Here is a 135,000-nt window from a genome sequence, read left to right as displayed (position 1 = left end):
TTTTAGATTTTTGCCCTGTGAAACTAAGCTTATTCCTTTCAAATCCACAGGGACCACCTCTTTGCATGAGTTTAGGAGATGATAGTGATATATTTACAAACCCTGCCTTTGTCACTTGACTCCATAGTTTGTCCTCATCTGGCCTAATTATTGGTGTTATCAGTTCAAGAACATATTGGAATTTCATGTCATTGTGAAAGGTTGTGAAGAGGCACTGCTTCCCGATATTATGTTGTATTATCCAGATAGAACTATTACAAAGCAATGCCTCTGTACATTCTGTTCATTCTGGCCCAATTAGGTCTATAAATTCTTTTAACCTGTATTTTTGTCACATATATTACATTACAGTAAAATGCTTTTCTTTACATAACACAGGTCAGGAAATTGGGTTCAGTGTGTATCGTCCGTCATGATACAGTGCCTTTTTAGCAGAGAGCGTTATGGTTCTTGCTTAACAGTAGCAGCTTGCCAGTCCTAACTTTCCAATGAACAAGCTTAATCGTGTGAGCCACCACAGTTCCCTAACAACATCTGAAATTCTGGCCAAATAATTGAAGAGGAACCCGTGTTCATAAACATGCCAATGCACACACCTGCCAGATGTAACCCACCTTGAATTAGATATTGGTTGATTAAAGTCTGATTACATCCTAAATTCACAATGGACTGATTTGTACTCCCTTTTTTGGCCAGATGGCAGAGGGAGGGTTATGAATTAAAGGAATTTAAATGATTTAAGAACCCTAAAGGGTCAACAATGCCCAACTACGCCACCCTGGGAATCTCACCCAAGGAATTGATTGAAAATACTGTGCACAAGTTCCCCACTTTGTGGCAAATGGACAATGGAGACAGAGGTACTGGTATAAAAATGAAACACTGTTTATTGCATTTAATGACAAAGGAAATTTAAAATGCATTCACTCATAAAACCACAATCACACAAATGGTCCAGAAAAGACAACACGAGGAGATGCAGCCTGGGCTAAATGACCGGCCGTACAGGCCTTTACTCTACGTACACTGCAAACTTACACCACTCCCAAAAGCCCCAGTGCACAGGGTAAATCACAGCAGTCCGTGAGGAAACACCATCACCACCTAAAGACTTCAGCCCTGCTCTTCAGAAAAGGTCTGCAGCTCCTGTAAAACAGAATAACAGAACGTGCACACACACACACACACACACTCACACTCACACACTCACACACTCACACACTCACACACTCACACACTCACTCGAACACAAACAAAAATGTTTAACAAGGTTTAGGCAGGCAACACAGCTGCCTGCCAAACACACAAAAACAAATTAACAAAATTAAATCAAATTAAAGAATAAAGAACACAAAACCAATTGTCACTGGAACGACAGAGAGAAAACAAATAATCACACCAGTACATTGGCAATGATACAGAGATTAACCAAAAATAACTAATAAATCAATTAAATAAAAACACAACTGGACCATCTAAGTGCAAAATAGCACTCCCACACCATTAGCGGATTCACAACCGCATTAAAATGGCATTCACAAACGTTCAACGAAGAACAAGACAGCGGTGACGTCACTGCATGCCTCTATCACTCTACAACATAGGGAAAACTAATCATGTTAGCCAGTCACCATAAAACATTTATATAATAAAACCCACATGAATTAGACCCACCATATAACAGGCGCAGGGACCCGGGAGTCAGTAGAGGTGAAGATAATACTCCATAGTTGCAATGTGAAGTATAGTTTCAGTTCAATCATTCAGCTGGTGTATGGAATAAAAACACTGTCATAGTTCTGTATCCCTGAATCCCAGTATAACTGTTAGGTTTGAAGTGCTCCGCGGTATTAGGCAGGGATGCCTGATTTCTCCCAAACTGTTTATTCTAGCCACTCAATCACTTATAGTACTCATTAATCATAACCCCGATTTGCATGGGATCTCAATATTTGACAAGGAATTTAAAATTAGTCAATTTGCAGACGACACAGCAATCCTTTTAAAGAATAAATTCATGGTTGATGTTGCCCTAAATTCAGTCTCGATTTTCCCTAAAGCTTCAGGATTTACCCTTAATATTAAAAAATGTGAGCTACTTCCCATTCACTCATCAACGGACTCTATCCTCTCTTCAATTTAGGTTAAAGACGAAGTGAAATATTTAGGAATAGTTTTATCTAAAAATGCTATTAGAAGAGAAGATGTTAACTTTTCTAACCAGTTAATAGATATGAGGAAATCTTTGAGCTATTTCCAAAATAATCTTTCCATGCCACTCCCTGTATGTTTCTACAGTTAATGTTAAGAAAGCTAATTCGATCGTTTTCCAATTTCTGTGGAAAAACAAAACTCATTATATTAAGAAATCACAGCTGGTTAAAGACTATGATATGGGTGGTATTAAAGGACATTCAAGATTAATTGGTTGAAAACATATCGGTGGCTTAGTGGTTAGCACGTTCGCCTCACAGCTCCAGGGTCCGATTCCCTATGGTATTACTTATACTGCTTAGTTCATCTTGCTTCCATATTAGTTAGTAGTATTAAGCTCAGTGTTAATGCAGTACTACCTATTACTTCCTGCATAGTCACTCGTTACCAACAGACCATTATTTAAGTGTTAGCACAAAATTCTCTCTGTTATTCGTGATAACTAACCCGCCATTTCGGCACCAGTGGTTTCTATGAGTGGTTTAGAAGAGGGCAGGACACATGCGCACTTCGTGGAATCGATTAATCTTCCCTCGGATAGTAATGCCTGTGAACGTGATGACGTATTTTTGACAGTTGTTTCGCAGACCGTTTTCGTGTGTAAAAAAGAGGTGTTGTGAAAACAAGCGTTGTGTCTGTAAACTGTCATAGTCGTATATTCTGGAGTTGTATTTGAACAAACACACAAAATCTCGTATCTGTAAACTTTGAATTACGTACGATTATTATTGACAGTGTTTTTATTCCATACCCTCAGTCCATAAACCGGAAGCGAAACGGGATCCCGGGAAGTGACGCTCGTTTAGGTCACACATGCATGTTGTTTATATAGACATAATCCAACCTCCTCTATCAGCACCAACCAATGGATAACCTAATGCCTAATAATAACTTACCGACCTCCACCTGCCACACTTTGATAGTTGCTTAATTACTTGGATGCTTGAGTATTTGATATGTCTCTGTTCAGGTGACCAGGGGAGGCCTGCTCAGCATCAGGAGACCAATGCCCCCCACCCCCCTCAACAGACTTATACCTATACTCAGGCTTGGGGGGACTGACCCATGGAAAAGGAGGAAAAGAAAGAGAAGAAGGGAGAAGGATAGATATGAGGAGTAAGGAGAAAACCAGATAGAACTGCTACAACTGACCAATTGCTGACACTTCTCAAAGAGCTCAAAAAAGGCTGCTGGCTTATTGTGAGATCCCATCTTCCAGACTGTGATGTGTGGCATGAAATTTAACATTTTTTTAATTAAAGTTGTTGAGACATTAAGACTGTTGCTAATTTTATTATGGGCTATTTTGAACTGCTTAACCTACAGTTTTATGGGGAGTTCTATCCCAAAGGACACATTGGACATGGATCCAACCAAATGCACACACACTTACAGCGTTGACAGTTTACCACATTTGCCTTTGGACTGGGAAGGAAACCGAAGTATCCAGAAAAACACTGAAGCACATAGAGAACATGCAACCTTTGGGCACACAAGGCACTGGTGCGAATTCAACCAACAACCATGAAGACTATAGCACCACTCCAACAGCACTCATCTTTGGGTAATAGCAGTCCACCTTACTCAAGCTAAGCACACATAAAAACAGCAGAAGACATTTTTTACATATACTGTAATGTTATGCTCCGTGCTTGAGACTGAGAAAGCAAATGGTTTTCAGGGCTTGTGTGTAATTATTGTACTGATAACATCAAGCAATGAAGTGAAACATGTATATTAAAGCCGTGACTGTAATCTCTTTTGAACTAGAAAAATACTTAAATAGAGCTTTTAAGAAGATTGAGATCCCCCAAACTGTTCTTATGTTTGTAAATTACATCTCTTTTCATTCCGTTGTTAAAAGCAATTTGCTGAAGATTGGTTCTTTACATAGCCATTATGATCACATTTCAGACACACAGTGTTTAGAAGACTAGAGTATTTTATGTACTGTATTTAAAATGTCCAGGTAAAATACCAAATGTATAAAAGGAAACATAGTCTTTGGATATTTACATATTGTTTTTCACCAGCTGCTTTTTAATGTTCCCATGATACCTTGATTTTAGTGTGATATTTTACAGGAAATGCACAACTCCTTTCCCATACCTAGGGAAGCAAGGGTCTGAATGAAAAACAGCTATATTACCAAAAAAAAAAAAAAAAAGACAGCAGAACAGAAATACATGGCTACTTAAATTTTAACATAAAATGATAACTCTCTTAATACTGTTGCTTACTTCATATCCATATTTAGTCTTCTTACTGAAAAACAATAGCCATTCATACAGTATATACTTGGCCTGAACTTCTTATGTAACAGCTTAACGAGCTTCTATAACAGCTTCCATGCATGTGGGAAGACATCGGAGAGTGTATGTGCGAATTTGGGCATTGATAATGGATGATAAGCGCTGACTCACACTAAATTCATTATGTTTAAATACAAGATATGAAGGGGTATAGAGGCATAAAGGTGGTGTGGGCATGAAGGTGTTGAATAAATGAAGAAAATAAGAACATGAAGGAGATGAGGACAAGAAGGTTATGCAGTTTGTAGGAGATTAGAGCATTAAAGTTCTTACTCAGTTGAATCAGTTGAAAGGTAGTGAAGATTATGGGAACATGTTAGAAGCTGATAAGGGGATGAAGTGATGGGGACATGAAGGCAATAGGGGCACAAAGGTCATGAGAACCTGACAGTGATGAGAGAGTTATATTATGAAGGTTGATGGTGACATGAATGAGGTGGGGAAAAAGATGAGTAGATTAAGGTAATATCTCATGAGAACATAAAGTAGGTGAGAAAATGAAGCTGAAGGCACGAGTGCATGATTATTTACACTGGGGATGTTTTCTTGACTTAGTGATGAATTATGCAGCTGCTCAAGTTGATTTTTTGATCATACCTTCCAGATGAGGCAAAATAATTGCAGTTATAATTGTAATCAATTGATATTCACTCTCTGTATTTTAGCAATTCAAATTAGGCTTTTAATTTATTAGCATTTAACATGTGAATATGTTAAACATGCTACACCTGGCTTCATTTGAAATCCACTAACATTTAACTGTAAGCTTGCACAATAAGTATATCTTATTTTGGAATGTCTCTGTTAAAATGGCAGTTCAGTCCTGTTTTATTGAAGGAGAAAATCACAGGAGAGAATCTACAAAGAAATGGCTTAAATAAAAAAAAGAAGGTTTGAAATGGCCTTGTCAAAGCTGGGACTTAAATCCCATTTATAATCAAGAACCGGGAAATTGCCGTCTGCCGAAATTCTCCATCTAATTTGGAGGGTTGGAGGAAATTGGTATTGAGGAATGGAAGAAATTGAAAAATTAATATATGGAAAGCTCATATAGACACATTTGAGACTAACCCACATCAGTAATTGCTGCAAAAAGGCCACTAAAAGGGTAAATACTTAGCAATAAAGTGGCTTTTAGATTAAAAAAAATGAAATAAATAAACTAAAGGCATCGAAATACTTTCATTTTAAAAAGCAGCAGGGATAAACAACTAGTGTGTCAGCACTGTATTTCTTGAGTTGAAGCTTCCTAGACTTTTTCAGCAGCATCTTTATCACTGACTGGTCAATCTATTAATGTCCCTTTAAATTAATTCATAATTTCATTCATTGCTATAAAGCAGTGATTCTTCTGGTGCTTTCTGTGCAAAAAAAACTAATAATATTTTTTAAATTCTATTTAAATTTGTGATACTATTGATGTTGTTAATGATGTTATTAAAGATAATAAATAAAGAGAATTAATTCTGTGTTATACATTTTTTCCAAAAAAAAAAAAAAAAAGCTAGAACACAGACAAAATGCTTAATATTCCTAGAAGCTCAAAACTGTCAGATATTCTCATTTTTATTTTTGTGGGGACATTTGGTTCTCACCTACTGTAGATCTAAACAACCACATGACCCCACATACACATATGCACACAGGCAAATTTACACAGAAAAGAGATGGATCCGATGTGACAACTAAGAATTCCCCTAAGACGGTGTTCTCAAATGGCTGAAGTCGTCCGAATTGTGGCACGTTATTAACAGCATTGACAAATAACAGAAGCAGAGGCAGCACTTTAAACCCAGAGCTGCTATTAAGATACCGGCCACAAACTGAGAATAAACTTTCTACACCAATGCCGCCATACAGAATAAACCACTCGATCCATTTCAAATATAAACATGTCATCTTTAAAAAGTATAGATTGGAGATGCCAGAGATTTCAAATAATTGTTCATACAGTAGAGACATATTGAAAATGTATCTGAAATTAATAAATCTTTAGTGTTGTTATAACTTTCCGTCTTTTTTCCCCTGTGTGACTGATGGCAAACTGCAGACTTCAAAGGGTTTTTCATGGCAAATTCACTATTGTGGACAAATGTGGACAGAACACAGGCCATAAACACGCCATGGCAAAAGAAAAACGAGGAAAGGTATCTAAAAGAATGATCCATTTCACCAGAGACCAAAAAGAACCGACAGGGGACAGCTAACAAAAACAAAATTAGACATTTCCCAGAACTCCAAGCAAGCATTGGCTAAAAGCATGCTTCTGTAATCCAGAATCCTAGTTCCAGCTGCGCTGTTTGATGTCTGATGTCCCCAAAAAAGAAAAGAATCTTTCTTTAGCTTTCACTTCATGATGAACCAGCGTCAGACACAAGCAGATACTGCTCAAATAAAGCTGCAGCGTGAAATATTAAAATGTGTTTACTGCAATCTTTCTGAAGTGCTTTCTGAAGTTCTACTCTAATTTGACTTTTGGCATTGCTTCTGTGAGAAGTGTCGAGTCTCAGAGTCTCACGTTTCACAATGCAATGCAGCAGAGCAAACTACTGGTAAAAATCAGCAGCTCTGAATGTTATCAATATTATGACACAGGTGAAATGATTTTTAAAGCACTAATAAGACTAAAAGGAGCAACATGTTGCTGCATCACTCCTGTTAGATAAAGATGTAGTGAGGGATAAATCCCACTGGCACCACTAACAGCAAGTGGTTCCTTGAGGTTCTATACAGAACTCTGGGGTTCTGTACATCACTAATAGAAAACACCCATCCCACCAAAAAGTTGTAGAATGTCTGGAGAGCGATGAACTTTATATATACATTACAGCACAGTGAGGGAGGGAGGGTTAAGGGCCTTGCTCAGGGGACCAACAATGGCAACTTGGCAGTACTGGAGCAGTACTCATCTTGGCAGTACTCATATCAAGTACTCAAATCAATCAGGGTGGGTACATAACACACACAGAGACTTTAAATTCTTTAAGAGACATTTATTAATGTTTGAAAACCAATACCTATTTCAGTGATACAAAAGTGCTATGAACAACAGTATATTTGGGTTTTTTTTTTGCACAACCTTTATGCCACATAAGAAGCAAAATGGCTCTATACCCACAGAAAAGCCACTAAAACGCTAAAACATGAACGGATTGAACTCTGCTGCTAGGACACAGCAGCTGCAATAGATTCAGCTCAGGCACCAATGCTGTGAAAGATTACCGCTGAAATTGACAGAAGCAGGTAGCTACACCTTGATCAGATTACACTCCGTGTGCTGCTTGTCACCTAAATATGAATTTGACATCAATACGCCTGAGAAAAAAGAAAAAATCACTTCCTGTTTGAACGTTTTATAGTAGCGCACTTGGACACAGTTTTACAGCACTGAATAATTTACGGCATTTAAATAACACACAAACAAGTCTTATGTAGGTTCGGTTCATTAACATAATGTATTAAGACACCAAGTCAGCATCAAAATCTAAAAGAATGCAAATGTTAAAGAATACAATTGAAATGTAAACACTTTCACCAATAGATATTGTTTCCTATAGGACCACAAAGCTACTGTCCAAGTGATTGCATATACTATTGTTCAAAGTGGAGCACATGTGATGTTCTTCACAAAACAACAACAAAGTTTTTTTTAACCCATTGTGGTGGAAATATTGGCTGAAGAGCTTTCTTGCTCTCAGGGCACTGCGATGCCTGTATATTTTGGACTAGTCTAGAATGTAAAGCATAACCACTGTTCAAGAGTACAGTAAAGTAGCAACCAGTGAGAAGACTATTCATGAGCAACTAAAAAATAAATAATGTGCTAAAGTCTAAAGAACAGTCACACTGAGCCTTCATGGCAGCCGGGATTGCCATTGATGAGGCTGAAGCTGGCAACGGTGTGATTCTGCGTGCTTTTGAGTGAGCTCAAGCGTGTGTTGCCACGTGTCGTATTTTTCACGTGCAGTGGCAGAAGAGGGCAGCAGCAGCAGATCTGTTTGTTGAACTGCTTCTGGAAACTCTTGCTCAGCAGGTAGAGAGCGAAGGGGTTGACGCACGAGTTGGTGAAAGCCAGGATGCGGGCAGCCACGCTGGTAACAAAGTGCAAAGTGGACGTGTCCACTTCAGAATAGTGGTAGGAGCGATACAGGTAGATGACGTGACTGGGGAGCCAGCAGATAGCAAAGAGACCCACAAACACCAACACCATCTTAGCCAGACGCTTCCTTGACTCCATCTGAGGAAAATGTAGAACAAGCTTCCTCGGTTAAAAGATATATAGCAGACAAAAGGCTAAATCCCATATCCCGTACTATACAAATTTGATTACAATTATTATAACATCAGCGATTAATGCTCTGGGCTGTCAAATCAAATTTAAGTTGATTTGCCAATTCAATCAATTTAAATGTATTTGTAAAATGTACTTAAAATACACGATTTGCTTATGTGAACAGTCTTGTTAAAATATTTAACAATTACATTTTAAGATATCAATCCATGGTGTCACATTATTGTACACAGAGACAAAATGCCATGAATTGACTTCATTCAAATGTGTACAGTACATCATCTTTGTGTGAAAGAATTGAGTAGCGTTTAATAGCGTCCAAACCGAATAGATATTTTCAATTCAAACTCTGAGCTCACATCTAAGCTGAGATTCAAACCCATGACTTCTGTACTTTGCTACACATTATTTTACCACTGCACTATTCTGCCATACATAGAACACCGTGTGTTAATCGCCTAAACATCTTCCTCATATTTCACACCGTAGCTGGTTTTCATAAATACACACATCATTCACTCTGGCCATTAGAACCATACTGTATTTAAACTAAATTCGATATAAGCAATGAAACCACTTAATATTTTATACAGATCTTTATATAAATCTGACTGAACACATTGTTTTTTCATCATATTAACAAGGTAAAGAAAATCGTTCTTATCCAATTCTCTGTAGTATTTCTTTTCAACACCATTATTAAAAGTTCCCAATTCTGGGCAACAAAAACTCTAAAATTTTATTTGTGAAAGAAATATTGTTTGTTTAAAGGCACTTAAGATATTTCTTTAATTTGTGAAAGAAATATTGTTTGTTTAAGACACTAAAGAAAGTGAAATGAAGAATTTCCAATTATGGATGTGAAAGAAATGTTAAATTTGGGGAAATAAATGGAATTCACCAATAGGCCCCTTTGCACGGATGGTATACAGAAGTGTCCTTGACTGGAGACAGACATTCCTATTATTTTATTATCTTTTATATAGTAATTTATTAGCATTGTACAACACTTCCCAGGTTTGTTTATTTGCACAGACAAAATACCTGCCCCAGTTTTTGACACCATCACTAGACTTTCACCACCATAGCATTAATCTACGGACAAACTATGAACTTTAATGACTACAACGGTCGGCTTTTATCCCTAATAACTAGCATATTGTCCATCTCATAATATTTAATGCCTTTTAACTCCATGGTTAAATGAGTCATTTGACATTTCATGATTTTTTTTTTCCTTTTCCCAAACACACTCATTCTTACCTCATGCATTATTAACCAGGACTGAACCAATTACTGATATCAAGATTGTTTAAATCCATTGTTCACATATACAAATAGTGTTTTCATGCTATTCATCAGAATGTGCTTATACATTCAAAGCGTACACAGTGACTAAAATATTCATACGCGGACAATGCAGAGTGCTTAATTACATAGTTCCATTCATTACAATCATATCAAGATCATGTTAATTAGACTTGTGTCTCTTTTCACAGTTTTTTTTTTAAATCTCCATTTATAAATGATGACATTAATATAATAATGTCTCAGAACATTTCTAATTAGAACTTACATTACACTTGAGTCTTTTTTTTAATCATTACAGATTTATACAAAATGATATGAAATGCTGCAATAAATTGTTAAAACTGTGCTGCGTTTTGCTGTAAATATTCTGCTTAGATCTTGATATATGGTTTCTGATGAACTGCACATCATGAAATTTGCCATCATTCTTTTCAATGGGTTTTGGACACTTATGAAATCAGTGTGTTGGAAATATATAGAGTTGTGCAGGTGTTTAGGGATTTTTTTGGAGATCAAGCAAGAGTTCATGGATTTTTGCAGATCTTGTATTTTAATTTTCAGAATGTATTTTTGTGTAAAAGCAGAGAAAATGATTTACAGTTTGTTCTGTAAATCTAACAATAGCTCTATTAAAAGACAATTCCACCGCATCTCATCTGCGACTACTGAATATAGTTTAACCACAATAAAATAAATAAATAATTAATTTAAAAAAATGATTGACAGGGTGCGGTTTTCTCTAAGGAAAGTTTTCTCTAAGTGTGTGGGAGAATCTTCAAAGACAGGGTACTTTTGCAATCTGAAGGGCAAATAAATAAGAGAGGCTGGTGAAGGATTGACTGCATAGAGCTGCTGTAAAAAGGAACTCTCTGAATTGTAAGTAACTGTAAATTCATTGGTGAGCTTGTGTCATTTTTAATGAGTTAAAAGTTCGAATCGTTCGCAATTTGCTGTGGTAGAAGAGCAAGAAAAAGTTTCTGGACATGAATGAATACAAATCTATTCCAAAAATACATTATGCACTTACTAAAATAACACTTAATAGCAGCATAATGGTGTGGAAATGAAGGTATTGATAATGAAGAGATTTGATGTTTATGTCCTCAAGTATTTCAGATTTCTCAGAAATTGTTTTGTTTAAAGACAGTTTAATCACTAGATGAATTCTCACCTGTCTCCTAATAGGCATCTTCCCCTCGACTGGCAGATTAATTGTGCTCCTTATCAGACTCCTGGCGATGAAGAAGTAGTACACAGAAATGATGAAAAGGGGGATGACGTAGAATATAAGAAAAGAGGCCATGGAGTGGATTTTAGGGTGCAGGTCTCCTGTGTGGGGATACGGGGCACATGTTTGAAAGGTTTCATTGGTCTGCATGATGTGAAAGGTATGCAGGTCAGAGAAAATGGCTTCGGGGATTGCCAGAACCATGGACAAGAGCCAAATAGCAGAAGCTTTCAAACTGATCTTTGCCGTAGCATGAGAGGTTGGGATATCCATGGGTTTCACAATGGCTTTGTATCTGAAAGAGAAGGAGAACTTTACAGACTTGTGTATGTGTAAATGCACTTTTACAAGAATACTAAATAAATAGCGCATATGTTGCATACATTATGACGTCATAATGTATATGACGTGACACACGGCTAAGTATGGTGAGCCATATTCAGAAATTGTTCTCTGCATTTGACCCATCCAAAGTGCACACACACAGCAGTGAACACATACACACACACTGTGAACACACACCCGGAGCAGTGGGCAGCCATTTATGCTGCGGCGCCCGGGGAGCAGTTGCGGGGTTCGGTGCCTTGCTCAAGGGCACCTCAGTCGTGGCCGGCCCGAGACTCGAACCCACAACCTCAGTATTACGAGTCAGACTCTGTAACCATTAGGCCACGACTTGCCCATGACTTGCCCATTATACATGTAATAAATAAAATTCAAATACAAATCAATGGAATTGTGTATGGGTTTAAAAAAGAAGGAATTCCAAGACTGTGAGCAGATACACAATAGTGTGATTCTGGTGGTCTATTATTTCTTAGTACTTGAAATATTACTGCCTGGAATAATGTTTTTTCTCATCTGACATCCCAGCAAAGCAACCTTGTGCTCTTGTTATCAAGAGCGTCTTCTGTGCTTCGAAATCTTTTAATTACACACAGGAAACGGTTCAAAAGAGAAAAGGGTCTGGACGAGGTATAAATGCTTCCTTTGACAGATTCATCAGTGTGTGAAAGCTGTTACCTTTTAGCATAAGATGATTGCTACTTTCACTGCCACAAGGCCGCTACCCTAATGTGGTATTTTACACTTCATTTATTAGACTTTCATGTAGACAAAGACTACAGGTAAGTGCAAGATTTAATCAGCATCGAATCATCAAATTTGTATTTTCTGCAAAGCTGCTCATGATGATTAAACTAATGTACTATACTGAATAATGAATATTTGTCTACGTACACTATTAAAACTCTCATAATAAAAATCTGATAGAAAACATCTCATTGCTTCTGCATTTCCTGAAAACCACCATCAAATCATCCCTCAAGGAAACTTGATAATGAGAGCACTTACAATCAACCATGTAATTTTATAATGAGCAAAAACTGACATCAATGCCATCATGCGGTGAAATTATTACCTAAGCCTTAATATAGTTTTTTTTTTTTTTACAGCAAGAGATCTGTTGCGTGTTGTCTGTTGTGATGTAAAAAATGACAGAAAAATAATTATATAAGAATCACAAGGTATAAAATTTAAGTGAAAACAATCAGAGAGTGAAAACTGCTTACGTACGTGTGCACACCCTTTTATAATTAGGTATGTCATTACATTTAATCATGTCATCTGTCATCAATGAAATGATTATGTTAAACCCCAAACAAACCCCTGTTTCTGTAAGAGTTCCTTTTTGCAACCCTACTTTGCAAAGAGCTGAAAAAGAATGTGTAGTATCTCATTTGATATTAAATCTCATCCGGAGAGCAGCATAAAAGATTTTCCATAACATTAACTGGACCAAGGAAGGGAGTAAAGGTCATCATTATCAAATAGACAAAATGAAGCAGAACAGTGATGTCACCAAGAATAGAAAGTCCTTCAAACATTTATAAAAGGAGAAGATGAAATGTTACCAATGAGGTTGCCAAGAGACCTACAGCAACATTAAAGGTGCTACAGGAATATACTGTATGACAAGTAGTGATTACTCTCTACATGTGACAACATTCCCTCATATTCGACTCATGTCTGAGCGATGGGGTACAGATGGCTAGAGAGAAGCCTGTTCTCACATGTAGGTAAAACAAAATCACACCAAAACATGTGGTAAAATGTATTACGGACTACTGACTACTGACCAATTGCAAAAAAGTATAATAATTTCGTAATTCTAAAATTTATATTAAGAACAGGACACCCATGGTGAAGCACGGTGATGGTCACATTACGCTGCTAGCTGCTTGTCTTCATCCAGAACTGGGGCTTTCTTTTTTTTAATCAAGGCAGAGGGAATCATGAACAGTCAATTTTAGTGCAAAACCTTTGAGAGTCTGCAAGCAAGCTGAAAATGAAAAGGAGTCTCACCCTTCAGCACAACAATGACCCGGAGCACACATCCAAATTAACAATGTAATGACTTAACCCAAAGATCAATGTTTTTGAAAGAGCTAAGCAGTGCTCAGACCAGAATCCATCTGAGAACCTGTGGGGTGAAATGAAACAGGCTGTGCACAGGCGATGCCCTTACAATATAATGAATGTTGAGTGTTTTTGTAAGAAAGAGCTGGAAAATAATGCCAGGTCAAGATGCTGCTGATTCTTAGCCAAAAAAAGGGGAGGCTCTTAAACAAAAAAGTGAGTAAGTGTAATAAAAACAAAAGAAGCTTTGACAAAATATTATTTTAGGGGTGTGCATACTCATGCAACTCAGTTATTTCAGGGTTTTTTTTTTGTGTGTGCTTTTTTTTTTTTTTTTAGAAATAACTATAGTCTGGCTTGAACACTGACTTCTAAAGATATGAAAAAAGAAATGGATAGTTAATTAAAAAAATCAATAATACTTCCAATGAAGTACAATCCAGTTCAAACCAACACAATCAGACAATGCTCTACACTGTAAGCATCTGTATGCACACGGATAAATATTACTTCTAATGCTGGGCAGAAGAAGCCGGGCATGACATTAGGCTTTTATTTCCATCGTGTTGAGACATGGACCACACACATAGTTTGGACAATCTCAGGGGACAATTTTCCAGTGCATAAACAGAGGTGGATATTTGCACACACTACTCACAGAATGGTGCTCTTTAATTAACAAACATTAGACAAGAGGTCATTATTAGTCTGATGTCGACATGTGCAGATTGACAAGCAAGATATAACACCAGGCAAAACAGGGCTCTAGTGAAGATACCAAGCACCAAGATATTTCGACCAAATAAATGGATGTTTCACCAGATAGGTAAAATTTGATTGGAAAATTTGCTTAATGTGCGTAATTTTTAACATAATTGTGCATGTAAATTTAGGGATGTTTTTATGTTTGGAAAAGTAAAATATTGTGCTATAAGACACAGCATTTCTAGATCTGACTGTATTGCATTTTTTAATTTTCTTTCTATTCCTTTTTATGCATTCTGGAATTAGGTGTATTTGTAAAAATGTGAATAAAATAATTTCTATCTTAATTTTGTGATTCAGAAACTAATAATTGTAATAAACAATCTCTTCATATGCTTAATTAAAGATGACATACCTGATAAAGCACGATATGCTTTCTTTGTTTCTTTTTTTTTCTTCTTCACATTTTTTAACTTTTGCTTTTATTTATTTTTATAACTGCTTATAATACACATAATGTTAAAAAAAATTATTAAAACTTTCTAGAAATTTGATTCATAATTAGAACGTGATGCATACATTGATGCATGATCTGGGTCAAATTCATTTTAGTATATCTTAGTAAAAAGATGTCCAGAAATATTACAATGTATGACTTTAGGGTCTTGCTTCCAGAACAATACATAGCTGTATCCCAAATCATGCTATCACTTACCTGTCGGCTGCCAGCGCGGTGAGGGTGAATACTGACACTCCAACTGACGTGAGCTGGATAAACGGGATGAGTTTGCATCCTGTTCTTCCGAAGAGCCATTCATCAGCCAGGTACCGGCTGGCGTCCACGGGCGCGCAAGTAACAAGCAGCAGCACATCTCCGAACGCAAGGCTACACAGGAACAAGTTGGGGACGTTGCGCATGGACTTGACGGCGCAGAATGTGCGAATGAGCGTTACGTTGCCTACAAGACCCACTACGATAATCAGCGCGTACGCGGTTGCGATCGCGACTCCTGCGCCCCACATCGATCCTTCGCGCGCGTCCGGATAGCTCCAGTGCTCCCATGAGTCATTGGAAGCAGACTTTTCCTCAGCGGTAGAGGTAAACATTCCCTCTAAAGACATGGTACACCAAAATAGTCGGTTACTCCTTTAGTAACTATTTAATCCTCTTGGTGATTTTTTTATGTTTTTTTTTTTTGTTTGTTTTGTTTTTTTTTAGTTATTTATCTACTTTACTTTGCGCATTTTACAGTCTCTTCAAGGCACTTTCAAAGTCGCACGATTCCAAAGTCGAAAGCAGAAGACAGAGGAAGAAACCTGACGCTTAATTTCGAGGTTTCTGTTCAGGTGCGTGTCATCCAGAGCGCATACTGTATTAGGGGAGCGCTTGGGTTTGGATATGTAAGGCTTATGTGAGCATGCGCATCATACAGAGCCCCCTACCCCTACTTCTTTTCTGTCATTTACAACTGGAAAGTCATACTGGCGGTGTGGGGGTGTACTTCTGTGGTTTATGTATGTTTCAATATAACATCCACATGAATGCCAGGACCCAAGGTTTGCCCAGGGCATGACACTGCACTCGGCTCAATTCCCTTTTACCCATAGTGCATCCTTGTGCCACCTCTTCCCCAGGTAATCATCAGACCTGGCCAACTACTTGTGTAGGCTTACTGTATGTGCTCACTGTAGGCATATTTGGCCATGGACAGGGGTCTACACAGCCCGATTACACAGCAATGTGTGATGCTCAGAGAACTTTCTATCAAAACCAGCAAACTGTTTCAGCAGTTTGTGCTACAGTAGCTCTTCTGCTTGATTAGATCCAGACTAGCTAGCCTTCATTCTTTACTCACATCAATAAGCCTTGGACACCTATAACCCCGTAACCATTTCACTAGTGTACTGCGTCAACTATCTTTTCAATTCAATTCAAGTTTATTTGTATAGCGCTTTTTACAATAGACATTGTCTCAAAGCAGCTTTAGAGAACATAAACACAGAGCAGAAGGTAAACATAATTAATGATGAAGGAAATAATGAATAATAAAAGAAATAAGAATTAACAGAATAAAAATTCTAGATTATTATTAGATGTATATAGTTCACAGTGTGTATGTATTTATTCCCCTATGAGCAAGTCTGAGATGACTCAGGCAGCAGTGGCAAGGAAAAACTCCCTTAAATTGGTAATGGAAGAAACCTTGAGAGGAACCGGACTCAAGGGGGAACCCATCCTCATATGGGTGACACTGGGGTGTGATTGTAATATACAGTCAGTTAAATGTTGTATTGGTGTAAGGTTCAATGACTTCTGATCTCCTGAGTACCACAGAGTCTAACTGGAGATGTCTCAGGATTCTTAGAGTCGGCCTCGGCTCAGTGGACGTTTAAAGGCTTCGTCCCACAGAGGACGTTGGGAGCTGGTACAGTGTCTGGATGCCTCGGGATGGGTACAAAGAGAGAAGCAGTGGAAAGGGATTAACATATCTGCTGTTCATAAAAATGTGCTGGTCTGATGTACTGGTGCATGATATTATGGGATGTATTATGTGTACGCCTGACTAAAGAGATGAGTTTTTAATCTACATTTAAACTGGGAAAGTGTGTCTGCGCCCTGAACACTATCAGGAAGACTATTCCAAAGTTTGGGAGCTAAATAAGAAAACGCTCTACCACCTTTAGTAGACTTAGATATTCTGGGAACTACCAAAAGCCCTGAGTTTTGTGATCTCAGAGAGCGTGAAGGATTGTAACGTGTTAGAAGACTAGTTAGATACATGGGAGCTAAACCATTAAGAGCCTTGTACGTAAGTAGCAGCAGTTTGTAGTCAATTCTATACTTAACAGGTAGCCAGTGTAGAGATGATAAAATTGGGGTTATATGGTCATACTTTCTTGTCCTAGTGAGAACTCTGGCAGCTGCATTTTGGACTAACTGTAACCTATTTATTAAAGATGCAGGACAACCACCTAGTAATGCATTACAATAGTCCAGTCTAGAGGTCATGAACGCATGAACTAGCTTCTCAGCATCAGATACAGACAGGATGTTTCTCAGCTTGGCAATGTTTCTAAGGTGGAAGAAGGCTGTTTTGGTAGTATGGGCGATATGATTTTTAAAAGACAAGTTACTGTCTAATATAACACCGAGATCTTTCACTGTCGAGCTACTAACAGTACATCCCTCTAAATGGGAGTTAAGTTGTGAGAGTTTATGTGCACTGGTTTTTGGACCTATGAGTAGTATTTCTGTCTTATCGGAGTTTAACAATAGAAAGTTGCAGCTCATCCAGTCTTTTATCTCTCTAAGGCACTGAGTTAATTTGGACACTGTGGCTATTTCATCTGGTTTTGATGAGATATATAACTGTGTGTCATCAGCATAACAATGGAAACTAATCCCATGTCTTCTAATAATGTTCCCTATCTATGTTTGAAATAACAATTAAGGCTTCTTGACTTAACTTGAGTTAACTTTTTGTTAGGTTCTAAACACTGTGTCCCAGGAACAACCTACAGCCGGCTGTTTGGGAGATGCTCGGACCCAGTCATCTACACATCACAATTTGGTTATTATCAAAGTGTCTCATATCCTTACGCTTACCCATTTTCCTTTTTCCAACACATCTACTTTAAGAACTGACTCTTTACTTGCTGCTTAATACAGTATATCCCACCCTTTGACAGTCACCATTGTAACAAGATAATCAATGTTATTCTCTTCACGTGTCCTTGTTGTTGGATCGGTGAATATTTTGCTTACTTTATTGGTATAACTTTACTGTTTTTGGTTGTCTTTCAGGCCTCTTTGAGGTAGTACAGGGCCAGGACAGATCATCCCAGGAACCTGAAGTTTTACATCTTTGGGGAAATGTTAAGTGGTTCATCGTAGGCCAGATTTCCCATTATTTTAACCATTTAAAACGTTAATTCCTGTCATCTGTACAAAGCATTTATTAAGCATTTAGCTAAAATTGCAGTTAGCTATCATGTTTTCCTACAGCTGAAATTAAGAGTATTTCAGTAAGTCCCTGAGTCTGTCATTCCAAAACTTTGGTGCACTTGTCATGATGTTTTCACATTCAGAAAGAAAGAACAGAGGATGTTATGTCTAATGGAGAGTTTGTTGAAATAGAAAAGAAAACCTGTTGAAAGCAGTCTTTATGTAATAGCTGTTGAAATGGTCCATCAGAATCACGAGTCCAGAACTTGAACAGTGCATGAGCCAGGGTAAAACAGTGACACCAATTCGCTCAAATGGAAGCAGTTACTTAAGAGAGCTTAGAATGATGACATAAAGTGACCAAAATGTTGAAAGGTTGTCACTCAAGAGGTTTGTTCATTTGCCAGTTCATACACCTATGACCTAATTTACTTCAATTCACAGCACAAACTTCTGTCATCACAAATTGCAGTTTACTCTAGCATGCAGACACACACACATACACACACACACACACACACACACACACACACACACACACACACACACACACACACACACACACACACACACACACACACGCACACACACACACTTCCATAGCTATAGCAAATAAAAAACACACATTTTTGGAACAGGTCTAAAGCTGCATCCAAATCTACATACACCTACGCTTAAGGCGTTCAAATGAAATTCTGCACAAGGTGACTATATAAATCCTTGTGTTAAGTCAGGTACGTAGGATATCTACTTTCCTTCCATACAGTCAAAATAATATCTCCAAAACTAATAGATTTCAGCATTTGTTTAATTTTCAGTGGGTCAACCTTGCATTTGGTGATAATGCCTTTTCACACACTTAGGGTAGCTGGCCACAAGTTTCTCACAATACCTGGTGGATTTTTTGCACTGGTATAACTCAGTCATCGTTCTGGCTCCGGTTTCCAGTGAGATTCTGGACATTTACTTAGTTGTCTTTGGTGGTATGCTTTGAATCATTGTCCAAGTTTGAACTTTCTGTGTGATATCTTGTGGCTTTGCTGGAAAAAAAAAAACAAGTACAGAAATGCATCAGTCTCTGTTCCAGTCCCCCACAACATGATGGCTATTGTATGCCAGTCTTTATGTATGGGCTTCTTTCTTACACAACAGCCTTTCAGTCAGTAGTGATGTAGGTCTCTCCTAATGATGCACGTACATACTTTGGTTCTTTTGTACTTTGCCATAAAGGTTTTGAGGTCTATTTTAAATGCATTTCACATGGTATTAAAGGCAAAAAGCTCCTTTTTCTTAAGGAATCTCTTTTTCATAGCTAGATGTGTTTGATTAAATCGCAATTATGACAATAGAACAATTTTTACATCTATTTCTGGAATCTTCCTGGGTGTTTGGAGGTTGTATGTAAATCAATTAACCCACTGAAATTCTGATATAGTGAAATAAAGCTAAACTAAATCTGTCACTAAAACATCGCCTCTGACGTGAATAAATCAGACGTCCTAAATGACATTGTACATTACATTAAGTAGATTGTATTCACAGGATAACATGTTGAGAGTGAGTGTTTGTGCAGTCTGCCTCTGTGGAGCAGGACAGTGTGGACAACAAGCATGAAATTCCCTGATGAGCAGTGTCTAGAATATCTTTAGCTGAGACCCAGAGTCTCTCCTCAGAGCCATGTCCTTCCTAGCATAAGATTTTGTTCAGTATGGCAAGTTTGGTCACAAGTTCTCACAAATTTTTATCAAGGTCTATCATTTTTTTACATAAAAAAACTGCACTTTTACCAAGGTGATGTAGCCTTTTTAATCTGCACTGTTGATACTTGGACCAGCTGATGAGTAAATAAGTAAGAACACATTGTCCAGCTTTATTTTCAATGTTCAATTTATGTTCACCTTTTTTGACAATGCTTTAAAATACTTTATGTAACTGTGCAGGGACTAACAATAACGAACGGGTAGTTCTTCACTTCAACACGTATATTATTTTACAATTTTAGTACACAGAAATTGTTTGCTCATTTTAAACAAAGAACATTGTCACAAGATGGAAGCCAAAATGTAGGTAGGTACAAAAAAAACAAACAACCCTAGAAAAATTAGTATGTTAACATTTCCCATCAGCTCCAGCAAGTCACATGACTGTGTAACATGTCACTAATCACACCCCAGGTCATGATCTTGCTATATCCTTGCACAACGATCTGATCTCCCCTTCAGCCACAGCTCGCAACCTTGGGGTAACCATGGACAATCAACTGTCCTTTTCCTCTCATGTTGCTAATGTGACTCGCTCATGTCGGTTTCTTCTCTACAACATTAGAAGGATTCGGCCATTTTTGTCCACACAGACTGCTCAGGTACTTGTTCAGTCTCTTGTCATTTCTAGACTGGATTACTGCAATGCACTGCTGGCAGGTCTACCTATGAACGCAATCCGTCCTCTGCAAATGATCCAAAATGCAGCTGCCCGGCTTGTTTTCAACCTGCCAAAGTTCTCGCATACCACCCCGCTGCTGCGATCCCTCCACTGGCTTCCGGTAGCTGCACGCATCCGATTCAAAACACTGATGCAGGCCTACAAAGCCAAAAATGGACCAGCTCCCTCTTACCTCAAAGCCCTCATCATTCCTCGCACTGCACCCCACAACCTCCGATCTACCAGCACTGCTCGACTGGTTCCACCATCTCTCAGGGTAAGAGGCAAGTATACTACAAGACTCTTCTCTGTACTGGCACCAAGGTGGTGGAATGAACTTCCCTAGAGGTCCGGACAGCTGAGTCACTGGCTATTTTCAAGTGGCGGTTGAAGACCTACTTATTCAGGAAACACTTCAACTAGCACTTCTTTCCTTATCTTTTGCATTTAATCTTTTGCCAAATGCTTTAAATGTAAATGTCACTAATCACACTTTTTTTTGTGTTACTCCTTTTTGTGTTGCTCATGCATGGGCCTTCAGGTAATGTTTAATCCTGGTTAACATTTTTTCAGCCTACAGGAATATAACAATTCAGAATAGAAAGTACAAAACATAAAATTGTCATTTATATTTGTGCCTGGGGGGCACAGTGGCTTAGTGGTTAGCATGTTTGCAGGGTTGGGGGTTTGATTCCTGTCTCCGCCTTGTGTGTGTGGAATTTGCATGTTCTCCCCGTGCCTCGGGGGTTTCCTCCGGGTACTCTGGTTTCCTCCCCGGTCCAAAGACATGCATGGTAGGTTGATTGGCATCTCTGGAAAATTGTCTGTAGTGTGTGAGTGAATGAGAATGTGTGTGTGTGCCCTGCGATGGGTTGGCACTCCATCCAGGGTGTATCCTGCCTTGATGCCCAATGACGCCTGAGATAGGCACAGGCTCCCCTTGACCCGAGGTAGTTCGGATAAGCGGTAGAAAATGAATGAATGAATGAATGAATGAATGAATGAATGAATGAATGAATGAATATTTGTGCCTAATGAACAAGCCAGAGACAAGTGGAAAATCTCTCAAAGGCAATATGAGGAAGAAACCTTGAGAGGACCAGACTCAAAAGGAAAAACACATCCTCATCTGGGTGACCTTGAATCTGTGTAAAACCTCATTCTCAATGGCGATACATAAGCAACATAGTGCACTCGGTATCCACTAGGTACAGTACACACTGTATAGCAGTAGGGGTTAATGTATGTATTAATATATACATTTTATAATCAAATATAAAATACTATCTGATACGGTCTTGAAATAAATATTACAGTGTTTATTTTGATCAGACGCATTTATTGATAAAGTCTATTTTTTCCTAATGAAACCCTTTGCCTATATATTGTAAAAACTAGGGCATTATAATGTGGGGCATTAAAACATATTCTATTTTGTGAGAGGTAGAGGAAGTAAAGAGAAAGCTTTTAAAATAAAAAACAAACAAACAAACAAAAAAAACATATTGGAGTACCATTGGAGTTTGTGTGGCAACTGGTGATAGCAACTGGGATAAAACATTACTGTAGGTATGTAAAGAGAAATAAATACAAAAAAAAAAAAAAATTAATCAAAATTGGATTTTATTTAAGAAAGCAGTATTTTGTTTTGAAACATGCATGTTTTAATATTATACAAGTGAAAGGTGCTAATGTTAACGTTTGTTTAGTTTGATCAGTAGTTTTGCTAACTAGTTTTTCTAACTAGTAAACTAGTAACTGGTTTAAAGTATTTAACTAGTATTTTATAAAAAATAAGAAAAGTGTTAATAAAGAGCTCTTCATTCATTACTTTTCAGTTCCTATATAGTTATTGTAGCTCCTTCTCAATTCCCCAATTTCATGAGCACAAGGTATCCTGTGAACTGGCCATTTATAAATATGTGGTGTTACAGTTATCTGTAGGAGTTGTTATACAGTATAGAAAATCACAATACCACAACCAGCCATCAAAATGTGTGTCCTAGCAGCTAATCATAACCTTAAACATACTGTATGCAGTCCTTATAACACAATTTGTCAGCAGTCATATAAATATTTTGGATGTGCTTCATGGAAGAATAAATGAATAAATAAATGAAAATAATAATAATTTATGTAAGAGTTATGCAATAAAAAGGGACTGAAACAAAGTGGTGAAATCCTGAGCACTGTGATTTGCTTGCAAAAGAACAGCCTGGAGACTGTAATAATGTCCCAGAGCATGAATAGCTTCCACATGCTGTGAACTGTCAAATAAAAGTGGTGTGCTATCTCCAAAGGCAAGCTAATCTAGCATGATGGATTGAAAGTAGAGAGAGATGAATAAGGATAGGCAGATAGTGATCTATCTAGACTAATTATTTGTTCCTGAACCCCTGTGGCATGCCTGTAATTCACGCATGTCACCAGGTTCCTCTTTCAGGCTCTTTCATCATGCTGCCCAATTAAATCACACTTCCAATTGAATAACAAGCAAACGTAAGGATACTACATAGACACAAATCTGCTCATATAATTCTTTTTCTGTACGTATCAAGAAAGTGTGGGTTTTAATTAGGCCAATATATCCTGCAGCTTCTTGATTGGATGAGTAAAAAGCAGCTGGGTTTTGTGCCAATCACATTTGTTACCACACTGTGCAAGGTCACTGTTTTCACACCGGTAGCTGCCAGCAGCACAGCAATTGTCAGAGACTGAGATGTTGAGATGTCATTGTAAAGTGTTTATGCACATGCAAAAGTTTTTTTTACATGTATTAATTAGCAATTATTCATTCATTCTTTACTGAATATGTAGCCTGCATCAGACAGTTTGTATGTGTCTGAGATTCTTAAAGTGTGATAGCACATTAATTCACAATTCTGTTAAAAAACTCCACCGATTAAAAAAGGTGTGTAAACAGGAGTGTAAACAGAACATACATGGATATGAGTAAATATAATATGCATCATTTTATTCCATAAACTTTTTTAGTTTGAATTTTATAGGTTAAACTTAATAGCGTGATATTTTTCTTAGATTACTCAGTAATGGATAACCAGCAGCAGGAGAGAGCAGATCCCTTGCATTGTCTAAACCAATTACATTTCCAATTAGATGTAATGCAGCCCATTACATGTTTTGTGGGAGGTAAGTTTCAGGTTTTCCATTAATCACTTTCTGGAGAATGAAGAACAGAAAGCCTTAGATACTAGAGGTATTACTGGAACTGAGATGTTGAATCACTGTTATTTTTAACTAGTTCAATATTACTACACCATTTAGCCATATTTACATGTGACATTTGGCACAATTTTACTACCAAAATTACCTTAATCCCTCATATTCTATGTGGGAAAGTGTATTTTTATCCCCACTAGAAGATGACTTAATGGAATGGGTTGGATGGAGAAATACTATTCCGCATATACTTTCCTAGTCGTTTTTCAGGTTTTTCAATCCCTGTAGTCCAGGATGTGATGATTGGCCTTGGAGGTAATACCATACCAGCAAGCGTATGAAAGTGTCCATGACACCCTGTGGATTGTATGAACTCTTATATGAGTTCATATGATACTCTTGTATGAGTCTTTGGGCATTCATAGACTATACCTATGTATCTATTAAAATATTTAAATGTCATGTCAGGGATGTCAGAAAAGTGTTACAGAGACTGTGGCAGTACAAGGATAAAACTGAAAGCAAACAAATGTGAGATATTGGCAACAGAAATCCATTTGGAAGAGTTGTATCCACCAAAGAAAGCAAAATGGACCATTGAAACACTGCTGGTGATGACACCATGTGATGGGGTTGTTAAGATACTATCAGCAGTACATGATTGCATTGCACTTTGCCCCCTTTATGACGTGACTAATGGACCTGTCATGGCAACAGAGGAGACGAATACACAAAAACAAAAAAATTGAGGAAGCCTTGGTGCCATACTTTGTCTGAAAGAGAAAAAGAAAGTGGAAAGCTCTGTGTTATTGCATAAAGGTCAGGTCATTGACAGCATTGTTAAGAAACTGTCACATCCACCGATGCAAACTGTAATTTCTTGCTCATGAATTGGCATTAAAAGGTTCAGTCACTACCTTTACTATGCTCCTTTTTTTCACTGTCTACAGTGATTATAATTTTCTTCTCCTTCTACTGTACACTTGGCTTTTCCCGGTACAGTTTGCCACAGCAAATCATCTGTTATCACCTAACTCTATCCTCTACTAATTACCTTAATGTCCTCTTTCAACACATCCATACTGTATATCTCCTCTTTTGCCTTCTTCTTGACCACTTACCTTGCAGCTCCATCTCCAACATCCTTCTACCAATATAACCATCTCCCTTCTCTGTACATGTCCAAACCACCTGAGCTGAACCTCCTTCTGATGTGCTTGTTCCTAATTCTGTCCTTTCTCACATCCTCATCTCTGCTACCTCCATCTTTGCCTCATGTCTTTTCCTCACTGCTACAGTCTCTAACCCATACAGCATAGCTGCTTAAACTACTTTTACACCTTTACATTGATTCCTGCTGACACTTTTTTATCACACAACACTCCTGACACTTTTCTCCACCCACTCCATTCCCCCTGTACTCTCCTCTCCACCTCTTCTCCACACTCTCCTTCACACTGGACGGTTGGCCCCAAATAGTTAAACTCCTTCTCCTTCTTGAGCTTAGCCCCCAGTAGCCTCACTGTTCCATTACCCTTTCTCTTTTTCAAACACATGTACTGTATTCTGTCTTACTACCGCTAACTTTCATTCTTCTTCTATCCAGAGCAGACCTCCACCTTTGTTTTCACCTGCTTCCTACTCTCACTACAGATCACAATGTCATCCATAAACATCATTGTCCAGGAAGATTCCTGTCTGACTTCATCTCTCAATCTGTCCATTACCATAGCAAACAAGAAGGGACTCAAAGCCGATCCTTTATGTATCACCTCCACATTGAAATCATCTGTCTGACCTACAGCACATCTCACTGATTCACTGTAGAGGTGTAGAGTATTGTAGTATGAGTAGTGTTTGTTGATTATTTCACTCGCTTTGCACAGGCACAACCAACTGCATCAAAGTCAGGCCAGATAAAATATTCAATGATTAGACATGTTTGGAACTCTTTTTACAACTGAACAGATTTTGCAGTGTGGCTGGTTCATGAACCACCCCTTACAACCAACTAGAACATTTTGCAAGAACTGCAAGAATTCTCTGTAGTTGATTAGAACTGTAGATGTACGGAAGTAATAAGCTTTTCCCGTTTTGTCACTCACCAAGATTACCTGCCAACATGTTGTTCATCCTTCTGGCTGATGCAGATGGAGGAAGTCATATCTATGTGCAACACTGAAGTCAAGGAATGAAAGAAGCATATGCGATCTATTATGTTGGCAGAGTACAGAACACAGTTTTCAGTTCTGGTGACTGCAAGTTAGTCCAAACCATCAAAGGGATGATCTGGAAAATTTAGTAATGACAGGGATAACACCATTTATACTGTAGAGATAACACCATTTATACTGCAGATACATTCCTACCTATGACCTGACACCTAAACATGGGAAAGGGTGATTGAGACTCATGTACTAAAACCTCCCACTACCTAGCGCTGCTGAAATGAGATTCAGAAGGAGAAAAACACCCTTAGTTTGTAAGGAATGCAAAAAAAACAACTCAGTGAGGACCCGAGAGGAATATTGATTGATTCTGAGAATGCACTTGAAACCCAACTGGTAGAGGAAACACTACATCTCTCAGAAAGATCACGGAAATGGTCTGTAATGCTTACAGGTAGTGGGATATGGCTCTTGAACAAAACATCTAACTTTTGAAGTGTGTTGATGGGAGGTATGTTGAGCTGGGTTTTTTTTTGTTTGTTTTTGTGGTCTGCTCTAAAGTACCTGAACACTTCAGTATGGGTGGACATGGGGAGCTATAAGACATGTACTCGATCTGTTTGAGCCATTGTTAACTGATAACTGAAATGTTATTGCTGAGGAGATAATGTCAAGTCTGTAATTGGGAATCTGATATAGACTAGAGTATTTGTGTATATCTAATATTTATTTATAATATTATAATATTTATTTTGGAGCACATTTCACAAGCTGGTTGTACTGGGCTCACTGTAGTACAATCTATCCAGTTTGCTGTGTATGTTTCAGGTGGCATGATATTTAAATTCAATTTATTTCTATTGTGATTTTAACAATTTAAAGAAGTTTGGAAACAGAAGAGAGATAAAATAAATAAGGATATAATATATAATAATAAAAAATAAGGATTAAAAATAAATAAGTGAATATACAATTCACCGAACCCCTCATCCCCCCACAAAACTGCTCCCCGGGTGCCGCAGCATAAATGGCTGCCCACTGCTCCGGATGTGTGTTCACTGCTGTGTGTGTCCACTTTGGATGGGTGAAATGCAGAGAACGAATTCTGAGTATCGGTCCCCATACTTAGCTGTATGTCACGTCACGTCATGTAAAATTATTTAAAAAAATATTAACTTCAAATTTAAACTATTATATATCTATCCCTATCCCTAATGAGCAAGCCGACAGTGACGGCAACAAGGAAAAACTCCCTGAGATGATATGAGGAAGAAACCTTGAGAGGAACCAGGCTCATAATGGAACCCATCCTCATTTCTATGACACTCTACAGTCAATAATGCAAATGTAATTAATGTCCTTGCTACAACAGTTTATAATTGTGCAACCAAGACCTCCTAAGAAACTAATGGGTCATCATAATCTCTGAGTTCAGCACAGACTTGATTGCTGATAAAGACCAGACCATACAGCTGACTGACCCAACATTGTTTCAAAGAAGGCATGACAGTCTCCATGACAGGGTGGCTACATCCACAACAATCCCATGAGACACTGGCTGACCATGTAGATCAATCCCTGGCAGGGTGACCGCCAGGCAACAAGACTCCAACTAGGAGTAGAACATCAGGGTTGACGAAGTAGCTTCATAAAATGAGACGATCAGGCTAGGAACTCGGAATACAGGGAGCTCGGGAGTGGCATATATAGCTCGACAGAGAGAGAGAAAAATTGTTAGGTATGATTGTAATCAGGTTATGGACAATGTAAATTATGTGCAAAATGCAAGACTAGCTATGACAGCATAACTAAAAAGCTAGAGCCAAAATGTGTGATAGACATGAAGGCTTCCTGGGATGTAAAGTGTCCCACCACTCCACAGTCTGGGTGGTAAGCTGACAGCATCCAGACATCCCAGTTCACAAAACACTTTATGCCCATGAACCCTCCAGATTTACTCCTTTACATAAGAAAAACTATTCATAAATAGCTAGACTAAAAACATGTGTTTTTAGCCTGAGTCCCAAACACTAATTGGAAATCTTTTCCATGACTGTAGGGCTCTGTGAGAAAAAGCTCTGACCCCTGCTGTAGCCTTTTGTACTTGAGGTACTACCAAATAGCCTGCACCTTTTGATCGAAGTAGGCATGAAGGGTCATAAAAAAATAAAAGATCTCTCAGGTACTGTGGTGCGAGACCATTAACTGCTTTATAGGTTATTAATAGTATTTTATAATCAATGCAGAACTTGGCTGAGAGCCAATGCAGTGAGGATAAGATAGCGGTGATACATTTATGTTCATATCTTCTGGTTCTAGTTAGGATTCTAGCTGCTGCATTCTGGACTTGTTTATGCTCCTACTGAAACATCCAGTCAGTAAAGCATTACAATAATCCAACCAAGAGGTAACAAATGCATGAACTAGTGTTTTTACATCAGGTAATGTAAAAGTTTTTTACCTTAGCAATATTTATAAGATGAAAGAAGGCTACCCTTGTGATATTATTTATGTGAGCTTCAAATGAGAGACCGGTATCAATAATCACACCGAGGTCTTTTACTGCTGCATATGATGTAATAGGATGACCATCCAGAGTAGCTCTGTAATCAGAAAGCTTACTTCTGCCTGCCTGTGTATCTAGTGAAAGCACTTCTGTCTTGTCAAAGTTAAGCAGGAGGAAGATCGTAAGCATCCACTGTCTAATGTCCTTCACACAATCTTAAATCTTATTAAGCTGGTGACTCATATCTGACTTAGCTGAAACATATAGCTGCGTGTCATCAGCATAACAGTGGAAGCCAATACTAAGTTTACGGATTATTGCACCAAGGTCTAGCATATACAGTATAGGGAGAAAAGCAATGAGTAAAAAACAGAACATTACCTTAGTTTGTTTAGAGTGGTCACCATTTAGATCTACGAAATCAATGTGTCAAATTAGACCCGATCCAGGAGAGGCTGTCCTTTAACACCAACAACATGTTCTAGCCTATCAAGTAGAATAGCATGGTCAATAGTATCAAAAGCTGCACTAAGATCGAGTAATACTAGTAAGGAGACACAACCCTGATCAGAGGCCAGTAACAGGTCTTTTAAAACTTTAACCAGTGCTGTCTCTGTGCTCTGTACAATGGGGCCTAAATCCTGACTGATACATTTCATGAATATTATTCCTATGTAGGTACTGTATGAGCATAACTGCTGAGCTACAACCTTTTCTAGGATCTTGGAGATAAAGGGGAGGTTTGATATTGACCTATAGCTGCACAGCTGGCTGGGGTCGAGGTCAGATTTTATAATCAAATATTTGATAACAGCTAGCTTAAAATATTTCAGCACAATATGTCATTTGCCAGTTTATGCTCATCTTGTATTATTTGCTTTGTCAATTATAATACAGGTTACTTTGTGTATAAAGAGAACCCTGTTCTATGCAAGTCGACATGACACCCGAACATGTGTTACTCTGTCTATTCTTTAAATATCCATCTTACCCTTTCTCAGGGAGACATTAAATATTATAACCAATGTATTTACTGTTCAAAAGCATTTATTCATTCATTCAATTTCTACCGCTTATCCAGACTACCTTGGCTCATGGGGACCCAGTGCCTATCTCAGGCGTCATCGGGCATCAAGGCAGAATACACCCTGGTCGGAGTGCCAACCCATTGCAGGGCACACACGCTCTCATTCACTCACACACTCACACACTACGGGCAATTTTCCAATTTTTCAACCTACCATGCATGTCTTTGGACCAGGGGAGGAAACCGGAGTACCCGGAGGAAACCCCCGAGGCACGGGGAGAACATGCAAACTCCACACACAAGGCGGAGACGGGAATCGAACCCCCAACCCTGGAGGAATACTAACTTATTTTAATGTCATCAGTGAACATGTAAACCATGTTCCATGTTTAACATGTAAAAATACATGAAAGAATAAATAAAACTTATAGAAAGAAATTTCACTGAAGCATTATTTGAAATATTAATAATCAAAAGGAATGTACTGAGAGAAAATGGCAGAACTATTGGAACCTTTCAGTAAAATTGCCAAAATGCCTTTGTATATTCTTTGAATAAACATTGCACACAATTAATTTTCCACAACTGTAAGGGCTTCTCTCTGATAGAATGTTTTTTTCCATAATGACTCCTTTTCAAATTTGTTTTTTCATTCAAAGGCTCATGGCAAAAATATACCGCTAAAGAATAATTAGTAGTCATTCTGGAGGTGACTGTAGCAATATGGGTTATTATTATTGCCATTAGTGAAGACATACCGCCAGGCTATAGAATTTGTCCTGTGGTTCATGCAGAGCTGTGTGGAAGCAAAAGATTGTGATGTTAATCTTTTTCCACAATTGTGTCATTAAAATATATTAAAAGCACAGGAAGAAGTAAGGGTTATTATACTGTAAGAGAAAAAAATCATTAACATTGGACAAATAAATATGCTTAATTTTATCCATGAGTGCATTTTCTATTTGATCCTGCGTTATGTCCTTATTTAGAGAAGTATGATTTCTCTTCAGTCTGAATGCTTTATTGGTTTATGGAAATGTCATACAAGTTTCAGCAATTATTGGCCTGCAGAAAGATTAGAATTAAAATTCAGTGAGGATAAAAGTCAGACAAGCTATCTAGCAAAATTTCTTGCCTTCAGTGTCAAAGGTGAGCAAAGACATTTTTTAATAATGAACTAGATGTATGGAAGCATGAAATTGTACATCTGCATTTGTCACTTGTAAGAGATTCTTGCAAAGCTCATATCTGTTCTGGGTTTAATTATTTAGGAATTTGAGAAAAAAGGACATCTTGTATCAAAGGGCAGACCTACAGCAGACTATCATGACCTTTCTTGGTAATATATGTGCCTGTGGGACCTTTTCATATCAGTAACTAAGCTTAAGCATCACACCACTGAAGTAAAATGAACACTTAAGAATAGCATTCATCCTAATTTTTCCCCACATCTAATATCGCTGGTTTGGTGACATGTAGAATTCTAATCTTTTCTGTTTTATCTTTTTTTGTAGATATGCAGATCAATGCCCTTGATATTTTGACACCATGCTGTGCTAAAAAATATTGTCAAGAGCTGAGATAACACTTACATTAATCACTTTTCCGAAGGCATATGAAAATAATGTTGATGGAGACAAATTGGCTTCAAATTAAGTGCCAATTATACTTCCATCAGAAAGGTCACTGGAGATTACATTTAGTCTTGTGTTGAATGACTCGAAATATTAAATGGCTTAGAGTAATTCACACAAGACACTCACATGCTTCCTGTACTCAATTCATCATTCTCTCTCTCTCTCTCTCTCTCTCTCTCTCTCTCTCTCTCTCTCTCTCTCTCTCTCTCTCTCTCCTCTCTAACTCACTCTTTCTAATTCACTCACTCACTCACTCACTCACTCACTCACTCACTCACTCACTCACTCACTCACTCACTCACTCACTCACTCACTCACTCACTCATTCAATCACTCACTCACTCACTCACTGTACCCTGTATATCCACAATGTTTTTCCATTAGTTGCATTCCCTTTCATTTATAACATGGCATTAGTTTCATCAGACCATAAAATCAGAATTTTCATGGCCTGGGATTCCTTTAGTTCCCTTTTGGCAAACAAGAATTTGTGTGTCTTTTTCTCTGGCTTCTATTTCACTATACTTCATGATCAGTGAAGTGCTTCTTTACTGCAGGTTCTTCCATCTTTGGACTCGGCACAACTCAGAATGACCTGTGCATTTCTATTGACTTCTCTAAATATATTCATTAAGCCTTTTTACTCAGCTCAGCTGCTCTCCAGCTTTAACATTGCTCCATTGCTCCATTTCTTCATAACATTTAGAACATTTTAACCTAAGAGTCATCTACCCCTTTGCAATCTTTCTTGTGCTTGTTCCAGGAAAATGACCTTAAATTTCAGTTCTTAAATGAGTGCAAGCTGTGAATGGTAGCATTGTAGCTGACAAGTACAGTAGGCTTCAGCAGATCCCTCAGGAGTGCTGTAGCACTGCTCCCTGACACACACCCCAGCACAAATTTACTCCCGTGCAGGCATCCTGTGGGTCCTAAATGTAGCTCGGAGCAGAGGAAACGCACACTGATCAGCCCTAACTGTGTTTCATTTGTTTTAATCTCATCAAACAAACCAGATTACAGCCAAACTGCATTACATGTTTCTCTGCTAATAAACTGTTTAGACCGAGTGGTTGGAAATTCTTGCAGCGGTTTAGATGGGCACTCTTCAACAGTCTTATGTCAGTTCCAGTCAGACTAGCCAAGATTAATCATCAAACTTTACAATGAATTAAAATATGTCAAAAAATGTTTCAATTTTCAGTGGGTTCCTTATGTTGTTACTGTATATGTCTTTCTTTGCAGTGAAAAATCTGTCAATTTATTGTCTCTGTTAACTGCTTTGTGGCAGTGTCCATTTGAATTACATTTTTAATGTGTGGAGCCCTGCATTAATTATTCATAAAATGTTGTCTGGTTTTCATCCAAGCCATAATAACAGACAAATGCTTTCTAGTCTAAACTATAACACAGGATACTTTTATTACACATATGACAGCTTATGTTTACAAAAACCTCCCAAAAACCACCTGTGTTTCAATTAATTGAAATTCAAGAAACGCTTTACTATAGCACATATTCTGAAGCTCCCAGTTCCCTGTTCATTGTTGAGGTCTCCAGCTGTGGAGGGGCAATATTGCACAATGCCATGGAACCCATAACAAACTGTACCCCTTCAGAAAACTTACCCCAGCTGAAGCAAAGCTATGATTTAGGTAACAAGGAACTACTGTTGACTAAAGTCACCCTGGAAGAGTGAAGGCACTGGCTCGAGGGAGCATCATGCCAATTCCAGATTGTCACAGAACATAAACCTGTAGTACAAGGGGTAAAAAAACTTTTGTACAGACCATAATCTTATCAGATTATCAGATCTTTTGTACAGACCATAATCATTGTACAGAACACAATGTGATCATGGTGGCTCACATTCGTCTACAACATCAAAGGCCATGCTGCACCATGCCAAGTGTGCTAATCATGAATGCCCCACCAGAACCAGCCAAACTCCTAGAGCTCCTGCCCACAGCACAGGGCTCATGGTCTCACCTGTCCATAGATTTGATCATGATCTGCACAACCACCAGGGTTACACTACCATTCTGGTTTTGTGGACTGTTTTTTAAAATCCTGCAGATTTGTCCCTCTTAAATGTCTTCCTACCGCCATGGAAACAGCCAAGACGCTATTCCACAAAGTATTCAGGGTGTATGATCTCCCCAAAGATATTGTCTCAGACAAACAGACTTAGTTTACATTTTGGGTATGGAGGGCTTTCTGCTGGCATCTCAACATCTATACAAGTCTCACATCTGATTACCACTCTCAGTCCAACGGTTTAACTCAGATGTCCCTGTGGTGAACAAATGGATTCAACAAACTAGGAGTATGAGAGAATGCCTATGTCCGTCTTCAGCAGGTGGTTCGATGTCAGTACTTACAAACAGATTGACTACCTTATCACTCCTGGTTCATTGTTTCACTTCTTGTTTACATGGACATTTAAGCCCGGCTAACACTACATGCTTGTCGATCCACTTCTACACCAAGTCTTTGTTTCTCATTGTCAGAATTTGCTTTGTGTATTGGTTTGTTTCTGTTTTTCAGTTTTGCTGTTTGAATTCTGTTTTGGATTTTGTTTTTTGTTTTTTTGCATTGCTGATGTATTTACCGGTTTTGCTCTGTCTGGTTACTCACCCTGTCTTTGCCTTCTGACTTTGGATTTTTTCTCTGTGTTTGTTAATAAACTCTGTGTATGGATTGTTTGCTTTTCACCTCCGTGGCTTCCTTACCCTCTGGTGTAACAAAGATGAAGATGAGATTTCCTTTAAAGTGTGGTTCCTCTCAAAGTTTCTTAGAGATATCGTCTTAGGGAGTTTTTCCTTTTTTTCATTAGGGATAACATAAATTTAAATTTTAAGCATTTTTATGCAGATTTTTTTTAGATTCCTGTAAAGCTACCTTGCAAAAATTTCCATTGTTAAACATGCCATACAAATAAAATTGAACTGAATTGAGTTGTATTAGGACAACTAGTGAAAACAATATACTGTATGTACAATTGACAGTTAGCACTTTGATGAGATTTTAAAGCAACATAAGACAAGTAACAGTGTTTTAAAAAAGCAAAACTGGGTTTGTCCAAATGTTTTGGTCAGAAAAACTGAAAATCATTTAATGTTTCATGGTGGATAGATCTCAAAAGTAGGCTGTGTGAAGCCTGGACAATAGAGGAACATCACCACAAGAGCAATGTGATTGTACATCAGTGATGACTGACAGACATAGATGCCACAAAAATGAAACCAGAAATCAATAAACACCTCCCAAAGTCATGGCAGCTATTTCAGGATCTGTAACACCAAACCCAGACAGCTGAGCAATGAAAAAAAAAATCGTTTGTATTTATTATCTGGACAGGTTGACTTTAATTACACTGAACGCTTCCGGTTGATAAATATAACAGAGTATCTTATACAGTGCAACTGTATTGAATTCATTATTATTCGTTTGATTATTACATGGCTGTATAACAGGCAGTATACGTGGCAGGACCTGTTGTGCGCTCACACTTCCCTGCTGCTTACCCTATTCTCCAACATAATAAACCTAATGACTAATACTGTTCTAAAGCTATAAGTGACTATTTTACCTTCTATTGTTCCCTTTTTCCTTTATTCCACTTCAAATCCTATTTAATTGACTACTGCATATTTAATTAGTGAGAGATGGTTATGTCATGTAAAATCAAAGATTTTAATTCTTTTTAGTTTCAATAAAAAGGAAATAAAGGGAAAGTGAATGAGAATCAGAGGGACGTCACGTTTACTAGCTTGAAGGCTAAGACTAAGATGCTGCAGAGTTAATTACTGGAAAAAATGGGGGAAACAGCAGGAGACTGAAGCTAGCTGAAAGAAAGTCTCTATTACAGTAACTCATGGTTGCTGAAATAATTGTGTTATTCTTAAATTTCTGCACTCATTTTCAATTAAATATTTTTAGACTTTCATCGAAGAATTTCATCATATTTCTTGGATAATAATACAGCACTATTATATCAGAGTAAATTGTACTGTATGTCAATTGTTTTAAAAATTAAAAGGTACATTAGTCAAGATTAGTTCTTATAGTACGGTATATAGTATAGTATAGTATAGTATAGTATAGTATAGTATAGTATAGTATAGTATAGTATAGTATAATATAGTATAGTACATACATTTAGAGAGACAGGTTGTTTATGAAGGGTATTGTCTTCCTTCATCATTTTCAAATAAAATATAAAAGTTACCCAATGTTCTGCATTGGAGAGATAACATTATCTCACAAGTAGACTGATTCCAAGCTGGATAAAGACACTTGCCAATTGTATGCTTTGATCTTTATATTACAGTGATGTGTTAGTAAGGGGTACGAGAGGTTCCTTTTTATTTCAGTAGTGGATCACAGAAATTTGACCAGCATTCACATTATCAAGAGAAAAAAATCTATAATATATCTTCCTCTGTTGGTCTGACTGGATTGTTTGACAGACCGTGTGGCAGAAGCTGGCAGGATCTGTACAACTCCAATTCTGCCTGCATCTTAACAATAGATGGTTGCTGAAAAGACATGAATCCATGAATCGAAATGGCTTTTTGAGAAGGGCAGTGGAGTAAAGGACAGAGTGCAATAATTCTGGCATGTGCATCTGTCTTGTATACAATATACAATAGCAATCTAATAGTCTAATACTATACATATATATATATATATATATATATATATATATATATATATATATATATATATATATATATATATATATATATATATATTTAGATTTACTAATTTAACATTGAAATTCATTTAACATTTAAAATTCATCAAACACAAGCTTGTGATGGACCTGTTTATTCAGTTCAATTCAATTAAATTGTCTCAAAGCAGCTTTACAGAAATGCTGAACATAGAATAAAAAATCTAAAGTTTTAAATTGCACCCTGGACAGAACGATTAAGACTAGAAGCAACTCTTAATGCAAGTATCTTTTATGTGTCCAGAATTTATTTACTTTGCCATATACTACAGCAATGCTCCTGATATGGAATATTTACAGTTAAATAGTAATTGAATAGTGAATCAAATCTATTTCTAAATGTATCTTAATCTAAAATTGTACAGCACACATTTGTTCTAAACGATTTATTATGTTTGAATCAATTTACAGCATAATTATTCTTATAAATTCATCATAAACAAGAAAATTTAATGTGATATTCTTGAATAAATAAAACTATTAGTGATGACAAATTGTTAATAGATAGTCTGAGACTACAGAATACAAACAAAACTTGAATTATAAATAATTAACCCAACACCTAGAGGCCAAAAAAAATCATGCTTAAAAAACAAAGCAAGAGTGACACCTAGTGGATAATAAGTAAAATTACATCTAAAGACGTTGAAGAGGAAGTCATGTAAATATTATACCTAAATATGAGATGTAAGTGATAAACTCACACAACAATATAAATCAGTATTTTGATACTCACATCACCTAACTGTATTCATTTACTTCTGGAGCAACAGTACCACAAGTGGTTGAATGCTAAAATGCATGTATTATAGATTAGAGACAAGGCTGATTTTTTTTTTATTTATTTATTTTTTTTTTGTAGCCCAGAGTATAGATTCATATAAAGTAGGTATTGGACAAATAATACAATGAGACAAATGACAGAACTAAATGTATTGTTTTCTTCGTTTTTAGCTAAAGAGCTGTTATTAATGTATTAATGTAATTATTATTATTATTATTAGTAGTAGTAGTAGTAGTAGTGGTAGTAGTAGTAGTAGCAGTAGTAGAATAGAACGGGGCATAGAAGCCTTTATTATCGCCACATATACATTACAGCACAGTGGAATTCTTTTCTTCACATATCCAACTGAGGAGGTTGTGGTCAGAGCGCAGGGGCAGCTATGATACAATGCCCCTGGAGCAGGGAGGGTCAAGGGCCTTCCTCAAGGGCCCAGCAGTGGCTGCTTGGCTGTGCTGGACCTTGAACCCCGATCCTCTGATCAACAACCTTAAGAACCTTAACCAGTTGAGCCACCAAATTTTCCACCGCATATCCCATGAGCCTGGGGTCAAAACGCAGGGTCAGCCATCGTGCGGCACCCCTGGAGCAGGTAAGGTTAAGGGCCTTGCTCAAGGACCCAACTTAGACGTCTCAGCAGCTTGTGGCCTTGAACCCCAACCTTCCGATTAGGAACCCAGTGCCTGGACTGCTGGACCATCATGTAATAGTAGTAGTTCTGTGACGAGATCCGATTCCATCATTCCATTTTATTAAACTTGTTCATCACTCTGGTCCTCATTGTGTTGTCATTTTTAATTTTATTAGTATTTACTCTGTTCAGTGTCTCTGCAACTGTAAACACTTGTACCTTGCATGACATAATCCACTTATGTTACATGTAATATAATGCAAGTAATGCATATAATGCTTTTTAGAAAAAGTAAATAAATAGGTACAGTAAATTTGCTCTGTTATATGATCATAATGCTTTATTTACACTTTTTCCTCATTATATAAAGAGTTGCACCAAACACACAACTGGGTGAAATGCACTGAACTGTAATAAACTGAAAAACACACTCAAACACATTAACATACATCCATGTATCCATGTGTCTTGTACATTCACTTAATTGCTGTTTTGCAAACCACATTTTATACCTCATCCATTTGCTGTGTATATATAAGTGTATAAGATTGCAGGAGCAGTTGTTGACTCTTTTGAGCTACAGTACGTGGGTTTTATAAGATATATTTTCTGTGTAGTTTATCATCTTCTGTCTCAGCTGCCCCAAATCACTAAGACATGACTGGTACTAAATCTATTCCTTGGTGAGTGTGCATGTGCAATGTTGTTTAAGGATATGAAGTTTCAGAAGAATGTGCAGCTGAATCAGTGCTTTACGAGTTAATCGTGCACATGGTTGTCACATGGAGCCGTCTGTGTTTGACATCTCATCTACGTCAAAGAAGTACGAGAGCGCGCCGAGAGCGCGCAGGTTCGTTCATGTAAACTGACTATTGTTTCGCCCCCTGCAGGAAGAAAGCAGAAGTGACCGATGACTGCTGTGAATGCCGACTTTCATGTTGCCAGATAATCTTCCTCTGAACACACACACACACACACACACACACACACACACACACACACACACACACACACACACACACACACACACACACACACACACACACACACACTCCAAATGTAACATTTCTATTGTATTCTCATTAATTACAGTAAATTTATATTAAATGGGGAATGAAATGGGACTCAATCTAATTTGGCAACCATTTATATTCTAATTATAATATAAACACTGAGCCTCTTGTGTGCATTAAGAAAACATAAAGATATAATAATTTAGTCTCTAGGCTTTAGAGGCATAGTCTATTGGTAAAATAAAAACAGAACATGGCAACCCAGACCCCCGTGGGGCTGCGCTGTGTGTGTATGTAAGTGTGTGTGTGGTGTATACATGTGTGAGAGAGGCAGCGCACAGAAGCGGATCAGGATGGCGGAGTGAGGGGTGAGAGAATGAGACTGCCCAGCTCCGTCCTGGTGTCGGTCTCTCTGTTTACGGCCGAAACCACGGCAGCATTGTACCTGAGCACAACGTACCGCTCGGCCGGAGATCAAATCTGGCAAGGCTTCACTCTGCTCTTTATGCTGGTTCCGTGCGTGTTGGTGCAGCTCACCCTTATCTTCATCCACCGAGACCTTAGCAGAGACAGGCCACTCATCCTTCTGCTGCACCTTCTGCAGCTTGGACCTGTTATCAGGTAACTCTTACATCTTACCTTCTTATCATCATGAAAGCTTCCATTAGCACGGCGGTGTATGGTGTGTACCTCCAGGGTGCTCCAGCGTGGAATAAACAGCTGGACAACAAATCAGCAAAACAGTGTTTTGAATCTTGAGTTTCTAACTCAAATCTGTTGATTTAGGAACATGTTTATTCATCAAATTGTAAAGATCTTTGCTGTGTGACATGTGAGCAACGAAAGCTGTAAGAAATTATTTATTGAGATATTAATCTGACTGTCGGCCACATTGCGCATTAAACAGGTTGTAGAGTCATTCATCAAATATTGTTTTATTAAAATAGCATGTAGGTACATTGGAATAATAAGTCAGATTTTGTTTATTTATTTTTTGTTTTTTCTTCATGTGACAGAGCTATGATTAAAGACAGTCAGTGTTCCATGACGCAGTCATAACGCATAATTTAACGCACAAAACGCACAAGGTTTACCTTGCTGCATCTTCAGTGTTCAAATAAGTCCAAGTTCACAAAAGTGGACCTAACTAACCATTTAACTGACAATCGAGGTGTAGATCACTGCAAAGAACAGATTATTCTAAGTTGGGGGGGGGGGGGGGGGTGCTTGAAAGCAGTTCCAGCTGTCTGTCGGCTTCATACAGAGTGTGTATAATTAATACATTGGCATTGCTTTGTGTTCCAGTACAGCTCAACAGCAAGGCCTGTGCTGTCCTAATCAGACAGTGCTGTGTGTTGCTCATCAATAATGAATAGTTTCAATGGCCTTTCACACAATGGCTTCTAGAGTAACTTCAGATATATAAAAATAAACATGTCTATTTTTTTGTACAGTGGTGTGATCAGAATATTACAATCAGCTAAGATGTTTAGATGCTTTGATAAAACAAACATCATCAGGTCTGTACCTTTCATTGGAAGTGCAGCTCTTTTCATTTTAAATGTTATCTAGGAAAATGACCCAGTGGAGCTGGTAAGTGCCCTCCCCCAGGCGGTATTAATCTAGACTCTGTGCTAATGTAGTACTGAATTGATTGTGAATTGCACAATTTAAATGACGTGATGTGACATACAGCTAAGTATGGTGACCCATACTCAGAATTCGTTCTCTGCATTTAACCCATCCAAAGTGCACGCACACACACAGCACTGAACACACACACCGTGAACACACACCCGGAGCAGAATGTGATGTGCTTAAAATAAACAGCATGAGTCTTTATTACAGCGACCGTGCTACAGTATGAAACTGAAGTTTAAGGCAGTGTCAGAGTCAGTGTCAGGGTTTTCTCTTAAACAGGATGTGAGTTTACTGCTTTCTGTTTGGACTTCTGTCCCTCAGGGTTAGCACTATTCTAAGTGAGATAACAGATGTCATGGGTTCTGTAATGGCATCTGGATGCATTTTTCTACCGAATCAAATGGAACAGGCTTCATTTCTTGCACAATGAGAAGGTGTGACTCACTGCAGTAAATCCTGTCTTCTCACATGTCTGTGGTTAATCGATCTGCTAGAAGACTGGACCATGCTTGAATCTTTTCACTCCCACTGATCTAATGTAGTGAAATATATATATATATATACAACAACAAAATTACAAATGCAACACTGTTGTTTTTGTCCCCATTTTTCATGATCTGAACTCAAAGATCTAAGACTTGTTCTATATAAACAAAAGGCCTATTTCTTTCAAATATTGTTCACAAATCTGTCTAAATCTGTGTTAGTGAGCACTTCTCCTTTGCCGAGATAATCCATCCACCTCACCGGTGTGGCATATCAAGATGCAGATTAGACAGCATGATTATTGCACATGTGTGCCTTAGGCTGGCCACAATAAAACGCCAACTCAAAAATGTGCAGTTTTACTGTATCGTGGGGTCCAAAAAGGTTTTTAATTGTGGCTGGTGGAAGTTGGTCCACTTCTGTTCAATGGCTGTGTGAAGTTGCTGTATATTGGAAGGAACTGGAACAAGCTGTCGCACATACAGATCCAGAGCATCCAAAAACATGCTCAATGGGTGACATGTCCAGTGAGTATGCTGGCCATGCAAGTACTGGGATGTTTTCAGCTTCTAGGAATTGTGTACAGATCCTTGGATGTACTGCCAAATTCTCTGAAACGTCTTTGGAGACTTTGGAGCTTATGGTAGAAAACTCCTTTGCTTTATCTAGATTTCTAATTATAAATAATATTTGGAATGTAGTGTACTTCTCTTCATAAATGTCAATCAGAATAAGAACTCTGTCCATTACACACTGTATTTCTTCTTGGAAACATGGATATGCTGATAGTGTATGTGAAGTAACTCTTGCGGTTGCTGATCTATGTTTTTAAACGAACAACATGTTATGATGGTGTGCGATTGTCAGGATCCAGCCCAGACTTTGGCCACGTGCTTTTGTTTATGTTTTGTGTGCACATGTCTTCCCCGCCCCTGTCTCTTCCTCCCCGCCTCTGCACACCTGTTCCTCATGTGTTAATTGTCTTGTTTATTTAACCGTGCCACGTTGCCTATGGCGCCGCGGAATCCTTGTCGTCTTTGTCATGTCGTTTGTCGTCTCTTGTTTTGTCTTGTGTGTCGTGTCTTTGTCTTTGTCGCTGTCTTATGTCTTTTGTTTAATAAACCCTTTTATTTTAAGCTATCCTGCATTTGGGTCTGTTTTTAACCCTGCCGTGCTGACAGTGATGCCATTTGAGGGTGATATACAGTAATGATATACAGTACCTACTGACATAACTTTTTATCTAGTCTTTTGTAAAAGAATGTACTAAAAAAACCTTGAAAAAAACCTGATCTGAATGGTTGAATTTAAATGTAGATTACAGATGGTAATCCCTGCGAACCCTAACCCTCTAACTCTTTTCCAGGTGTTTGGATGCCTTTTGTATCTATGGAAGCTCGGGGAAGGTGGAGGAACCATATGTCACCATTACTAGGAAGAAACAAATGCCTCGATGTGGCCAGGCAGAGGAGGTGGAACATGAAGTCGGGCAGGCAGAGGGCAAGTTGGTGGCTCATCGAGCGGCCTTCGCTCGCACCTCCGTCATTCAGGCTTTCTTGGGCTCCGCCCCTCAGCTCACACTGCAGCTCTACATCTGTGTGCTGCAGAAGGATGTTTCCATTGGGAGAGGTGAGGGAACGGCTACACACAGCCTCACACATGGGAAATTCTGGATCTGAATGTCGCTTATAATCCAGATCACGTTCCTTAGTGTTATTACTATAGAAGTACATTTAACGTCAAGCCCGGCATTCCTATAACTTGTTATGTTCTAGTGTTATTATATGTGTCTTCTTGAACTTGTTTGAATGGATGTGCTGATTTAAGAACAGCTTCCTGTCTATTCAGGTTATCCGGGGCTTACGTGCTGTGTGTGTACAGTTGAACTGATTCAGGAAAGACACACCTTCCTTGCTATTATTTGTGAATACACATCTCAAACTTTAAACAAACCTTACTTTCCTGTCTAATAGACATTGCACACAGTGTACAAGCCAGGAATGAACAGTTAGTGATTAGTTCATGGGATTAAATACAGTAAGACACAGACATAAAGTCAACAGGATGTCTGTTTTGACCTTGAAGTTAAGCATATGGTGTTCACAGTCTATTTGTCTTTAAAAAAAACGTACTGTTTTTGTGATTCAGCTTTAATAAATAAAGACATTATCACCTTACTATTCAAAAAATATATAAATAAAATGTCTTTTTTTCACTGTGAAATTAGATACTTTGATTGCATAAAAAGCTAGAGAAATAAGGTTATTTAAGATTATCTTTTTAGTTATATTATACTTTGCTAGTGTTTGTTTTTTTAATTGTAAGGTTTTACAATAGTTTTAGTGATATGGCCGTAATCAAAGTATTAGAAGTCTACTGTACCTTGAAATATTAATGTTACAATGCCTATACTGATGCCAAAACCCTAAAAAACATTCAACAAAAGAGTTTGATCTCAAAGAGCACAAGTTAACTGCTTCCTTAAGCCTTATCTATAGGATGCACAGTCCATTTCAAAGGATATGAGTATGTAGATAAAGGTCGAAGACACCAGTACTGTTACATTTTATGTATACAGATATAATGTGGTCATGCATCACATTAGGACACTAAAATGCTAAAATAACAGAGCATAACAGGTTGAAACAATCAAATATAATAAACAATAAAATATCATTTTTTTCAAAACTAAAAAGAAAATCAAATGATGCAAATCAAGAATGAAATTAAAAAAAGGAAAAAAGTAAACTACTGTATTGTTTCTGCTTCAGTTGCTGAGTATAAACGCTGTCACACACCTTAGCTTCTTAACGGACCGATGCTCTAATCGTGGCCAAAGAACAAGCCAGATCCAAGACACTATTAATTCCATAGTGCACTAAAAACATTAGCTTGGGAATGAACAGTAACTTGCTGGCAGCAGAAATGGCAGGAGCTTACTATTGTTATTATTTATAACCCATATACTGTAATGTTAGTTTACAATAATAACACTGTACTAGAAAAAAAAACACCAAATTATTTAACAGGGCTACATGTTGTACCAGAATATTTCTTTAAAAAATAAATAAATAAATCATAATAATAATAATAATAATAATAATAATAATAATAATAATAATAATAATAATAATAATAATAATATACAGCTATACTGTGTCAGTTCTACTCTTACTGCCAGAAATACGTTTTAAATTTGATTAAAAATTTGAGTTTAATTTAAATTCCTGTTAGGTCCTGTATATCATAAAGAAAGCTATACTGTGAATGACCTATTTCACATAATAAGCTAGATGATAAATGTTAGCCTATGCTAGTCTAGCATTATCACATTTGCCTAGCTTTAGCATTTTTTTTTTTTTTTTATCAGTTTAAACTAAAATAAGGGAAACCATATTTACAAGAACAATATCGTATGTCTTAATGTAAAATAGCAGTAAAGCTTTATGAACAGTAAGGTCCTTTGTGACAGAATAATCTGTCAGAACTGTCAATTCAAAAATTCTAAATCAGACCCAATGAGAACTAGCTCTCAAAGCTGGGCTTTTGTTTCTCTACTTCGTGAAATGCTATTTTTATATTAACTTGATACCATGTATATTCTGATTGGACAAAACCCTTCAAGAACCATTTGACAGAGAGGAATATTTTCTCATCCTTTACCCTAGACTCATATACATCCTTTAACAGCATGTGGCATATATTTGCTAATGTTAGCACCTCATTATCACTATTCCTGCACAGTTTGCTGTATTTCTGCTGAGCCTTGATTTCCTTGATTTCAACATGCCCTAAAATAGGGAATCTTCTTTGGAAGACCATGGTACAGATGGAGGATCACAGCATGTGGTATATCACTTGGCAAATAACGCAGTAGGTGAGGATTAGTGGAGTGGAGACTAGTTCACTGAAAGAGGCCATATGTTTAAAGGTATTTTTGTGGATTTGGTAGAACAATATAAGGATAAACTGAGGCAAGAGGCAAGAACTGGCTCAAGGACTGAGACTAGATAAGAAACTGGAAAGGAACAAGAGAAGGGTGGCGTAAATCAAATGGAAACCAAAACTCAGCCATTATAAAGTGCCCCTGAAGCAGAGTGTTAAGGGCCTTGCTCAAGGGCCTATCATTAGCAACCTGGCAGTAATGGGGATTGGACCCCTTTCTAATCAATAACCCAGAACCATTTGAGACAATGCTGCCTATATTCAGCTATAGGTTATGTGGCTGACTCGGAAAGTTCCTGGCTTCCAGGATGAAAGGTTGTGACTCTAGTTGTAGGTAATATGATACCCACTGTAGCAGAGTTTTGGCTTTTAGTGAATTTGAGGGTATTCCCAGGATCGCACAATAAAATTATGCTCTAGAATTTGGTTAGTAGCAGAGAATAGTGTTGCTGGGACAGCAGTCACAGGGACACTTGAGGGACTTCAGGAAGAATACAAGATGACTAAGAGAATGGGAAAATAGAAAAAGTCTCATTAGAATATTTTTAACAATCTGTTGTGGACCATTTAGACCACAAATTGAGACATAAAAGCAGTGTCTGTGTTGAGTCCCTATTAAATTAAAGAGTAAGTTTTAGACCTTTTAGAGACTCTAGCTGTGAACTGAGGGAACGATAATGACTGGCCCTGTGAGCTCAGGGACATGTGGAAAAGCAGGCTGAGTACTCCCACAGCTTTAGACATTTGCAGCATTTAGCAGATGCCCTTACCCAGAGCGACTTACATTTTATCTATTTTTTTAATACAACTGAGCAATTGAGGTTCAAGGGCCTTGCTCAGGGGCCCAGCAATGGCAGCTTGGTAGACGTAGGAGTCGAACTCTCAACCTTCTGATTGGTAGCCCAACATCTTAACCACTAGGCCACCACATCCCGGCATCAATACCACATGCCGATAGACCAGGGGTGGCAAACTCGGCTCTTTGCCCAGTTTCAGCTCTTACATCCGTATTGAAGTTTGTATTTGTGTCTTTTTAATGTGCGTGTTCGCTTCGCTTGAGTTCAATACAGTATTTTCGTCAAACACGCATGTGCGTGGGATGAAAATAACCTCAAAGTTTCCCAGTAGTAGCGAGATCATTTGAGTAAACAATTTGTGTCAAGTTCGCTCTCAAAATGGCAGGGGGAAAAAAAAGGTGATGATCACGTGTGCCCATGTGTATGATGTGGCTCTTTGCAGTAACACAGTAAAAAATGTGGCTATTGGTCTCTGACTGGTTGGCCACCCCTGCGATAGACCAATACCATGATACCACCAATGATGGTGGAGTAAGGAGATGGCAATGTAACCATATACACAAAATACAAGAAGCACTGGTAGAGAAATATACAGTAGGAAAGGAATCTCATCCTGACTTTCAGTAAAAGGCCCAAGTTATCAGGAATTAATGGAGCGGAAGAAGACATATATTAAGAAGAAGCTGTAGCAATAGGAGAGTCTTGACATATCGATTACTAGCCCAGACCTATGGGTGGAAAATACCTGAAGCTGCCATTGCATTAATCATCTGAGCATTGCATTGTGTTTACACTTATTCTCGCTGGATTGCATTACAAGAGAGTCACAACCAAGAGGATGCCATTTCAGAGCAGTTATTTAAGGTGTTCCAAACATTGAACTTAAATCTTGGTCTATTTCATGTATCGATTTACAGGACGATCCGGCAGTCATCGACAAATCTATATTTGTAGCCACTTTTCCTGAACTGTCTCTCTCTCTTTTTTTTTTTCGCTTGTTCCACAGCAATTTTCAAATGATTACAGTTTTAAAAATAATGAAAAATCAATCAAAAATGAAGCTCATACATTTGTTATCAGTTTAGAGTTACACTGCATACAGTGGAATGAATATACACTCACCATCCACAATTCTACAATCGTGATCAGCCAATCATGTGACAGCAGTGTAGTACATAAAATCATGCAGATACCGATCAAGAGCGTCAGTTAATGTTGACATCAAGCATAAAAAAAAGAACAATTGTTATCTGTATGTGCATGAATGTTTTGTGTATTTTGCTGTCACACGATTGGTTGGTTGGAAAGCTGCATGAATGTGCAGGTGAACAGGTGTTCCTGATAAAGTGAACAGTGAGTGTGTTTACAGGCAGTAAACAGGCAAACAAATCCATAAACATAATCCAAAAGGCAGAAAACAAGAAACACAGCCGATAAATTAGAAAGCTAAAAAACAACAAACAGTTTAGTAAATAGTCAGAACTAACAATACTGAATGGTAGCATGAACATACTTTATAAAGAAAATGCTCTATGACTCGGAGTATGTCAATATTCGACAAGAGGGCTCCCTCTGGTGGTTGGGGAGAATCTATTCAGAGCGTTAGAAAGCATTAACAAAGAATCATGTGGAAGGATTTTCAGAATAATTTCTTTCTCTTCCAATACCTTTTTGTTCCACTGTCTCTTTCTCTCATTCTCTCTAATGATCATTTCTCTTTTTCTCTTCCTCAGGCACCCTGATGGTCATCTCTCTGCTCTCCATTGTGTACGGTGCACTGCGCTGCAACATCTTAGCCATCAAGATCCGTTACGATGACTATGCGGTGTCAGTGCATCCCATGGCGTATGTGTGCGTGTTGCTGTGGCGCAGCTTTGAGATTGCGACACGCGTTGCTGTGCTTGTGCTTTTTGGCTCCGTGCTGAAGGCCTGGCTGCTGCCTGTAGTCATGCTCAGCTTCTTCGCCTTCTTCCTCCAGCCTTGGGCATCATTCTGGCGCAGCGGCTCACCCTTTCCCGAGAGCATTGAGAAGACACTGACACGCGTGGGTACAGCCACTGCGCTCGCCATGCTCACTTTTCTGTATGCAGGGATCAACGTTTTCTGCTGGTCGGCCGTGCAGCTCAAGCTCGACGACCCTGACCTGATCGACAAAAATTATGGCTGGAGGCGAGCAACTGCCTACTATTCTATACGGTTCATTGAGAACATAGCGCTCACATCACTCTGGTTCTCCAACCGCACTGAATTTTATCGACAAGTAGATGCACCAGTGCTTGAGCTGCTTCTGTTTCTTAGCTATGCCTTTGCTGTCTTCTTCATGCTCCTCTTCTACCAGTGCTGCCACCCCTGCAGGCACCTGTTCTCCTCCAGCCCGGTGCAGGGACTGGGGAAATGCTGTGGCTCACCACGGGTGCCGGCTGTCTCGTGTTCGCAGCCCACATGCATGCACGGAAAAGTGTCATTAGAAAGCCCTGATGAAGCCAAAGACGTGGAACATGAACCAATTTCCAGCACCAATGGAGAGATACACCAGTGTCTGTGCTGAGTCCCTGGTGAAGTAAAGAGCCACAGTACAGATGGAGAAATGGAGTAGGTGGCAAATCACGCGGACGTTCTTAGTGAGCAAACACTTTAGCTGAGAATGAATTATTTTAAGGCTTTAATATACTGTATGAAGCTGAACTTTCCTGAGCTGATTTTTTTTAAGTGCCCTTTATGGACCAGAAGCTTAATGTATGTTCGGTGGATTACGTAAAAAGTCTTCATAAGCCTTCCTTAGCTTTTGTTTTCATTGGATTTTAAGACAAACCAGTGAGCATGATTGTGGCCTGGGTTGTTTAAGCGCTTTTGCTGAATGCATGTGCTATATAACAACATGAGAATGCTGCTTTCGTCATGTAAGCTGCAGTCTGCTTGTCTTTCATTTTCTCTCTAATTTCTATAATGATGTACATGTCTACTGTTTCTTGGAAAAATTATTTTTTTTTTTACATTTATAAATTCTGTAAATATAGAAACACTTATTACGAGAGTTTCCGTATCAATGACACGAAAGCAGCAACGGTTACATTTTATTTTTTTCTTTCATTATCAACCGACTCACAAATGAGAGCATATACAATCTAAACAGTTAATGGTCTCCTGATCAGCAGCTTAGACCATTTATCCTTCACTTCACCACGTCTGCATTATTAATGCATCATCTCATTGCCACAAGTCCACAGTACATCTTTGCATCACCTCCAGTGTTTGAACTGCATTACATTAAAATGATTTGCTTTTGGATGTCCAACATGATTCCAGGTCAAATCAGGATCAGACCTTGGTGCGATGCATCTCACAAAACTTCAGAATTGCTTTTATTTAACTGCATAATTAATATAATCCTATAATTACAAACATTTTTCATTTAAGTTTAGTATAAGCAGTAAAACTTAATTAAGACATAAAATATTTTTGTCAGCTGTATGTAATATATTTTTCGATTTCTTGGATTCTGACATTCCTGTTGAACATGTAAATGCTTACAGCAACATAAGCTCCAATCATATCAGAAAATCACCAGAATTGGTGTCTTCGATTGTTGTATTCTCCCTTGTGTTGTGTTTTATTTAAAGCTACTTATTCCATGCTGATGTTGATGGATCAAGAGCAGCGTCCTTTTACCAGCATTCACCTCGAACAATGTTTTATACACTGATTCATAAGGATGTTAAATGACATGCTATGTTTAAATAATGTAGGTTATAATTAAGGTTAGTGTAAGATTTTTTTTAGGATTTTTTAAGCCCTGCTTGTTGTATTAAGAATGATTTGCTCTGTAATTTAAATATTGAATTTTTCACACTTATATTTTGCACTTATATTGATTCACGCACTGCTTTCTCAATGAAACGAGACCACGTTTTGCACACTATACATTTATATCAGAGGGAGAGAGAAGGCTTTGACGATAGTATTGAAGTCTTCGGCGCCCTCTGGTGTTTGGGTAACTGAAAATAATCTTGTAGGTTGTCTTCTTAATGTTTTCTTAATAGGTGACCTACGAATGTCTGCTTGTTACAGCTTTCTTCTGTATGTGGAGTCGGAGAAAATAAAAAAAAAACGAAAGATGATAGAACTTTGTGTCTTTGTCTCCATAGTAACAAAAAGTGTAGGTGTCTCTCCTCTCTGTAAGATGTCTGTACTTTTTTTTGTAACACACACACACATTTTACATTGAGGAACTGCGCTTCATCTGTTCTGGTGGGCTGATACTGTCAAGCTGAATCAACTTCCTCTATGACTCCCTGCCTCCCTGCTTAAATACCAAACACTTCTCACTTATGTACTGTACCTCACTCTGTCTCTTTACCACGTAACACACACACACACACACATATATATACACCCTCGTTTATTCTTTCAGCATGGGCAACTTTGCAGCAAATGAAGGACTTTCCGTTGTTGTTATAGTAAGTCTTTTGTTTCTAAATAAGGCTATAAGGTTGTTTATACAGTTCAGTATTTATACATTAGATATTAGACTTTGCAATGTTCATGTTTAAAGTATTTCATTTCTGTTTAATCGATCACTCGGACCGTGTTGTAACTTGTTTTTTCCTCTTCAGCTGGTATGGCTTGGAATCAACGCTTACCTATTTGTCCAGTTCTACCGGGCATTTCTGATCGAACGTTTCTTCTACAGCAGGGTCATCCTTGGGGTGAGGCTAAGGATTCTGTGCTTTAAACATGAACAATACAGTCTTAACTCACAAAAAGCATGTTAACTGACAGTATCCTGTATGATGAGTGCATAACATTATTATTATTATTACTATTATTATTATTATTATTATTATTATTATTACAACACAAATATTCATGATAGTACTTGTACACTTGTAAACAGTACTTTTTATGTAGATTGGACATTTTTTATATAATCAAAGATAAATAGTTTGTTACCCTTAAGCCTATTATTATAGTGTGTCAATGTGATTAATGTGTCAATCAAATCCTTACTTCAAATAAGAAGCAAGCTTCTTTTTAGCCAAGGAGAGAACCACTGGGTTTCTTATTTGGCTTTCAGATTGTTGGACCTGGCAACCCTGCTGATATACTGTAGATAGACACAAATCACTAACAGAGCATTGGCGAGCCGCTATTACACTTTTAAAGCCTCATAGAATTATATTACAGCCATCAGTTGTAGAGCTACGAGTGGCTCAGAATCAACACCAACAAGCAAAGGTTCAAATCTTGTCGTTTTAATTCCACCGGTCTTCAGGAAATGCTGATTTGCCAGAGACTGTAATACTGATTTGCCAGACACTGTAATACTGTGGTTTTTTTTATTTCACAATGTTAAACTATAATCTTAGATCATTTCTGCTTTCTTTTTTACTTTCACTTGAACACAGAACAGGCAGCCAAGCAGGTGTTAGAGTCTGTTACTGAAATTATATTTCCAACACATTGTATTCATTCTCATTTCCCGTTTGCGTCTCTCTAGCACGCTCTGCCCTGGGCGAGAGCCCCAGCTGCGTGTCTGAACTTTAACTGCATGTTGATCCTCCTGCCTGTCTGTCGCAACCTTCTGTCCTTCCTCCGAGGCTCCATACAGGTTAGCAAAGCCTCAGGACTGAAACGAATTTTAAAGTGCAAATGCTTAAAAACAAAAACCAAGGAAAGGAGTGTGTGTGTGTGTGTAACACTGTGTGTTTGGATGTTTGGGTAGTGTTGTAGCCGTACAGCTGCCCGTCAGCTTGACAGAAACATCACTTTCCACAAGTTGGTAGCCTACATGATTGCCTTCCACACAGGTATCATTTGAATATCTTATATTCTTATATAACATCAGAGGCAAAAAAAAAAATGTTTATTATCGTTTCTCTTGTGTTTCTATCAGCGGTGCACACCATCGCTCATCTGTTTAATTTTGAGCGCTTCGAGTCTGCACAGCGGGAAGACAACAACAGGTCACTGCCCCACGTTCTGTCTCTGATTGGAAACAAGGACAATGAGTCTTACCTCAACCCCATCCGGTCCAGTGAGACTGTGAGTATAACATCATAATATGTGTACTGTATATACTGTGTTCCGTCCCTTGTGTCACATGTAGATAGACCAGAAAGATGAACCAAAACTACAGTATTCTTTTCTTCACAGATCCAAAATGACATTTACAGCATTTAGCAGACATCCTTACCCAGAGCGACTTACATTTTTATCTCATTTTTTACAACTGAGAAATTGAGGGTAAAGGGCCTTGCTCAGGGGCCCAGCAGTGGGAATTGAACTCATAACCTTCTGATTGGTAGTCCAGCACTTTAACCACTAGGCTACCACATGAGGAGGTTGGGATCAGAGCACAGGAGCAGGGAGGGTTAATAATCTTGCTCAATTGCCCAACAGTGGCAGCTTGTCAGTGGTGGTTCTTGAACTTTGACCTTATGTTCAACAACCAAGAGCCTTAACCTTCTTGAGTCACCAGTGTTCAGCCGATGAGATTAGACAAATTAGATTTTTTTTTATTGAAGTTGTTTATTAAATTAAAATATGAACTATTTGTTTTTAAAACAAGTTACAGAAACACTACATTGTTTATTGGACCCTATTTAAATGTCTTAAAATATCATGACATTATGATTGTTTGGAAATCAGCATTGTTTAGATGACTGTGACGGTTCAGAAATCCTTCACTTGGTCACATAGTGGGTGAAATTCCCTCTTTAAGGTCTGAGAAACTTCCGTTTTACACACACACACACACACACACACACACACACACACACACACACACACACACACACACACACACACACACACACACACACACACGATCAAGTCATGCTTGTTTACACTGTGGCCATATTTTAAAGAATATCTCTTCAAAATGGTGAATCATATCTCATCAAAAAAAAAAAAAAACTTATTTTGTCCTTATGTTGGCTAAAAAATAATAAAATATCTTATAGATATCTTAATAAAATGTCTGTTTCTCAGTCTGTTCAGGAACATGTAATTGTATTGAAGATATTAAGAAAGGAAGGATTTATTTATTTATTTATTAAACTAAAGCATCCTTTAATATTCTATGATTATTAAAGTGATAGAAAGTCATAAATATTTCAGACTGCACCTTTAATTACTACCTTGCACTATCTCTGCAATGCAGATGTTTGTCCTACAGAATTTTTGCTCAACTAAAAGATTGATCATGCATTGATCTTGTTTATTTTGTCTTCTATTGTGTGCTTTGCCGAGTCACAGAGCCAGACCATTACCATGTTCACCACGATCGCAGGACTAACAGGCGTCGTGATCACCCTCTCCCTCATCCTCATCATTACCTCCTCCATGGAGGTCATTCGCAGGTCCTATTTTGAGGTGTTCTGGTTCACCCATCACCTCTTTATCATCTTTTTCATTGGACTTGTGCTCCATGGGGTCGGGTAAGTGCAAGCAGGAATAGACTGATGCTGTTTTTACCATTTGAAGCATTTCTTTATTCAGCACTGGATTTCAGACGATCGATTTTTTTCTATTTTTGAACGATGTGCATCTTCAAGGCCAATGGAAGAAAGCTAATGCATTTCATTCTAGCCAGATAAAATACTATGTAGAGAAGAAAACGATCACTAAAACGGTCCAAACAAGACACGGATCACTGTTACCTGAGGTTAAAGTAGAAAAGTGCACATAAGTACAGCAAAAGAAAGTTACTATCTTGTTACACAACTGGCTAATTTCACTGTCAATTCAATCACAACTGTCAATTCCACTAACTGACTAGCTTTCAAAATTTGAAATTTGAAGATAAATAAATGGCAAAAAAGTTTCAAAAACAAACAAAAACATTTTAAAACCATTAGACATTCACAGCAGAGTTTGCTTTCTCTTATTAGTTAAATACAGTACATTGGACTTTCTTGTCAAACTCTTCCCTCACACTAAAACTTTAGGCATGTATCAAGAAACAAAATTGAACATTTACATTTATTTATGCGGACTCTTAAACATCTTCTTGTAAATATTAAATACAGACATTCAAAAATATAAATGAATGAAAATATAGATTTTTGAAAGGTTTTAAATTTAATATTAATGATTATACCGATTTTTTATTGCAGAAGGAACAGATGAATTTCTGTAAAAATGTCAAAACAATACATATTTGCCTCATATAATATTGTATAGTTGTATATATTTTATTATTTCTAGCTGTTACACTACACACACACACACACACACACACACACACACACACACACACACACACACACATTAGTGTTGGCTTAGTTTAAAATGTGACATTTTGGACTGAACAGAACGTTTAAACCCGTTAAGCGTACTTGCATTTCTCACTCTCGTCGCTGTACTTTTTATTCTCTTTTTTATTCAGTTAATAATGTTTGTTAATAATACAAATAATTGAATAAAAAGCATAGAGGTTAACGTGCTTAAATCTGTAGGTTTTGATGGATTTGTAAAGTGTTGGCTAATAGCTGTGCAACAAAGAATGAAGCAATCGTCTGCTTGTATCACATTGATATTTGCAACACAGTAATTTAGTAAACACTTCCCCTCTCTCTGTGTGTGTGTGTGTGTGGTATGTGTGTGTGTGTGTGTGTGTGTGTGTGTGTGTGTGTGTGTGTGTGTGTGTGTGTGTGTGTGTGTTGTCACTTGTCAGTCGCATTGTACGAGGTCAGACCCCTGACAGTGTAAAGCATCATAGACCTCAAAACTGTAGCGAGCGGTTTGAAAGATGGGGCCTGGACCAGGACTGTCCTACACCGGTTTTTGCTGGAAATAAACCAGGGGTAAACCGACTTCCAGTTATGACACAAGACTATTGATAAACATTTATATTCATCACATGCAATTCATTCAGTCCAATCGTATACCTATAGCAATCATACCAATAGACAATCACAGTTAATGTATAAGATCTACACATGCTCCTGGCAGGTGATTGACCCGACCTTCCTATAAAACTCTTTGTTTCTTATTTGCATTTATTGTCCTTGTATTGTTTTATCATGATCATGAAGTTATTTCCAACATCGTGTCAACGCTTTGTTCACAGACATGGCAGTGGGTCCTTGGGCCAATGATCTTGTACGTGTTCGAGATGCTTGTGCGATTCTACCGCTCAAAACAGAAGGTGGTTATCACCAAGGTCAGTGAAAACATTGGTTTTGCATAATGAAAAAATGTCTGAGACTGATTTCTCTATTGATCGACCTGCTGTGAAGCTCCGTGCTCAGATTTTCTTGCCCACCAGGTAGTGATGCATCCATCCAAGACCTTGGAGCTGCAGTTGAAAAAGAAAGGCTTTAAAATGGAGGTGGGTCAGTACATCTTTATGAAGTGTCCGTCCATCTCGCACCTGGAGTGGCATCCATTCACCCTGACCTCCGCTCCCGAGGAAGACCACTTCAGCATCCACATCCGTATTGTTGGAGACTGGACTGATGCCCTGTACAAGGCATGTGGTGGGGACAAGAGCGGAGTTCAGGATGCCTGGGAACTTCCCAAGTAAGTGTACAAATTTAAAAACATAGACCAGAAGACTGCTTTATAACTCTAATTGCACCACAAGACAGCCACTCTGCCACACTGAAGCCCCGAGCAGACAACTCGTAACTGCCACTAAATGTCACCACACTTTACAGCCTTCAAGCTGTTTTTCAAAGTCAAGTGATTTATACCAAGGGCTGTATATTTAAATACTTATAACTTGACGTCCAAATTTCACCAAACTCTAGGGCTTTTAATATCCCATTGGGAGACAAAATTATCTGAGTATTAAACTCAACAGCAGGATATCTGTATATACGAAATGTTACTTTCGATACAAAATGTGTGTGAGCTATTTTTTCTGTCAAAAAAAGGTAAGCTAATATCTATAAAGAATCTTTTTCACTGTGTATCTCTGCTTGTACGATCAAATAATGCATGAATTTGTCGAGCGATCTGTTTTTAATCATGTAGTAGTATTAAATCAAGCTTCTTGTATTTGTATTTTACTTCTTTGGGCACTAAAGAGCTGTATAATTTGGGCGAGTAACAAACTGGGAAACTACGTTCTTGTGAAAAGGAGATGTGGCTTTGCAGAGCGATAGCATGCTGTTAGAAAGAAGAAGTGAGCAAATTAAAGCAGACTTTTGTAATGATTTCAGTGAAAGCAGAGGGGCAGTTACTGTGTGTTGATTTCACCATGACAAACTTTTCTTGCTACCTCTTTTGAATCAACAGTTATAATGTAGTGTTTAGTGAGTTCTGAGATCAGATACTGGATTTATCTGATTTTCTCATGGTCTCAGGCTTCAAAACCATCTATAATGTTTCACAGATACAGCCGAACAAAACAAAGTGCAAATATTGTTAATGCATTTCATTCTATGATTCTTGTTTGCAGACCAGCTGAACCTGTGTGTTTGTGTTTGTGTGTGTGTGTGTGTGTGTGTGTGTGTGTGTGTGTGTGTGTGTGTGTGTGTGTGTGTGTGTGTGTGTGTGTGTGTTTGTGTGTGTGTGTGTGTGCGTACAGGGTGGCAGTGGACGGCCCCTTTGGCACGGCAAGTGAGGACGTTTTCCGCTACGAGGTGGTCATGCTAGTTGGTGCAGGCATTGGTGTTACTCCCTTTGCATCCATCCTCAAGTCTGTGTGGTACAAAACTGTCCAGCAAAACACCAACGTGTTCACCAAAAAGGTGGGGCTTCATCAAAATATATATTTTATTGCTCATGATCTGGAAAGGAGAATTACAAATGGAATTAAAAATGGTTTTCTTCTATCCAAGAAGATCATTAATATTGTCCTGTGCTTATCCCAGAACTCACAATCTGCTCATACTAAACACATCAGTATATAATATACTTATTATATTACGATATGTACAGACCAATGATTTATTATTATTTATTTATGATAAGCGGAGGATGAATTCCCCTTAGTATTCTTCCTCCTAGGGTTTTTACTCATGTAATCTTAGGGAGTTTTACAACTCTCACACTGAGTCTTCCTCATTATTGATCTAAATATACATCCAGAATGTAACTTTAAATGGGTAGATCAGGGAAAATACAGTACTAAACTGTATAATAATATAATATATTAACTGTTTTCTGTCCTCTTGACCCTGGCAGATCTATTTTTATTGGCTGTGTCCAGAGACAGAAGCGTTTGAATGGTTTGCAGACCTGCTACAGTCCCTGGAGCGGCAGATGAACGAGAAAAACATGATCGACTTCCTCAATTACAACATTTACCTCACTCGCTGGAAGGAGACAGAGGTCAGATTTACTTCTGCAAAAAGTACACAAAGGGGAACCTGAAAATTCAATTCAAATCAATCATATTTAAAGAAAATCTATTCATGCAAAGTCTTTATATTTGTAGGCATGCAGTATTATTGCACGTTACAGTTACAGCTTTCCAGATATTGCAATGTACTCTATTGTTTTTAAAATTGTAATAATTGTCTTTCTGACAGGCTGCTCACTTCCGAGTTCACCATGAAGCAGAAAATGACCCCATCACTGGCCTGAAGCAGAAAACTCTGTATGGAAAACCTAACTGGGAAAATGAGTTTAGCACTATCGCTACCAGCCACCCAGGGTATTATAGACTGCATTACTAATGACTAATAATGTTAGTGTTAAAAGGTTTGACCAAATGACCAACATATGACCAAATGGTCAATATATATCACCAAAAAAAACAAAAACAAAAAAAAAACACGTACATAAGTATTCATAGCCTCTGTTCAATACTTTGTTGAAGCACCTTTGGCAGCAATTACAGCCTCAAGTCATTTCGATTATGATTCTACAAGCTTGGAACACCTATTTTGGGCAGGTTTTCCCATTCTTCTTTTCAGGACCTCTTAAGCTCCAACAGGTTGGATGGGGAGCATCTGCCATTTTCAGATCTCTCCAGAGATGTTAAATCGGGTTCAAGTCTGAGCTCTGGACATTTACAGAGTCGTCCCGTAGCCACACCTCTGTTATCTTGGCCATGTGCTTAGGGTTGTGTTCCTGTTGGAAGATGAGCCTTTGCCCGAGATCCAACTGCTCTGGAGCAGGTTTTCATCAAGTATGTCTCTGTACATTGCTGCATTAATCTTCCCCTTGATTCTGACTAGTCTCCCAGTTCTTGCCACTGAAAAACCTCCCCACAGCATGATGCTGCCACCACCATGCTTCAGTGTAAGAATGGGATTAGCCAGGTGAATGAATGGTGCCTGGTTTCCTCCAGATATGATGCTTGCTATTCAGGCCAAAATCTTTCTTTCATCAGATTAGAGAATTTTATTTCTTTTGGACTAAGTGTCCTTCAGTTGCTTTTTGGCAAACATCAGGCCGGCCATCATGGTCACCTCCCCGACTAAGTCCCTTCTCCCCGATCACTCAATTTGGTCAGACGGCTTCCATTTACGGATGCTATTCTCATTGTGGCCACTGTCGGAGAAATTTTTCTGTACCCTTCCCCAGATCTGTGCCTCGATACAGTGTCCTGTCTCTGAGTTCTAATGAGGTCAAATGAGTGCCTTTCTAAATCATGTCCAGTCAGCTGAATTTCCCACAGGTGGACTACAATCGAGTTGTAGAAACATCTCAAGGATGATCAGTGGAAACAGAGTGCACCTGAGCTCAACAGTGTCATTTCAAAGGCTGTGAATACTTATGTACACTTTTTTGTTTTTTATTTTTAATAAATTTGATTTTAAAAGATTTCAAACAAACTTCTTTCACTTTGCCATTATGTGGTATTGTTTGTAGAATTTTGAAGACAATTTAAATGAATTTAATTCATTTTGGAAAAAGGACATGAAATACAGTAAAATGTGGAAGAATATTTTTCCCGATGCACTGTACATTTATGCAGGTCTATTCTTAGCCTAGCTAATGTTAGCTGAATAGTCCTGTTAGATATCTGTCTATTTTCCATGTAATCATGCTGTCATGTAATTTTTCGCTTTATCTCCCTCCCGCAGGTCTAAAGTTGGGGTATTTCTCTGTGGACCGGGTGCTCTGGGGAAAGCCTTAGAAAAACAATGCATCAGCCAGTCAAAGGCCGGAGTCAAATTCATTTTCAACAAGGAAAACTTCTAATCTTGGATAATCGATAGTAGATAGGTACAGCTTTAAATAATCAAAATCTCATTTGTAGTGAATTTATGCAATAAACACGAGGGGAAAAAACAGTTTACTCAAAATGTGATGGATAGCTACTGTACTGGAACATTGATAGGTTTCATAGATGTGGTGAAATAAATCCAGGATTCCAATGTTGAAATCTATGCTAGCTCAAAACACCTCAGTTTATCAATTTATTAACATATCACCTCAATTTATTAACATAAAACTTTTTTTTTTATAAAAATTGCCCAAAGCCCCATTTGTCCATTTATCATGACATTTCCTGTTTAGTTCCTGTTGTCTCATTATAACAGCTCTAAACATGCTTAATATTTTTTCCTCTCTGTTGATTGGCCAGAAAACCAAAAACACAACTTTTTGTGTTAAGAAGAAATCCTAATGTTCCTTCTAAATAATCGTCCTCACGGAAAAAATCACAGTTAAAATCTGTTGCTTATTTTATTTGTTAAAAGTTGTTGCTTATTTTATTTCTTTTGTGTAGTGTGTGTTGAAATGACACAAAGTCTGAGAGATTTTTTTTAACATTATGCTGAATTAATATATATTCTGTAAAGCTGCTTTGTGACAATGTCCGGTGCTAAAGGCTCTATAGAAATAGAATATAATTGAGCTGAAATTGTAGCTTGTGGATGAATAGCTTAAAGGATGAATGAGTTATTGGATGAGGCAAAAGATCGTCTGTGAAAAGGTGTTAATTAGGAAGCTTTTGCTTGCAGTAAGAGAGTAATAGCTGTAATGATAGAAATAGCTGAAAGATCATTATTTTGCACTGATGTATGTTGACTATGAAACTGTGCAGAACACATTCGTCACATTTTTAAGCCTGCTTAAGTACCCAGTGGGCTTTTTTTTTCTTTCTTTTTTCCTTTTTTGGTCTTTTTCTTATCTTTCGTTCTCTTTCATTTACTTCTTTACTTCAAAAGATTTCATTCCAACATTATGAAATCACATTGTGAAACGATTTTGTGTTGCAGAAGTGTTTTGAGAAAGAGCTGCTGTGGGTTTTATTTCCTCTTTTCTTTGCCGTTGTGCTAATTAGGAAAAGTTTCTGCAGTAATGACAATTGTGGACAAATCACAATAAAAATTCAAACAAGTTCTCTTTTCCTTTCTTTGTAATGATGCTGTTAAAATCGAAACATACTCGAAATGCATAATTAAATGTGAAGGACACAAGTCATCTTTATTCTTAAGCCATTCATAAATAAAGAAAAAGTAATCATTAAAAGCAAAACATTTTGCTATTTGTTGTTACAGTTGTGCTCTTATCAGACACAGGATATGGTGAGATTTATTTTTTTGCACACAAGTAGAGACTTTTAATGCTTTGCTGATATAATACAAATATCAATTTGTTCTCTTTCTGGAAATTAATGTAATACCTGATTTAAACTTGACATCTACAACTTGCTATAAACCTTGTACAAGAACTGTTGGATACACAACTTCAAAAACAAAATGTAAAATAATCAACAAATCGGGTTCATATCTGATTCAATTCCTTGTATATTTTCTAGTCATTTATTAAGGAATTTCATATCCTCAGTTACACAACACTGAATTTAACTCACCAAAGTGAACAAACACGTTTGCTAACGACTGCGCTACGCATTTACAATCTACTCAAAAATGTTAGGAGTTAAAAATGATGAATGGCAAACACAAGCAGTTATGTTACAATATTAAAGTACTGGTCAGGTGACCTCTCTCAGGTTGCTTGATCCTTAACCCAACAACACAGGGCTGGAACAACACTGCTTCATGAGGCTGAAAGGAGTTCATTATGCCACCTGGGGTGTGTGTGTGGGGCGGTCTCATGGCGTGCTGCAGGCGGCTCTGGTTCACAAAGCGACGGCAAACACGCAAACTACACAGTACATGGTGCGATTCTCCCATCTGACTGTGCAGCTTCCTATAGAGAAAAGAGAGAGAGGAAAAAAAAAGAAAGAAATGATAAACAAGTGCTTATATGTCATCGGATTACTTGCTGTGTTGCACAGGCAAATGTAATTAATCTGTGGTTTGTTGTCAATCTTTCATCATTAACGCCTCAGTTGGGGGTTAAGTAAAGAATAAAGACAAGCTGTGATACGAAAACATTCCTACAATGTAGAGCCAGATGTCCAGGACTTGTTCTGGATGTACATCTTGTCCTTTATAGGTCCTTCCTCCTATTCCACTAATGACAGTCTGCTGTGCCAAACATTTCTTTTAAGCAGCCAAACATTTTCCTCTTTTTGTTTGGTGAGGAATGTGTGCAGTTGTTCTCGGTTTAGACACAAATACAAGTCTTGTGAATGAAGATTACAAATCTGGCATTGATCATGCTACAGAAAGTTGCTGCTCACTGTACTTGTCACCTTGTTTAATATCATTTTCCTTGCATTTCTCAAGAAAGGCTCTTGAATTTAGTAATAAACTGATTTATTAAAAAAAATAGCATCTCTCAGTTTAGGGAGTCTGTGTTTCAGTATTTATATAGTTTTATATTTATTGTACATACTAAGCTGTGTTTCAAACACTAACTTTGTTATTGGTGATCTAGAGAATTCCGACTCAAAGATTTAACTAGAATGGCATCATTAATAATCCTTCTTCTAGCTCAACGGTTTAGAATCCCTAAGCTGTATCCAGCTTCTTTCTTTAACACCTTATTGAATGTAAAAGGTAGAAATATTCACATCTCTACAGATTTTGTGCACAGACAAATGTTCACCTAACCTGCCTCTGCACTTACCGTCAGTGGTCGTGTCCCAGTAACAGGAGTTAGCTGTGTGGAGACCTGCGCCACTCTTCTGCATTATAGTGCAGTTAACTAAAGGAGAGAGAGAGAGAGAAAGCCACGTGCACACACACAAAGCCACACACGCATACACACAGAGTTTAGAATAATAATCAGTGATATGTTTATGTAAAATGTTTTAGGAGTTTGGAGACAAGATTACCGATGTATTTATATGCTTTCCCCTGTTTAACCAGCTGAGTGAGAGAGTGCTCCACAATGCTCGCTGTCCACTGGTTCACTTTATTTTGGCTGTAGTCCACACCTCCGATTACACCCTCGATGCACTGCCCAACACATACACACAGTTAATTCTGACACATGATGCACATTAACTCTGCTTTTTCTATCCTGGTTGATGTTGGTTTCTTTGTGTTGCTGATGCAAGTTACCTCTTTAACTGCATTACTTGCGTCGTCAGGACTGAATCCAACCTATAGGAAAGAACGAAAGAAAAAAAAGAGAACTTGACTGAACGCACTGTTCCTGTACTATTTACTTTACTCAGAGCTTCCAAACATTTAGACCGCTATTTGAGTGTATTATCAAATAAAACAGCTGTATCTGCAATATTGTTCACTACTTAGGGCTCATTTTATTTGCCATGTTTAACTGTACAGTGGAGAACCTGCAAGCGCACAAGGGGATTCAGTGTATTAGACTACAAACAGACTAATGCAGACAGGATTCCCCCAGACTTTTTACAACCTTGGAACTTCCAGGATCCGCTCATAGACGTAGGTTAAAAACCACTGCTCAGATACATTACATTAATGCTAATGTGCCTTCCTTTCTCACACTGCTCCACTATTGTATATCCTGCATTAATGTACAGTTCATTTTTTCTTTCATCTGTAACTTATGTAACATTTCTAAGTTTATATTTGCTCCGGTCACTTTGCACATCCTGCATTAGTGTACAATTCAATTCTTGTTTACTTCCAATTGCTTGTTTTTTTTTTTGTTAATCTATGTTTATACACTTTATTATTATTATTATTATTATGACCTTTGTTTATTATAATTATGCTTCTTTATCATTACTGAGCACCAACACACCAAGACAAATTCCTGTATATGTAGACCCTACAGAGCCTGGGAATAAACCTGGTTCTGATTCTGATTCTACTAGGGGACAGGGAGATAGGGGACAGGGGGCAAGGAGCAAGGGGACAGGGAGCAAGGGGACAGGGGGCAGGGAGCAAGGGGGCAGGGAGCAAGGGTATAGGGGGCAGGGAGCAAGGGGATAGGGGGCAGGGAGCAAGGGGATAGGGGGCAGGGAGCAAGGGGATAGGGGGCAGGGAGCAAGGGGATAGGGGGCAGGGAGCAAGGAGCAAGGGGATAGGGGGCAGGGAGCAAGGAGCAAGGGGATAGGGGGCAGGGAGCAAGGGGATAGGGGGCAGGGAGCAAGGGGATAGGGGGCAGGGAGCAAGGAGCAAGGGGATAGGGGGCAGGGAGCAAGGGGATAGGGGGCAGGGAGCAAGGGGATAGGGGGCAGGACACTGGTTTGTTGATAGCCACCTTTACATAAACAAAGTCTCCATAGTAACATCATCGTTCAGCCACACCCGGAAATCTCAATTCTACATGACTGTAACGGATTTATTAACAATAAACCGTTTTAATGTATAAAATACAGTAATGTAGGGGTTTTAACTCCAACATTACTGTACTTACTGCACTGTACTGAACTTATATCCTCGTCTTATATGATTAACTGTGTGATTTATCTGTCCGACGTCATCTGTACTTGGCCACCGGTCTCTTTATAACAAATATATCTTATTTTCTTAATCTTGTTTTCAGTCAAAAGCGTTTAAGCAGGTTTTACCTCATCTCCGGAATTGAACTCCTCCATTATTCAGTCGTAAAAAAATAAAAAATGCTAATTAATAACGCGAACACAAGCGTTTGTCGCTGCCTGATTCGACACCCTGGTGGAGAATCACAGTACGCATGCGTGAAATAGAGTTCCGTGACTTTTCCACCGTAAGGTTTCGGTTTTTTGCTGCAGCGCCATCTAGCGACAGTCATCCATAATTACAGCACAGCGATGCATGCTCTATTCTGATTGTTATTGAGGAGTTGAAAATTCAATGAAATTACGTTAATGTTTGAGTTTTCCTTATCCTATCGTACGCAAAACTTAATGCCCAAAAGATTTTGAATATAGTTAGCATGCTTGCTGTTATATAAGTTGTGATATAAGTTTGATTGGACAGCATAGTCTAGCATGGTGTAGTGACTAATCAAGTCCCTGGTCAGCATGACCCAACCCTTGCATCTACATCCCCCTACCTATACACCTGCCTGTCTTCTGTCTCCCCACACACCTAAACCCCTTCTCAACCACCAGCCTAACTATCTGTTAGGTTTTTTTTTTCATTAGTTGCATTAAATCTTACCCAGATACAATAGTGCTATTTTCTGATTGGCTATTGTGTAGACTGTGTAGATTGTGTTTTTTTTGATTGGCTGATAAGTGTCAGGGTCGACTAAGAACTCCAGGGGAGACATGCTTACTGTCCGGCTCCGTAGAGACAGCGGTGCGGACAGATACATTTTGGGCACTGCGGCTTATTAAATATATGATAAATAGTAAGTTTTTCTGTGTGAGAAATACAATGTGTGGCGGAGGGCGTGAAAAAGACCGAAATGGGTGACTGGCACACTCAATGCGTGATACTTGAGAGCCCTGCCCAACCCCTGACTACCCAACCTACTCATGTACCTCTACCTATTTACCTCTGCTTTGCTAGTCTTAATGTCGGTGTGATCAGTGATTAATTAGTAGGTATGATATAATAATAATAATAATAAAAATATAGCTAGCTAGAATTGCAAGATTCAGTAATTGCCACTTAGCTAATAATAAACTCCTACTAACACAATTACTGCGTATATAACTATTAAGAAGTGTTAATGATGAACTACTTATTCATAGTTACACACGAATACTAGGAAATGTATTGTAGTGTTACTGAGAATTCTTAAAGCACTTTGATTAATTAAATTATGACCTGGGGACTGCCAAAACTGTTCAATCCTTGTTCTTGATAAGATGACTTCAGCTAAATAACTGACATAAATGCATGTGATCAGAGCAGCTACATCTCATTCAAAGAAGAATCACTGAGCCAGCATTCATACATGAATTGGTTCTGCTTCAGTGTTTTTCCAGAGTCAGGTTTGAGTCACTGAAATGCTTTCCTGGCTCTGCATGTTCAATGTGGTTTTCAGTTGACATGCTGGTCTAATATGGGATATATTACCCATAATCCAACCAACCAGTCTGGAAAACTCCAGTGTAACAGTAACTGAAGTCTAGTAAAGTGTCTGTTACATGCAAAGGTGTCCAGGTCTGAAAGCATAACGAAGCATTGATTTAAACTGATAACGCTGCTTAAAATCTAATAGTGAAAACCCCAGGCTAAATTCACTCACTTCCTTTTAATTCTTACATATATTTACATACATTTCTTATAATATGTGAAAGAATAAGAAAAAAAATCAAAGACAGTGAAATATCAAAAGTGCAAAAGGTGCAGTAATACTTTTAAATAACAAATAAATAGTTGTGTACTAGTTTTTAATTTATAATTGTTTTGTAGGTATTTTTCCAACACATCAAACACCACAATCAAGCACAAAATATCACAAAGTGCAATCATCTGACAAGAAAAAAAAAACACACAACAAAACTGTCATGAATTCCCAAAATGTTTATGTTCCTCCATAGTGCTTTGAAAAATGTCCCATATCTGGTGAGATAATTGTAACCGTTTGTGTCGAGGTCTAATATACAAGGCACATTATGGCTGTTTCTTTTAATCCAGATGTCCAGATATTGTGTCATGATTAGCTTTTACTGTCTACCAGATAAAACATGGTTCTTAGACCATGTTCTCAAACACTTCTGGGTTTTGTGGCTTTTTTGTTCTAATACTAGGCTCAGAGAAACATCCTAAAGAAGCAGGTCTAGAAGCTGCTGGTTTTGGATGGGATCAGAGTAGAATGCAGGTGGCCGAGCGGGATCGGTGAGGCAGAGAGTGAGAGGCTTTAACCCTGCTGTTATGTTCTGTATCTCCGTTGTCGGAGCTGGAAGCTTTCTCAGCAGGGCTGCTCTCCTCAACTGGGGCTTCTGATTTCTCCTTTTTGGTGGAAGACCTTCGCTTGAAAAGAGAGATCTGAAGGCATACAATATCAACAAAGAACAACACTTTAATGCATTTTGTCTATTAATGTTGCATCTTCCCCTAATTTAACCAGATGCCAGCTTTCTCCTATTATAGGAGCATAACACACTCGGAGGAAAATCACCATCCACCCTCTTCCTCATACATGAGCTCACAGACACCCATGATTGAGTATAACATCCAGGACCAGTTTTGCACCCTATGCTCCTGGCCATGGACAGCTGTGGCATGAATGGGATTGGGATAATCATCATCATCCTTTTAATCATCATCAAACTCCTGTTATTCTAGAAAATGCTTTATATTTGGTCTGTACAACAGTGGCAGAACTCCCTGCTGTTCCAATACCTTGCTGTTTGATCCAAATAAGCCCTTTGGTTTGTCCTGTTTGGCCTCATTTTGGTTTAACTTCTCCTTAATAAGTGGACTAGAAGTGTCATTTTCCTCAGAATCTATAAAAATTCAACAACAACAACAACAACAACAAAAATGTGTTAATACATGAATATTCAAAATACATGAATACGGGCACACCCGAATAAAAAAAGCAAATACAAATGTACAAAAACACACTGAATATGAAATAAATATGCAAACAAAAAGAGGAATTAAAATTTAACAGAAAAAAAAGGAAGTTAAATTAAAAAGATTTAAGGAAACAAAGCAGAATAAATTAGAACAATAAAAAATAGAAGCAATCAAAACACCATTTAATTGGTAAACAGTACAAACATTGTCAAAAAAAAAAAAAACCCAATGAAATCAAGTTTACCTGCAATCAAATAAAACAGTTTAGACAAAAGTCCTTCATCAGTTATGCAAGAAAATCGCTTTTAAACCTATAGGAGGTGAAACCTGGGCACATTTATTCATTTCTTTTTATCCTGCTCACAGTCACTGTGGATAAGGAGGAACTTGCTACTTACTAGCATGGACACATGCATTACTTACAGTATTTATACAGTATTTATACAAATAATCTCATTAAAACTCTAATATTAACTCATTGATAATTAATTCTAATATTAGAATCGAATCACACGGTTATGCAATAATTGTCAGATTCCTGCTCCTTCCTTTTCCTCTAAACGATTCCTTTTTGATTCCTGCTGTTTTATCAGCAGTAACATGGCTATGCAAGCTAACGAGCTAACTCTTTAGCTAATTAGCTGTAGCCGCTTAATCAGAGAAGTTAACTCTCACTAACCGCAGCTGTTATGGGGTTGATGGTTTTTTCCCACAATAAAATAGGAATAGAGCCGTTTAGAGCGTGGCCGTTTAGAGCACAAGTACAAAATAGGCAGCAGTACAAAATAAACCTACCTCAATTGCAATTGATGGAGTACATACATTTCAGATTGTTACATAATTCCTTAAGGTAATAAGCATACAATATAAAGGAAATAAAGCACATGAAAATGAAACTGACACTTACGTTTGTTTGGTCCATCAGGTACAGGCGCCTCTTCTATATCATCCTTTACATAGATCAGATCAAGAGATTTTAATTTAGTAAAACAAATAGTAACCACTTTGTAACGTTGATTAAAAAGAATACCGAAGTTATCTATATGTTCCGTCATATTCTTTATCAGAGTCTTCTGCTATTTCACATGTACCGTCTGGGACAAAACCAACTGTTTTCTACAGAAGCGATTTAATATTTTACCTGAGGTGTTGGTGGGATCACACTGCTCTCTTGCTGCTTAGTTTTTTCCACTAGCTCTTTGTTTTCTTTATTTTCACAATGCTCCTTCACATCGTTCCCCTCCTCCTCCTCCTCCTCGTCTTCTTCCTCGTCCTCCTCTTCTGTCTGCTCTTCCTCTCCTGTTGTCTCATCGTCACTGAACTCTATGGTCTTGCGGTTGGAGATCTGATGAAAACCCAGAATGGGAGGTGATGAAGGCGCTATAGTATAAAGAGCTCTAAGAACTGAATGTGTTAGAGAAAAGTGGTGGCAAGGGTCAAAGCACGAAGGCAAGGGACATTTGGGAATGTGTTTGGATGTAGTAGGGAGTTAACAACATAGAACAGGTACATGAGAGAGAGCTCACCTTTACTCTCTCTCACACACACCACACAGAAAAAAACAAGGTCTGAGAGACTGGGGATCTACGTTGGCTTGTCTGCTAAGGGGACAAACGTCTCACCTCGTATTGCAAGTCACTCATTCCACTTGCTCATGATCGCTTGGGGTTTCTGACCATTCGGGAGTTTGTCTGTCCACATCGGCCACATTCTCAAATGCAGTTATTAGTATTATTTACTTGCAGTAAAGTCCATTGTTTAAAATCACTCCAACAGATAGACAGAAGATTCACAGCAAAGAAAGCCTACATAAGTACGTGAGAAATCATTGCACTGACCAAAGAGTAACGATTAAGAATAAATTCGAATAATAGTTAAAAAAAATAAAAATAAAAAATAAATCCTATTCCGATTAGGAAATACCTAAGGAGGGTTTCAGTACAAATAAGTGGAGAACAAGCAGCAAAAGAAACAGATTGTTTTGTTAATAGCAGCTGAAGATGATGTACATAAAGATCTATAAGGCATTATAGATATTTCTGTGTGAGATGGCTGAGGAAAGTGAAACACATGGACAGGAACAATGTCTGATGTTCATACTGAGGGAGTGGAAGCGAATTTATTTTAAGTTGAGGTATTGAGGAAGGACATCATCCCAGAACTGTCGAGGCTCCTGAGACTCCTGAGAACCTGACTGGTGTCTTCTAGCTGGTCCTTTTATACTCTTTGAGGTCTCTTGCTTCGCTTTAGTTTGCTTTGACATAACCGATGGCTTTTCATTTCCTTTACGTTTTTTCTTAGGTTCTTCTTCTTCATCTGCTGTGTCCTCTGTGAATTCGTCCACATCTTCCTCCTCTTGGTCTGCATCTTCTTCATCCTCACCTACTTCCTCCTCTTCCTTTTCACCTTCACTGCCATCTTCCTGCTCTGTTCCTTCTAGATCTTTCTCTGCATCAGAATCTTCTTCTTCTATATCACCACTCTCCTTTTCCTCTCCTCCACTTTCTTCCTCTTCATTTTCTGTTTCTCTTTCCAGTCCCTTTTCTTCTTCTTCATCACTCTCTTTTTTCCCTGTTTTTCTTACCTCCTCATCTTCATCACTCTCTTCTTCCTCACTCTCTTCCTGTCCTGCTTCACCCTTCTCTTCTTCTTCCTCACTCTCTTCCTGTCCTGCTTCACCCTCCTCCTCCTCCTCCTCCTCAGTTTCTTCCTGTCCTGCTTGACTCTCCTCCTCCTCTTCTTCTTCTTCTTCTTCTTCTTCACTCTCTTCCTGTCCTGCTTGACTCTCCTCCTCCTCCTCCTCTTCTTCTTCTTCTTCTTCTTCTTCACTCTCTTCCTGTCCTGCTTCACCCTCCTCTTCTTCTTCTTCTTCTTCTTCTTCTTCTTCTCCTTCTCCTTCTTCTCCTTCTTCTTCTTCTTCACTCTCTTCCTGTCCTGCTTCACTGTCTTCTTCTTCCTCACTCTCTTCCTGTGCTGCATCACTGTCCTCTTCCTCCTCCTCACTGTTCTCCTTTTCCTCCTCACTCTCTTCATTTCCTACTTCACTCTCTTCCATTCCTTCCGGGTTATCTTCATTTCCTACTTCACTCTCTTCCTCACTCTCTTCCTTTTGTACTTCACATTCTTCCTCTTCTTCCTCACTCTCTTCCTGTCCTGTTTCACTGTCCTCCTCTTCTTCCTCCTCACTATTCTCCGCTTCCTCCTCACTCTTATTTTTGCCTGCTTCACTCTCCCCATCTTCTTCCTCACTTATTACCTTTCCTGCTTCACTCTCTTCCTCTTTGTCCTCACTCTCTACATTTCCTACTTCACTCTCTTCCACTTCTGACTCGCTAACTTCACTTCCTACTTTACTCTCTTCCTTTCCTACTTCCCTCTCTTCCTCTTCTTCCTCACTCTCTTCCCCTTCTTCCTCACTGTCTTCCTGTCCTGCTTCACTCGCTTTCTCTTCTTCTTCACTTTCCTGCTCGTCCTCTTGTTCTTCTTTCTCACTTCCACCCTCTATCGTGTCTGCCTCTACCTCATTTTCATTTTCACTTAGCTCTTCGTCCTCTGACTCGTTTTTCCCTATCCTGACAGATGCCTTCTCCTCTTTGGAACTATCCTTTTCTTCTTCTGCTGCTTCTTCATCTTCACTTTCACCACCTTCACCAGGAATGCTTTCAGATTTAGAACTTTTATGCTCATCCTCACTTTCCCCCTCTTCTAGCACACTGTGTTTCTGTCTATTCGTTTCTTTACTGCTCTCTTCCTCATCACGGCTCATTCTGCTTTTGTCCTCTTCTTGCTCAACAGCCTCACTTATTTCTTCACCCTCTTGTTCGTCTGTAACCCGACTTTTCCCTTCTTCCTCAAACTCACACTCACTCTCCTTTCCTTTCTCTGATTCGATCGTACTTTTCTCCTCTTTCTCCTCTCCTTCGCTCTCCTCATCTTGACTTGAGTTTCTCCAAGTCGTCTCAACTTGCTCTTCATCGTTATCATTTGTTCCTTGACCAACACTTTTACTAGCTTCCTTGGCAGATTCCACACTGCTGCTCTTCTCAATTCCTTTCTCCAATCTCTCACTGTCTGTGATCCCTTGACTCTCATCCTCCTCTTCTTCCTCCTGTGATAAGTGATAGATCTCATCCTTCTTGACTGCTTTATCTTCAGATTTCTCCTCAGCGTGAGACTCAGACACGCTCCTCTCAGTTTCCTCATCTGAAGTTGCAGGCACCGGCTTTACATTAATGGTAACCGCCATCCTTTTGCTTACATTCCTCTCCGGATCCTCACATATCGAGGCAGCGTTTGAAAGAGACTGTTCGTCCAGAGTGTCTGAACTCTGCCCACTAGTTTTCAAGGAGCTGATGGATGCTGCTCGGGACAGGAAACGGCTGGAGGCTACATCTTTCAGAAGACGCACAGGACTCTCAATTGGCAGGTCTTCTGTTAGCGATGTCACTCCAATGAGAGAGTATGGCATTGTGTTCTCTGAATGGGAAATGATGCTGTTTGCTGAACTGGCTGCTGCTGCTTCAGGGTCCAGCGAAAGCTCTTTTTCTGTCTTTTGTGTGTCCATGTTGTGCTTGCGTTTGGTTGACTGGGTCTTCTTGGTTACTACCTGTGCTTGATTATACTCAGCATTAATAGCGCTGCTGTTCCTTGTTTTTACATCATGCTCAATGGTGTTGTCCAGTAATTTGCTGTGAACAACTACTGGCTTGCTTCTTGCTACTTTGCTGTCAGACTTCGCAGGTATGTGTTTCACCTGTGTGATTCGAGCGTAAAACTTTTCTTCGGTGGCTTGTTGCTGTCTTTTTTCCACTGACTTTGTTGTGGATCCTGCTTTCTCTAAATCTGCCTCTCTAAAACGTTTAGCCTTTTCTTTTGATTCATAAATTACTTTCTCATCTCCTTTTATATTACTTAGCTGCTCCACCACCTTTCTGCGCTTTACCTCAGATTTTACCTTCCGCCTCTGTCCAGGCCAAAGCAAGCAGAAGGGAAAATGAAAGAGTGAGAATTGAGTGAGCATACAGCGCGAGAAGAATGAGTGCTGAATAAGCACAAAGATGAAAAAAGTAAACGGATAAATAAATAAATGCTACCGAGTGAGTGAGTGAGAGAGATAGCCATGTTAATGGGAAGAACACACGAGTATTAAAATAGTACTGTAAAGTCATGCCACATCCCATAATTATCACCAGTGGCTACTCAATGGCAACTGAAACAACAGCAGTACTGGAGAAGCAGGTAAAATCTACTAAGATAAAATGTTGGAAAATGTTGGTATATTTTTTTTTATTTTTACTCAAATGAAAAATGTTTATTCCATCCATCGTACAATCGTACAAACATCCCATCAGCCATATGCTTTTGAAAATAAAAGCCTGGACTTAAAAATATTTAGAGACGAGGCTTGTCTAATGGACAGTGGCAAGGCGTTCGAGAGCCTGGGGGCAACAATACAAAAAGCACGATCTCCCCTGCACTTAAAAAAGCTTCGACTTTGGAGACTTTACCTTCTGCTCTGTGTTTATGTTCTGTAAAACTGCTTTGAGACAATGTCTATTGTAAAAAGCGCTATACAAATAAACTTGAATTGAATTAACAATAGATCCTGGTTGGAAGACCGAAGGGATCTATTAGGTTGATACCTAATTCAGTACTGTATCGTCCTCTTGTTATATTCTACATATAAACCCCGAGAAAATGACGATGGCTTATCTATCTGATTATGTCTGTTCTTTTCATCTCTGTAAACCAGTGTCTGTGGTCTTTACCCTGCTGAACTCTCCTATGTGCTATATGTAGCACTGGGAACATTAATATAATATACCGCTTTATTTAGGTAAGGCGGCTTGAATGATTGCATTAGGAAGAACACTTGGATCCCATCCACTGCTTACCTTCTGCACAGGACACAAAGTAATAGTCTTCTCAGCTGGATCCATCTTCATTACATGAGTCTTTTAAAACAAAACAAAACAAAACAAAAAAAAACACATAAACGTCAGACACCAGCCTATAATCACGTCTGTCATTATGACATTGTTGTAAATTAACCCGAAGGTTTTGTAGGATTGTTTTAGATTTAAACTCATATGCTGTTCATTATACAGTGTTCAGCTATAAATTATTAAATCAGTCCGGTAAGGCAAGGTAAAGCAGTTCTTTCTGTACTTACTAAATTTAATAAATCCACAGTTTCTCCCAAATTTTTCACACTTTCATTATCCTCGTAGTTTTCAACAAGAGTCTTCGCTTCTTCTTCATGCTCTTCTGAGACCTTGCCTATGAAAATACACATACTGTATAATGCACAAAGCGTCAAACATTCATTCATTCATTTTCTACCGCTTATCCAAACTTCTCTGGTCACAGGGAGCCTGTGCCTATCTCAGTTGTCATCGGGCATCGAGGCAGGATACACCCTAGACGGAGTGCCAACCCATCGCAGGGCACACACACTCTCATTCACTCACACACTCCGGACAATTTTCCAGAGATGCCAATCAACCTACCATGCATGACTTTGGACCGGGGGAGGAAACCGGAGTACCCGGAGGAAACCCCCGAGGCACGGGGAGAACATGCAAACTCCACACACACAAGGCGGAGGCAGGAATCGAACCCCCAACCCTGGAGGTGTGAGGCGAACGTGCTAACCACTAAGCCACCGTGCCCGCCAGCGTCACACATATCACTATTAATTAAAGTAGTCAAAACTTTCAATAGTCTTCATTACCGGTGCTGCTGAGAAGGCCATTCCTCTGGAAACCATTTGTGGTTCTCTGCTTTAGTTGTGAAGGAAACGTCTGACTAGAAGCAGGTAGAGACACATTAAGGTGACCTGAACTAAGAGGTGGAAGAGTCCGGAACATCATCCCAAACTGCTCTGGAGAGCGCTCCTAAAAAAAAAAAAAAAATAAGAAGAAAAAAAGAAAATCAAACACAAATGATTATGAGATTGTAACAATGCCATGATCGGAACTTGGAAGATACGAAATAACAAAAACAAAAAAAAAATTCAGTTTGATTGTGTGACAAAGATTGGAACTGGAAATGTTCACTCAAGCAAAAATGACTGCATTCATCAGTGACAGTAAAAAAAAAAAGAAGAAGAAATGAATTGTACTTTTAGAAATATATTAAAGATGTATATATGATGTAAAGGTATAAAATTGGTCGCAGTGATTAATTGCCATTTACTCATTTACAGCACCATCCACTATTAACTAATCTTTTAATTATTTTGCCATTAAATACCTTCTTCACAGTTCCACCTAAAATTATTTCTATTACCATGCTACTAATAAAAAAATGTCATTTTATCCTAAATAACAAACATTTATCTTCATTTTCTACCCATACAGCTCTTGGCTCTCACCACAGGAAAAAACACAATTCCAACTGGTTAAGCATTTCTCACAACGGCAGCTTGTAAAATGTTATTAATCATACTAAAGAACACATTTAGTATGTATGATATATTGAAACATGTATTATTAATTTTTTTTATGAACGTTATTATAGCACAGTTAACACACAAAAACAATCCCTGTAACCTCGTAACTATCCCTCAATATTTCCAAGTAAACTGCTCTGAGGTTATGTTAACTTCTTCTACTAACAAGCATGAATTCACTGACAGTGATGTAATCATTATAATTAATTGTGTTACACTAAACTCACCCTCTCTCTGCGCCTGTCTCGGGCTGACAGACTTCTGTTCAGACTGTGTCGAGACTCCGCCTCCCGGAGCAGCTTCTCCAGATGGTCTTCAGTCACATCATTTTCCTCTAGGATCACAACTTCTGACCTTCTGAGTCGAGGTTTAGCCAATACTACCATGTGACATCCGCCACAAGTAACCTAGAGGAAAAACCCACGAGTACAGAATACATGCATGATATATTCTGATAAAATCATCTGTATGATTTAGAGAAATTGATACTATACAGCCAGCACTATACTCACAGCCTGCACGTTATTTTTGAGGAATCGTGGACATAGTGTTGGTTTGAATTGATTGGCAAAGTACTCATCTCCTAGGGCCAGTTTCCCATGACGGCCATCACCGAATGTGTAGAGAAGTCCACACTCTGAAATGAACACATATAAAATGAGATATTTAGCAGCACATGTCGAGGAGAATGTTGCATGAGGTGGTAAATAAGCAAGGGAGGACCTGGGACTTCCTGTTTGTATGCGATACACCACAAGCCTTCAGATTTTCTATTCAGAACCAGACCCAAGGGACTGTTAGATGTGTCAAGAGAGACCTGGGAAGAGAAACCCTCTAGGTTTTGCTATCAAATATGTCCAGCATGTGCAAGACATTAGTGCTTTCATAGCCCCCATCCTTAGAAAACATATGGAGGAAGAGCAGGTCCTATTTTTTTACCCTGTGCCAAGTTCCTATCTCACTGCCATGGCCCCTACACGGTTAGAAATTGGGTGGCCCCAGTGAACTAATGTAACAGCCAAATAAGAGAAGGGAAACAGGTATGGGTTTGTCATGACAACTTGATTAAAAATGGTTTGAACCTGTCTCTGTGCACTCAGCCTTCCAGTGTCTTCCCAGACCCACCATGTGTCCAATCCCCTCCCAAAGACAAGAAAAAGTAGGATGGAATTGTTGAAGATGTCTGCCAGCCCTTGGTCCCATCATAGAGGTTCCAAAGGCCAACAGAAACCATAGTGTCTCCAATGATCTCCCGAAAACCTGAATCCCAGCACTTGGTTTACTGCCACATCCTAGCAACAGGTATGCAACAGGTACTTTCTTGGGGTAAGTGGGTTATATAGAGAGGAGTTTTGGGTCATTATACAGTCGTATGCAAAAGTTTAGGAACCCCTGACAATTTCCATGATTTTCATTTATAAATACTTGGGTGTTTGGATCAGCAATTTCATTTTGATCTATCAAATAACTAAAGGACACAGTAATATTTTAAATTAAATTTAAAAACTTAATTTCTTGCACTGAATAGCCTTCATTTCACAACAATACATTTTTCCTTAAAAATCATCTGATCAATTTGATGTTTTTGAAACAGATAAAAAATCATTTGTTCTTTGGAAAACAAGGAAGTGATCGCAAACATTTGAACAGCATTATTATTAACATCAGCATTATAACAATATCAATATATCATATACAATATGTAGCAGAATCTGGCTTAGTGGACAAGCAAAGTTTATGAGTTGGTGTGAAGACAGCACCCTTGCAGTACCTGTGAGAACAGCGCTGTGATTTTCTCCACATGCTATGTGCTTTACTCTTCCCTTCCGGAAATGTTCCACCTCTTTTGGTAAGCGGGACTCAAAGGTGAAGGTGCCATGACCCAGTTGACCAAACTGTCCCAGGCCAAAAGAATAGAGGTTTTTCTCTGAGCCCAATAACAAAACACACAAACACATCAAGGACCAAGAAAAAAGTACAGAATAATAGTAAATAACAGAACAAAGACAGTGAGTCAGACAGGCACTAAATAACAGATGACATTGACGTAATACATGATGTTCGCTAAAACACAGTAGTGGGTGTCTGTCAGGTACATGTGTGACATCTGAATACTGTCTGTTCAAGATAATTACACACTCTAAATCTCAGTTTAGGCACAGCTCAAGAAAAAAAGGCCACCTGCCATTGTCATCTCTTCACAGCATGACTTTTTGTGTCGGTTGTAGTACCTGTGAGTGCGAGTGTGTGGCCTCCCCCACATGCCACCTGCAGCACCGGGTCAGAGATGCCCTCCACCTGCTGAGGCACTCTGTGATTGGGCGCCTGTGAGGTGCTCAAACCCAGCTTTCCACCGTCTCTCTCTCCAAAGGTGAATAATGCCCCGTCCTCTGGAACGCACAATACAGCCGTTGCTTAGCAACAAACCGAAGTATGACGGGTACGTTTCATTCAATCAAATTAATGATGCATTTTGTTGTGCTCCATAAGACACTGAAGGCCATTGAAATGATATCAGCAGTAATCTGTTTCAAGAGTCACAGAGGCAGAATTAATGGAGAATAGCTTGACCGGTGCTATTTCCACAAATATTAAGTAAGAAAACACAATGGTTTTGTGGTCAATGATTAGGTAGTTGTGCAATGACTGGGAAATATTAACACAGCAATTTGCTAGCATTTTGTTATTTAATAATGAACTCCTACTTTTCAGCTGTTGTGGAACAGCAGATAACATAATTTCTGTTATAAACTCTTCTTATTTTTCCCACTTGATGTCAGTAAGACAAAATAAAAACAACTAAACAGTCTCTTGTGATGCTCATAAAGTGCTGATGTGGAGAATAACGTCTTTGTCATGCATTGGCACATTCGTAATGCGTTTATTATTCGTCCTGAATTATATCAGACATCCACCAAACCCCTGTGAAAGAGCTGATACTACAGAAAAAATACCACTTTAGAATGAACTAATGAATCTTACAGCTAGAACTACTGCCAGAGGTGCTGTTATAAGGAATGAATGAATGCCATCTGACCAATTTAACAGAGTTGTGGTATAATGCTTAATGGCATTAATGTCTCTTGTAGTAGATCAAGTAACATGGTGCTGGACACTGTCAAGTCATAACAAGCACGCTGAGGTGAGTTTACCTGTAACAAAAGCAGAGTGGTAGTAACCACAGGAAATCCACGTCACCCGTCTCCCCACATAAAGTTCACGTGGAGTGGAAGTACCTTCCTCCTTTCCCAAACCAATCTGCCCTTCGGAGTTATCACCCCAGACGTACAGCTTACCGTCCTCTAGAAGACGACAACGAAATAGACACGATACAGAAAAGAGTACTTCAACTGCCCAGTACGCAGGTTTCCAAATGTAGTCTTGGACAAAACTGAGTATTTTAGTGAAATGCTGTTAAATACCTGTTTTTTTAAAGGTCTGGTTTAAAGGAGCTATTTAGGAGGCATACAGTGCACAACATAGAGGGTCATAAACTTACTGGAACCATGTCACTTTCCAAAAGAACTCATTTAAAGATGTTGTTAGGAACCATTCCCCTCAATTTAACATTATGGCATATCTTACACAGGTTCATGACATAAAATCCCAATAGAGTTCATTTCTGTTCAGTACTGTTATAACCTGGAAACCAAAATAGGCATAATTAGGATTATAATTAGTGTTAATTCATGTTATATGTGTTATCTTGCAAATGAATTGCAGTAGATTGCAAATAAATGGATATATTTCATATGTATGGCGTTGTTGGTGTTGTTCTGTTTGATCAACACATTTGACACTGACCGAATGTCATTTCTCTCTCCATAACTGAGATGTGAGGTAACTTGATTCACATGGGCTCGAGTTTATGAGACTTCCTGAACTGTCCTGGTCTGACATGTAAAAAAGTAACCAGTTGTATCTTTGAACATTATATTACTCAAACTACTTCACTTAAACTCAGCTTTACTAGCAGTTTAGAGACTAGACTCGGGCGTGAGTAAGAGTCTAATTAACACAGCTAGTTAGCTTGTCATGCATCGAAACATCTGTCAGAAGACTTCAGCAGTTAAATCTCTCACGTGTAATAGCAGCTGACGTGTTGGAGCCCGCTGCGAGCATCTTGATTGGGCCTCGTTTTGTGAAGAACTCCACCAGCTGGAATGAGGTTCTATCCACAAAGTCTCCAAGACCGAGCTGGCCTTCATTATTCCCCCCTGCTGCGTATAGGTTACTGGATGCTGCGGACACAAACAGATTACTGTCACACCCTTGTCTCTGAAATAAATACTGTTTGTTGCAAATCTGTTTACAAAGACTTATGGGCCTTTAATTACACAGTACATTAATAAGTCACATCACTTCATCTAATATCTTCCAAGAATGATGTTTGTTTACACGTAGGCCACAATATTAATCAATATCTCTGTCTGACCTGGGGAATAATTATCTCAGAACAAAATTACTTTACACTTTAGCGTTAGCACCATGTGCTCCATTACTCATTAACTTAGTTGGAGGAAGTGTAAAAATACTTACACGTGTAAACGAGAGTGTGAGTTCTTCCGCAAGCAACAAGCTTGACTTTTTCGGATTTCAAAGCTTGAACAAAAGTAAGGTTTGGTGTTAGTTTCAAAAGGCACTGTAAGACAGTTCTGTGTCATAACACTGATTTGCTGCTCTGATTGTCATGTCAGATTACATCAAAATCAGCAATTCTGGCAGATTTTAAAATGAAAATGTATCACTTCAGATGGATAGACAAAACTTCCATTCAAACTGCTGTACAGAAAGATGCAGACTTCTATTTAGATCCCGAATAACAAAGCCAGGGGTAACAGTGACAAGGAGAAGGTATAACAAAGAAACCTTAAAAGGAACCTGTCCTCTTCTGAATGTCACCAGAATTAAATGAGTGTTTAAAGGATGTTCAGGGTAAAGTCTTGAGATGAGCACAGGATTTCATGGGTACAAATCTATAGCATCCAGGTGAGTTTATTACATAAAGAATGAGTCTTTGGCATGAACAGTGTTTTTGTGAAGTATCCATGGACCAAGCGCATTAGTAGTAGGTAAGTCACGTGTTTATCAAAGAACAGAACCGATATTTTACTGTAGGATCTTCAGCAATAATAACACCTAGATGTCCTGTGTGTGTGTGTGTGTGTGTGTGTGTGTGTGTGTGTGTGTGTGTGTGTGTGTGTGTGTGTGTGTGTGTGCTGAAGGATTTAACGGATATCGACTTTGTTGTCTCCTCAAGAGTGAAATTTACCTTTAACACAAGTAGGTTTATTCACGCTGATCTTTTCGCCCAGGCCGAGCTGTCCCCAGTTATTACTGCCAAACATGAAGAGTTTTCCGTTCTCTACGTTAGGATACAAAAAAAACAAACAAAAAAAAAACAAAAAAAAAAAACCAGATTGATTGAGAGAGCTTAACGCACAGAGCAGGACGTATTTCTCAGCATGTTAATCGTACCTGTAATTAGTGAGGTGTGTTCATCTCCACAGGCTAGCTTTATAGGAACGTCATTTTTCAACCAGAACTTGCTGGGAACATTGTCTGCAAATTTACTCTTGCCGAAAGTGAATACAGCTCCAGTTTCTGCCATAAAACAAGAAAATAATTCAAAAAACCATTGAGTCATTTCTCAAGCCAACCATCTCTCGTCTATTTCACCCAAACGGATATATATCTAATTTCTTACTATTCGAATTTTAATATACAATAAAGATACTTACAATAAACAATTATCTACCAAGTGTAAAAAATAATAATAAAACATTAACTACATTTCAACGTGATTTTATTGTGTATTTCACAAGAGTTGACTGTAAATAGTGAATAATTATTCTAATTGTAAATAAAATTGAACTTTGAAATAATACACTGCAAGAATTTTATTTTTATTTTCAGTACACAAATAAAAGTGAGAGCGAGCGAGCGAGCAGGGGGCGTGGCTTCGTTGTCCCTAGCAACGCAAAGAAGCTACTTTTCATTCGCATGAAATAACTAACAGCTCGTTTCACACTGAAACAGAACAAAAAAAAAAAAACAACAGTTTTATAATTTTGTGTGTTTTTTCCCTTCTGTCCTCTTCCATTAAATTCTCTTTTCACCTAAATTCTCACTCTGTTATGTAACGTTACACAATTCGGACAGAGACAATAATAGCTGTGGGACGTTGCTCTTACTATCTGAAATTGTAATGTTAAAAAAGAAATAATAATTTGCAAAAAAAAGATGAAACAAACCTACCCGGTATCTCATCGTCTGCGTCTCCAGCCATCTCTACGGTAATCAGCTTATTACACTGTGGAACCCAAAATAAAATTCACTTCCGGTTCACGAGAGCCTAAAACCGTCACTTCCTGTTTACCTCCGTCTCCATTAAACACCCATTGCGCATTACTATTATTATTATTGTTATTATTATAAATATTATTATTACTATTATTGTTGTTATTATAATCCGTCGCGTATTGTACACTTCTTGGGTTTTATAGTTTGTAAGCATCCACTTCCGGTGTGGTTGTAGGGAAACGCGACAGTTCAGGAGGATCTTTTCATAATGAGAATTCATCTTTGGATAACGGCACAATGGACGCGTTTTTCACTCCTTACTACACATTTAGTTTGTTTAATGGAGATGAGAAGCACCTGAACATTGCAGAGCGGTGTTCGGCTGTGTTTTAATCTTCCTGGTTTTTCTCTACAATCTTTGTGGCACAACAATAATGGAAGGAGTTTTGTACAAGTGGACAAATTACATGACAGGTCAGTTTATACGGGACAGGAGCAGCTGCTGAGCTGCAGGAAATCCCATACAAATGTGTATAAAGAGCTCAGAAATGCAGACCATGTGAAATCTAATACCTTGTTCTTGTGATTAAAATACGTCCTTTTTAGTTTTAGAACTTAAAGAACTTCTATCTATAGATGTATGATTGGACTGTCAGTAGTTTTATATGAATCTAAGGCGCTTTCACACCTAATACTCCTGATGTGGCAGAAAACGTTTGGGGTTCGTTCGCTATTGGCTTTGTTTTGTCATTTACACCAACAAAAAGACAAAAACACGATCTGAGCACTTGATCGATCGAACTATCTATCTGTCTGTCTATCTATCTGTCTGTCTCTGTCAGTCTGTCTGTCTGTCTGTCTGTCTGTCTACCTGACTGTATCTATCTATCTATCTATCTATCTATCTATCTATCTATCTATCTATCTATCTATCTATCTATCTATCTATCTGTCTGTCTGTCTGTCTGTCTGCCTGCCTACCTGACTGTATCTATCTATCTATCTATCTATCTATCTATCTATCTATCTATCTATCTATCTGTCTGTCTGTCTGTCTGTCTGCCTGCCTACCTGACTGTATCTATCTATCTATCTATCTATCTATCTATCTATCTATCTATCTATCTATCTATCTATCTATCTATCTGTCTGTCTGTCTGTCTGTCTATTTATCCATCGCCTGAAAAAGAAAACATCTCCTCAAAATGGTGAATCATTTCCTTCTCACTCAAACAGCACCAGAGAGATTGAAACCAGACCCAGACAAACTTGCTCAAACTCACCAGGGTTCGACACAAAGGAAATGAATTGTCATTATCTTTATGTTTATGTTTTTGTATTGCAGGATGGCAGCCACGCTGGTTTGTGTTGAACAACGGAATAATTTCTTATTACGACTCCCAAGATAATGTGTGCAAAGGCAGCAAGGGCAGCATCAAGATGTCAGTGTGTGAAATTAAAGGTATTGCACTTTAAACAGTCATGGATACTTAGATACTATACGTCAGCAAACAGTTTATGTTTATATTTATCTTAAATGTTAAGTATAATATGCACAAGTTTGTTTGCATGTTTATTTGATTGCTTTATTCCTTTAAAACAGTTCACCCTACTGATAATACCAGACTGGAGCTGATCATACCAGGAGAGCAGCATTTCTATGTGAAGGCTGTAAACGCTGCTGAGAGGCAGAAATGGCTGGTGGCTCTTGGCAGCTCAAAGGCTGGGCTTGCTGACACAAGAACCAAAAAAGAGAGAGGTCTGAAATCCATTCACGTTTTTCAGCTCTCTTTCAACTCTGTATGCTTCACTTCATATCATCTTGTGGTGACGTTACACACAGCATGGATCATATAAACAAGATTTTTCTACTTATCTCTTGCAGAATTACTAGAGACCACAGAGTCTCTGAAAACCAAGATGTCAGAACTCCGTCTGTACTGTGACTTGCTCATGCAACAGGTTCACACCATTCATGAGTCGGTGGAGCAGGAGGGAGATGGTGCCGAGGTCAGACACCACATGCCATATTTTTTTCTTCTGGACAGTGAGGGTTATATGTTTATATTTCGGTCTAAATGATGGCTTCCTTCATTTACATCAAATCTTTGGCCCACATAATAAACAGTCGAAGTTCCTGAGTACAACAACCAAATGCAACTTCTAGGGTTAGACATTTTATCTCCTTAATTTGCCCAGAAAATGCTCAGCATTCAGCTTGTGAAAATGAAGGTGCTGTAATTCCTACACAGTAATTTTAATACTTTAACCCACCTGAATTAAAGCTGAAAATGAACACTTCTGTCAAATCCATGGTGATTGTGTTCCAGAGGCAAACGTTTATAGCCCCGACTGTATGAAATCCCACAAGGTCATTTACAAACCTTTACTTTTTCTAAGTCATCGTTGATTATGATGTTTTTTTCCCCAGACGAGGAATGAGGCATCGTCGTTGTTGAGCGCCACGTGTAATACCTTCATTCAGACATTGGAGGAATGTATGAAAATTGCTAATCTGAAGTTCCAGACAGACATGCTGCAGTCGAGTCCTTCCGACCCGCTCATGTCACCCGTCTCCCCGTCTCCCGTCCAAATGGCCAGAGTGAGGACCTAAAATCATTTTCTTCAAATCATCTATAAAAACAATCAGCATTTGTTTGTTTTTTAATACAATTATACCATGCTGAGAATAATTATATGAGATTGTCTTCTTCACCAAACAGATGAAACGTTCCATCAGCCATCCAGGCACGTATAGCTACGACAGGTAAGAATGTTCTAACACGTACAGGATGCACGTTTATTCTGCATTTCCCAGTCCCTGAACACATTTACATTTTTTCCCTTTAGGTCCAGCACAGCGATAGAGCACAGGACATCACAGAGACGCACAAGGACATGCTCAGACACAGAGGCTGTCAGCGATGGAGGTGCAGAGGAGATAGAGCGTGAGTCACCACACACACAGGCGCATACACACACACAGGGCCACAGGCACACACACACGCACACACACACAGGCACACACAGACACACACACAGGCACACACAGACACACACACACACAATGTTATGCAGGACTTTTTTTAGGTGATTTGGCAACCATTTGCTCTTACTTAAAACCTTTTACAGGCCATTTAACTCAAATGAATAGTAATAATTCATATGCATATTTGATTTGGTGATTTTTTTATTAATATCTTTAGTACTATAAAAGGATAAATATTAATACTGCAGTAGTGTTTTATGAGGCACATACAGTAAGGTTTCAAGAATGTTTTTTATTTTTCTAATTTACTGTTTTTTAAATACACCGTGTTCATTGTTGTGGAACATCCATGAAACAAGATCATTAAAACAACAGACAAGAAAAAATGATCATGGAAGGAAAAGTAACTAACATGGGAGACTCCTTCCATATATGTTAAATAAACATCTTACAGAAAGCTTCACTCCATCAATAATTATGTTGGATTTGTAGAAGCCAACATTCTCTTATGCTACTGGAGTTATTTTTCTTAGCCAACTTTATATTAATTGCTACTCCTAGAGCTTTCAAGCCACATGCACCAAATTCAGATGCTATTTTTTAAGCGAGGAGATTTATAACTCGACAAGTTTTCGAGCGATTTACACCGAACTCGGCCAGCTCCTTTAGGATCTTACTCAGGACGAACTTTTATTTTGGGGTACCGATGGAACTTTTGGTTTTTCCCGTAGTTGACGATCGAATATCCCCAAAACTCCCATAGACTTGAATGGGGAATTCCTAAAATTCCTTTAAGCTCTCACACACGCAGCATGTGCGGAGCTCAGGCATGGCTTCTCTCCTGTTCTCCTATAGTCACTGTAGATGTAAAGGAGACTCTCAATACATGTAACTATCAACTCCACACTATCAATCCAATGATTCCAAAAGTATTGGCCCCCAGTCAACACATTTACCATACCTCTATCTATCTATCTAAGAAATTTTATAAAACAGATTTCAGGTTCCTGTCTGCATTTGAATCAAAACATCAGCAAATATCTCATTATCTATTTTTTTTTTTTTTTCAATTTGTTTTTTACCCCAAAGGTCCTGTGTTGTTGCCCAAAGCCAGCGTAAATGGCGATGCCGCCCTGGTAATTCCCGAAGAGATCGGCATGGGTGCGTGTTTAATAATGGAAACGGACACTCCAGAGTCAGACTTGTCGCTCTGAGCAGAGATTATTTTTTTCTGAAGTTACCCTAGCAGGAGGAAACATGCCGATGTGCAGCTACTGTTCGTAGCTCCGCATTACTGATGTTTTTGGAAGTATTATTTCTCTCAGTGAAGAATTCCGTTGCACTTTAACATTTAAAAAAATGGCAGAACACAAATTTTGAATGTTTTTGTTTTTTTTCCCCGAGGTTGTTAAATTTGCTTTGTTTTCCAGATAAATGTTGTTTGGTTAGCAATACACAAGCCGTCGAAGAAGAGTACAGAAATCCACTTTGGATTTGACAAGTGACGTGTAGCATTTTCTTTTCTTTTCTTTTTTTTTTTACTTTTTGAAGAGAACCTTGATTAGTAAGGTTTTAGTTACAGTGCCAAGTTACTGGCAATACTGTGACTGCATTAAATGTTAATTCTAATACTTTTTTCCATTCAAGGTTTCTGTATAATGTGCTGAGTGCAAAGTCAACACTGATGCACTGAAAATTAATGTTACATGTATTTTGCCTTAAAGGCTGTTTTACAGTAAATCTTCAGATTTCCAGTGCCAAACCATGCCAGGCTTTTGTGTTAGTTATGTAGCAGATAACTTGGTTTAATTACATGCTGCAGACAGCATGAATCCAAATAACAAAAATACTTTAGATGTGCCATAATAAAGCTGCAAGTTCGTCCCTCTAACTGAGCAAAAGCTGAGCAAATTATGCTGACGTTTTGAAAAATCAGTGGAATTTCCCATTACGTTGACGCTTTGCTTTTTTCTTTGTTGTGCACTTGGCATGCTCCGGTGTTTACCAGCAAATGCACCTTTTTTTTTTTATTTATTAAGTTACCAAATTTTACCAGTCTTTTCCCCCTATTTACATCATTTTGCCTTAAAATTCATTGCATGGAGGAACTTGGTGTGTTGATATATTTAATGTCTGAAAAAATGCATTTAAAGTATATTGTGTGATTTAAAAAAAAAAAATCTTTTATCTAAGATGTACATGTATTTGACATTACTGTTGAACATTCTGCCTGAGAAAGAAGCTGAGAGTGAACCAGACGCCGCTTTAACCCGTAACTCCATTACCCTGCTTTATATTCTCTGCTGCCACATTTATTTATTGGATTATCATTTCCAAAATAAAAGTGCTGGGGAAAAACTACAATTAAAATGATTATATGATAGTAATTAAGTTTTTTTTTTTTTTTATTAGTGCAAGAATTTCAGAATAAATCTACTTTCAAAGCCAATCGTCCACTTTATGTAATGCTCAGCTAAAGCAGAACAGAAACTGAAAGATGCTACCAGATGCGCTTTTCCTTTCTTGAACATGTCTTTTCTTTTATGATTTTGTAACATTTAGTAAGGCATTCTTACCACTGCTTCAAGAGAATAAAGTGGATTTGGAGCACAATGTACTTTTTGGTATTTTTCTTTTTTGTCTTAAATATCCTGTTTAACATGTGATAATGAAAACAAAGCAGATGAGTAAATAATCGAGTAAACGAATAAAAGAAAGCGGAAATATTCAATAATGTTCCAAAGATAATTCAATTATTTTCCAATAATATCAGCACATTTTATTTCTCTTGTTCCTTTTATCACATTAATGTGCCTACACATTTTCATTTATTAATCATCATACTGTAGACTTTTTTAGTTTGACTTTTGGTTACATTTAATTCTGTGGAACGTCTGCAAATCTGCTTCCTTTAATTACCTACATTATACCAGCTACAGTATAAAGTATCATCTCCTCACCATCCTCTCAATTGTTTCGGGTTTAGAGTTAGTAAAACAGAGGAAGACGAAGTCGTCGGGGCTTTTCTTATTTGAAATGGTTATAATTAGTTATCTCCAGGTCACTGAATTGTCTTATTTCACACTTCACACTGCTCATGCATTAACAGGCATGGATGGATGGATCAATAAAGTACAGGTGCATCTCAATAAATTAGAATGTCATGTAAAAGTTAATTTATTTTAGTAATTTAACTCAAATAGTGAAACTTGTGTATTACTGAACTGAAGTAGTTTAAGTCTTCCGTACTTTCTTTTAATTGTGATGATTTTGGCTCACATTTAACAAAAACCCACCAATCTCGAAAAATTAGAATACTTCATAAGACCAATTAAAAAAAAACATTTTTAGAGAATTGTTGGCCTTCTAGAAAGTTTATGTTTACTTACTGCATATGTGCTCAATACTTAGTAGGGGCTCCTTTTGCTTTAACTACTGCCTCAATTTGGCCTGGCACTGCTCAGTGATCAGTCTGTGGCACTGCTGAGCTGGTAAGGAAGCCCAGTTTTCTTTGACAGTGGCCTGTAGCTCATCTTTATTTTTTGGTCTCATTTTCCTCTTGACAATACCAGATTCTCTATGGGGTTTAGGTCTGGAGAGTTTGCTGGCCAGTCAGTCACACCAACACCATGGTCATTTAACCAACTTTTGGTGCTTTTGGCAGTGTGGGCAATATGAAATCAGCATCTTTTAAAAGCTGGTCAGCAGAAGGAAGCATGAAGTGCTCTAAAAGTTCTTGGTAACCAGGTGCAGTGACTTTGGTTTTCAAAAAACTCTTGACTCTTGATGCCTTGACCCCAGCCTCAGTCCATTCCTTGTCCCATTCACACACATTCTTGTATGGATTTTACTTGACAAGCCTCTCAAGGCTGCAGTTCTCTTGTTTGGTTGTGCATCTTTTTCTTGCACACTTTTTCCTTCCACTCAACTTTCTGTTAACATGCTTGGATACAGCACTCTATGTATATATGCTTCTTTGGCAATGAATGTTTGTGGCTTACCCTACTTGTGAAGCGTGTCAATGATTGTCTTCTGGACAACTGTCAGATCAGCAGTCTTCCCCATGATTGTGTAGTTTAGTGAACCAAATTGAGAGACCATTTTGATGGCTCAGGAAACTTTTGCAGGTGTTTGAAGATGATTGGCTGACTGGCATGTCAAAATATTCAAATTTTTTTTTTGGCTGAATTGGTGGGTTTTTGTTAAATGTGAGCCAAAAACATCACAATTAAAAGTACCAAAGACTTAAACTACTTCAGTCTGTGGGTACTGAATTTATATAATACACAAGTTTCATTATTTGAGTTGAATTACTGAAATGAATGACCTTTTCCATGACATTCTAATTTATTGAGATGTATGTACAGTATATATAGTAAGACAGTAAGATAAAGAGATAATATGACAAAAGGGAAACTAACATTTAATGAAAATATTAACGAACCCTAGACAACTGTAATACAAATCAGTCAGAACACCAGCAACAGAATCCAGGAAACAAAAGATAAGGACTGAGAAAACAGTGAAACAATACATAGGGTATACAGTATATAGGGTGGGTAATTAGTGCGACAAAAAAATAGAAGCTTCTGACCAATCAGAAGGCAGAAATACAAAAGCACATAAACTGATTAGCATCTGTTACAAATATACAACAAATTTAGTGTTAATTATATAGAGGTTTGGTCATACAGTTGCAGGTTCGACAGTAGATCACGTGGTCCAGTTTTGCCGTTCTATACGCAACCCCGCCATTTTACCCAGGCTTGGGATGGGCACTGGTTTATTGCCTTGGAAATGAACCCGAACCACCAGGAGGTGTTTGATGTTGTAAGGTTGTACACCTCATAAATTCATATGATTTGTAGGATTGAAAAAAAATTAATAAGATCATAAAAATTGTGTTTTGTTTTTATTTACTGCATCCTTGAATAAGCTATTTCACATAACAGATAAACACAAGACACAATAATAACTAAATGTACACAATTAAATGGATTTTAATACTCTGTGTTGTTTCCTGGTTTCTGGTAGTTGTTCCCGAGTCCCTTGTTTGTCCTGAGCAATTAACTGTAAAGATTTACTGATGCATGGAGGGCCAGGGGGGTTAAAACTTTTGAACAAGACAATCAGTGTAAATTGTTATAATTTTTCTTCTGGCAAACATGCAAATAGCTCATGTAGAATCTGAAGGGCAGTAAAACATATATGTAGATCTATGTAATTGTAAACTAATAGCAATTTCCTACATTGATCGTCGTGTTTAAAAGTTTACACGCCTGCTCCAGCTTCTTGAGCGTCAGCAAACATTTGCAGCCTATGTACTATTTGTGTCCGAGTCCCTCAGTTGTCTTCAGTGTGAAAAGATGAACCTTCCAATCATATATCCATTCTGGAAATGAGTTATGTAGAAGGTGCAGGAAAAATAAATACTGTACAGGAGCTGTAAGCAGTGGGCAGTTTAACAAGGGGCTCATGGAGAACTCAGTCACTGATCATTCAGGTAGCAACACGAGTGTGGGTGTAAACCTGGTGTCATTTTAATTCTTCATATAAAAATATGATGTTTACCTTCTGTTTTCTGCACATCTGATTTTTATTTAAAAAAAAACACATACTCTGGGGCACATCGATGATTTCTCCAGAGAGTGATTAGTGCAGTGTGTTAGCTCGGTTGTGTTTTCACAAGGCACTGCGTGTAGGGAGAAAACAAGTGTAAAATGAAGTGTGGCCCTAGGGCTCATGCCTCTCCTAGATGGAGAGCTGGTGCTCACAGAGCTGTGAGAAATTAGACCTTGATGTGAATGTTTCCGAAATTCAACAGTTGAAAAGCAAAAGGTTTGTGGAACTTTGTAAATCACACAAGCAGACACGGACACCGAAAAACACCCTTCATCATATCTACGTTTATTAATATATACTGTAATGAATACCTATCGGGTGAGTGTAAGCATCACTATTGAGGAACCACAGCATGATGATGAGCACATGCACAGAACCAAAACACCTCAGTTTGTTTGCAGATTCTAGTTTGTTTGCTGTTTTTGTACAGACTAATTACACTGAATGTTTTATACAGTAGCTGCCGTTTGAACGTACAGGCACATAACATTGATCTGATTTCTTATTTGCTTTAATCCTGACATCTAACTATTATAACTACCTATGTGTTCAGTTTTGTTTGGCTAGATTTTCTAAAGCAAGTCTTCTCACACAGTAAAGTTTTAGAGACCCTTTGTATCAGAATGTTATACTGTAGCTATGAAGGGTTTTTTCCACAAAATCCAACAGGGGTTTTCTGGAGCTGACATAAGACAGGTCAGTCCCCAAGAAACGTGTGTGTGTGTGTGTGTGTGTGTGTGTGTGTGTGTGTGTGTGTGTGTGTGTGTGTGTGTGTGTGTGTGTGTGTGTGTGTGTGTGTGTGTGTGTGTGTGTGTGCGCGTGTGTGTGTGTGTGTGCGCGCGTGCGTGAGAGAGAGACTTCCTGTTGATGATGAGCTTTAACCAACATTTAACACTTTGTTAGCAAACTTGTTGCTTTCATAATGAAATCAACATTAATAGGGTAAATTTTTTTGTGACTTTGTTAAAGATTTTTTCCAAAACAAATGTCATGTTTCTCACTACGTAGCAAACGCAGATTCTCCACTGATAGAGTTTGGTAATGTTGTTGAGGTCATGTGACTGTAACGCCTAACTTCAGCGTTTTTAGTTTTGCCGATTCATGAAAGTTGTGTTCATTCGTTAAGATTATATTGATGGACAAAATAGTGTAAGAAGAATAAACTTATGTCGGAGTTGATTTTCTGCAGTAATCCAAATGCTAACGGAAAAATCCTGTCGGCTTTTTGGTAAGGAAACTATGCTGATGATCCTCCAGGTCAGCCGACAACTCTACAGTAAAGTTAATGATACTGTATATATTACAGCAGAAGACACATAATACCAGTTTTTATTTTTTATTGCAATTCAATAAACACCAGTAATACAATAATAATAATAATATTACACAGGTTTATATCAAAACATATTATTTTCATTGTGGAACAGTTATATTAGAATTTATTTCAAGTTGCATTAACAGCCCATTTAGGAGGGAAAAAAAAAGATTTATACACTTACTTACTGTACGCAGCAGAGGCTAATCATTGATCTCTCGCTTTTTTGATACAACTTTAGTGTCAATTGTTGACGTTCTGGCTGATTTATATTACTATCTTTTAATTATCCTCGGATTTCAGACAAATATCTGCACTGATCTTTTATGTATCACCAAAACATAAGTATCTGTCATAATGCCCTTTTAGTTTAAGTTTTCTTTATACAATTTTAAACTAGAGTTTTTGTATCTAATGTGTGACTGTACTTTGTGTTATAGAAGCATGCAGAGTCGGGAGTTGATGGCGTTTTCTGAAGGAAGGCCGTTCTCTACGGGCTCTGAGTAATCAGGCACATAATGAAGCACATCATGATGAGGAGAGTCGGCTGCAGGGAACGTGTCATCTGAGGCAGGGACGGGAGTAGGGTCGTCAGAAATCAGATAAGGGGAGGAGCTGCTTTGTTCTTTACTTGGAGATGTCCTCTCTTCTCCCACTTCTCTTCCATCTAGTGAGAACGACAACAGCCAAACTTTTCCAAACTGACATTATGAACATTCAATTCAGTTCAATTTGTTTGTAAGAGAAAAAATGTTCATAGAAAAGATCAAACCATCTGTGGCTTGGTCCAGTTCCTTATGGTCATCTCTGTACAGACAGAGATCTTCCGCTTGGCCCATTATCTGCTCCTCAGTCAGAACGAGGTTCTGGAGCAGGAAGTAGGTGGTCATCAGACCCTTGCCCTTCACCTGGATCTCACCTCTCTCACGGATCTCAAACTGCTTATCCTTCAGAACACTTCATAGATGACAGACAAGCACATGAAGCCAAAACACAACCAGAGTACAGGAGATGAAAATCGTTTTAGAATAGTGTGTGTGCGTGTGTGTGTTTGTGTGTGTGTGCGCGCGTGTGTGTGTGTGTGTGTGTGTGTGTGTGTGTGTGTTTGGTGAATTTGAAGTTTAGCCCACTCTAAACTACCACAAAATTAAAACCCCATTATTATTATTATTATTATTATTATTATTATTATTATTATTATTATTATTATTATTATTATTAGGGGGCCTAATTCTTCTGTAATTCTTCATCTTCTAGCTCAGGTGTTTATGGCAGTCCATAGAGACTCTCAGTAACAAGCTGTGAAATTTGGCACACTGATTGATGAAGGTCTATGGAACATTCTGACCAAATTGGGGCCAAGTAATCTGGAAGTACATTTAAGATCATAGCTTTGAATTTGTTTATCTAAAATTTAAAGCCAGCATTTGTGGATTTATTGAGTTGAGACAAATGCAACACACCCTACAGTATAATGTCAGTTTCTTACTAATAAGATTTTTAAGATTTTCTGCCAGCTTGGATTTTGTAACAGTAATAAAAAATAATTCGCTACTGTGTGTTCAAACTTTGTCCCCAAATTTGTCAGAAGTCATCTGTAGAGTAAGGTTTACCAAAAAAAGTTTAAGTACTCATAGCAGGTTACCTGTAAAGGACACTTGAATCTTCCAACCAGGAAGTGAGACTGAATCAGCAACAACTCTTTACACTGATCCTAAACTGTGACTGAACATGCTTACATCTGACTACTACAACTTATGCTCAATATTTTGTCCAGTGTTAAACCAAATCATCAGGACTCCTGTCTGAACTTCAGACCTTTCTAGACCTTTCCACCTACAGTCAGAGAATTCCACCACTGTCTGTAATCAAAACACTCACATCATGACTAAACCCTCACAACCTGTCAGTGTGTCACATGCATTTCTTATTATTCAGAGTATACAGTAGTTATAGTTTCCTGTACATTATTTTACAGTGTTATGTCAGATTTGTGGATTTATTTCAAACGTATGGTACCTGTAGGTAAAAGGACTCATGTGTATATTGTCAGGGACTCCATGACTCTCCATTCGGGAGGCTGTATTGACTGTGTCTCCAAATAGACAGTAGCGAGGCATTTTGTCACCTACCACACCAGCGAGCACAGGCCCAGTGTGTAGACCTACTCTGATCTGAAACACACACAGATAACAGTTTTGAAAAACACGTTGATAAACACAGCTGCAAAAATCTCCCCCTGACCACAGTGAAACACAGATAAGCACCTGTATTGGTTGTCCCGTGATAGGGTTCTTCACCTCCCTGGCAGAAATCCTCATACCCAAAGCAAAGTTGGCCACGCGCTCAGCGTGTGTGTCCTTGGGAATGGGCACACCACCAACCACCATATAAGCATCGCCAATCGTCTCCACCTGCAACGGATCACACGAGTTCAGGGAAAAAACAGAAAAGAAAAATGGAGTAAACAGCTAACTTGTGCTTGTCACACTATTAGCAATGCACAATAAACAATCACATTGGTAAAAGCATCACTTCAATGCCAAAAAAGTTCTAGAAGATTTTTCAATCTCTCTGAATATACTCAATTTTCAGACAGTTACTCAGCAGACATTGTCTGGGTTTTCTTCTCACCTTGTAGACATCGTGGACGTTTGTGAGGCGGTCGAACCTGGAGTACATGGCATTAAGCATGTTGACGATCTGGATGGGCTCGCAGTCTGCACAGATGTTCGTGAAGGTGACCACATCACTGAAGAGTATAGTGCACACCTTGAAGTCACCTGATGTGACACCACATCGGAAAACACGTACAGAAATGAATGCAAAAGATTATAACTATAAAAATAGGAAAAACATACAGATTTAATTCAGGGGTGTCGCTTTAAGATCCGTCATCATTTGCTCTAAAATTATTTTTAATATTCTTATATTTTGTTATAATTATTGTCTGTTGTAATATTTTGAAAGGTTTCCTCCCACCTTCTACAAACATGCAGGTAGTTCAACTGGCTACTAAGTGTGTGTGTTTATTGTATCCTGTGATGGACTGGTGTAACATTCAAGGTGTGCCACTGCAGGGTGAAAACTAAAGCTACCCGTTTCCACCCACCCATCCTCAGCTAGTTCCCAGTTTAGTAATAACCTGTGTTCAGGTGGTTCCTCAACTGCACTTCACTAAATTCCTGCAGTGGACCTAAAGAGAGCTACTGTAACAGATTTAAACGAGTAAGTTTGTGCATGTGTATGTCATGGCCATGAGTGTGAATGCCTGTCAGTCCACTTCCTCCTTTACCTGCCTCCACCTTCTTGCCCTCTTTGAGCTGGTTAGCGACATGACGTGGTAGCATGGCATACAGCAGCGTCTCGGTCTTCTTCTTCTCGATTTCTAGGTGGCGAGAGAGAATGCGCAGCTCCTCCTTCTTACGCTCGAGCTGGTTGGAGAGCTCGATCTCGGCTAGCCGCTGTTGGTTAAGCAGGATGAGGTCGCGCGTGGTGTCGTGCTGAGCGATGTCGGCCAAGTGTAGGCCGCGCTCCTCCAGCTCCTGCAGACTGCGCAGCTTAGGAGAGCAGAGATAAACCATACACTGCAGAGACTCCATCCATACCATCTGACCTAAAAAGCACATGATCAACAAAATCAAGTGGCATACAGTACATTGGGATCAAACACTATACATGGCGGGAGACACCAACAGTTAATCAATGCCAGCACATGTGGCACATAAGTACTCAATCTCAGGTGATGCCATGATGCTGTTTCAGTGATTTGTCATTAGGTCTGTGTGAAGTTTCTCTCCATGTTCTTCTTATGTACACATGGGTTTCCTCCTACCTCACAAAACTATTCTGAATGTTACATCTCCAGCATAAAATTTCCCCAAGTGTGATTCTACAGTAGGTGTTCTAGGGTTGACTCCTGATCCAAATACTTATACAAAGTTAAAATAATACCTCTTAATTTGAGCATGGACTGGTTTTGGAAGCTTTCTGGAAGCATCTCCTTTCTGGTCTTCAGTACAAACTGGCTGTTGATAAACTTCTTGATGCTGTAGATGTTGAGTGTCACTTCAGGATGGACCACGCTGAAGTATTCATTCAGGCGGATCCCTGGCTGTTGCAGCCCTGGCACAAACTTCTGTATGTTTACGCCAGTCTGTTTTACAATCAGCTACACACACACATGCACACACACACACACACACACACACACACACACACACACACACACACACACACACACACACACACACACACACACACACACACACACACACACACACACACTTTAGCAGTAAATGTCTTGACATGGTGGCTCTGAACTTGCTTTGCATATTAGGCCAGTGGAAGTACTTTAGTTGTTAAGAGTTTGGGACAGTAAGTTTACAATACCTGTGTGTCTGGGTTCACCCTGTTTGTGTTTCTCACTGAGTTATGTGAGTTGTGTGTGCATGTATTACATGTGTGTGCATGTGCATGTGTATTACATGTGTGTTAGTCAGTATTACAGTCAGGGATCGTTATAACATAGAAAAGAAGAAATAACCAAAACATATGAACATAGACCTAAACTTTATCAACCTTTTTAGTTAATTATTGATTATTGCTATTTTCAACAGTAGTAAACATGAGTAAAGTACAATAAATAAATTAGTAAAAAAACCAAAAACAAAGCCTTACATCTTGGTCAAACACGATATGAAAAGGGAAAGCGTTGCAGAAGGCTTCCTCATCAATCCACAGTCTCTGTGGGTAACTGGGGCAGAAAGACTGATGGATACTCTCTGGAATGGAAAGACAAAAGAGCTGTATTATGTGTTGTGTTTAAACAAATGCATGCAATCTCTCTCTCTCTCTCTCTCTCTCTCTCTCTCTCTCTCTCTCTCTCTCTCTCTCACACACACACACACACACACACACACACACACGAACAGTATTTCAGAAGCAAAATAAAAAATCTATTTGAATTTATTTCCATTTGGCTCTACAATGATATTATTATTTAGAACGGGGGCATAGAAGCCTTTATTATCGCCACATATACATTACAGCACAGTGGAATTCTTTTCTTCACATACCCCAACTGAGGAGGTTGGGGTCAGAGTGTAGGGGCAGCTATGATACAGCGCCCCTGGAGCAGGGAGGGTTGAGGGCCTTGCTCAAGGGCCCAGCAGTGGCAGCTTGGCTGTGATACTCCAATCAACAACCCAGCGCATTAACCAGTTGAGTCACCACTGCCCTCAGATAAATGTATTATCTTATTATATTTTAGAAAACAAGGCTATAACACCCAGTTCAGTTGCACACTGTGCTGCGCGACACACCTGACTTGTGCGACAGGTGGTCCTACCTGACATAACCATCTCCTCGACCTCTCGCTGCTCTCCACCGTCAGCTTGAGTTTTAGCCTTTGTCCCTTCGCTTCTTTGTGTCATTAGGAAAATGACATGTTCCCTCTTTCCTGTGCGCTCTGCCTCTTCGGGCTGCTCGAGGATGCTCATGGTCACTTTGCTGCCGAAGAAATCCTTTGCAACCGCTTCAATTATGCCTGTGGTGTAGTCATGGAAACAACAAAAAGAACAAGAGGGCGAATAAATGTGTTTTTTTTTTCTGCTGTCGGAATTGGCCACTGTGGTTAATTTTAAGGTCAGACAGCAGTTATTTCTGACTCTGGCAGCAATTAGTGCTTATTTTGTGTGTACAGTCTGTACCAGGCACTATGTGGTGGAGTCCTTTCCTGTCTGAGTAATAGTGGAGCAGAGTCCTGTCGTCCTTCGTTCGCTCCACTCGGAAAGAAGGAGCGTTCATTTCCTGTGGAAGCAGCACAGACTGTAAAGTTCAACATTGTTCAAAGCGCTACACAAACAGAGCTTCTTATGCCCTATGTAAGGATGAACACACAGCTGGGCCCGATGTTGATCAATGCCTTTGATAGTGTGCATACTTTTACTTTATCAGTCTTCCATCTTTGTCCTGAATTAGCTATTACCATGGAAACATGACATTTTAAATGTATATTTTTGACATACTAACCCAAGCAGTTGTCAGAGCTACTGTACTAGTACACTAATTAACACCAGTCAGATTGAATGATTCACCAGCACTGAGGTATACAGTTTAATCACACAACAGAAAGCCTGTATTTCACTGAGTATTTGACACAGAATGCATGTTGTGATGATGTCACACGTCCCAAACGTTCTCGCTCCAAATCTTTTTGTTCATTTCTGTGTTTGGCAAAATGGTGAAATCCTGAAGGAACTGAATACTGTTTAACAGTTAAAAAAACAAAAAAAAACAAGGAGGCGTACATGAAGACAAGCATTCATTAAGAAGAAGAAGAAGAAGAAGAAGAAGAAGAAGAAGAAGAAGAAGAAGAAGAAGAAAGTTAACACACAATATTAGTACCAATCAGACCTCATAAGATAAAGCCAGGTAACTATGGAGGGCATCAAGGTTTTCAATAAATTCAACCAAATTTCCACCGAGGGTGCGCAGCATGGTGTCGTAGCCAGACATCTTACAAAAGCTGAAGAAATATTCTCCAAAAAGCTTCAGCACCACTTCAGAAGAAACATCTAGAGGTTGAAACACAAGAGACAAAAAATTTCAGTGTCATGTGAGACCAGTGCGTGTCCAGAGGTTCACACCTGTCCTTGTCCGCATCTTGTGACACACCACACTGCTCTCGGTGGACAGCCGTCACGGGGACATTGTTAACACCATCACACTCTGTCTCTTAACAGCACAAAATGTCCCCAAGGTCATCACACATACAGAGACTGCCCACAAACTCCCAAAGACCTTCTTCTTTCTTTTCTTTTCTTTTCTTTTCTTTTTTTTTTTAAATCTCTGTCTGAGATTCTCAATGCTGCATTTGACCCTGGGACTCATACAGAGCATTTCTAAATAGGAATTCAGCACACTTATGAAACGCATGATGTTAGCAAGCTGAAGAAGATGAAATAAATGAAAGCAAGCTGAACAAAAGAAACAAACTTGGACAAAGTGCAGAAAAGAAAAGAGGTTAGTGGCATCTGGAGACACAAAGCTCTGCATCCACTACACTACTTCCTTTATAGCTCAGCCTTGCCACTGATCATTTGAAAGACAAGAAGCTAAGCAGATTAAGGAGGACGATTGAAATGTTTCTCACCCAGCATTTTGCAAGCCTCTTGCACCAGACGAATGGTGATGACATCATCGTAAATTTCGTAGGTCATAAAGGTGTCTTGGACTTCTGCCAGTAACCTGAGGAGATATGACTTCAGCCACAAGGAGCAGGACGGATCGCTCTATAGCTAAATATTTTTTAACATACCGTAGCTGATCCCACGTCTCTTCTCCAAACTTCTCCACTACTAACGTCCTCAAACACGTGTTAATGAAGCCATACTAACAGGATGGAATATACTTGTGAACATACAGTATGCATGAAAACTCATTATACACACAAGCATCTGAATTGTGATGTAATAGTACTACTATAGGATATCACACAAACACGCACACACACACACACACACACACACACACACACACACACACTCGCACACAATAGAGCTAACTATTACAAATGTATATATTTCACTCAATGAATATATTTTATAGTCAGTAATCAGAAAAGGAGCGAGTGTGTTCTTACCATTGTAGCAGTGCTGTCGTGAATGTAGCTGCTTCTGTCAACAGGCTGAAGGATGGAGTCTGCAGATGGGCTTTACTTTTAATCCTTAATAATTAATTAGCAAATCAAACCCCTCCTTCTAGCTCACACACACACACACACACACACACACACACACACACACACACACACACACACACACACACACACACACACACACACACACACACACACACACACACACTACATTCATGATTACATTCAAAGGGGTTTCCACCCACCTCTTAAGATAATTACTGCTCAGTGATGTAGTGATTTAATTACATTTTTATAATTATTATTTCAATAATTACTTAAATATACTGCAGTTACTCCCTGGTTACTTCTCTTTCTCTTTCTTTCTAGTGTTCTTCAGCTGTCCTTTCTCAGTTTTTTACAGAATTGCCACTCACTTGATGTCTTAAACCAGAACACCTACAGTACAATCACAATGAAAACTTCTAAGAAATTCCCCATTTGATATATATAGAACAGAAGCCTTTATTATGTCACATAGACATTACAGCACAGTGAAATTCTTTCTTCACATATCCCAACTTTGGATGTTGGGGTCAGAGCACAGGGTCAGCCATGATACAGCACCACTGGAGTATAGAGGGTTAGCTTGGCAGTGCTGGGGCGTGAACCCTGATCCTCTGATCAACAACCCAGAGCCTTAAAATCCTGCCTCCATACTGTGTGTATAGAGTTTGCATGTGGGGTTTCCTCCAGTTTCATCCCTCATTCCAAAGATGGTGTCTCTAACTTGTCTGTAGTGTGTCAGTGTGTGTACAATTAGTTGGCCCCCTGTCCAAGATGTCCAGCACCTTGTACCATGAGTCCCTATGGATAGGCTCCAGGCTCCCCATGACCTTGTGTAGGTTAAGTGCTACAGGAAGTGGATATCTAGGTGATCCTCACAGCCTTTGGAAGATCTCTGGGTTTCATTAAACTATGCTACATCGGTATCTAGTGTTTAGTGTTACATATCTCCATATGTTATTGATACCATACCAGCAGCTGGAAGTAACTGTTAAAGGTCAAACAATGATAGATCCAGAAGTTAATAACACTTCAGTTTAAGGAGTACGAGTGCTGGATTCTGTTCATATGTCTTTTTTTTTATTCTTCTTCTTCTGATTATTTATACTTACTACCTTAGATTTTCTACATCATGGTTTCTTTTTGTTTCATTTTTCTGTTTACTATTCCTTCATGGAAAGTCCTTACAAGTCCAGACTGAGTTGAACTGTAGACTGCCTCAAAAAGTCAAACATTAAAAGTACAAAGAAACTGATCCTGTATGCCAAAAGTCCCAGATTTTATGAGAAAAGAAGATTGTTTCGGTTTAGTAGTTAAGTGTCAGGTGTCCGGTGTGTCTGCCATAAAGTTGGTTATAAAAGCTGAACATGGGCATTGTAAACTCTCAGAGCTTTTTACAACTCCTGACTCATCGCTGATTCATCCACAGAAAAACACAACAAGGTAAGTGTGTGTTTTGCTCTTCTCTGCAGTGTGTTCTCATATTTACTGGACTTTGCTGCGTCTCGTATTAAGAAAGCAACGTACAAAACATTCTGTTTTACACAGATGCTTTGTGAAAGCTCTCTACGGAGCATGGGATACCAGGAGCACGTTCAGCAGATGGAGAGCCACTCGATGGGTATAGTCCTATGTGAGCTGGCATCAGACCATGAGCACTCTTCAGTGCAGAACTTACACATCCAAAAATCACACCGAATCCAAGCCTACACTTGCTGGATTCCTGGCTTTCCTTCAGAAAGCTGTCAGACAGAATGCAGAAAAATGAAACAAATCTTCACGAAGCTTCAAGAGTGGAGAGCTGAACATCTCAGTTCAACATCTCAGGCTGAAGGCGTTGTTTAGTCATCTGTCATTATTTCTGTGCTTCCCAGAGACGCTGCCGGTTAATCCTCCAGAGACGGCAGGTTTCTGCTACACCACGAACAGCGACTTGTCCACCAGAGGACACAACCTGCTTTTGTTTGCTGTTATTGATTGAAATAATGCTAGAGGACAAGAAACTGGAAATAAATGAATAATCGTGTGTGTCTTGATGTACAGGTCAATGTCTAAAAACTCTTAGCAATATTTTTCTATTCAGTTCATTTACATGAGCTGTTTATACGTCAGTTTTTAACATTGTGATCGAGTACGGTTATTGTTTATCGCTCTTTATTAAAGTAAAACACTAAATAAAATAGAATTGTTATTCATTGTCTCTGGCTTGCTCATTAGGGATACACTTTATTATTTTTGTACTCCTGTTTTTTTCTATGGATTTTTGTTGAACTGACATCATAGTAAAATGTCTGAATGCTAGACGTACAGTATGCACGACATGCCAAAGATTTTATTTCATTTTCCTAAACAAAAGACTAGGATTGTGAAGACAAAAAATAATTTTTTTTAATTTATTCTTGTTGTTTTTAAACCCCTTCATGATTCATGATCTCTTCATGAGTCCCTTCATGATTGTGATGACATTAATGCCAAAACAAATATTCCGGCAAAGGATACAATAAAATACCTGCTCATTCATATAATAAAAACCTTGCAGTCAGACAGATTTTTTTCTAAAGGGAATATATTCAATTATTTGTGCCTTGAAAACGATTTATCTTTATATGGTAGAGTTCTCTTTTCCAAGGCTGAAGAACCATCCAATTTTATATATACTTCATTTATTTATTTATTTATTTATTTGATAACAACTCCACTGAGGGTGAAGTAAATCACATGGATTACATTTTATTTGTGGGGGACAAAGGAAAATGTAATAAAATAATAAAAAATATATCATGAATGGTTCAAGTAGCAGAGCAGGTTGTATTTTGGTTGAAAAACATGTTAATTTAATAAAAAAAAATCATAAATAAATGATATATTATTATTATTATTATTATTATTATTATTATTATTATTAATAATAATAATAATAATAATAATAATAGTAGTAGTAGTAGTATTTTCAAAAATTTACATAACATCTCTGTTTTTTTTTTGTTTTTTTTTGCCAAATTTGTAAGTTGTATTCAGGGTGATAAAACACAACCATAACAAAACAACTGCAACAAATGAGCAATGCTGTAATAAAATAAGATGATTTCTTACTCATATTTATTTTTTCAGATTAGCTTTTTGTAATGTAAGAACAAATGTTGTTCTTTATTTAGTAAAACTAGTAAAAACTAATAAAAAATAATTACTTAAACTTTAAAATATTTGTTCTGCTTCAATGCTTCTATAAAACTAATTCGAGACAAAGAAAATTTTTAATAACGCTATACAAATAAATTGAATGTGTGACACATTATGCGTGCCGCTGCAGTTTGTAACATTGGCCACAAGAGAGCGCCTGGAGCTCCTGTCGCGGGATTGCTGTCTTTATGTGCAGAATATATTTTGAATATAAAATCAATTTAAAGTCAAAATCACTTTATTTCATGAAACGTTCAGCTATTATATCAAATAAAATGAAGCTCTGTGAATGTGAGTGATTTTGATATTTTTTAGATCTACTTATATAAAGAAAATAGTTTTCTTAGTTAAAATGAATGGTAATAATAAGCACAGTATCTTTAAACAGCTTTTGTAAATATTAAACTAAAATGTTATTTTTCAGTATAAAACAAAAACATAATCAACAAATCCATTAACATAAATATTAACATATTTAAAACAGGTGAATGAAGAAAAAAAAACTACATTTCCCATCAGCCCCAGCATGGGTCACATGACCTCATTATTTGGAAGGTGTGCCTCATATGATTAGCACCATCCCAGTGTTTTAGGTCCCTTGGCTCAGTCTAGCTTTGTTTTATTATTTGTTTTTGCCTCAAATCTCTCATTTATGATTCTTTTTGTTTTTTACTGTATTTTGCACCTTTGAATAAAAAGATCTGCAGTTGCATCTGTCTTCTAGTTTTACATGCAACAAAAAGTGTATTTAAATGTGATACTCAAAGGACTTTTTTACTGAAACATTTTTGTTCTGTTCTTTTTGGAAAATAATGAATTTGTACTTTCTCTGGCACAGAAATAAACAATAAGCACTGCGACATTTTACCTGGTAAACAGGACTTAATGCAACATCAGTGTCAAAGATAGATACAAGCCTACAGACTCCAGCACAGGCCTTTCAACCACAGCACTGCAGGCAAAACAGCAATACTGCACTGTATACAGTGACATGCAGCAGTATTATTTCGTCTCAAACAGATGCTGAGATGTTCCAGTAATTCTGAAGAGAACATGGCAGCCGTGATCTGTGCAAACATCTTCACGATACATGATATGATTCATACATGGAAACGAACATTTTACTGACTTAAATCACATTTCAAGGAGACACGAGGCATATGGCAGAGCATTAAAAAGAAAACCGTGGCTTGGAAATGCAGTCCACATGGGGTTTGTCTGCTTGGCCCAAGGTCTCATGATATAAAGCAGTCCCTCTGTTCATTTGCATGGAGACCTTGTGGCTCAAACTTTTGTGCTTATAGCTGATTCTTTTTTTACACAGAACTACAATCTAATTAGAGAAAAGAATGAATGTCTAAAAAATCTTAGAGAACTTTTAGATTCACTCTTTCCTCTGTTTATGGTGGACTGACCACAAAATCCCCACCCTTCACTTTAAAACAAAGAAGAAACAACACACATCTGTTTTGAGAGCAATGGACTTAGTTAAGACGCCGTAAGCTGCCCGAACAGCTTCAGTGTGCCTTGGCAGAGATTTTGCACATTTTCTGGAAATATACAAGAGGTATGAACAGCATTATATTTAAAAGAAATTGTGACTACAAAGGCCATAGCATTTGCTTTAGGTTGTTTACATCCTTCAAAACGTTCAGTCGTGCCTTGTGGATAAGGCGGGTTAATCATGGATAAGTCCATTTCATTTTTCAAGTATTGTTTTTAAAAACAATTGAAATTGTGTGTTGTGGAAAAACTGATATAAAACTTGGAATGAGTGCCAAAAAGTGTGGGGTTGGGGGAATGGGACTGCCTACAAAAATCCCACTTAACCTGCAGTAGATTTTTGATGCTCCAGTAAAACCCAAAACCTGGGTGTTTCTTTCACTAGGTTAAAATTTTGCCATAGACAGAAATGGTTGTGAGATATACAGAGTTTAACCACTTAAAGAAAATCTGTGGCCTGACCTGAAAAAAAAGAAAGAACTTAAATAACCAAACTTAAGAATATAGGAATTATTCATTAGTCTTCCTTAATCACTTTATCCTGGTCAGGCGTCCATCACAAGAATACTGGTGTGAGGTGAGAATATACTATAAATTGGACATCATAGTGCCACACAAGGGCTTAAAATATTGTGCATGTCCAGGATCCTAACAGAAGTGATGTAAAATCTTCAGGGACAGTCACAGTCTCCCTCAGTCTTTTTTGCATGCCATTGTATCCATACTTGGGACCATCACTGGGAGCATAATACCTCGTGCAACCCAGTGGCTGGAGCCGGTTCCTTGGCCAGGAATCAAAACTGGGCCATGGCAGTAAGCCTAACCAAAGCCTAACAACTAATCCACCAGGGACCTTACTGTTGGATTGTTTAGGAATTTTCATGCACAACCTCCACAAAACCACCAACATTTTGGATGATCCCTCTCTATTTAGTCACATACAGTATACATTACAGCACAATGAAACACTTTGCTTCTCATATCCCATCTTTGGAAGTTGGAATTAGAGCTCAGCTGCGATACAGAGTCCATGGAGCAGAGAGCACAGAGGGCCTTGCTCAAGGGGCCAAAAGTGGCAGCCTGGCGGTGATGCGGCTTGAACCATGACTTTCCACATGAAAACCCAGAGCATTAACCGTAAGGTCAGGCAAATTGTAGCTTGGTCTGATGAATCTTGTTTTTTTGCCAAGGCACACAGATTACAGGGTCAGAATTTGGTTTTGACAGCATGAATCCATGGAATCAACCAACCTTGTTTCAACTCTCAATACTGGTGGATTTGGTGTAATTCTGTGCTGGAATGTTTTCTTGTTGCACTTTAGGCCGTTTATATGAATGATCACTTGAATACCACTGCCACTTTGAGTATCATTGCTGTCCATGTGCATCAATTCATGGCCATAATTTAACCATTTTCTAATAACTAACTTCCACCTTGATAGTGTCACAAAGCAAAAGTCATCTCAGACTGGGATCATGAACATGACAATAAGGTCAGTGTTCATCTGTGGTCTTCCCAGTCACTGAATCTAATACAACACCTTTGTGATATGGTGGAACTGCTCATTTCAGGCATGCAAGTGCACCTGAAAAATCTGCATGAATTATTGGATTCATATCAACATGGACCAGAATGTTTATAACATCTCGTGTAATGTTTGCCATGAAGCTGTTTCGAAAGCAAAGCAAGACCCACACACTCATCATTAATGATTAATCAAAATATGTTTAGGTACCAGTGGTAGACTGGTTTCCCTTTTAACAGTTTTCTTAAACACTTGTTTTGAGGTCCCATTGATGGTTGGACCTTTGTGCTTACACATTGACTCTAAGCAGACACGTAAATAGAAATGCAGCAAGTCAGTGGGAACAAATTTGTGCTTTGAGTGCAGCATGACGGATGAGATACTGCAGAATAAATAATTGTCTTTTATTGGTTCATAAAGTAATTTCCCAGACACAAGACGACATTAATCCAGGGGCTGGATAAGAGCAAGGTCAGAACACCTCAAATCAAAACGAAGGCCACTTTTTTGCTTCCTTTTCTTTTTTCCACCAATCATGACTATTTCCATCCACTCACATATCCTGCTCCGGTTCTCTTTCTTTTTCTCACTTTGCCATATTGAGTGCTTTGATTACACACTGCTGAATTGGAAAACATTTGAAACCTTTGAAAGTATATATATTTTACAGTTAATTTTCTGAATGCTTGTTCTGTCCACTGCAGCGTATGCTCAAGGCCGTGCCTTTGTGAAAGAGCATTTCTTCAGGGAGAGTAATCAAAAGTCTACTTATAATTATTGTCGGATCTCTGTTTTTATGTCTATGCATGCACGAGTGAGAAGAAAATGTGTTTGTGTGTGTGGTTTTGTCTGTGTGGGAAAAGATAGAAAATGGATGTCTTGCACAGTGCTGTCCTGCTCTCTCTCCCCTTCACCAGTCAGCTGACCCTGACCTTGTCCTTCCTTATTCACATCCTGTGCTCCACAAATGGGTTTTATTACAGGTGACAGCATACAGATTTGTTGTTGCAGAGAGAGAGAGAGAGAGAGAGAGAGAGAGAGAGAGAGAGAGAGAGAGAGAGAGAGAGAGAGAGAGAGAGAGAGAGAGAGAGAGAGAGAGAGAGAGAGAGTAACACACACACACACACACACATATATATATATATATATATATATACATTACATACATTTAAAAAAAAACACATTTCATCAGTTTTTGTGTCCACTTTGTGATAGCCTTGAGGACGAAACGTGTGTGTAATTACATCAGGTAAAGAAAAAAATTGCATCTTATCCCACCAATTGACATTGAAAAGTATTGAGACCCCCCATCCCCACCCCATCCCCAACCCAAAAAAACATTCACTTTAATTTCAATGACTGCTTTAGAGCGAAGCTACAGGGGAAAAGTTCAGACACGGATCACCTGGCAATTCAAAGACAAGAACGAAGCGACATGCGACACCAAAATCACAGCACACACAGCAGTCAGAGATGATCATAGACATTTCTAAAGATCATCATCAAGGCAACACGGTCACAGCTAATGATGCAGCTTTAATGAGGGTCTTGAGAGCAGCGCTCAGTCTTTCAGCAACATTTACAATTTGCTTGCATTTGGCTAATGATAGGGAACGTCTGAAAAGCTGGTAGAAAATCTCAGAACTGCTGTAGACAAGAGATGATGGTGGATAAAAGCCTCAAATCAGGGATCTCTTAATACAGAGAACAGGCTGGTTATTTAACTGTAAAGCTTTATTGTGCTGCTCATTCCCAGGAAATCTAACTGACCAGGCTATAAATGTAGTAGCTCACAGAATCTTGTAATACATGATGAGCTAATTAGCTAATAGTTCTTAGCCATGGTTCCTAACCTCTCCTGGTTTTAATCTAACTGTTTTAAACCTCACCAGTACATTATCTATCCATCGGTGAATGTTTTGCCTTTGAGATGTATAGTTTTCTCCTCACGTAGCAAGTAAAACTCTTATTTAATTCTATATAGTGCCTTAGTGTATTTTACCACTTTGCGAACCTACAGTATATGTCTGTTGGGCATCTATAGATAAAAATCAAACAGCCCAGACACCGGTTCCGGTCACCCGAGCTAGTGATTTGTCCGTCTTTGATTTTACGTCATCTTTTATTAGTTGATTTATTATTGCAGTAAACATTTCATCGCTCAAGCAATAGTCAATTTGCAACATTCCGTGGACACATAACAATATCTGTATATAAAGTTGTTAACCCATAGTTAACTGTAACCCTAGCATTTATATACCTACTATGTCAATTCCACAAGGCACATTCATCATTTAGTGCCATTTCCTGTGCAGTGCCTTTTAGCTTTCTAGCTTCTCATTGGCTGTGCTTGGTGTTAAACCTATAATTTAGCCTTTATGCAAAATATCAACCATTGCACTCACCTGTGAAGGCAATGTATACATGCCCTCCATGACCTATAAAAAAACTATAAAAGATGATGAAAGGAACATAAATCAGCCATGGAATGACTTTCATTCCTCTCTGAAAGCGATGGCACCTCCCCTCTCAATTATACTGCTGCGGGCCATAAATTAATATGTAAAACTGGCAGAGCATGCTGGTGAAGCCGCCACAGTAAAGGCCACCGTCATCAATCTTGGCCAAGGCGCTGACAGATGCTCCACCTGAGGAAGCAGCAAAGTGATGGAGAGGGAGAGAATGAGATGAACTGTGGTTAACCTGATTCACCTGTAGTTGGAAAAGAGAAAGATTTAAAGAGATAGATAGGAGTTAAAGTATTTCAGGTTCAAGCTCTGACAAAAAAATATTTCATGTACAGTACTGACACTGAAGATACAGACACATTTCTGGAAAAAGCTATATAAGCTGTTTTAATACTTATGCCATACTTATGCTTATAAAGAAATAAGTGTGTATTAGAGTTACATCCAGCTTGACAGCAATGAATGTAACATGCATTTACATGAGTAATGGTTCAATCTAGAGATGCATGTTATTGTGTGGAGCCTTGCATGTTCCCCTCTATGATTGTCGCTTGTTGTGCGGCTCTGTGTGTGTGTGTGTGTGTGTGTGTGTGTGTGTGTGTGTGTATGTGTGGTGGCCTGTGATAATCAGGTTAATGCTCCCTTTTTGTGCCTAGTATTACTGGGACTGGTCAAGGATCCACCATAACCCTGACCATGATAAAGCTACAGTAGTTATTGAAGATGGATGGTTGAATGAATGAATACAATGAGCAATAAACCTGGCTAAAATAATTTTATGCTATGTTAAGTATTCACAGAAGAATTAAAAAAATTAACAAGATTGGTATTATTATTATTAGACATTAGAAAATTCTTATTAGAAGAGTACCGTTCATTTTACGTGAAACGGCTGTGATTTTATTCCCCTCTCCATCTCCAATAACTAGTTCTGAAGACAAATTACATGACTACCTGCTGGTAATCTTGAAAACTGCTAAACCCACTTAAAAAATCAATAGAATTTTCAGCTCTAAAAAGACTTTTGATTCCTTTACTCTAATGAAATGGACATTGGTTAACAGTAATAAACAGAAATGTACCACAAGCTTTCAAAATAGCCGTTATAAAATCTAGAAATGTTCACCAGTATAGGAATAATATACTGTACATGACATGGTTTAGATCTTAGCACACTGAGACGGCGCTGGTTAAAATAAAAATACCTATAAATGGCTTCTGACCAGATCTGCTTTTATTATCTATCTCAATGCAGCTTTTGACAACATAATTCATGATATACTTCAATGTAGGGCCAGAGATCATTAGATGTGAGCTTTTAGAAGTGATTATACTGTATGGTAGCTTTCTTTCCTGGCAGCTGCATGATATGGAGTAGTGTAGTACTGTAGGTGGTAGTCTATTCCATAATTTCTTTAAAGCTATCACAAAGGCTTGAATTTTCATCAATCTGTGTTTGTGTCTTTTTTTCTAATTCACTTTTCTGCTGCAGTGTACAAGACCACTAGAATTCCCTAGAAATTAGAGCCTCTTGGATACCCTAGAAACTTGTACCTTCCCAGAATTGCGGTATCTCTCTCTGTTTCACATCCGTAACATCCTGGAAATTTCTAACACATGTTATATTTCTTCTCTGTTTACAAATTTAATCAGAATTTTTTTTTGGTAGTTATCCAGGAGAGGGTGCGTCCCCCTTCTGTGTTTAGTTCCTCTTCATATTGGTCCTTAAATTAATCCAAAGGTTTTTTTTTCTGGGGAAAGTTACCTGTGGCTTAATCTTTAGGGCTCGAGATCTAGACCTGGAGGTATGTAAAATCTCTTATGAGATCATGTTCATTGTTTTAAAAGCTACACAAATATGTATTTATTTGATGACTTAATAGAGACAGTGGCCATTGCTTCTGTTCATTATGAAGCATGCAACTGAATCAAGCAACAAGGTTATTATACAAGGACGGATGTATATATAAAGATTATGTATCCTCACTTATTCTGTCTATATAATTACTGTATTGCTTTTATTGCTCAAATTTCTACATGTTAACTGAGCAGAAAGCGGATATATGTCCTTGATTAAGTTCTACATATTCCACAAAGGAGTTAAATTGTAGAGTTCAGAATTTTTAGGATGCCAAACTCTTAATACATGACCATATCTTTTAACAGCAGCATGTTAGATGTTGAATTAAAAAGGCATTATGTACGTGTAAGTTTAAATTTTGTTCATATGCGATTGGTTGAGGGTGATGCAATGTCTATAAACTAGCTTTGCTGTGCATCTAATGATTTATCTTTTCATTGCATCTAGAAGGACAGACCCAAGGCTAAGCATTCATGTCTCATCTGTGAGTCAAAGCTGAAGTAGAGAAAGTCCACACAGACTGCCCTTTCAAAGAAATACACAAAAGCCAGAGAACAGCCTGGGCCTTACAAGAACAAGTAAACCACAAAATGTTCCATGAAAAACTCAGCAACCTCCAACACACACACCCAAAACACACACACATACACACAATTATTATGTTGTGTGCACTACATTTATATTTATCCCTAATGAGCAATCCGGAGGTAACAATGGCAAGGTAAAACTCCCTGAGACAATATAAGGAAGAAACCTTGGAAGGATCCAGACTCAAAAGAAACCCATCCTCATCTGGGCATATATGGAAAAACTGCTAAAATATGGCCCACACAATAAGATTGGTATTTAGCATGATTCAAGCTGAATGATTGGATATGTTGCTTGATTGTATCAGACTTAATATGCACAGAATTGAAGAAATTACACTGGTCATATTGTCACTTGCCATAGTTTATGAAATTACAGCTCTGTGTCATGTACATGCATAGAAAATAATGGCAGCATTTCCAGTTTTGGAAATGCTGTTTTTTTCTGTTGTACATTCCCAAGCATGTGCATGGCACAGCTCATTTGGGGCAGAACTTCATAAAAAAAAAAAAAAAAAGAGCCAATTATTTTGACTCATAATTATGCCAGAAATAGTCTTTTCTTTATTCCTTATATTTATTAACTATAACAGCAATTTAAAATGATCATTGTATGAACTAGCATGAGGATTTGTTTTTATTAAAGACTCAATTTGTGCAAATGTGCTTTAGAAATAAACTAAACTAAAATAAACTATGCAAACGTTTTTGTTTTGTTTTTTCAAAATTTTCAGAATTTTCATGAACATCAAAGTCCTTGTGTAAACGCTCCCACTAATGATTTACAACTAAATCCAGTTTTATACAGCTTGAATCATTCTTTGTGTGTAATGCAGTGGTTTACTGTTAGAACAGCTCTGATTCAAAACCTTACCTGGACCTGGATTAAAAAAATGAAAGCAAAGTTGTAACAAGATCCTAAACAGAAGAAAGTAGTTAATGATTTATATAATGATGTTTTGCCGTTACTGACGTGTTAAACAGCATTAGGCTACAGTAGACAAGAAAAGAACATTCAGGAGACAACACCAATTTCTGTGTTTACTGTATGTATTTGCTTTCAAAACCCCACCAACAATTAAAGAAGTTAGTAGGAGCTGTAATACTGCCAATTTGTGTGTGTGTGTGTGTGTGTGTGTGTGTGTGTGTGTGTGTGTGTGTGTGTGTGTGTGTGTGTGTGTGTGTGTGTGTGTGTAAGGGTGGGGAGAATTGCTGTGTGTTTGCCATATACTCCTTTATGTGCTGTGAACAGGCTGACCTTGTGTTTGTGTGCTTGTGTGCTGGCCTTGAGCTGAGCTGAAGCAGCAGACAACCACTGTTGCTGCATAGCCCTGAAACTCTGTGTGTGTGTGTGTGTGTGTGTGTGTGTGTGTGTGTGTGTGTGTGTGTGTGTGTGTGTGTGTGTGTGTGTGTGTGTGCGTGCTTGCGTGTGTGTGTGTGTGTGTGTGTGTGTGTGTGTGTGTGTGTGTGTAAAAAAAAAACAACCAAGAGTAAGTACAGGGAGAGTGCAGCTTTTTAAAAGTACAGCACTGCAGAGAGAGGAGAAACTGTTAAAACATAAAACCAAATAATCAGATGTGTATAAACAACATATTTATTGTTAGTATTTTCCGTCTGGAGGAAAACCTTGCAACTGAGGAAATATTTATTTTTCACAAGGTAAAACCAAATGAACCACAAGGTAATTTTAGATCGTCCTAAATTCAGATCATCCAAAATTTGCACAAAGTTCAGTTAGACAATATTATCTCACCAGCAGTGATGTTTCTTGTCTTTGTCTATCTCTAGAGTCATTGCTCATTTCACACACGCACATGCAGTGAGGTTTATCAGCAGAGTCATGGCCAGGAACTGTGCTACCGGTCTTTCCCATCATGGTCACTAACCCACAGCTACTGGTCTTTTTCATCATGAACTTTAATCAGAGCTATCAGATTGGCATAATTTTAGCTTTAGAAAACAGGCAGGATACATTTTACAAACGTATTAGAACTGAAGAATATTCGAAGTGTATTTAAATGATCAGAACTATTCTTAGAGTATGTCTAAACATAGACTAATAATAAGCAACGAGATCAGCTATGGGTTACATTCTAATAATTTGTTTCAGGATTAAACCCTGACTGGATTCCCAGTTTCGGTTAATGAAAAGCATCATGATGATACCACCAGCATGTGTCACTGTGGTGGTAATGTTCTCAACATGAAGAGTGTTGGGTGGCTGCCAAGTGTTGCACATTAAACCAAAGCCAGAAAGATAAACAAACTCCCTTTCCACACTTTGGATAAGTTTTCAGCATAACGTTTGGAAAGCTTAAAAGGAAATGCTAGCATTTTTTCTGCAAGTTATATTAAACTTGTAGTTACTTGTCTCTTAGACATATAACCTCTTCATAGATTTAATGCAGGGGTTCCCAAGACATAGAAAAAGTTTTTTTTCTTTTAGCTTCATAATTTAGGACTACAGCATCATTCAAACATGTCAGTAGCATATGTAAGCAAAAAAACAAAGGAATACTTTTTGCTCTGAATATTTCACTGTTCCCATTTACCATGTAAACATTAGTTCTCAATTCTACAAATCCAGTTTTTTGAACCACAAAAATGAATACAACACAGCACACGTTAAATATCCAGCATAAGTCATGGCTCAAGGCTCTGGGTTGTTGATGGGAAGGTTGGGGTTCAAGCCCCATCACTACCAAGCTGTGCCTGTTGGACCCTTGGGCATTACCTTTAACCCTGTCTGTTCCAGAGGTAATTTCCTGACCTGAGATATGCTAAGCAAAGAACCCTGCTGTAATGTACGTGCAGTGATAATAGAGGCCTCTTTAATAAACTTAGGAGTACATAACTATTAAGACCCCAGAAAAACTGCCCACAACAAAAACAATTCATTAAAACCCAACATTCTAACAAATTTAATACAAAGGGTAGATAGAAAAAGACCTCATTAGAATAAAATGCTACTTACACCTCATTCGAATAGAATGCTCATTGAAAATAAGTAGATATGGTGTTTGACCCTGAAAATTAAACCCCAAATTAGTCCTTGTTTTTTTTTTAGCTAGAAAGAATATTCACATACTTGACATAGACCAACCGACAGGTGGTGTTGATATTCATTCATATTGTTGAAAGGGATAAGGTTTTTATCCCCTTGAGTCTGACTCACCAACAGTTATTAGTATTATTACCTCACCAACTCTTCCAATAAATGGATGGATGAATGAATGAATGACAACTGTCCAATAGCCGTATACTAACAACAGTGCCACCTGTTGACCAGCATAGGTACAGTTCTGTTCTGTTTGACAGCTCGACATGTAAGTTTTAAAACTGCCTACAGTGGAATAAAGTAAGGGCTAACGGACAGATGGGTTTCTTGTACTGGTATGTACTTTATTTGTTGTGTAAAATGTTTACAGTCTTCAAAAGACCAGGGGTTTTTGACAGTACATGAGGGGCTTAAGCCCCTGAAGCCCCAACTCACGACACCACTTCTAACAGGGTTGGTACAATAATAAACAACGTAAACAATAACAAAAATAATAGCTATAACAGAAATAGTCTAATATGATATTTGGTGATTATTTAATTTACTGGGCTGTACAACATGAAACACACATAATTACAAGAAATTACAGTTTTAAGAACACTGACCAAATGCAGAGCAACGGCGGCCCTAAAGAAAAGAAACTAAGTAACGTTTTTTATCTATACATTTTACAAAGCTGCATACAAAGTGTAGGTAGACATAGAAAATTATACACAATAAGATCAGATAAGGAAAAGCACTGTACAGGTATGTTATCTGACACAACTTGGCTGGGGCAACACTTATTATTCTGGAAAGATTCTTCTGGGGAAGAATCCCAAATGACATTTCACTCTTTCTGTAAACTCGAGCATACAGTAGAAATCATCTTACAGTACGAGGTCAACCCCATTTGATCCACCGTGAATGGGAACACTTTGAAATATCTGAGCTCTCAGATTGAACAGGAGGTGAGCTTTAGTGACTTAACCTTCCCTGGAGCAGATTAACCTTGCAAAATAAGTAGATATAATGTGTGAAAACATAAAAAAAAGTGAATAAATCTTAAGTTTTTTTTATGAAAGCTTTGAAAAACCTCCAGCGCATAAAATTGGCTTCAATTCCATAACATCACCTCATACAGATACATACAAGTTGTAAGTAGACAGAGATAGATACAAGCTAGATTAGGAAACGTTCTAAAAGATAGAAAGTGCTCTGTGGGATATTCAATAGAAACACATATTCAATAGAAACAAGTGATTAAGAAGACAAAAAAAAAAGGTTTTCCACAGCCATCTTTGTGTGACATGCCTAGGCTGGCTATGCATTTTGCAGTCTTAAGCAATGGAAGTGTGATGAGAATTCCCAAAGTTATTTGTGTTTTTTGTAATTCTGAGTTTTCTGGAGAGAAAACAGGCGTTCACTAGAGTAGTTAAGCCATAGAAAATAAGTTGCTATGATGCACCAATACAAACACAAAATTGCAAAATGCCATGCAAAAAAAAAAACAAAACATAAAATAATTCAATAAAACCCAACATTTTACCAAGCTGCATACAAGGGGTAGACAAACATAGAAAAGGAGACACACAAAAAGGGTAGAAAAGTAACAAACTGCCCTCCTCCAAGCATACATTCTCTGGTTGAAGCTCCACCCAATTCTCAACTCTTTTGCAGACTTCACCACTCTAAATAATAATAACAATCTTTAATTCCAAGATGTACAACTTTAGGGTTACAAACAAGTTGCAGGGAGATAGAGAGGAAAGAAGGGTAGATGAAGAAATGGTGGAACACAACCATGTATGGTAATTCATCCCCCCCCCCCCAAAAATAAATAAATAAATAAATAAAAAAAAAGAGGGTAGATAAGGAAAACACAGACCCCTTCCAAATATGCTTCCTCTTGGTGAAGTTCCAACCCATTCTCAATTCTGTAACAATCATCAATTTTTTATTTCAATGTCTATTAGTACCCCAAAAAGTAACAAATAATTACTCTGTAACCCTGTCCTCTGATGCCCTGTTATGTGACATGCCTTGCCTGGATCTACACCTAACTTTCTTGAACAATTCAAGTGTGAGGAGAAGCATCTTAAAAGGCATTGCTCTCTTTGTGGAAATTCAAGCATATAGTAGAAATCATGTCACAATATAAAATGTGGGCGCTATTTGGTCCACCAAGAATAAACATAATCATGCAGCTCTGAGCTCTCTGCCCGAACAGAAGGTGGGCTTTAGCACCAACTTAACCTTCCCTGGAGTAGTTTAGCCAAATTAGTTGTTAGTGTGCTCAAAAACAAACCTTAACCCCCTGTTAATTTATCTGCTATGAAGTAAGGTAATATTGCACATGTATTGATATTAATGAACATACAGTATTTTCAATTGGGATAGTGTGCATAATGCAACCAGACTGTGTTTTTTTGTGTCAGCTTTGCTTCCTACAAAAATGGGAGGAGATAAAGAGTTTGGTGGCCATGGGTAGGAAAAACCTCCTGTGGTGTTCTGTGGTTATCGATGGTCTCAGTCTTTGACAGGATATGCTCCAGTAGGACTCCATTGTTACATACATGGGATGAGTCAAGGATACTGAAAAGAACCTATCTAAAGCCCAAATGTATTATCAAGCTTTTATGTATAAGGATTAGATTGTATTAGAAATTTAGACACCCAAAAGAGGGTAGATAAGGAAGAGAAGGACCAACTTCCTCTTGGTGAAGCTCTGTCCCATCCTCAGCACACAATCCAAAAACTCCAACTTCTCTACAATTAAAAGGAGAGTATGTGCTACAAAAGATTGCATAGTAAATATTGCATACACTGGGATGGTAGATATAGAAAAAGTCATACAAAACAAAGGGTAGATAAGGAAAAAAGAGCACCTCTCCAAAGATGCTTATTACCTTCCCATAAACCAATTGAAAATTTCTAGTATAGATTATTGCACAACATTTATGTAACTTTGGCAGTATGCTGTGTATCCGTGTCATATGTAGGGGCTTCTATATACTGTAGTATACTCTAGGAAGGAGCTGCATTTTCAGATATGTGTTGAAAAGCATTGATAGAATGATGAACAGGTTTTTCCCTCTACAGCTGATTTGGCAATTTTGGCTACTTGTGGTACACTTCAGGTGCTTTTAAAAAAATAAAATAAAATAAAATAAAAAATACAATGCTGCTGACAAGGTAGATAGGTAGACATAGAAATGAGACAGCTCTCCAACTGAAAAGGTGGCAAGCTTTAGTATCTACAGTATTTACACTTCACTTTGCTCTTGTAAGACTTGTAGTACACTTACAGTATGATCAGTGTTTTGTTGGTGGCTTCTCTTGATGAATGTTCACCCAGTTGTTTAGTTAATTGCAGACTACTACTTTATAAAATTTAGATTTATAGGTATTGTATGGGATGTTCAGTTGGAACACAAACTCAGAAAAATCTGATTGGACTGGAGATAGGGTTGGTATCAATCATTCCTGGGACAGAAAAGCTATGCAAAATAAACAGTTTAAACATGTCAGGCTCTTAAAAGATGTTAAAGCTTCTTATGGTAAAGAATTTAGGCTCTTCAACAATTCATATGATACTTACCAAAGATCTGAACTACAGTGCATACAAAGTATTGCCCAAGGAAGGTGTACACAGAAAGATAGACACACAAATAGTGTAGATAGTGAAAAGGTGGAACTCCTGTACTGTATATATACTTCATATTGGTGATGCTCCACCCCATTCTCCATTCTTTTGCAGACTTTCATTTTTCAAATAATAAATGTAAAGAATTATTCATGTCCATGCAGCACTGTTATGTGACATGCTTTGGCTGGGGAAACACTTAACATTCTTTAATGATTCAAGTGTGAGGTGAATCCCAAATAGCATCTCTCTTTTTCTATAAATTCGAGCATACAGTTATTTTACAATATGAGACCTGAACTCCATTTGATCCACCATGAAAAAAAATTCTGAGCTCTCAGCTTGAACAGGAGGTGAGCTTTAATGTCTACTTACCCTTCCCTGGAGTGGAATGCTCCTGTTAGTTAACCCCTAACCAACATATACCATTTGGCTTAGGTGCTTTAACGGGATTAGAAATTCTCCTATGGTGTTTCAACCCATCAGTTAGACCAAAACGTGGTCCAATGTCATTTTCCAATTGAGCTTGTTTGTCTGATCTGTGGAATAAACAAGTGAACCATACTCAGAATTCATTCTCTGCATTTTGACCCTTCCAAAGTGCACGCACACAGCAGTGAACACACACACACACACCATAAAAGGGCACCTCAGTCGTGGCCAGCCCGAGACTCGAACCCACACCCTTTGGATTACAAGTCAGACTCTCTAATCACTGCCCACTGTTATCTTATCTGCTTTGTTGCTTTCCTTCTAGTGTGTTTTAGTAAGGTAGATATAAGACCATAGAAATGAGCTGCTGTTCTGGTTCATGCAAGTTTTTCCCACAGAAAGTGGGCTTTATCACCAACTTATCCTTCCCTGGAGTAGTTTAGCCATGGAAAATTAGATGTTAGTGTGCTCAAAACCAAACCTTATCCCCCTTTTAGCTTTTCTGCTTTACTAGCGTGTTTGTAGTATATATCCTTCTTGAGTAATAAGATAATACTGCACGTTATAATATTAATGTTCATGTTAAACACTTTGTAGATTGGTACAGCGTACCAATAATAATACAGTGATACTGTAATAATAATACATTCTTTGTTTCAGCTCTGCTCCCTACTGGAATGAAAGGAGTCATAATAATGTTTGGTGGCCATGGGTAGGAAAGACCTCCTGTGACATTCTGTGATTATCCTCTTTGGTCTCAGTCTACAACTGGACATGCTCTGGTAGGACTCCATTGTCACATATAGTGCCAAATATACTGATGAAGGAACAGAAACCTTCATCCAAACATGCTTCCTCTGAGTGAAGCTCTGTCCCATACTCATCACACAAAACAACAATACCAGCATCTTTAATATTAAAAGACACTAGTAAAAACTGTCTATTAAATTTTTTTTATATTAATCATTGCATACACTGGGATGATATATATAGAAAAGAGATACAAAAGGAGACTAGATAAGAAAAAAATAAAAATAACCCTTTCAAATATGCAAATTTACTACCCCAAAAAGCCAGTTGAGGCATTCTACCATGGATTCTTGGTTTTTACAAAAGAAAAAAAACAAAACAATTGCAATGCTTCCAATAAGAGATAGGTAAACTTAAATAAGCCATTGAGCTCTCCAACTGAACTAAAGGCAGACATCAGTAACTACTAACTATTTACTTAACTCTTATTAGACTTTGGCTGTTTGGCTATGTATGGCCAGTGCTTTTTTCTCTTGGTGAATCTCTACCCACTTACTTAATCTGGAGGTGGTTTTGGTGTCAACCCTTCCTGAAGCAGACTAGCCATGTAGAATAAGCAAATTGCTCGTTTCCTTACAGTGTTGTTACTCTCTATTTTTGATTTATTGTATGCAAATGGAAGGTAGAACTTGAAAGACAGACACATGAAGAGGGTAGATAAGGAAAAGGTGGAACCTTTGTTTCCTCTCAGTAAAGCTACAAGTGGTGGGCTTTAGCATCAACTTAGCCTTCCCTGGAGTAGAATAGCCATGAAAGATAAGTTGCTATGTTGCTGTTAATTAAGCTCTATACTGCTATATGCCATCTTTGCTGGAGTTGGTGTGGCATTTTCTGTAATTGCTTGAAATAATTTTAAGAGATTAGAACTCTAGCTATGTTCGTCTTCTCTGTGAAAAACTCTTCATGCTAGGGTTAGCATAACCCTCTCGTTCATATAAATGAATTGTCTTACTGTGGCTGACTTTCATTCCTCTTCTTAACAGAGCAAACATCATTATCCACAAAGATTCCTGTCTGACTTCATCTGTCACACTGTTCATCACCATATCAAACTCGAACTCCTCTGTCTGACCTACAGCACATTTCACAGCTGTTACACTCATCTAATAGATATCCTGAACTACTCTGACATACTTCTCCACCACTCCTGACATCCTCATACAGTACCATAGCTCATCTCTAAGCAGCCAAGCAAGCCAAATAAAACGTTAAGGGCTTTCTGGACAAAATGGCACAACAAAACAGTGTTATGTCAAAAAACATCTAGAAAGATAAATACAAAGGTTGTTGGACACACAAAGATGGTAGAGACAAGAAGCAACTGGAGCTCCACCCCATATTTCTAATGTCCATCTTCTTTGGCCAATCTAAAATTTCCCTCTAATACATAATGTTTAGTGTTGTCATATACAGATACGACCTAATTTAATGATCACTGATTATAAAAAGGAGTGCTTTTTGGAGTGCATTTGGATCTCTCCAGCTACTACAGAGTGGCCTCTTGGTTGCTTTGAGGACTAATGGCCTCTTATCTGGTCACTGACTGCTGATGACCTGCATTTGGCCTTCATTATTTAGAGGCATGATTGTACCATATTCTTACAAATTCTTGTTAATAGATTTAATGGTGCCTCTCATTCTAAATGGGCTTAAATGGGGTTATGTGTTATTTAAAATTGTGAGGATGGCTACTACAGATATATACAATTAACAACCAATGTACTGTATTTCCCAATACAAATGATTGAATGTCACTATAAGTACAGCCTGCAACACTATATTTTTATGACAACCTAAGAAATATTGGCAGTGGAATTAATTCTTAGCAATAAAAGATGAGTAACTTGTGTTTAACTCTCTGAATAACTTGTGTTAAAAAAAAAGAGCCCCTTGCTTTTTTACACTGATTAGTGTACTTGACTGGTCTGAGCTTTGATTGGGCATTTCTAAAATTTTGCATGTCCATTCTAATTATTTAGCGATTGAAGTGGCAGTAATCGACCAGTGGTGAATGGGATCTCAAGCATCAGACCCCTTCAATAATGACTGAGGTTAAAGTACTAGAGCTTCACATAACAGAACTGTGTCAAATTTGTGAAAAAATTTGGGACTTACTTGTGAGATGTACAGTACAGCTTTAAGAGGGTCTTCTTGAATACTCTCAAGTGAATGTGCATTTAAATAGAAAAAATTATCTTTATCCGGTCACCGGCTTTCTGAACAGAACTGCAGTAGTGCCAGATTCTATAAATAGGAATATTTAAGTGTATTATATTCATTTTAATACACTGCACATTAACACACAGAGATGAAAACTAAAAATACATTATGCAAACCCACAATTACAGGGCTTGTAGATATTTACTGTACAAGGTATTAACAACACTATTACCTGAAGGATTCTCACTTATTATCCCATTTTAAAAATGAATTTTTTACAACTAAACTAAGCTCAATAATATGAGTGGCATACAAGGGCTAAGTGACCACAGGGAAAGACAGACAGATGGTACTGTAGATGAAGAAAAAGCGAAGAGGATTTTGTTACCAAATTTCTAAGATATTTATTAATATTTTGTAACAAGGAGCTATTCTGACTACATTTAACTATTTTTGGTCACTTTTTGGTGAACTCACCCTCACTCATGCAATTGGTGCACCCTCCCGTGAGCTCCCGTTTGTGGTTAGTCATACAGTACCTGCACATGCAGCACAGAGGCCTGACATGTTGTCATCAATCATAAAGCAAGCATCTCCCTTATCATCAAGATGGCAGAGAAAAAGTAAAAGCAGCATTTAAAATAACTTCTGTTTAATGTTTTTATGGGATATGTGACAAAAAGCAAATACTACTGTACTGTCACACTTTATGCCAAGATGTTAGATATAAACATACGTTGACCACCAAGCACACAGTTAAACATTGTAAAATATAAACTATAAAATTGACTAGCTCTTGGGACTATGAACTTCATCCTTCACTTAAGATATGGATGGTTAACTTGTGGCAAAACCTGTTGTGAATTACAGTCTTCCACATGACGTAATTAAAAAAAAAAACTTGGTCAACGACATCATTTGAGGAGAAGGAAGAGCCCACTAAAGACCTTTCTTTCATGTTTTAAGATTAGCACGCATTTACTATATGGTGCATTAGTGGAAGTGGTAGCTCAGTGGCCTACTAATCAGAAGGTCAAGAGTTCGAATCCCAAGTCCACCAACCTGCCACTACTGAGCAAGGCCTTTATCCCTCAATTTTTCAGCTGTATAAAAAATGCTTTTGTATGACATACATATGTACACTCGTATAAAGTGTGATGGAGGGTGGTTCTAGAAATTTTCAGTGTTTTGAAATGTTTATCTCAGTGCAACACATAGATTGGATGAAATGTCTTCAAATATCTATACAAGCTTGCTAGCAATCACTGGTTATTATAAAATGAGTGCATTTGCCTTACTTCAGCTCCTCTCTTAGTTGCTACCGATTATTAATCTTACCCATTCCTGAACACTTTTGGCCTCCATTAGTTAGTGTCTAAAAATCCTTAAAAATGCTTAATATGCAAAGCACAACATATACCATTAATACCCTTAATACATCTACATACATTTTACTAGCCTCGATGTTATTGCTTTCAGCATACATATTTTAGACCTAGCTGACAAGGCACAAGCGACTGGTGGGTGCAGGGAAAGACACACACAAGAAGGATTTATCAAAGTCAATAGGCTCTTGTTTTATTTCAAGTGGTGTCAAATACAAACAGAACCAAGATACATGTAATTGATTATGAATTTTAGAAATGACATTTAAAAATGTTGATTTAGGTTTTGTAAATCTAAAAATCTGAAAATATACTTTATAAAGAAACATTTTTTGGAATTTGATTTGTAAATAAACAAAATCCACTCACACCTCCACACACACACACACACACACACACACACACACACACACACACACACACACACACAGGTTTTAATTCTTTACAAGTTACCTTTAATATTTGGAAAAGTACAAATAATAAGTCTTTTCAGGCAGCTGATGGAACTCAAACAGGCTCAAGACCCAGACAAGGGTCAGGTGACGCACAAAACATAACAACTTAAACTTGTGCAGCGAACAAGAGAAAACCGGAAACATAATAATAATAATAATAATAATAATAATAATAATAATAATAATAATAATAATAATAATAATAATAAACTCTGTATTGCTGTTATTACTGAATGTTCTTCTTACCCCAACACGCACTTACACACACACACACACACACACACACACACACACACACACACACACACACACACACACACACACACACACACACACACACACACACAAATGAATTTCCTCTCCCAAAGCTCTGTAAGTTACAGACAGAAAGGCAGAAGCCCTTGAAAGGAGGACTTTTCAATTTGTAAGTCTCTCAGCCACAAGGTCGCCTCAGTTTATGGGTAAAGTCATAGAAGCAAGGAGGGAGAAAATCAAACTAGTTACTATAGTAACAGGCAGAACTCACAACACAACAGGGATAAAAGGAATTCACATAAAATCAGGGAAATACTTTGTTTTGTTTCAGCTTTTGATTTATGTATATAAAACCAACTACTTTGTTTTTTAAGGTCCTCAAGGATGCTGCAATTCATTTTTGTGAATTTCTCACTCTCATGAGGTCATGACAACCTGGCTGGATGCTTCTGGCATGTCTGAGTGTGTCCAAGCAAGGCAAGAGCAGAGGATACGGCTTCTTATTAATGGTGAATATTTATCTGTGTAAACTAAATTGCTGCTTTATTCCAACATTTTACTGTAATAATCATTAATATAATATCACTGAAAAATGATTGTAGTCATGCATTGTTTCATTTACAATTTAATTCAACTTACTTGTATAGCACTTTTAAGAATGGAAATTGTCTCAAAGCAGCTATATAAAAAAACTAGAATAAAGCATATACAGTTTAAAATTAAATAAATGTTTATCCTTAATATTTATCCCTAATGATCAAGCCTGAGGAGACAGTGGCAAATAAAAACTCCCTGAGGTGATATGAGGAAGAAACCTTGAGATGAACCAGACTCAGAAGGGAAACTCATCCTCATTTGGGTGACACAGGACAGGAAATAATGTAGATGAAAATAATGTCATTTCTACAACAGTTTATAATCGAGTGGAATTGTGCAGCCAAGAGCTCCTGAGGAACTAATGGGTCAGTGTAACATTAATTGTTTCCTGACAAATTTTGTCATCTAATTGTGGCAAAATAAATAGTGGTACATGCCATAAACAAATACCTCAGCTTATTATTTCTGATATTATGTATTAGTCAATATTTTTTACTGCAGCAAAATAACTTCTAAAGCACTTCTGTCTTTCATCCTACTAAGCTAAGAATTTTTTCCTCTTCCCTTATTCAATGATGAAATATTTTGGGCTAGTTGCAAGTGTTCTGTGTTTTGTTTATAAATTGTCTGGTTGTTCAATTCACCTTGAATTGTATAGAGATTTTAACAGCAGACAACAGTGAACTGTGTCACAAAGATCTGTTAATTTTTTTTTTTTATTTAATCAATACTGTCTCCAAATAATCCTTTTTTGATCCACAAGTTTATAAACTAAAATGTGTGTTGATATATGGATAGGAGCAGCTTTTAGATGGCACAGAATATTCACTGAATCAAGGGTGAGGCTTGGTCATGTAAAAACCACCAAACCACCAACAAAACAAACAAGCAAAGAAACATACAAAAAAAAAAAAAACAACAACAACCAACCAACCAACCAACTAACCAACCAAACAAAGAAACAAAGAAACATACAAACAAACAAACAAACAACCAATAAACAATCAACCAATCAAACAAACAATCAGTCAACCAGCTAATCAAACAAGCAACCAACCAAACAATCAAGTTAAAAAAAAACAGTCAACCAAACAAGCAACCAACAAAACAAACAAGCAAGCAACCAGCCAACCAACCAATCAAGCAAACAAACAACCAATCAACCAACCAACAACCAATCAACCAACTTACAAAACAAACAAGCAAAGAAACAACCAACCAACCAAACAATGAAACATACAAACAACCAATAAACAATCAACCAATCAAACAAACAAACAATCAGTCAACCAAACAAACAAGAAGCAACCAACCAAACAATCAAGCAAACAATCAACCAACCAAACAACCAAGCAAAAAAACAATCAACCAACCAACCAAGCAAACAAACAATCAACCAACCAAAAAAAACAATCCAGTTTAAAAAAAAACAATCAACCAAACAAACAATCAAGCAAACAGACAACCAACAAAACAATCAATAAACAAATACATAGTTGTATACCTCACATAGAAGAGTGAAAATATTTTCCCAGTTTGTTGGGGAAGTCAGGGTCAGGGTCAGGGCACAGGATCAGCCATAATAGAGGACCCCTGGAGATGAGTGAATCAGTTAAAGGCCTTGCTTAAGGGCCCAACAGTGGCAGCTTAGTGGTGCTTTGATCTTTGAGCCATTACTGCCCTTTCCAACCTTCTTGCACATTTACTTTTCTGGTGTAGGGATTGTCAGGCATTTCATCTGGAATCAGGTTATGAGCTGTTTTGTCTGCATCATGATGCTACATCATATTACTAAAGAACAGCATAAAGATTGATGGTAAGATTATGCTAGAGAACAGAAATGCGTTGAAATTACATGGCATGGATTGCATTCACGAGGCTCATCAATGGCATAAAATGCTCTTTGTATAATTTTTCACAGAAATTATACATAACACGCTCGTTACACAAATAGAGAGTTAAGAAAAGAAAGACCTTGTGATGATTATCATTCAGAATGGAAATTCAGTAAATAAGGATTTTCAGTAAATAAGGATTTTTTAACTTACTGTTTGCAATGTAATTAGACTTAATTAAGGGTCAGAGAAAATTGTGCATGTCTCTCCGAGGATTACTCTGCCCCTTTGCACAGGGCACCAGAACTCATTGAACGCTTTAATAAGGATAAGACCCACCGAATAATTTTTGTTCACGTGCTATTGTTCCATCTCATTGTTAGTGCACATGCACGACTCTGTCTTTTTCAGTTTCACTCCTAATGTTAACCTAGAGGTAGAGTAGTAGAAGTAGAAGCACAGTGAAATTCTTTCTTCGCATATCCTAACTTTGGAGATTAGGGCATGAGCACAGGGTCAGCCATGATACAGCACCCCTGGAGCAGTGAGGGTTAAGAGTCTTGCTCAAGGGCCCAACAGTAGTAGCTTGGCAGTGCTGGGGCTTGAACCATGATCTTCCAATCAACAACCACTCCCTCCACTGCCCCTTATGGAGTTTTACATAACACATCAGACTGGCATGCTCACTTTGTCATCATATCATGTTAGGTTTTTTCTTGGATGGAGATATTTTCAAGAACGCTGTTTGTGTGGGCAGGATTATAAAAAAACAACTTAAAAATAACAGTATAATTGAGAACAGGCCCTTAGATTCAAGCTGAAATGCTTAGACAAATATACTAGTGGTTTATGAGTGACTGTTGTTAGGACAATTCCAATTTAAAGTTAAATTACAGAGGTCACAGGGAGAAGACAGTATGAGCGATGGTTTTCAAGTTTGGCTCTTCAAGTCACCAACAAGAACATGACCCAGAAAAGAATGTACACAGTTTTACTGAATGCCATTAAGAGCTATAATCAAAGGCAAAATTCTAATTTCCCAGAGATGCTTGCTTGTCAGACTTGGAGACCTTGAGCAGAAGCTCAGCTGGATACAAAACACTCTGTGTGTGTGTGTGTGTGTGTGTGTGTGTGTGTGTGTGTGTGTGTGTGTGTGTGTGTGTGTGTGTGTGTGTGTGTGTGTGTGTGTTTGGAAGGGAAGGGAAGGGGAGGGGATAAAGAAGACTGTGAAGACTGTTTACTTGACATTGGCCTTGATATAAATGGTAAAAACAGGGGGGGTCTCTTTCAAATAAATCAATTGTGCAAGTACACATTTATCTCACAATATTCTAATGCTCTGTGACTGCTTTCATGCCCTACATGCAGGCTTGTCCTTCAGGCCATTCAGATCCAAAAGCTTTGCCTTGATATGAATTTGTCTGTCTCTCAAACATTAGCACAATAAGTGTGACCCTGGGCTTCAAAGTTTCTCTGATAATGTAACATCTATTCCTTTGTAAACATCTTTGTTCTTGTATTATATGCAAAAAAAGTAAATAAATAACCATGAAACAAGTACATGTAAGCAATACAATAAAATGATGATGTTTAAGAACATTTCTCCCTCAGCATTCGAGACAATGAAACGTTTCTAATGATTGCTAATTTGCTAACTTATACAGATCAAATTGGATTTTGTTTTTTAGACAAAAGAAAAGACAGGAAATAGTCACCCAGCAATAGTAACTTATCGTTTTACTCTATATCACAAAAACATGATACACTTGGGGAAAAATCTAAAGCGAAGCAGGACATGTGGTTCTTTCTTCCTCCTCTCTCTGGTGTTTCTTGCTCTTTCTATGTCAGTTCCCTTTGAGAGAGCCTGAGAGGTTTAATAGATGACCATAATTAAAGCTGGCTCGGTAAGAGACTGAGAATAAAAGTGTGAATGAAAGTAAATGAGTTTACTTCCTGCCCAGTCTGAAGTGTCTGGACACAGAGACACACAGACAGACTGAGACACAGACACACACAGAGTGGACTTTATTTTGGCAATGGATTTGTGTAGATATGCAAATGTAAGAACTATATAGGAAAATGATGCACTATTTAAGAGCAAAACAAAACATTAGAGAATACAGAATTTTAAAATGATGATTATGGTGGTTTCATAATGATGATGATGATGATGATGATGATGATGATGATGATGATGATGATGATGATGATGATGATAAGAGTCCTGCCCCCAGTGTTATGGGATCAGCTGCTGTGTGCGTGCGTCAGAGTGGGTGGTGTTGTCGGGAGCGCCGTTTAAAAACTCTTTAACTAGTCGGCGTTGGGGAGGGAGTAAGCACACGGCGGCGATGCATGGAAGTGAGCAGAGGAAGAGACATCTGTTCCAGTCAGGACGCTCAGCGAGCATGGCTCATTCGGAGAGGTGTGAATGTGGCGGCGAGCGGCGACACCCGAGCATTCTGTACAGCCTGCTGCAGAAGGAAAGCGCCCCGTGCGCGACCGCGCGAGTGCCTCGCAGCGCCAGGTTCACCGTGTCGCCACGCACGTGCGCGTGCGGTGTCGCGAGGCCGGTAGCGCTGCGCTCCCCGCACGCGACGTGCGCCGCGGCCTCGGCTGTGCTCGCCAAGACGCTGCGCTTCGTCAAGGGCGTGCCGTGTTTCGGTGAGCTGCCCGCTTGCGACCAGCGCGCTCTGGTGCGCAGTGGCTGGGCGCCGTTGCTTGTGCTCGGAATGGCGCAGGACGGACTGGATTTCGAGACCCGCGAGAGCACCGAACCCAGCATGCTGCAGCGCCTCCTCACCGGTGCGCACGAGCGGCCCGCCAGCCCGCGCGACCACGGCGCTAACATCATTGACGGTGGTGGCGGGGTGGCGCTGGCCGAGGCCCAGGGCATTAAAGCCTTCCTCAGCAAGTGCTGGGACCTCGATATCAGCACCAAGGAATACGCCTACTTAAAAGGAGCCATTCTGTTTAACCCAGGTGAGAAAAAGTTACAGTAACCATTATTAACACAAAACAGCTGGGAACATCTGTACACAATAATAATAATAATAATAATAATAATAATAATAATAATAATAATAATAATAATAAATGTGACAGCATCAACAATAATATAATCATATAACTAATGTATCTCCTTTGGTATATTCTAATTCTTATTCTTACTTTATTGGATATGCAAGCACAAGTTTGTAGATATATATATGTATATATATATATATATTCTACTTTTTTCTTGTGTGTGTGTGTATGTGTGTGTGTGTGCGCGTGTGTGTGCGCGTGTGTGTGCGCGTGTGTGTGTGCGCGTGCTGTTTTCACAGATATTGCCGGACTGCAGTGTCAGCATTACATCCAGGCTCTGCAGAGCGAAGCGCACCAGGCTCTTAATGAACATGTCAAACTGATTCACAGAGGAGACACCACGAGGTTTGCCAAACTCTTCATTGCCCTCTCAATGCTACGATCCATCAACGCCAACGTCGTGGCAGGGCTCTTCTTCAGACCCGTTATTGGCACAGTAAACATGGAAGAACTTCTCCTCGAGATGTTTTATGGAAAGTAGAAAGCCACACTCCTCAGCCGACCTGACAGGTCTCCTCCAAGAGGGACAGTGAGCAGAGACCGTGACCTGAGGCTTTCATACACACAAATTTTTACACATGCTATTTTTGTACAATATTTCCTTGGACTCTCTTCCCTTATTGCCTTCTGAGTTGAACTCATTGCTGAATCCAAAATCTAACTTTATCCTTTTTCTGGGAAATAGCTTTACATTGTTTTCTTTAATCGAGCTTTTATGTGTTGTTTTGTACAGCCATATTATGAAACAGACTATTTATTTGAGTATATTTAAACTTTAAAAACTGTTCTAGGCCTATGTGTTTATTGTTCCGTTGACCTCAATGAGCAGTGCACACATGCATATATTCCAACACAACCTTTCTATAGTTATGGAGCCTGGTTTTCAGCATTGAATACAGTTACTCGGTTAAGAAAGTGACACAAATTGGAAAAAAAAGAAATAGAAAATAAAATTGAATGAGAAATTGAAAATAATCTTACCAGAAGAGGGCAATGTGAGCTTACAAACCTGAAGAGCTAAAGCGAGGAGGTGAAACCTCCCTGATGGCAGAGAATACACCTTCACATTTCTGTTTCAGCCAAAATGCATATCAGTTTGAACAAACTACCGTTTGACCAAACAAAGTGCTGGAACACAGGCACTGAAGTGTAAAACATTATGTTGTGTCCTTGTGACAGGATTGGATATGCATGGGTGATTTGGGACAGGACACCATATGTTGTGCTGTGAAAGCATTAGTCATAGCAGTGTAAAGTAAAATGCTTAAGGCAACCTGGCACCTTGACTTTTTTTTTTTTTTTTTTTTTGAGAGAGAGAGAGAGAGAGAGAGAGAGAGAGAGAGAGAGAGAGTAAAAGATGGAGTTGAAAAAAATATTAAAACAAAAGCCTGAAATATTAAAATATTAGCTCAGAGGTGTGTGGTTTGTGGTCTGCACTCTGTTGAAACATAATAATCTGTCACACATTCTTGGAAAAATAGGTGAAACAACAAACATGAAAAAAAAAAAAATCACCACAAAGTCTAGTGTTATTTAATTACATATCCAGGTCCATGGTCCAATTCTGAGCCTCGGGTTCTCTCTGTGCAGAGTTTTCCATACAAGGGCTCTCCTCTAACCCGAAATATGCCTTATATTGTGTGATTTATATTCTAAATTGTAAATTATCCCCATGTGTGAATGTATGTGTGTGGTAACTGGTAATGGACTTGTATGTTCTCAGGGATAGATTCCTACTCCACCGCAACCCTGATCATTTACATTTCTGGGATTTGGCACACACTTTTTATCTTACGGCTTACATTTATCTCATTTACACAGCTGATCATTTAAGGTTTAAGGGCCTTACTCAGGGGCCCAGGAGTGGTAGCTTTGTGTTCCCGGGGTTTGTACTCAGGACCTTCCGTTCAGTAGTCCAACTCTTTAACCACTGGGCTACCACTTCCCCTCTGATCAGGAAACATAATACAGCTACTGAAGTTGCAGTAATGAATAAAGGGGGGAAATGTAAAATTCAAAAGACACTGTAAGGCAATTATACGCTACCATCGGTATTGTAGTGCACATTAGAAACAGCACACTGATCTTGTTACGCTGTGAGTCGATACAGTGGCGAACGCTATCCGCAGTACACAATCCATAGCGACTCTGAGCAGATGATGTCTGAGCGCTCTGCTGAACATCACTCTCCTTTCTGAATTCAACACTCACTCTTGGATGGTGAAATATGTCCCTCCACTCAATCTACAGCAGCTCAAGTTAAAGTCAGTGTTTGACACTCGCTTTCTCTTACACACACACACACACACACACACACACACACACACACACACACACACACACACACACACACACACACACACACACACACACACACACACACACTGCAGTTCCCCGAGCGATCTCATCTCATTCCCAAGCAGGCAGGAGATCATGACGGATTGATCTGTGGGCCTGCGGTGCTGTCACAGCCCATCCAGTTATGGAAGACCTTTCAGCACATCTCGGCTAATTAATCTGCTCCCCTGAGCCACCAAACTGCGCAGACAGGAAAGTAACTCTCTCTCACTTTCTCTCTATTTCTCTCTCTTTTATTTTTCTCTCTATCCAAGCTTCAACCTGTTAAAATAACATTATGGTGTACATTGCAGTAAACGGAATGTTTCTGAACGCCACGTCATGATGTAAAATTCTCCAAATAAAGATTTAGCATATCATATTTATTTCTTCTTTTCTTATAATAAGCAATACCTTGATTTCAGCTCTGTTCTGGAATTCCCCATCCTGCCATTCCTTCAGCGTCAGCGTTGACTGAAAGCTTCCCATCTGTCCCTCACTCCAGTCTGCTAACCATACGTAAAAACATCTGGATGAAAAGTGATAACAAGCTGTTGGGAACCGCTGCCGGGTGTACAACGACAGCGAATGCCAAACGCTGCTGAAGCTGCAAAGCTTAAAGGACAACTTAACCCAGAAATGGATTGTTAATTACTGCATGCTAGATTGGACCAGTTAACGTGATCAGAAATTTGTATGAGATGCACTGCACATTGTTTGACAGTTTAATACTTAATGAACTTATTGGGCCTGTGTGTGTGTGTGTGTGTGTGTGTGTGTGTGTGTGTGTGTGTGTGTGTGTGTGTGTGTGTGTGTGTGTGTGTGTGTGTGTGTGTGTGTGTGTGTGTGTGTGTGTGTGTGTGTGTGTGTTAAATCTAATTGTGTGTTTTTAAGCTTATACGGTAATAGTAGTCTGTCACATCATGATAGTCATAGACTCACATTCCCAGCAATCACGTGCACTTCCACGCACAGAGTCACCATTTAATCTCTAACGTGTTTTGATTGCGTATTTTTGGTTTATCGCTGTTTCAGTTTGTTCTTGTATGCGAACTAAACATGTCGTGTTCTTGGAGTTTACCAAGCCTGTCTATATGTTCATATGTTCCCAGGTTTTGAATTAAATTTCAGTCTTGTTTAGAGTCTGACTGACATGTGCTTGTTTTTGTTCAGTAATCCATATTCATATGTTCATTTATTTATTTATTTATTTATTTTATGTATATGTATTTTTCTTTGCTATACCTAATTTTGTGACGCTCTTAAACTTACCGCATTTGCAGCCGACATCCAGGAACGTGTTGGTGAAAATCTCCTCTGTTTTATAGTGAAAAGGTGGATTTGAAATAAAACATCGACCTTAAAAAAAAAAAAAAAACTACTGCTTTGATTTGTAGATTTGTAGGAAATCCATAAACGTGAATCAGCTTCAATTTTATTCACAATGACTTGTTTATGTAGAGCGCAGATTAGATCTTGAAAAAGAATTTGATGAAAATATCAGAAATCTGCTGACAATTAGGAGACAATAAACAAATAGAATGGAAAATAAAGCAAATAAAGCAAATGCTGAAATCAAGATTATATGTATACTCAAAGTCACTCTTGATACAGATACCTTTTAAGGGCTTACTGGATAAACAGAGGTCAGAGGCTAAAAAGAGTCAAGCAGATTTTTACCCCTTTTTGATAAACAAAGTGTAGAAGATTTGATTGTAGAGCAGAAAGAACTGATCTTCATTTACCACACAACAATTTCAATGGAAAAACAAAAAAACAACAACAACAACATTGGCTACAGATATAGATAAAGCACATGACCTTGAACAAACCATCTGTTTATTATTCAATCAGCTCACTGTGTTTTATCCATAAGAGCATATACTGTATATATATATGTGTCAGGGCATTTGAATAAATTTAAATACTCCTTTTTTTTAAATTATAATTTAGCTAGTAAAATCCTTCAGTGTTTAATCATTAATTGACGTTACACAATATCTGAGCTTCGGCATTTGGCCCGAGGACAAGCAGACTATTATCAGAGTGCTGATATAAGGTCATGAACAGTAAGATGGAAAAAAGGGGGAAATGAATGCTTTTAAACGGATGTGAATGGTTTCCTTCATGTAAGTGTGTCTTACATTTGAATGACATTTAACCTTTTTTTTTCAGATATAGGTTAGGATATGAAATATTACATAATCATACATCATTACTGAGTAATTAAAATGTCAATCATTCATAGTGGAGATATCTGGAGCCTTTATATAGCATGCTAGCTGTAGAATGGGATGCGTCTCATGAGTCTCTTCATGTCAGATTTTTATTGAAAAGTAGGATTAATTTTGTCTTCAGTGGCTCAGGAGCATAATTGTACTGTAATACAACCAGGAGACAGTGACAGGTGATCACATTCCACTGAGGAAGGTTTTTAATTAGCCAAAGAGTTTTTTTTCCTCCCCTCCTCCCTGTCTCACTCCCTCGCTCTGTCTTTCTCTCTCTTGCTGTGCCTCATACAGGAACACACTGTTACCTGTCAAAAAACTCTCAAAACAGCTCTTCACACAGTGCGCTACGAGCACTGATCTACTACTTGTGCCAATTAAGAAGCCCTCTGATAGATTCTCCTCTTTTGCACCTGACAGACCCACGTTCCTCGATTCCAGCGGGATTTCCATTCCGGCTAATTTCGTTAATTTCCTCCAGCTGTTGTGTGAGATTTATTCAACTCCTCTAGGGACAAGAACGCCATGGTGTGCGTTAAGGAACAGGCCATGCTAAGATCTCACCAAGTCCATCCATCCATCCACACACACACACACACACACACACTGTCTCGGAATAAATCACGCTACATTACTTCATATGTCTCTGCTTATTACAGTCTCTCATCTCAGACCCCTGGACAGGCCAGATTTTCTTCCCACTTAAACCTATAATTGCAGAAGATCATAATGAGCTAATTATTTGTCTCCATGCTAGTAAAAGCACAGCTGTCATCGTGCAAAGGCTGTCGCCATCACCAGTCACCACGGAAACCGTGCTATCGCTATCTAGCTGAGAATTCTGACCTTGACGACATGCTGTGATTCAGAGATAAATCTTAGATTAGGAGAAGAAGGATGGAAGAATAAAGTCTCCTTAATGAGTTCTGAAAGAAGGACCCACACACAGATTTAATGTGAGGAAGGAAAGGACGCAGGGTGGCTTCTTTAGTGATTGGATTGAAATAAACTCCAGCGTGTCGTCCCTCTGAAAACTCAACACCCGACAGATCAGAAATCAATCTGCCAAGCCAAATAGACCCGTACAAACAAGCCTCACATTCACGACCAGGATATCATCAAATTGAATTTGTTGATGTTTGTTGGCATTTGTGCAATGCAATGACCTTTCAGTTACCATTTCCAATCTCAATGTACTTTGATCTGTATTAAAATGTATCTAAAAATACTTTGCAATTGATTTAATATGTGTAATACAACATATTCGTCTGGGAGTCTGAGAAAGCCAGTTGCATGCTGTCCTGGCTGGAAAAATGTCCTCAGCTTTTGAATAACACACATTAATATCACATTGTTGTCCTCGTCAAGCAAAAAAAGAGATCACTGAAACCACTAAAGTTAGGTTAAGGACTGTTCAAAATATTAATAAAAACCTGGAAGGATTGGAGTGAACCATCATCTTTAATGATACTGAATGATCATGTTCGGAGATCACTTAAACGTTTGGTGAGCTCAGATCAACAGTAGGACTCACAGCTGTGATTAATAGTGAAAGTTAAAACATTTCCACATGTACAATATGAAGAGAATTCAAGGGAGTGGGAATAAACAGCTGTGTAGACTTAAGAACACCACTTACAGAATCAGTGAGATTGAACAGCATAAAGATTGGAATCCGGAGCAATAGAAAAAGGTCATATGATCTGTCATATGATTCTTACCTGTGCAACAGGGTAAGAAGAGAGGCAGGTAAAGTTAGGCACCCGTCTTTAGAGCCAGAGTCAGTGCCAGTGTAATGATCAGGGAGTGTTTCAGTTGCTCAGGTTTAGATTCTGCAATGTTATGTGCCAAAAAAATAGGTCAGCTGACTACCTGAATATACTGAATGACCAGGTTTTTCCTTTAATGGATTTTCTTTCTTTTTCTGACGACACAGCCATGTTCTATGATGACAATGCCAAAATGCAACTGGCTCAGTTGTGGACAGAAATCGGTGATGTGACATTTCATAAGCGGTTTGACAAAATATTATCATGTGTGACTTTTTTTAGTCTAGGAATAAATACAGTGTATAATATACAGTATAAGATGGTAATATATAGTATTGTTATTTTTCTGTTCACTCATCTTTATCTTCATCAAGCACTTTATCCCGGTCAAGTTTTTTGGTGGATCTGGATCCAAACCTGGGAACGCTGGGATTGAACCAGGTATACCGAATAAACTGCTTATTTTGCAACATCAATACAGTATATTTCTTTGTGTGTGCCTGCAGTACATCAGCATGCTTGTTGAATAGCTTTGCCTGTGATATCCAGCGGTCCTACAGAAGATGATAAGAGCTACACGCTGACCTAAACTGTAGCCTGAGGCTATAAGATGTCTGATAGGACCGGAGAAAGCAAGCATTTGATAAGTTTAACCACAGCCCAAGAGGCACAGATGTATCAGGAGAAAGAAGTACGACCTGAAGCACAGCTTGCCTTTGTCAGTAAATTGTCTGTAAGTTCACGCTGATGCCTGAGGGGGAAAAAAATAGAATAAAATCTATATCAAATAGAAACTCTTTAATATTCCTCCACATAAAGGTACATTTATTACATTAAATACTGATTAAATGAATGCCCACTGTCCCAAATTAGGAGAATAGCTCTTTTACAGTAAGATCACGTCTTGTGAAGAGTTAAGGAGTTTATACCAACTAACACCTTCTGACACACAACGACACAGTAAGCTGACATCTGTGGTGAAGGAAGAGATGTGTGTGTGTGTGTGTGTGTGTGTGTGTGTGTGTGTGTGTGTGTGTGTGTGTGTGTGTGTGTGTGTGTGTGTGTGTATCCTGCAGCCTTATAAATCCACTGGAGCTAACGCACTGTGTCACTGTGCGCGTTTGTGAACTGAAAGATTGTATTCTGATATTCTCCCTCTCTCATCTCTTCTCTCTCCCTCTTTCTCTCATCAGAGCCTATAACTCAAAGGCTTGCTGTAAAACTGGGACCGAGCGATCAATAGGACTCTTCATTCTGCTCTGCTTCCCCCAGACCTCAGCTGCTGAATTTCTCTCTCATACACACACTTACACACACACACACACACACACACACACACACACACACACACACACACACACACACACACACACACACACACACACACACACACACACACACACACACACACTTGCAAATGCTTATTAGAGTCCCAGGGACCCTTTACTAGGTACAGAGAGCATTGATTTGCATGTGCACCTGGGTATAAGTGTCCTTATTTGCATTCTTTTTTTTTTCATAGCGTGAATTATTTTGCATGATTTTGTGCTCTGATATCGTGATGTTGTGATGATGCAACGTCTCTCCTTAGAATTCTACATCTAACTAAAGTTATGTGTTCAGTTTTCTACAGCAGTGCCGCTTGACGCTCAGTGCTGATTGGTCAGGAGATATTGATTACATGTCTTACGGCAGCTCTGACAGTAGTTTTGGATGCAAAAGTTTATATTAATATACACATTGTAAAACTTTGGACAGCAGACGCTCCACATAAACGGATTATAATTGACATGGTGAAGCATTTTGAGTCTGCTGCATGACTGACAATTAAGAATTAGCACAATGATAGTGTGCGGCTACAAGCAAAGAACCTCACGTTGCCTTTTACCAATCCTTTTCTACACTGCCTTAAATTAAAAAATATACATATAAATAAAATGCTTGATCAGAACAGCCTCACCTGAAGCACACGTCCCTGCAATGTGTCACGGTTAGAGATACAGATTCTGAAAGATTTCACCGCTCATAAGGCCATGAAGAAGAGCATCTAATGCTAAGATGCTCTAAAGCATGTGTCAAACCCAAGGCTCCCTGCCAGAAACGGCCCGCTGCCTCATTTCATCCCGCATGATCTATATCGTCTGTAGAAAAAATATACCTTCTAGACGCATTCTGCACATACGGCACTGTTTCATTTTACAGCACCGCAACACGGGTTAAAATCAACACCTACACATCTGCCGAACCTTCTGCAAGTCAGAGCCATGTATAAAAAAAAGGGATCAGGAATGAATTAGGAAATATATTAAAATCACCTTGGGGTACACATACAGTTCAATTTGAATAATCACCAATAAAATCAAATAAAATATTGTTAGTAAAGCATAAACTGACATATCATTTATTTG

The 135,000-nt window shown here is 38.3% G+C and overlaps 9 protein-coding genes and 1 long non-coding RNA gene across 13 annotated transcripts; 5 read left to right on the top strand and 5 right to left on the bottom strand.

Annotated features, from left to right (window-relative positions):
- Window positions 1-7,538: 7,538 nt before the first annotated feature.
- On the bottom strand, window positions 7,539-15,827 carry grpr (gastrin-releasing peptide receptor). The gene is made up of 3 exons (XM_027168689.2): window positions 15,195-15,827; window positions 11,300-11,651; window positions 7,539-8,763 (listed from the first exon to the last, which is right to left on the bottom strand). The coding sequence occupies exons 1-3, from the start codon at window positions 15,599-15,601 to the stop codon at window positions 8,368-8,370; spliced, it is 1,155 nt and encodes a 384-aa protein (XP_027024490.2). The 5' UTR covers window positions 15,602-15,827; the 3' UTR covers window positions 7,539-8,367.
- Window positions 15,828-38,800: 22,973 nt separating this feature from the next.
- xk (X-linked Kx blood group (McLeod syndrome)) lies at window positions 38,801-49,513 on the top strand. Its single transcript, XM_027168467.2, has 3 exons — window positions 38,801-39,145; window positions 42,018-42,280; window positions 47,127-49,513. The coding sequence occupies exons 1-3, from the start codon at window positions 38,901-38,903 to the stop codon at window positions 47,939-47,941; spliced, it is 1,323 nt and encodes a 440-aa protein (XP_027024268.1). The 5' UTR covers window positions 38,801-38,900; the 3' UTR covers window positions 47,942-49,513.
- A 175-nt stretch (window positions 49,514-49,688) lies between these two features.
- On the top strand, window positions 49,689-59,641 carry LOC113656981 (cytochrome b-245 heavy chain). Its single transcript, XM_027168466.2, has 13 exons — window positions 49,689-49,850; window positions 50,007-50,099; window positions 50,891-51,001; window positions 51,116-51,200; window positions 51,287-51,435; window positions 52,651-52,832; window positions 54,071-54,200; window positions 54,467-54,559; window positions 54,665-54,918; window positions 55,931-56,093; window positions 56,530-56,676; window positions 56,877-57,001; window positions 58,380-59,641. The coding sequence occupies exons 1-13, from the start codon at window positions 49,806-49,808 to the stop codon at window positions 58,495-58,497; spliced, it is 1,695 nt and encodes a 564-aa protein (XP_027024267.1). The 5' UTR covers window positions 49,689-49,805; the 3' UTR covers window positions 58,498-59,641.
- Window positions 59,642-59,701: 60 nt separating this feature from the next.
- Window positions 59,702-63,312, bottom strand: dynlt3 (dynein light chain Tctex-type 3). The gene is made up of 5 exons (XM_027168468.2): window positions 63,158-63,312; window positions 61,719-61,760; window positions 61,490-61,613; window positions 61,282-61,359; window positions 59,702-60,456 (listed from the first exon to the last, which is right to left on the bottom strand). Exons 1-5 carry the CDS (start codon window positions 63,182-63,184, stop codon window positions 60,386-60,388), a joined length of 342 nt encoding a protein of 113 aa, XP_027024269.1. The 5' UTR covers window positions 63,185-63,312; the 3' UTR covers window positions 59,702-60,385.
- A 1,445-nt stretch (window positions 63,313-64,757) lies between these two features.
- rpgrb (retinitis pigmentosa GTPase regulator b) lies at window positions 64,758-79,883 on the bottom strand. Of its 3 annotated transcripts, XM_027168638.2 has the most exons (18): window positions 79,762-79,882; window positions 78,982-79,107; window positions 78,776-78,868; window positions 78,043-78,105; window positions 77,586-77,744; window positions 76,656-76,805; window positions 75,735-75,893; window positions 75,275-75,430; window positions 74,586-74,795; window positions 74,016-74,140; window positions 73,731-73,910; window positions 72,784-72,946; window positions 72,223-72,329; window positions 71,945-72,004; window positions 67,192-67,395; window positions 66,958-67,000; window positions 65,871-65,974; window positions 64,758-65,513 (listed from the first exon to the last, which is right to left on the bottom strand). In XM_027168638.2, the coding sequence occupies exons 1-18, from the start codon at window positions 79,790-79,792 to the stop codon at window positions 65,331-65,333; spliced, it is 2,316 nt and encodes a 771-aa protein (XP_027024439.1). In that variant the 5' UTR covers window positions 79,793-79,882; the 3' UTR covers window positions 64,758-65,330. The 3 variants fall into 3 exon arrangements, with proteins under 3 accessions (XP_027024439.1, XP_027024441.1, XP_027024442.1); XM_027168640.2 differs by lacking the exon at window positions 76,656-76,805 and having other exon boundaries at window positions 79,762-79,883; XM_027168641.2 differs by lacking the exon at window positions 74,586-74,795 and having other exon boundaries at window positions 79,762-79,879.
- LOC113657098 (spore wall protein 2-like) lies at window positions 67,698-71,938 on the bottom strand. The gene has a single exon (XM_047816608.1). It carries the CDS (start codon window positions 71,068-71,070, stop codon window positions 68,170-68,172), a length of 2,901 nt encoding a protein of 966 aa, XP_047672564.1. The 5' UTR covers window positions 71,071-71,938; the 3' UTR covers window positions 67,698-68,169.
- Window positions 79,884-79,887: 4 nt separating the features above from the next.
- On the top strand, window positions 79,888-90,899 carry plekha3 (pleckstrin homology domain containing, family A (phosphoinositide binding specific) member 3). 2 transcript variants are annotated; one of them, XM_027168643.2, is made up of 8 exons: window positions 79,888-80,280; window positions 81,152-81,268; window positions 81,410-81,565; window positions 81,692-81,816; window positions 82,238-82,408; window positions 82,530-82,573; window positions 82,657-82,754; window positions 90,173-90,899. In XM_027168643.2, the coding sequence occupies exons 1-8, from the start codon at window positions 80,241-80,243 to the stop codon at window positions 90,193-90,195; spliced, it is 774 nt and encodes a 257-aa protein (XP_027024444.1). In that variant the 5' UTR covers window positions 79,888-80,240; the 3' UTR covers window positions 90,196-90,899. The 2 variants fall into 2 exon arrangements, with proteins under 2 accessions (XP_027024444.1, XP_027024443.1); XM_027168642.2 differs by lacking the exon at window positions 90,173-90,899 and adding an exon at window positions 83,885-85,408 and having other exon boundaries at window positions 79,931-80,280.
- gucy1b2 (guanylate cyclase 1, soluble, beta 2) lies at window positions 89,747-97,486 on the bottom strand. Its single transcript, XM_047816623.1, has 14 exons — window positions 97,378-97,486; window positions 97,054-97,127; window positions 96,889-96,983; window positions 96,150-96,310; window positions 95,444-95,543; window positions 95,083-95,280; window positions 94,413-94,516; window positions 93,687-93,903; window positions 93,028-93,348; window positions 92,367-92,515; window positions 92,000-92,146; window positions 91,752-91,906; window positions 90,505-90,689; window positions 89,747-90,399 (listed from the first exon to the last, which is right to left on the bottom strand). The coding sequence occupies exons 1-14, from the start codon at window positions 97,378-97,380 to the stop codon at window positions 90,167-90,169; spliced, it is 2,142 nt and encodes a 713-aa protein (XP_047672579.1). The 5' UTR covers window positions 97,381-97,486; the 3' UTR covers window positions 89,747-90,166.
- Window positions 97,487-97,993: 507 nt separating this feature from the next.
- LOC125145900 lies at window positions 97,994-99,630 on the top strand. Its single transcript, XR_007144366.1, has 2 exons — window positions 97,994-98,880; window positions 98,986-99,630. It is a non-coding gene; the product is annotated as an uncharacterized LOC125145900 (long non-coding RNA).
- A 25,836-nt stretch (window positions 99,631-125,466) lies between these two features.
- nr0b1 (nuclear receptor subfamily 0, group B, member 1) lies at window positions 125,467-127,045 on the top strand. The gene is made up of 2 exons (XM_027168434.2): window positions 125,467-126,153; window positions 126,498-127,045. Exons 1-2 carry the CDS (start codon window positions 125,523-125,525, stop codon window positions 126,737-126,739), a joined length of 873 nt encoding a protein of 290 aa, XP_027024235.1. The 5' UTR covers window positions 125,467-125,522; the 3' UTR covers window positions 126,740-127,045.
- The last annotated feature ends 7,955 nt before the right edge of the window (window positions 127,046-135,000 follow it).

This window comes from Tachysurus fulvidraco, chromosome 1 (assembly GCF_022655615.1).
Source record: "Tachysurus fulvidraco isolate hzauxx_2018 chromosome 1, HZAU_PFXX_2.0, whole genome shotgun sequence".
Taxonomy (NCBI): domain Eukaryota; kingdom Metazoa; phylum Chordata; class Actinopteri; order Siluriformes; family Bagridae; genus Tachysurus; species Tachysurus fulvidraco.
Note: the sequence above shows the minus strand (reverse complement) of the source record. Positions and strands in the feature narration are given on the sequence as shown.

Coding starts and splice junctions, on each gene's coding strand:
- grpr (XM_027168689.2), bottom strand. CDS start 15,601: ATGTCTTTAGAGGGAATGTTTACCTCTACCGCTGAGGAAAAGTCTGCT. Junction 11,652..15,194: donor ACCGCGCTGGCAGCCGACAG/GTAAGTGATAGC, acceptor CTTCTCTTTCAG/ATACAAAGCCATTGTGAAAC. Junction 8,764..11,299: donor AGATGCCTATTAGGAGACAG/GTGAGAATTCAT, acceptor CATTTTCCTCAG/ATGGAGTCAAGGAAGCGTCT.
- xk (XM_027168467.2), top strand. CDS start 38,901: ATGAGACTGCCCAGCTCCGTCCTGGTGTCGGTCTCTCTGTTTACGGCC. Junction 39,146..42,017: donor CAGCTTGGACCTGTTATCAG/GTAACTCTTACA, acceptor ACTCTTTTCCAG/GTGTTTGGATGCCTTTTGTA. Junction 42,281..47,126: donor GGATGTTTCCATTGGGAGAG/GTGAGGGAACGG, acceptor TCTCTTCCTCAG/GCACCCTGATGGTCATCTCT.
- LOC113656981 (XM_027168466.2), top strand. CDS start 49,806: ATGGGCAACTTTGCAGCAAATGAAGGACTTTCCGTTGTTGTTATA. Junction 49,851..50,006: donor GACTTTCCGTTGTTGTTATA/GTAAGTCTTTTG, acceptor TTTCCTCTTCAG/CTGGTATGGCTTGGAATCAA. Junction 54,560..54,664: donor AGAAGGTGGTTATCACCAAG/GTCAGTGAAAAC, acceptor CTTGCCCACCAG/GTAGTGATGCATCCATCCAA.
- dynlt3 (XM_027168468.2), bottom strand. CDS start 63,184: ATGGAGGAGTTCAATTCCGGAGATGAG. Junction 61,761..63,157: donor AGTTCAATTCCGGAGATGAG/GTAAAACCTGCT, acceptor TCTTTCCTATAG/GTTGGATTCAGTCCTGACGA. Junction 61,614..61,718: donor CAAGTAATGCAGTTAAAGAG/GTAACTTGCATC, acceptor TGTGTTGGGCAG/TGCATCGAGGGTGTAATCGG.
- LOC113657098 (XM_047816608.1), bottom strand. CDS start 71,070: ATGCTCACTCAATTCTCACTCTTTCATTTTCCCTTCTGCTTGCTTTGG.
- rpgrb (XM_027168638.2), bottom strand. CDS start 79,792: ATGGCTGGAGACGCAGACGATGAGATACCGG. Junction 77,745..78,042: donor TCACACTCTCGTTTACACGT/GTAAGTATTTTT, acceptor TTGTGTCCGCAG/CATCCAGTAACCTATACGCA. Junction 65,514..65,870: donor TATTTGGATCAAACAGCAAG/GTATTGGAACAG, acceptor GTATGCCTTCAG/ATCTCTCTTTTCAAGCGAAG.
- plekha3 (XM_027168642.2), top strand. CDS start 80,241: ATGGAAGGAGTTTTGTACAAGTGGACAAATTACATGACAG. Junction 81,817..82,237: donor AGGAGGGAGATGGTGCCGAG/GTCAGACACCAC, acceptor TTTTTTCCCCAG/ACGAGGAATGAGGCATCGTC. Junction 82,755..83,884: donor AGGTGCAGAGGAGATAGAGC/GTGAGTCACCAC, acceptor TTTACCCCAAAG/GTCCTGTGTTGTTGCCCAAA.
- gucy1b2 (XM_047816623.1), bottom strand. Junction 96,311..96,888: donor AGAGGCTTGCAAAATGCTGG/GTGAGAAACATT, acceptor TTCAACCTCTAG/ATGTTTCTTCTGAAGTGGTG. Junction 90,400..90,504: donor ACTGGACCAAGCCACAGATG/GTTTGATCTTTT, acceptor CGTTCTCACTAG/ATGGAAGAGAAGTGGGAGAA.
- nr0b1 (XM_027168434.2), top strand. CDS start 125,523: ATGCATGGAAGTGAGCAGAGGAAGAGACATCTGTTCCAGTCAGGACGC. Junction 126,154..126,497: donor AGCCATTCTGTTTAACCCAG/GTGAGAAAAAGT, acceptor CTGTTTTCACAG/ATATTGCCGGACTGCAGTGT.